At 39.9% G+C, this 144,179-nt stretch overlaps 1 protein-coding gene across 6 annotated transcripts; it reads left to right on the top strand.

The window, feature by feature from the left end:
* Positions 1-68,986: 68,986 nt before the first annotated feature.
* Acsl4 (acyl-CoA synthetase long chain family member 4) lies at positions 68,987-137,580 on the top strand. Of its 6 annotated transcripts, none has more exons than XM_059251373.1 (16): positions 68,987-69,022; positions 95,948-96,000; positions 105,539-105,778; positions 106,225-106,402; positions 108,279-108,388; positions 110,607-110,745; positions 112,282-112,432; positions 112,541-112,664; positions 114,255-114,326; positions 118,338-118,477; positions 118,661-118,833; positions 123,257-123,331; positions 124,585-124,776; positions 127,284-127,398; positions 128,183-128,340; positions 134,719-137,580. In XM_059251373.1, exons 3-16 carry the CDS (start codon positions 105,551-105,553, stop codon positions 134,874-134,876), a joined length of 2,013 nt encoding a protein of 670 aa, XP_059107356.1. In that variant the 5' UTR covers positions 68,987-69,022; positions 95,948-96,000; positions 105,539-105,550; the 3' UTR covers positions 134,877-137,580. The 6 variants fall into 6 exon arrangements, with proteins under 6 accessions (XP_059107356.1, XP_059107354.1, XP_059107357.1 ...); XM_059251371.1 differs by having other exon boundaries at positions 68,999-69,022; positions 105,256-105,778; XM_059251374.1 differs by having other exon boundaries at positions 69,000-69,022; positions 95,948-96,004.
* The last annotated feature ends 6,599 nt before the right edge of the window (positions 137,581-144,179 follow it).

Genomic DNA, 144,179 nt, shown 5'->3' with positions numbered 1-144,179 from the left:
ATTATGATGCAGCAAGAAGGCCCCCCACCCCCGTGTGGCTCTTTGATCTTCAACTTCCCATCCTTCACAGCCATTAGTCAAATAAATGCCCATTGTTTGTAGTTTACCCAGAACTCTTGTCTGTGGTATTTTGTTACAGCAACACCATAAATGAAGAGACTTATGCACTGAGCTACAGATATAACCACAGTACAAATGGTGAGATAACAAATAGTCCAAGGCCATAACTTTGAAGGTGGGAGTTAGAGAGAGTGGGGAACATCCTTTGTGCCCCCACACTAATCTAGAGTTCCTTGTGATCAGTTTTATGTAACAAAGTCATTCACGGAGGGCTGCTCTAAGACAGGGTTTCAAGGTTGCTAAGTGTTAGATAGTGCTGAGTACATTCCAGCCAGAGCAATTTCATGAGCCGCAAACCTAGGGATTTAAATCCCTATTTGTTTACACTTATACCTAACACAGATTTGAAAATAAAACAGGAAATTGTAATGAATTTTTTTAGATCAACATGAATACATTTTTCTTACTCCCAGGAACTAGGGGTACTGTGAGAGCAGACAAGACATTTTATTGAGGTCCTGATGTAGGGTTTATGTAGTCATACATTCATGAGTGTCACATTTACATACAAATACATGAATATGTGGCTTGTCCTTTAAACTATAATTACTTACATGAGGTGATGCATATATTAATGCATAAAAATAGGCCTCCCGTGGATGAAGCCACCTACATGATATGGTCTGAGAGGTGATCTAAAGCCTTCCTGCTTCCAGATGCCCCTCTTATGTTTTATTCTTTCTGATACCTCCATTGTTTTTTTGTTTGTTTGTTTTGTTTTCGGTTTTTTGAGACAGGGTTTCTCTGTGTAGCTTTGTGCCTTTCCTGAAACTCACTTGATAGTTCAGGCTGGCCTCGAACTCACAGAGATCCGCCTGGCTCTGCCTCCCAAGTGCTGAGATTAAAGGCGTGCGCCACCACCGCCCGGCGATACCTCCATTGTTAATACTGCTGCTCTTGGGAAAGAGCTCTAGAATGTTCTTAAAATGTAACAGACTCTTTGAAAGAGGGCTAATGAGAGTGTGATATAAGGTCTAGAATGCAGAGATGACAGGCTCGAGAAGGATTCCCTGTAGGAAGTTCTAGAAAGCCTTAGAAATGCCATGGGAGGGAAAGCCACTGGAAAGTAGGATCAGGAGCAGGAAGGGCAGTAAAGGAAGCTTAGAGGCATAAGAAGAAAAAGTTGACTATTGCACAAATTTGTGCTGGCCTTGTGGCCATACGTAATGATACAAACACATTAAGAATTACCCTGAGCAGATCTCTATGTCACATACCTGTAGTCCATGCTACTTGGAAGGTTGAGGCAGGAGAAAAACTTGAGCCTAGAAGTTAAAGGCAAGTCAGGCCAAAAGAGCAAGAAACTGTGCCAAAAAAATACATACTGTAGAAGAACTGAGGCTCAAAGCACCAAGTCACCCATTGTATCTGCTTGAAGAGTATTTGGTTAAGCATTGATACTCTGGAACAAGAACTAAAAATCAGGTGTTGCCTGTGGAAAAACCGGTTTATCATCGAAGACTAGGAATGTAAATCAAATAACCAAGAGAGCTGTCTTTAATGCCATTTGAATCTTCATCATCTTGAGAATCAAAGTAGTCATTAAATTTCTCTTGGTGCACTGGGTTGGAGCAAATGAACAGGCTTTGCCCACATGCCATTTGTAATCTCATGATGGAAGTAGAGAAGGCAAAGACAGAACTAGAAAAATGGATAACTTATGTTAATTTAGGAAGTTACATTTTTTTTTCATTGAGCACAAACAAGAAAGTAAGTGCATTTACCAAAGAGTTGAGGGAAGAATCTAGACTGTGCAGATATGCCATGGATGTTCAGAAATTCTGACGATGTGTTAATTAAGCATAATTAATGTATCTAGCATAACTTTTTTAAAAACAGAAAGTCATAATTAATTTTATGAGATCAACATGTATACACATTCCTTACTGGCAGAAACTCGGGCCACTAAAAAAGCAGAGAAGATTTTTATTAAAGTCCTAATGAAGGGTTTATACTGACATGCAGTTAGGAAAGTTCCATTTATATCCAAATGTGTGAATATGTGGCTCATCCTTTAAAATATAATTATATATGTATGGGAGATAATACAAGTAGTAATGCATAAACCTGGCTTGCCACGTAAGCAGCCACCTACATAGTGTCCTTCACATTTCCTTGAGGGAGCATATGTTAAAGGTACACTGTATCTCTGTGTCCTGGCCCCTCTTTCATTCCCTAAGCAGGCAAAGAGAGACATCTGAGTAATGGGTTGAGAGGAAGCAGAAAATGTGCTGCTCTGCCTGTCATTGGCAGAGGTTGTTCCTAAGGTTTTTATTGTGGTCTGCTCTTTGCTTGTGGGACAGGCCTAAGCTTGCTCCCTAGGTGGGTGAGACTTCTTAATTTAAGGGTGAGGCAAGGTATCAAAAAGAGTTGAGGTCATACCTGTTAGCAGTGTGCTCCAGTCCTGATTTATAACTGGTGTTTTCACTGCCTTATGTGACTCTGTGATCCATGTCTCAGGCACTTTCAAATTAGAAAGAGAAGGTGGGTTACTGATTGTTCTCTTAAAACTCAGCAGAGTGATGAGAAAACCTATCAGAAATGTAGGGAGTTGGTAATAGGGACAGGCAGAAAATTCCCACAAACTTCATATGGAAGCTCCAACCTCACTGCTCCATTTTGCTTACCACAGTGTTCATCACTAGGGTATGCTATTTTGCCCACGGCTTCTCAAGCTATTGTGAAGGAACACTTTTTCACTTACTAAAAAATCCAAACTACTATGAAGTGGTACTTTTGAAAATGATATTGATAACGTATAGTAACTGTACACATTAATAGGGTTCACTCTGATATTTCAAGCATCGTAGTTTGGTCATACCCCCCACCTTACGACTTTTCCCTATCTTCTGGTCTTTCTTCTCCCACATCTTTCCCTTTTCTAGTACTTTCTCTGCTAATTTCATGTCATTCTTTAATTTATTTTTTTATTCTAGCTCCCATATATGAGAGAAAACACATAATACACTTTCTGTCTCTGATTTGTTTTGTTTAACATGACTTTCCCCCCATTTTCCTGCAAAGACCATGATTCCTTCATTTTATATGTAGATACCACTTTCTTTACCAGGATTCCCTCATTTTCTATGTAGATACCACTTTATTTATCTGTCACTGAGCTTGGCTATTATTGTAAATAGTGCCATGATAAACATGAATATGGTGGTCACTCTTGATTGTCAACTGATATGTTTTAGAATGATCCAGGAGACACTTTGGGGTGTACATGTGAGGGCATTCTTAGAGAAGTTTAATTGAGAAAAGAAGACCCATCCTGAATATGAATAAGTCCACTTCCATGAATTAGGGTCCAGGACTTAATTAAAAGGAATAAATGAGCTGGGCGGTGGTGACACACGCCTTTAATCCCAGCACTCAGGATGCAGAGGTATGTGGATCTCTGTAAGTTCAAGGCAAGCCTGAGCTACAGAGTGAGTTGCAGTAAAGGTGTAAAGCTACACAGAGAAACCCTGTCTTGAAAAACAAACAAACAAAAAGGAATAAATGGTGGGGTGGGATGTTCTGTATGCTGAATATGTTGCTCTGATTGGTTAATAAATAAAACACTGATTGGCCAGTAGTCAGGCAGGAAGTATAGGCGGGACAAGGAAAGGAGAATTCTGGGAACAGGAAGGCTGAGGCGGAGAGATGCTGCCAGCCGCCTGCATGAAAAGCGAGATGTAAGGTACCGGTAAGCCACGAGCCACATGGCAACTTGTAGATTAATAGAAATGGGTTAATTTAAGATAGAAGAACTAGATAGCAAGAAGCCTGCCATGTCCATACAGTTTGTAAGCAATATAAGTCTCTGTGTGTTTACTCGGTTGAGTCTGAGCGGCTGCAGGACTGGCGGGTGAGAGAGATTTGTCCTGACCGTGGGCCAGGCAGGACTGGAGAAATCTCCAGCTACAAAATGACACTGTTCTCTGACTGCAGGTGCATCCGTCTCATGTTCCCACTGCTAAGCCTTCCAGGTCATGATTATATCTTCTCAAACCTCGAGTCAACAAACCTTCCTTTCCATGACTCGCTTTGCTCAGGTATTTTGCCACAGCAAAAACAAACCAAAACATAACTAATACAGAAAAATTGGTGCCCCTGGGCGGGGGTATCTGGGTGACTACCAGAGCATAGCCTTTGGAACTGCTTTGTAGAAAGAATTTGAAAGAGTTTGGACGAGAAGCTCTAGTGTTTCATGGGCCATTTGGATGGTTTTGTGGAAGACCAGGTTGCTGATAGAAAGTCAGACACTAAAGACTGCTTACAGGGTATCAGAGGAGAACAAGGACTCTAATGGGAATTGAACTAGAGGCTAGTTTTTTTCTTTTTTTTTAACATTTTGACAAAAAGAAAAATAAATAAATATGACTGCTTTCTGTCCGTGTCCTGATAATTTGAGTGAGGCTGAATTCAAAAGTAAAGCACCTAGTTGTTAGTTGAAAGAAATTTCAAAATAGCATAACATTCAGGTTTTGGTATAGTTACGGATTACTACTCTTAGCTTGACAATGAGATGGAGCAAAAAGATACAAAAAATATTCAATTTGGTGAGATTCAAAAGGTGTAGATAAGGTGGGGGTAGAAAGCAGCTATAATTGTTAGAGATTAATGATATTATAAAAATTTCTTTTGTTCGTTTGTTTTGTTTAAGACAGACTTTCACTATGTAACACAGGCTGTCCTGTCTGTAGACCAGGCTGGCTTTGAACTCACAGAGATCCTCCTGCCTCTGCCACCCGAGTGCTGGGATTAAAGGCTTTCGCCACTACCGACCATTACCACAACCCAGTGAGATTAGTGCCGTAAAAGAAAAACCTCTCCCTCTTACCTGAAAGGTAAGAAATGTGCCCTCGGTACTGGAGAGATCACTCAGCAGGTAAGAACACTGGCTGTTCTTCCAGAGGACCAGGGTTCAATTCCCAGCACCCACATGGTGGCTCACAACATTCTGTAATTCCTAGGGGATCTTATACCCTCTTCTGGCCTCCATGAACATGACACACAGACATACATTTAAACAAACACTCATACACAGAAAATAAGAAATTTTTAAAAATCTGAAAAAATAATCCCTGAAGGTAAAACTCCACCCATTGGAGGCTCCAGTTCCTCTGGGACTGTGAATTCAAATAAACTTTTTCTTCTGTAAGATGCTTTGGGTCATGGAATTTCTTTACAGCCACAGAAAGGTAACTAATATATGTGGTAAGCATTTTTTCCCTACCCTCAAGCCATTTCTCAAGCCCTCTAGCTGTGTTTTTTACTCTCTTATATTCTGATAAGATACCAGAAATGACTATTTTTTGCTTTTGTCAAGTATTTGTTTATGGATTAAAAATATGATCTCTTTTGGAGACTATTCTATGTGCAGATGAAGATAACATTCTGTTTTCTTTTGCTGTTGGATAGGATATTCTGTAGATGTGTTTTGGTCTATAGTCTTTGGTCTACAGTGTAATTTAACTATACTATGTCTTTCTTATTTTTAACCTGGTTTATCTCCTTTGTGTGTGTATTTGTGGTATACTCAGTATGGGGAGTATACACTCATGAACGCATGTTTGGAGGCTAGATGTTGACATTGGATGTCTGCCTCTATTGCTAACCACCGTGTTTGTTTGTTTGTTTTCACTATGTAGGTCTGGCTGTCCTGGGCTCAATATGTAGACCAGGCTGGCCTGGAACTCCTAGAGATCTGCCTGCCTCTGCCCCTCAAGTACTGGGATTAAAAGCATGTGCCACTACACCTGGCTCCATGTTTTTTTGAGACAAGGTCTCTCACTGAGCCTTGAGGGGAAGTTTCTTGGTCCTGTCTAGCCCCACTTTCCTTGTGTCCTGCTCATCTAGAAGGGACAGAGTACATACTGTCAGGGCCCAGTCCCGCAGCCACTTAGTCCCAAGTAAACACACAGAGGCTTATATTAATTACAAACTGTATGGCCTATGGCTCCAGCTTATATTAGCTAACTCTTTCAACTTAACTCAACCCATTCCTATTAATCTATGTTTTGCCACATGGCTTCATGACATTAGCTGTTCTCTCACCTCTTGCTTCTCCTGGCGAGGGCTTGCAGCATCTCTCTCAACTCCACCCTTCTTTGTCTCATCTTCAGTCTGAATATACTGCCTAACCTTATTCTGCCTCGCCATTGGCCAAACAGCTTTATTTATCAACCCGTGAGAGCAACACATATTCACAGCATACAGACATCCCACAGCACTTGAGCTTACTGATTTTCATTATTAGTATGCCAGTGGGATCTTTCTGTCTCTGCCTCAATGCTGAGACTACAGTTACACAGCACCATGCCTTACTTTCTACATGGATTCTGGGGATCCAATTTCAGGTCTATATGATTGTTTGATAATCACACTCTACCCACTGAGCTATCATAGGCCCTGGCCTACCTCTTGATGAAAGTCAAGTATTGGATATCTATGGATAATGTCATCCAATATTATCATATTAGTATCTATCTGTCCCTTTAAGCTATGCTTATTTTCTGATATTGGACTATAATGTTCATTTCTTATATATGTATCTCTCTCTCTCTCTCTCTCTCTCTCTCTCTCTCTCTCTCTCTTTCACACACACACACACACACACACACACACGCACACACATATATATATACACATTTATATTACTATGTCTTCTTCATGGATTTTTTCCTTTACCAATAAATAGAGAACTTTTGTTTTTTTTCTCTTCTAACTGATTTATTTTGGCTTGAAATCTTTTTTGTCGCACCACTGTTTCGTTACTCCAAATTGTTTTGGGATTTTATTTGCATGGAATATCTTTTGGGATTTTATTTGCATGGAATATCATTTTTTCCATACTTTCACTTTCAGTCTGGGAATGTCTCTGTGGGTGAGGTAACATTTTTGCAGGCAGCAAACTATTGAGTGTTGTTTTTTATCCAATTATTCAGTCATCATTTTTTGGCATTCTAAAACTATTTATTTCAAGATTCCAAATAAATGTCATACCAAGTTTAACAATGGCGAAGTATAAGTACCATAGTGTTGTATGGAGCAAGTAATGTCTTTTCAGTGTTGCTTTGCCTATTTTCTCACTCAGTTTTTACTTTCAAATACTCTCAAACTGAGCTGGGCAATGGTAACACATGCATTTAATCCCAGCGCTAGGGAGGCAGAGGCAGGCGAATCTTTGTGAGTTCAAGGCCAGCCTGCTCTACACAGAGAGATCCAGGACAGCCAGAGCTACACAGAGAAACCCTGTCTCAAAAAAACAAAAACAAAAACAAAAATACTCTCAAGCTGTTAAGTCATTTGAATAAATCAGACTGCATTATCTTCTAGTAATTGGAATAACTGGGTATTTGTGTTTTCTTTCATCCAGAGGTTGGAGAAATCTACACAAATAACCAAGTGCCGTGTAAACTTTGAACCCCCAGATAGCATTGAGTCATCCTTATGAAACAGGTGTGACTCTCCCAGATAAACTGTAGAGCCCACACACGTTAAGTAGTCAAAGTCATTAATTAATGAGTAGGTCTCTGAGAACATCTGCAATATTTCTTCGTAAGAGAAAAAGTCATAGAACTCTTTCAAAGTACCAGATTAACTCAGAGGTGAGGAGGTGGAAGGAAATAGAGGATGCCCTGGAGCACAGAATGTACCTGAGACTGGGAAGTAAAGCATGCCAAATGGCCTTGCAACAGGGTCAAGCAAAGATTTATAATTGTCAGAGAAATAGCTAACTGTTTCAGTTTCTGCCCCTCTTGACATCCTCTATTCTGTAATGTTCTGCTTCCAGCTAAATCCACATCTTTTAATTATAAAAAGAGAAGGTCATATTAACATGATAGAATGATTTCTGAATGGCATAGAATTTTAACTAATTATTTCCCAGGGTCTAGTAAACATGTTTCTCAATAAGGCAGAGTTAATATAAATTTTGCTCTCAGTTGTCTGAGCTGTTCTGTCTTTAGGATCAAAATGGAGGCAGTTTGGAGCACAGAAGTACTATATCTCTTGACATGGGGGAACCAAAATTCCTCAGATATTAAACTTCTTTCGTTTATTTTCAAATTTACTTTTTTGAAATTAAAATATTATATCACTTCCCTACTTTCCTTTGCTTCCTCCAACCCTTCCTGTGCACCCCCTTGTTCTGTCTCAAACTCATGACCTCTATTTCTTTAATTGTTACTATATAATACATTTATTTAAATATGTACATACAACTTGCTTAGTCTGTTTAGCATTACTTGTATGTATTATTTCAGGGCTGGCCACTGGTATTGGATAACCAATCAGCGGGATTCATCCCTGGGAAGACTATTTCTCCTGCTTTCAACATTCCTTAATTACCTGCAGTTCTATATTGCTGTTTCTTTGGGGGATGGTCTTTTTTTTTTTTATTTTTTAAAGACAGAGTCTCACTATGTAGACCATGCTGGCCAACAAACCACAGAAATTCCCCTGCCTCTGTCTCCCTAGTGCTGTGATGAACTAACGGTGTGCCACCACCCCTGGCTAAACTTAGTTTTTATGGGGGAGTACCCTTGCTGACATTAAGGGGTAGAGGGTGTAAATTCAGGGCATCAATAGGTCGTCTATTTTGTTCACTTATAATTTTAATAATTATGAGACACCATGATTTTTCACGGATGGTAGGTGAATGGGAGGGAAAAAAGAAGGTGTAAGAAATAAGAACAGGAGGAGATTTATTACATTGTTATATTAAAAAAAAAGCAGGGCTGGAGAGATGGCTCAGCTGTTAAAGGCTAGGCTCACAACCAAAAAAGAAAGCTAAGTGATGAATAAGGCATTTTCCTCCCAAACCAAGGCCATCTGGCAGATCCTTGGCAGAATTGAGCATGAAGCAAAGAATATTAAGTATAAAGTTCTCACTGTAAATTAAAAATCATTCCTGTTCTTCAGTAATGAGTGAAAATCTAGATATTTGTCTAGTATAAGCTGACTGTCCTTGGGTGTTCTGAGATGAGTGGAAAGGATTGTTATTCTGACAATTGGAATAAGATGATTTTCTTGCTACTATCAGCCTCTTGCTGTGTGCTTTATTATGCATTTGCATTAAAATGATCTACTTCCTAGTGGGGAGCCTCACCTGGAAAATCTGGCTCTCCCCAGCCACATATTCAAATATAACTCCAAAAATGGGAAATGTTAGAATAGTCATTCAAGGGGAAGTTAGCCTTTGTTGTTGTTGTTGCTGCTTTGTTTTGTTTTGTTTTTCGAGACAGGGTTTCTCTGTGTAGCTTTGGAGCCTGTCCTGGATCTCACTTTGTAGACCAGGCAGGACTTGAACTCACAGAGATTCGCCTGACTCTGCCTGCCAAGTGCTGGGATTAAAGGCATGTGCCACCACCACCCGGCGGAAGTTAGCCTTTTGATAAGGTGGAGGCAAACGGTTTCTATCTGGAGGTGCCATATTGCCTTGTTCAGTTTCTAATATAAAGCCTTGGTTCTGCTTCAGAAGAGCCCTTCCACAGCTTTGGCCACAGTGAGAGTGTGTGGCTAAAATACCTTTGAAACCCAGAGCCACCGTGCGTACTGTAGAAGTAGCTAATGTTCCTGTGGCATTTATTCCCCACCTACACCCCTAATACCATATGCTACAGATGAATCACTTGACTTTCTCTATTATTTGAGGGTTTGGGGGTTGGGATGTGGGTATGTGTTCGTTCACATATGCTTTCTTTTTTTTTTTTTTTTTTTTTTTTTTGGTTTTTCGAGACAGGGTTTCTCTGTGTAGCTTTGCGCCTTTCCTGGAACTCACTTGGTAGTCCAGGCTGGCCTCGAACTCACAGAGATCTGCCTGGCTCTGCCTCCCAAGTGCTGGGATTAAAGGCGTGTGCCACCACCACCCGGCTTCACATATGCTTTCTACCAAGTGGAATGTACTAGTTACTCTTCCTATCACTGTGACCAAATACCTAACATAAACAGCTTAAAGGAGGAAACATTTTTTGTGCCCAGGGTTTCAGAGTATTCATTGTGTTGTGACAAGAAGTATGGGTAGAGAGGCAAGAAGCAGAGAAAAGGGAGGAGCCCAGTGCAACATTGAGCCCCAAAGGACTTGCCCTCAGTGACTTACTTCTTACTGCCTAGCACCTCCCTATAATGCCATCATACTTGGAAGCCATCAAGGGATTAATCCATGCATTAGTTCACAGCCCTCATGATCTATCAGTTCTGGAAACTCCTTCATAGACATAACCAGAGCTTTGCTTTTCTAATATCCCAGACATTTCTCAAGCCAGCCAAATTAGCCATCACAGAGCATTTGGCTGTGTGAGAGTCCTTTTTGGTTAACATGTGGTAACTGCATAAAGCTTTGCTAGTCTTTGTTTTCAGCTGAGTGAAACTTCTAGTCCAGGAGAAATTTGTGGTTTAAAATCAATCAAATCTAACTCTTCTTTCCTTCCACCCTCCCCACTACCCCCCCCTCACCTCTTTCAGACTGGACATTCTGAGTTCCTCTAATTCCAGACATACAAACAGGTCCTTTGAATTGTCACTATTTTCCTGGAGCCTCAAGATTCTTGACTTAGCATAGTTCAGAGGTGAAGCCCCTAGATATGGAAGCCATGGTAGAAAGACTTCCTAAACTTCATCGGACTTCTAGAGGAAATTCAAATGTCTTTCAAGTCATTCTTAGGTCCAAGGATTTGAGATGGAGCATTTAATTCTAGGCAGTAGAGACGAGCCAGCTTGTTATTTGGCTATAGAAAGAAAACATTGATTATATTCAATACTTTATAATATATAATGCCTTATGTTTTCCAGTGTGTAGTGTAACAAGTCTTTCTCTGTCCCCACAGCCAGCTCCCAAATAATGACATGGAAACTTATTATTAATTATGAAAGCTTGGACTTAGCCTAGACTTGCCCCCAACTAGCTCTTATAAATTAAATTAATCTGCTTTTATTAATCTACATTCACTACGTGGCTTTTTACCTCTTCCCCATTTTTGTATGTCCAACTTGTTCTGAGTCTTCTGGCATCTCTGGTGTAATCTATGCACCTAGATTCCTCCTCCTCTTGTTCTCTCTACCTGGAAATTTCACCTATCTCTTCTGCCTAGCTATTGGCCATTCAGTTCTTTATTAAACCAATCACAGCAATATATCTCAATACAGTGTACAAATATCCCACAACAGTGTGGTTTTCAAAATTTTTATTAGCATAAATTAATTATACCCAGTGATGAATTTTATTATGCCATCTTCATACATGTATATAATGTATTTTGACCACATTTATACCCCCCTTACCCTCTTGTGCCCCTCAACTAGTTCCTTACCTACTTTGTTTTTGGTTTTTTTTGTTTGTTTGTGTGTGTGTGTGTGTGTGTGTGTGTGTGTGTGTGTGTGAAAATCAAGGATTTAATAAGGTTGCTTGCTGGAGCATAGGTGAGGGATTATCTACAAACAGAAATATAGACAAACTACCAGTGACCACAATACTGAAGAAAATGTCTCTACCTCACCCAATAGCCATTAACTGCCTTCAAACCTCACAGAGGGGTGTCCCATTTATAGCTGAGCATTTAAGTCTCTTAGTCTTGGCACTCTGATCAGGTATGAGTCTTCCATCATTGCCCATTGCAAAAAGAAGCTTCTCCACCCAAACCTGATGATAGAATGAATCTCTAAACATCCATGCATTTTAACTTGTCTTACTAAATCTTCCTAACCTGGGAGGTGAGGAAGTTAATATCACCACCACAAGACAAAAATCAAAAGAATAAACAATTTCCTTAGCACACTGTCTCCAGCTCCTCCAACTGGAAGGGTAACTTGAGCACAACAGGGGGATTTCCTTCTTCATGTAACTGAGTGGTTCCTGGCAGAATTGAGAAAAAGACTTGCTTTTTTTCAAGGAAAAAAAAGGAAGGAAAAGGTCAGCCCCCTTTTCCTAGGAAATGCAATGCTGTGATTGACAGGGCCTGCATCCTGCACTCTCACCTTTGCTGTCACTTGGGATGGGTACCTCCTGATTTCCTGCTTACCAAGGAGATAAAGAAGCAATAAAGGGAGGGGATAATGTTGAGAATGGAACACTGGGAATGCGGTGGAGGTGTAGAAAAAAAAAGTCATCACAGGCTACCCAACAAAAATTGTGAAAATTGCCGGGCAGTGGTGGCACACGCCTTTAATCCCAGCACTCGGGAGGCAGAGCCAGGCGGATCTCTGTGAGTTCGAGGCCAGCCTGGGCTACAGAGTGAGTTCCAGGAAAGGCGCAAAGCTACGCAGAGAAACCCTGTCTTGGAAAAACCCCCCCAAAAAAATTGTGAAAATTCCAGTTTGTTTATTCAAAACGTTACACTGAAAGAACATGAGGAGAAACAAACTGGTTGAACATACAGAAGGAATTAAGAATTTCTTAAAGATTTATTGACTTTTGTTTTTATGTGCATTTGTCTGCATGTGTTGCCTGGTACCCAGAGATTCTAAAAAAGCATGTCAGATCCTCAGGAACTAGAATTATAGTCTGTTTTACACTGCCATGTGGGTGCTGGGAACTGAACTCAGATCCTCTGCAAAAGCCACAAATTCTCTTAAATGCTGACCCATCTCTCTAGTCCTTAGTTTAAGGAATTTTAGAAGGCTATTTAAAAACTCTTAGTCATTATTTTTATAAGCCACAGAAAGATACATAACTAGAAGTATGATTACATATAATGTAAACTAAAAATAAAATTACATATAATGCATAATTTAAAAATGTAAAATTCCTTTGATAAGCATCATAGTTGTACTGACAAATCTTTTACATTCCTGCAAGTTATTTTTGTTATATGAGTTATAGCTTGGTTATGAAGACAGGAGTTAAAACTAAGATGCAAACATTTATTGTGGTGATGTATTGTGTCCCCCCAATATACTGTGTCTCCCAATAAAATAGAACTTGCCTGGAGATCAGAGGAAAAAGCCAGCCACTATATAGAAGTCAGGCAATGGTAGCACACACTGTAGTGGGTAGCCATTCCAGCTTTGATCTGGAAGTTCCAACCCCCATTGAGACTTCGGCAACTGTCACGCCTACAAGGCGGGGCCAAGGGAGGCGCCTGGGGACCCGAGATCTGGATCAGCGGGTGCTCGCTCGGTTCAGGGACCTTGGACGGTGAAGGTGGGCCAAGCAGAGCTCCAGAGAACACCACTGGACTGCGATACACCTTCCCCAGACCCCGCGACCTACCTATCCCTTAACTTGTAAGTTACACCATTAAATAAATCTCCTTTTAACTACTTGGAGTGGCCATAATAATTTCACCAATAACACACCTGTAATCCTGTCACTTGGGAGGCAGGGATTTGTCTGGATCTATGTGAGCTCAAGGCCACACTGGGAACAGAGCCAGGAGTGGTGGCACATGCCTTAAATTACAACCCTAGGTAGCCATGGAGATCTGAACAGATAGACAGGAAGTGACAAAGCTGGGCAGGAAGAGGAAGTGATGTAGCTGGACAGAGAGAGCAAATCAGATGGCAGAACAGCAAGGCATATAGGTGTGGGTAGACAGGAAGTAGTGTCTTCTCTCACCCAAAATCTCTCAGTAACCTGGAGCTTACCATTGTTAGGCTACATGGGTGGCAAGCCAGCCATAGTGAGTCTACTTATTTCTGCCATCTCAAGTACTAGGGTTACAGGAGCATTCAGCCACTCACTTGCAAAGTGAGTGTCCTTACCCACAGAGTCATCTCCCTAGCCCCTAAAATATCATTGCAATGAAAAACAATCACTATTTCTATCACCTAGTCAAGGACATTCTTAAGTGAAATGCAATTCACTCTCTGCCAGTGTATGTGAATAGTAGTGTATATTAGTGCCCTTTCCCAGGCCTATGCCACAGTACCCATCACTGTCCATCATCTGTATGAATGCCAACATTCTAGAAAGAGAAAATATCATTTCAATACCATTGGGGAAATTATTTTGACCTTTCTTACTCCTTAACAAGGTCATGGACATCTCTGTCTGTGGGCTACATGTTGAGAATCAAAACTTCTGAAGTAGAGGAGATTACCAAGTAATTTATTTGATCAATGAGACTACTAAGATATAATAGTAATCAGCCCAACTATATACAAGACGAATCCTTCCATAATACTTTAATTTCCTTCTTTGATAGAAAAATTGGACCAGAGAGTGAAGAGTGAAACAGTACCACTGCAATGAAATAATGTTGAAGAAATTATTGTTAAAGTCTTGATTTGATGATATCTACCCTCCCTACCACCCCTTTTCAATCTTCCCTTCTCTACCCAAACCTCTTTTCCTCTCTCCAATGCCTTTACGCTTTCATAATCATCCATTTTATGTTTCTAAGTCAACATTGTTGTTGTTTTTAAACTTTCCACATGAAAGAAAAAGAGAGGAAGAAAGAGAAATTTGCAATGTTTGTGTTTCCCAATTTGGGTTATTTGGCTCCACATGATGACCTTCAGTTCTATTCAGATGATACAATTTTACATTTTATATTTTCTTTATCACTGAATAAAACTCGTGTGTGTGTGTGTGTGTGTGTGTGTGTGTGTAACATTTTATTTATTTATTAGTTGGTGGGCATATAGGCCAGTTCTGTATTTTTTTGCCTATTGTGAACAGTGTCACACGAAGAACAGATGTGCAGGTATCTCTATGGTATCCTGACTTAGATTTCTTTGGGTATATACACAGGAATAAAATCAGCTATGGGTTGAAATTCATCATTTTAAGGGAAGCCACTTAGAGACTTTCATAGGACCTTGCATATGTATAGGTTTTCATTTTTGTATAATTATTTGACCAATAGTTGTCCCTATCCTCACCTGATAGGATTATAAATTATACAAAGGGGACTAGATCTGTTTTCACATGGCATTATAGATCAGAGCACAGCACCTGGCCATGATAAGGGTGTTGCAATTATGTGTCAAGTGAAGGAGAGGAAAAATGGTACTCTTACAATGTTTTCTCTTGTTGTCACAGGCCTCTAATACCATTTTAGATAACAAAGGTGGAGAAATCCACTTATCTTTACATTTCTTAAATTCTTCTCACTCCCGATATCTCCTCTGCAATTCATTGATTCTCTGTGATAATTCACCTAGAGTGTCCATTAGATCTCTGATAGGCTAGAATAATAATTTAAAGCATGGCTAAACTCATGTGCCAGCTTCCAGTTGGTTTTTGCAAAGTAAGCTTTACTGGAAAAAGCTCTTCACAGAAAACGTTTGCCAATCTCTGCTTTCCACAAATAAATGTATTTGTTAGGACAGCATCTCAGGTATCTCAGACGTGTCTTGAACTCGCTAGGTAGCCAAGAATGACCTGGAATTATTGTTCCTCCTTCCTCTACTGTTCAAGTGCTGGCTTTTTGACAACATTCCTACCAGAAATGCATTTTTAAAGCTCCAGATCTGTGTTTAACTTCCTACATATGCCCGGGCTTTCTAGTTAGTTTCACATATAAAATGGTCATTGTGTATGGGAGCTTGACACAAAGGTGATATTGGGCAGCTGACAATCTCTCCGTGCCATTGTCACAAACGATTCTCTTTGATTTGTGGACAGACTTGCCCCATACACAGCTGAAATTTTGGACTCTGTTGCACAATAACAGCTAACTAAATTTTCTTTTCTTTTCATGCTTTCTTTCTATCCTCCCTTCCTTCCTTCCTTTCTATCAGTCTGTCTTATTTCTCCCCCTTTCCCTTCCTTTCTCTTCCTTTTCCTTTCCTTCCCTTGCCATTTTACAGTACTTAGATGTAATCCTCCCATCCCCACTTCATACATAATAGGCAAGGATTCTGCTGCTGAGCTTTGGCACCTACTCAGCATTCCTAATGTACATCAGGTTCAGTTGTTTGCACCTTGCACAGATTACCTCATTTATTCCTCCTGTCTCTGTAGTCTACTGAGCATTGTTGTTTTTCCTTACACAGATTAAGATGGTAAGACACAAACAATGGTTATGCTGCATACTATTGTCACATTGATTATACGCAAGTACTTGAGACAAATGATTTGACATGAGAACTTGCTCGACAAGACTCCATACTCTTAACCACTGTGTATTCCAATCTACTTGAAACCTTTTCTCTAAAAGAGCCATCTTATTCATGATTTTTTTTATTAGAAAGGCACTTTACCATGATATGATTTTTAAACAGTACCACTCAATTTGAGGTTAAGACGTATAAAGGTTTTTCAAATCCAATACTCTGTGGAGTGTCACACCCATATATTTCAACTGATGAATATCTTTATTATTGTTGGAAGTTAAATGACAGTGAGGAAGAAGAGGAGGAAGACAAAGAAGTCTTTACCAGGAGTGTTACTTAATCACAGCCCTTTGTCAGAGTAAGGAAATTCTTCTGGGTATTGGTTTCACAGTCTGGGGATCTGGTTACCTATACCAGTTAAGTAAAAGTAGAGATATCTCTTTGCTCATTGCTCCCTTAAAACAGAACAGAAGCAAGCAGTAATCAATTAATGCTAAAACTAAGTCAAAACACCATATTCTATACGCTTAAAGCCAATGAAAACACATTCATTGAATGAAACATGACTGCAGCATCTAACAGATTTTATTGAGTTTTCTTCTCATAGGATTTAACAGACCTCTTCAGAACAGTTCTGTCAGGACTTCATCCAAAACCAATGGTTGCTTCTGCTTGGCTTCTTTCTACATTTTAATCACAGTTATTATGGGCTCCAGTGAGTTCAATGGTATATTCCGACAGACGATCCTTCTTCCTATAAACTTCCCAGAGGAAAAAAAAAAAAACAACTTAATTATCTAAACTCTAACAAACTCAAGGCCTCCTCCACTATCAGATGAGCCATGTTGTTTTATGGTCACACACAGTTCCCGTTCTATTTTCTGTGATAATAATTGTACTACATGGAGTCAGCACTGACAACACTAAGTTCCCATGTTCTCTGTACTCTGCTGTTTGTTGCAATGGACACACTTTGTATTTACCTTGTATGAGACTTGGCTATTGGGAAATGTAGTCTGACTGTGCTAGTAGCTATCCCCAAATACGTGATTTGATAGGGTTACTAGTTTAAGGAGCATGCAGATGATTTGTCCAGTCCCCACAAACAGCCTCAGATTATTTTAATGACAGAGAAACTTGTAAAACTACAGGAATTTTCAACATGACTGGATTTACTCAAAAGTTCCATTGCTCTTTTGTAATGATGGCATAAAGTGCTTTTGCTATGTGAAAGCATATAAAAACTCTGATGTTGCACCCCACATTTTTGCAAATTATTATACACAGAGACATATCTTATTTACTGACCCATTCTATTACTTACCTTATTTAGTGTGTGTGTGTGCACGTGCACGTGCTTTGTAAAGTCATTTGTCTCCTTCTACCATGTTGATCCTGGATATCAAACTCAGGTCAGGCTGTGGGGCAGGGTGCCTTTACGGACTGAGCTGTCTTGTCAGGCCCTTAATGGGCTATTTGAATTCTTTTGTTCCTGGTTGTCAGGTACTGTATAAAGTGGGACATTTTTTCCAAGTAAAGGAACAGTAGAAATATCATTCATTCATTCATTCATTCATTCATTCAACAACTATTTATTGTGTGCCAACTGTGTGCTAGCCTGTGGTCTAAGTCCTAAGTGTATTGCAGTGGAACAATCTGATGGGAGAAAACTCTGCTCTTATGGAGCTTACATTCTTATTAGGAAGACAACAGGAAAGTAAACACAGGGACTGGGGCATACTTAGTAGTAGAATGTTTGCCTAGAAGACACAAGGCTACACACACACACGCACACACACACACACACACACACACACACACACACAAAGAGAGAGAGAGAGAGAATTCTATATTTAGCATTGTAAAACTAAAAAAAAGATGTCAAGTAATACTAAATGCCATGGAGGGTAGCTGTGGAAAGCCTCATGATAGTGTAGAGCATATAACATTCACTGAGATCTTAGTGCAGTGAGAGATGTCAGGGAACTGAATGCAAAGTAAACAACATCAATGAAAACGGTTGAGGTGAGACACTTCTTGAGGGTTTTCAGGGAACAGCACAGAAGCTAAAAGGGTTGAAGCAGACCGAAGGAAGAGGGGACTGAAATGAAATGAAATGAAATGAAATGAAATGAAATGAAATGAAGTAAGAACCAAAAGACACATGGCAGCTAGAGACACTTTGTGGCCTACCTGCTGGGCCAATTTTTTTTGAGTTTATAGTATGATTAAAAACTAGTCTTGGTTTTACACTTTTTTGTTTTAGAATTTCCATTTGTGAACTGGATGATTAATTAGGAACATTTTATTTTGATATCTTGATATTTAATTGAGGCTGTTGAAACAGCTTGCCTGTGTCTGAATTAGCTCAGAAGTCTTCATTTTTACAGGAAATATGATTCAGAAATAAAATACGAACAGGAATTGATGCATGTATGGTGTAAGTGTTATCATTGAAAGAGGCTAGCTCTCAGAAGGTGGCTTGGTTTGGGGCATGATAATGTCTGACATTTACAAAGTGCTTTCAGATCTGTGATCTCATCCGACTCTCATAACAAACCCCAAGACATGGGGAAGACAGGTGGCATGTTGATGTGGAAATGGAGGGAGTTTGTATAGTTTAGCCGGTAATTATTCAGCCCATGAGTCATTATACAAGATTCAGACACCCGACTTTAAACACACTCATTGCCCCCCACCCCCAAAACGGATCATTGAGTAACTTTTTGACTCAGAGGTCAACATTCTGAATCGACCAAATTATTAACTTGTTTCTCTTACCTCCCAAGTGCATAAACATGTGAGCTAACAACGGAGGAGGAGCCCCTGGTTTTTTCCCCTCCTTTAATTTAAAAAAAAATTTTCCCCAGAGCAGAGTCATAGACAGGATGCCTGTATGTCACCTTCAAAGCATGGCTCTATTCTCAAAGAAGATCTGGGTGGGTAGGACACTGACCACCTTGAAGATCACAATCATTGTCTGCTCTATCCATTTCCGACCCTGGCAGACACCACTCTGAAAGAGGGCAGCAGCTCAGCTCTCTTTGAGTCCTAGTTCTGTTGGTTTTTGCTTTGTTCAATATTTTGACAGGTTAAACATATGTTACCTTCTTCTCCACCCATTGGATGTTAGTATTTTCCTAGTGATAGCTGGTAAAAAGGGAAAGGAACCCTCCCCCGTACTGGCACAGTCCCCTTCAACAACTGAAATGCTGATTTGCACAGGAGAGTCATTTTTGGACACTGCCAAGAAATTGGGTAACCAAGGAGAACAAAGAATTCCAGATTTCTAAATTCCAGAAGTGGAGAAATAATCCATGAGTCAGTAAACTTCTTTTATGACAAAAACTAAGACCTAATTCTCAGTTCATCTGAGGGTACTCCACCACAGTTTCACTGAAAACCCATGCAATTTGAAGTCAAGAAAACAATCCAGCAGCCTTCATTGGCGTTTCTTACAGGATAGGTCCAATTTTTAATTTCCTTTTCTCTTTATGAAAAACCTTTATCAATTGTTTGCTGCTGCAGGAGGCAGTGAGCAGAGGAGTTTGCAAGACTGTGTCATGTCCTTTGCAAAGTCCCACAGAGAGTCTTTTTAAAGGCTCTAGTGATAACAAAGTAATGAAGGCGTGCCATCCAAACCTGACCTTTAGTTTCAGGCTGGGGGCTCATCAGCCTTTTCTGTGATGAATGCTAGGGCACCCTCATGGTAAAACTACCATGGCTTTCTCTTCCCGTGCTCTGACCATAGGCACAAAACTCTTTAATGTGTTCTTCCAGGCCCTACATGATCCGACGTATGCTTGCTTTGCAGCCTCTCTTGAACTCCTTCAATCTCCACACTATCTTAAATAAAAACATTAAAAAACAACAAAAATCCCCCCCAAAAAACTCAGCCTCTTTCTATGCCCCAAGCTAGCTCCAAACTTACAATATTCCTATCTCAGTGTTCTGAGATGACAGGTATGGGTCATCACCGTCACTTAATCTTTACGTTCTTAGCCATTTGGATCCTTTTGGATGTAGACCTTTTGTGTATTTTGGTTTCTCTGTAAGAACTGAATGCTTATTTTCTGTTTCCCAGGTCTCTCTTAATTATCTTCTAGATCCAAGTTTAAACAACCTCCTTAAGATAGCTATCCTTGGTTCCCTGATTAGGCCAATCCATTTGTTACGAAATGCCACAGCATTGTGGTATGGCTACTTGATGACTCTTTTAAAATTCAAAACAATTTATAAAATGGTGGTGGTGGTTCACGCCTTTAGCCCCCCCCCCCCCCAGGAGGCAGGAGCAGTGGATCACTGAGTTGAAGGCCATCCTAGTGTACAGAGTGAGTTCCAGGTCAGCCAGGGCTGTTATACAGAGAAACCCTATCTTGAAAAAAAAAAAGATAAAAAGAAACAAACAAACAAAAACTGATAGATCAACATCAGGGAGTGGCAGCCAGGTGGAAAGAGCGGTAGCCTTCACCTTCCTTGTCAAAAGCTGAATCACTAACCCTTTAGCAAAGACTTCTCTTCCCTTTCTTCCACTCTCCACCCTCCTCTGTCACCCTATGTTTCCGCTCTCCTCTTTCCTTCCATTCACTTTCCTTGTTTTCTATTATGCTGCTGTAGTTCTGAAATAGAGGTATGCTACGTACTGCAGGCTGGACTGAAATTCACTACATCGTCCAGGCTGGCCTTAACCTTGTGATCCTCCTATCTGTACCTCCCAGAAGCTGAGATTATTTATAGTCATACGCAGCCCCATGCCTTCTTTCTATGAGATCTTGTGGATCCTGTCTCTAAAAACAGTCAGGTCACTTCCTGCTCTGCCAAGTCTCACAGTGAAGGGGTTAGTCTGTGTGAAAAACAGCCCTTCCAAGTTGCCTACCGACTAGAGGGCCTCAGCCTTCCTTCAGGGGGCTGCTCTTCCAAGGATAGGCCAAGGCATAGATGACCTCACGGGCTGGTGTTGTGGATCTTCAAGCTTTACTGTCTCCACTCACTAAGTGCAAGTTCCTTGAGGGCAAGATTTCACCATAGGATTCCCAGTGCTTACCACAAAGCACACAACCATGCTCCTAAGAAACACTTGTGGGATGAATGACTATGTTCCAGTAAATTGAGTCAGTACTTTATTCAGAGAGTACTAAGTAATGGAAATTTTAAGCTTTTTAATTCTTCCTTAAACTACCCACTAAATTGCTTATCCATGCCCAAATTCAGATCGTTTCCTAGGTTTTATAATGGTATTTTCTGTGACTGAAACAGAATGCTCCTGCCAATTTAAATACCAGTGTAATGAGAGGAATAAACAGTTGTGCAACTGGAATTTCTAATGTAAATCATTGAAAATATTGGCGTCTAATAGTGCCACTGGAATAATTTGCTGACCTTTTTTTAATTGTGTTTCCCTTATTAATAGAAATATACTTTAAAAACCAGATCTATCTTTGGAATAAGATTGAACAGAAAATACTGAGCTCTTACATGCACGTTGACCCTGCACATGCACAGTCTCCCACCTCTAACTCCATGCTCCAAAGTGAAGCTTTGTTACAGTTGATGAATCTACACTGAAGCCTCATTATAGCCCAAAGTCAACAGTTCACATTAGGGCTCACTTACAGTGTTGAACAGATTCTTTACTCAATGTATGCTGCAATTTTTATTGCAAATGAAGTCAAAATTGCTTTCTCTGTACCTATTAATATGATTAACTCATTTTCTTTATTTCTTTTTTATTTGTTGTGGGATTACATTGATTGTTTTTTTTTTTACATTGAACCAGGCTTATAGATCTAATATAGATCCACTGTATAACTCTTTTTGTTACATTCTATTTGATGATATTTTATGGAAGAAAAATGTCCATACAAGACTAGTTTTCAGTTAATGACAGTCTGATATGGATATTGGGAAAATGCTGGCCTGTGAAAGAGAAAACAAAAAATTCTTTTAATTTCTTGGTACAATCTGTCCGTGAACACATTTGGCTCCGCTGCTATCTGGGAAAGTTATTGATTACTGATTCAATGTTAGTAGGTTTAAAAACTGGCCACTTTTTTTGATTGTGTATTTCTTCTTAGGAATTTTGGCAGAAGCTAGGAATCGGCCCATTCTTTCTAAGATACCACACTTTTTGTAGTATTCCATTACTGTCCTTTTGATGTCCACAGACTCTGAAGTGACGTCCTTGCTTTTATTTTATTTTAATGTGTCATCTTTGTTCCTCAGTGTATCAAGAAACATATCTAACTTACCCACAGAGCTCGTGTTTGGTTTGGTTGGTTTATTTGTTTTCCTGTTTCAAATTTGATTAATTAATGCTTATTATTTTATTTCTTCATCTTTCTTTGAATTTAATTACATCTTCTGTTTTTGAGTTTCCCAAGGTGAAAGGTTAGATTATTGTTTTTGAACCTTTGTTCTTCTAAAATATACACATTCATTGCTAAAAATTCTCCTCTGAGGAACAAAGATAATTTTTTCTTTTACTCCATCTCACAAATGTAATAGTTACATTTTCATTTACTTCAAAGTACTCATAAATTTCCCTCCAGATTTCTTCTTTACTCTATGTATTGTTAGAAATGTGTTGTTTAATCGGTAGCCAACTTCTCCCATTGTGCTGTGAGCCTGTATTTAAGACCTCCTCCCTCCTTCAATAAACAGCATTCAGCTTAAAAAAAAAGATCCTAAAAGTGAAAAAAATTAATTTACTTGCTGATCTCGTCCATGTATATAATGCACAGTGGTCATATTCATCTCTCTACCCTCTATCCTTCTCACACCCTTCAGCCCCCTCTCCTCTCCTCCCTTTGCTCTTTTCTCCCCTCATCTTGAAGTGGGAACTTAACTCCTTTCTGATGGATTGAACGTTGTCAATATCCCATGACTCCTTCGGCTGCACCTCACATTTTGATACTTTGTATATTCATTCGGTAGCAGTCCAATGTGCATATTATCCATTGTCTGTGATATTATCTCATATAAATGATGTCATGAAGAACTTCAACTCGAAAGCTTCATCATTTCCTGTGTAAAAATAAAAAGCAAACACAATAACCTTCCCCCCAAAAAAGAAAGAAATGTGTTGTTTAATCTCTGAATGTTTTTTATTTTCTCACTTTCTTTCAGTCATTTATGTCTAGTTTAATTCTACTGTGGTCTGAGTGAAAGCATTTTGCTATTTTTATTGTTTTAATTGGTTCAGATTTAATGTATTTAATAGCTCAGAATGTGGTCTGTTTTTTGTGTATGCTCAACTTTTTTAATTTTTTTACATTTCTAATGTAAATCATTACATTAGATTTTTAAAAATGTTAAACCTGCTTTTATTAAAAGTGTATAACCTAATATTATTGGGCGAAATAATTTATAGGCATCAACCTTTTTGTGATAGTCTTGCTATGAATCTCAAGCTGGCCTCAAACTCAGAATCTTCCTGCTTCTGCCTTCTCCGTGCTTAGAAGTACAGGCTTTTGTCACAGTGGCTGCCTTGTAGACATCAACTGTAGCCAAGGAATTGATGATGTCACTGAATTTAACCACATGGTTACTGATATTCTGCATGCTGCATGTGGCTATTTTTGATGGAGAGGTCTTCAAGTCTCCAACTATTTCTCCTTATAGCCCTGTCAGTTTTGGTGCATGTATTTTAATGCACTTTTATTAGGTGCTGTTTTCTATAGTAGTTATATTGATCTTGAACGAATGGATATATTAGGTATATAGCAAGCAAAATTAAAGAACAGGTAGTGTAGCTGATAGATAAAAAATAGCAGATAGATAGCAAAAGATCCTCAAATTGGGAGTTTACAACACCCGGCAGAAGCTGGCAGTGGAGAAGCACGCCTTTAAACCCAACACTTGAGAGGAAGAGGTAGACAGGTCTCTGAGTCTGAGGCCAGCCTAGTCTACAGAGTGAGTCCCAGAAGAACCAGGGGTACACAGAGAACTCCTGTCTTGAAAAAAAAAAAACAGAAAACAAAAGCAAAACCAAACAATAACAACAACAAAAGACCACCCAGGAGAGACAGCTGGCGTAGCTTGATTGAAAGAGCAAGGAAACATAACTTCACCAAACATAAGGCTCACAAGCATCCAGCAGCAATAGCCTGGGGAAATTGAGGGAGTCAGCTAGAGTTCCCCATTGTGCTTCTTCTCCAAGGATAAGCTTTTGACACTCTGTTTCCAACATAGGTATTTTTCTGCTGAAAGATAAACTCTGTTGGAAATGTTTTCTCCTCCTAGCTGTTCTCAAAGGCATGAGTGTTTATTCTTAGGCTGTTTTGCTGGTCTTCCCTGCCTGGGTTCCCGGAGTCATGGGGCCAGCATGACAGAAGACAGTGGATAAACATAAACATGCTTGGGTCTGAGATCAAGGAGGGTCCCCTCACTCCCACACCCTGATTCCAGTAAGTGTAAACAGCATATAACAATTTACCAAGAGATTGTATATTACAGGAACATACACATTAAAGGTTGATATAAAATCACAGAGAATTGACTCTTATTATTTTGTAATAGCCTTTAAAAACATGGTAATTTTTCTGTCTTTGATGTCCAAAATTAACATAGCTAAGTAGCTACTCAAGATTTTGTTTAAATTAGTGTTAGTGTGATATTTTTCTCAATACTTTAAATTTATGTGTCCTTATATTTACAGTAGACTTCACACACACACACACACACACACACAAACACATGCACACGCACACGCACACACACACACACACACACACACACACACAGAGTGTTTTTGAGACAGGGTTTCTCTGTGTAGTCCCGACTGTTCTGGAACTTGCTTTGTAGACCAGGCTGGCCTTGAACTCAGAGATCCACCTGCCTCTGCCTTCTGAGTGCTGGGATTAAAGGCATGCACCACCATACCTGGCCCTCTTTATGTTTTTTTCATTCAATAATTATATTTATGATATTCATTAATTACATTAATTGTATTGATTTATTACGTTCATGATATTATGTCCTGATACTACTGTCCATTTGTGGGGTTTTTCCATCATACAAAACAGAGATTCTGTACTTAGGAAATCATTGCTCTATATTCCTTTCTTCTCTGTCTTTAGATAGCATCTAATCTTTCTGTCTCTATGAATTTGTATATTCTGTATATTTCATGTAATACAATTTTATAGTATTTGTCCTTTTTTAATGTAAAAACATTTTATGTACAACTGCAGGAGAAATATTATACAGATAGCTTGAACATAAAAACAGGTTATAATTTAAAAGTCCAGTGTTATTTTAAACAGTAACATATTTTCTCTGTAGGAAATAGTAAAAATGATAACATTTCCCAATAAGCCTTTTTAAGCCAAATGATAGCTGAATTATACATATAAATATTGATTAGATTCTGGGATACAGAAGAAACCTATCTTCATCTGTTCAGGAGCTATGTTTTACTTAAGTTGTGTACGTGAGCTTCCTATTCATCTTCCCCTTCATTGTTTGATTTACAGCAGACATTTTCTATAGGTTAATCCATATTAGACATGGTTTCTCTGTGTAGCATTGGAGCCTGTCCTGGATCTTGCTCTGTAGACCAGGCTGTCCTTGAACTCACAGAGATCCACCTGGTTTACCTCCCGAGTGCTGGGAATAAAGGTGTGTGCCACCACCATCTGGCTAAACTAATTTTTAAAGTTAGCATAAACGGTAACAGATTTCGTTACGGTAGCTTCATATATATGTATCATTATCATAGTAGGCTTTTTACAGACAAAATACACTATAGTCTCATTTTCCATCCAGTTTTCTATCCTCTTTTAATTGGTATATTTGGAACATTGACGGTTAAAGTGGTTATTGATATTATTGGATTAATTTACTATATCCATTACTATTTTCTATTCATTCTTCTTTGTGCAGACTGCTGACCCCTACTCTTCCTCTGATGTTAAAAAAAATTTACTTCCTTTCTAAAAAAGATTCATTTTATTATTGTATGTGTATGAGTGCTTTGCCTGCACGTATGTCTGTGCACCACATGCATGCCTGGTGCTCACAAAGGCCAGAAAAGGGTGTTGGATCCCCTGGGACTGGAGTTACAGACAATTTTGAGCTGACATGTGGGTCCTGGGACTCAATCCCAGGTCCTCTGCAAGATCAACAAGTGCTCTTACTGCCAAGCCATCTCCTTAGCCTCAGTCATTTAAGTTTTAAATGAGTGTTTTATGTAAGTATATCAGATTTTTCTCTCAGCATATCAATTACATTAAAAAACTTTCGGTGGTTGCCTTGGAATTTACAACATAGTTTTATAAATAACTCATTCTTTTTCCTTTATGTGTGTGCTTATATACATAATTACTTTTGTCTCCCTGTTGAGGTTGCTTTTGCTGTGTAACTCAGGTTCTTTGAACTCATGGTTCTGTCTTCATCAACCCAAATGCTAGGATTATAGGTATGCATCCTCACCCTTGCTCAAGCCATTTTCAAACAATCCTCCACTGTTTCATTTTCTTATATCCTTTTTATGACTACCATTATGTATTATGCATAGGTAGAAATATATTATATATGCAGATATAATGTAATATGTTGTGACTATTATTATTATTATTATTTTGAACAAGTATGTTATCTATTAGATAATTAAGATTATGAAAAGCTTTTATTCATTTTCACTTATACCTTTTTAATGCTCTTCATTTCTTTACATAGTTCCAAATTTCAAATACATATACATATATATATATATATACATAATTCTTGTGTATATAACTTTTATATACATATAATTCTCTTTCCTCTGAAGAGATTATTTTAATATTATTTATTTATTTTATGTGTATGAATGTTTTTCCTGAGTGTATGTCTGTACACCATATGCACACCTAGTACCTACAGAAGCCACAATAGGGCATCGGATCCACTAGGACTGTCATTATAGATGGTATGAGCTGCCATGTGGGCCTTGGGAATCAAAACCAGGTCTTCTGGAAGAGCAGCCAGTGCTCTTAGCCAAAAAACCATCTCTCCAGCCCCCTAAAGAACTTAATTTAACATTTTTTTGAAAAGCAGATCACAAGAAGAAAAAAAAAGAAAGAAAAGTAGATCACTTTTAAAAAATATCCTTAATGTTTGTCTGTCTGAGAAGTTATCATACCCCCTTTAGCTCTGACAGAAATTTTTTCATGATAAATAATTCTAGGTTGCTGTTTTTGTTTTCTCCCAACATTTAAGTATTTCAGTGTACTCACTTTTTATTCACACAATTTCTTAGAGAATCATATGCTATTTTAATCTCTATATAAGATTTTTTTCCTGCTAAATTGCTGAGGATTATGCTCATTGTTAATAAAAAGCTGACAGGCTAGTAGCTGGGCAGGAAGTTAGGCAAGAAAGCCAAACTGAGAATACTGGGAAGGAGGAGGGTGGAGTAAGGAGTTGCCAGCCAGATGCAGAAGAACCAAGATGAGAATGTTGTCCTGAGAAAAGGTACCAAGTCAAGTTGCTAAACATAGATAAGAATTATGGGTTAATTTTTTTTTTCTGGAGTTGAGGACCGAACCCAGGGCCTTGCGTTTGCTAGGCAAGCGCTCTACCACTGAGCTAAATCCCCAACCCCATGGGTTAATTTAAGTGTAAGAGCTAGTTAGTAATAAGCCTGAGCTACCAGCTGAGCATTTATAAGTAATACTAAGCCTCTGAGTGGTTATTTTGGAATTGACAGGCAATGGGGTGGGGAAGAACCATCTGACTACAGAAAGTGGTTATAGACACCTAAATCCCAGGTCTTGAGAAGCTGAAACAGGATGATCATGAGTTTGAGGCCAGCCTGGACTACTAAATGAGTCCCAGGCTAGCTGGGTTACTTATACAGAACTTTTTTCTCTTGTATTCTAGATATTTCTTCCTTCCTTTGATTTTTGTAATATCTTGTGCCTAGCTGCAGTGGTTTTGATTGTTTATTTGATATTCATCCTTCCTGGGGTTCTCTTAACTTTCTGAGTATATAATTTGATGCCTCACAATAATCTTGGTTAAAAAAAAGACATTTTGAGATAACTTCATGATTGTCCTTGAACTTGTGATCCTCCTACCTTAATATACTAAGTACTAAGATCACTGGTAAAGCCAGGCGGTGGTGGCACAGGCCTTTAATCCCAGCACTCGGGAGGCAGAGCCAGGTGAATCTCTGTGAGTTCGAGGCCAGCCTGGGCTACCAAGTGAGTTCCAGGAAAGGCTCAAAGCTACATAGAGAAACCCTGTCTTGAAAAACCAAAAAAAAAAATCACTAGTAAAAACTGAACATACTTGACATTAAGCATTTCTTAGACTTTTTTTTTTCTATTTCTTTCTCTTCCATACCCTAATGTGTTATATCCTTTATAGTTGACTCATCCTTCTTGAACATTGTGTCTGCAGAATATTGTTTACTTTGCTTTTCAATTTGAGATGTGTGTGTTGATATATCTTTAAGCACAGCACTTTTCCCCCAAGAATAAGGTTTCTCTGTGTAGTAGCTATGCCTCTCCTGTACTCACTATGTAGACCAGGCTGGCCTTGAACTCACAGAGATCTACCTGCCTCTGCCTGCCGAGTGCTGGGATTAAAGGTGTGTACCACCACCGCCCAGCTCCTACTCTACTCTTTTTTTCTTCTCTTCTCCTCCTCTTCCACCATTGCCTGGCCCAGCACAGCAATTCTTGCCTTAAATGTGTTCATACTACTAACAAGAATGTGGCAGCTATTCATGGTTGTCAACTTGACTACATCTGGAATTAACTAAAACCCAAAAATGGAGGGGCACACCCCTGATGAACTTTGCTTAATTTGAAGTGAGAAGATCCACTTCTAATATGGTTTAAAGTGGGAAGACACACTTTTAATCCAGGTGTTTTGAAATGGGAAATTCTACCTCTCATCTGAACCACACTTTCTGCTGGAAACCTATATATAAGAACATGGAAGAAAGACACTTTTGCTCTTTACTTGCTTTCTCTTGCCTTCCTGGCAAGTTTATTGGCATTAGAGCCTATTTCTACATGATCTCAGTGTATACTGAAGACCAGTTGAAACATCTAGTCTGGACTGAACAACTACTGAATTTTTAGATAGCCATTGTGGGATTAGCTGGACCACAGCTTGTAAGTCATTCTAAGGAACACACTTTCTATAGATATAGATTCATTTTATAAGTTCTGTTACTCTAGGGAACCATAAATCTCTCTCACATTGTCCATCTATTCATGTTTTGATTTGTTTGTCATTTGCCTTGGTTCTAGAGATAGAACCTAGCTTCTCGCATGCCATATACACATATTACCAATGAGCACCTCTAGCCCTACTCAATTGTTCTTACTCTTTGTGGTGGTTCAAATGAGAATGGACCCCATTGGCCCATATATTTGAATGCTTAGTCACCAGGGAGTGGAACCATTTGAGAAGAATTTGGAGGTATGGCTATGTTGGAGTAGAAGTGTCCTTCTTGGGGGAGGTGTGTCAGTGGGAGTGGGCTTTGCAGTTTCAAAAGTCCCAAGCCAAGCCCAGTGTCTCTCTTCTCTTAATACCTGCTGCCAGCAGATCAGGTTGTAAAGTTCTCATTTACTCCTTCAGCACCATGCCTACCTGGTTCTCATCACGAAAACCATGGACCAACCCCCTTTAATTGTAAGCAAGCCCTCAATTAAATGCTTTATTTAATAAGAGTTGCCTTGGTCATGGTGTCTTTTCACAGCAATAGAGTAGTAACTATAGCTTTTGTTGTCTACTCTTTCTACAGGATCCATTAACATGTGAATTATAGTTGTTTTAAAATTGACAATCTGATCATTCCAACTTCTCTGCTATATACAAATCTAAGTTATGTACTTGCTTTGTCTCTTAAACTTTACTTTTTGCCCTTCACTACACTTTGCAATTTTTTGCTGAAATCCAAACAGGAAAGGAACTCTGTTAATAAGCATCTTTGAATTTGATGGTGAAGTGGAGTGGGGAGGGAAAAATTCTTTAGTCTTATGATTAATTTTTGGTCTATTAGTGATTCCATGCCCCTGGCTATAAATCTCACATTTCTCCCTCAATCTTGAGGGAAACAGACTGGCTAGAGTCGGAATCATTCTGTATTTCTGTTTCCCAGACCAGTTAGACTGCAATAACAGTCTAATAGGTTAACCTCTGGTAATAGTTCCTCTTGAAGATAGGTTTTGTAAGGAACAGAATACATTGGCATTTTTCAAAATGATTATTCTTCCCTTCCCCCTACAGGAAGCCCAGGGTCCCCAACCCCCATCTTCACTGAGACAGCATAGAAGTCCTGAGGTAAATCTTATGGAATATCCAGCAAATAGACTTGTCCATACTGAATGTATAGAAATCAATCAATTACAGTTTAGGTGGTTTTTTTTCTGTCCTATATCAATTCATTTGGAGATTTCTGAGACAGAGTCTCTGCATAGATAAGTTGTAGTTCTCTTCATCTCCCTGTCTCTACAGTTTGAGGGACAATGCCTTTCCTTTTGATCCTACATCTGTGACGTCTAACAAGTATTGTTGATTTTCCCCCCAATTTGTTCAGTGTTTTATTTATTAGGATTACATGACAGCTTCCATACTCTCTACATGCTGGGCAGGAAACCAGAAAATATCTGTTGGGCTTTGTCATCAACCAGAAAAGATGAACACAGACATCTTTGCAACTCTTAGATGAAATTCAGGAAAATAGTAATCTGTGTTAAAGATTAAGATATTGGCAGGCTAGAAAAGTAAGCTTTTCATTATGTATTAATTGTATAACTGAACAAACAGTTCTTATGTTTTCTTGGCCATGCTTAAGTTTTCCATAAGAGAAGAATATCAAAATTGGGGTGAGGCAGCAATAATGGCTAGCTTTCAGAATACAGAGGTTACATTTCAAGCCACACTTTATTTATTTGTACTTTGTTCAATTTCTGCATCGTCATTTCTTCCCCTTGTGCTATTTTGTCTTAAGAAATTTTTATTCATTTTACATACCAATCACAGATCCCCCTCTTCCCTCCTCCTCCCCCTCCAAGCTTCCCCCCCAACCTACCCCCCATCCTCTCCTACAAGAAGGTAAGGCCTCCCATGGGGAGTCAGTCGAGCCTGGTACATTCAGTAAAGGCAGGTCCAAGCACCTCCCACTGCCTCAAGGCTGTGCAAGATGTCCCACCATAGGCAGTAGGCTCCAAAAAGCCAGCTCACGCACCAGGGATGTATTCTGATACTACTGCCAGGGGGGCCCTTAAGCAGATCAAGCTACACAACTGTCTCAATTATATAGAGGGCCTAGTCTAGTCCTGTGGAGGCTCCACAGGTGTTGGTCTAAGTTTCATGAGTTCCCACTAGTTTGGTTTGGTTGTCTCTGTAGGTTTCCCCATCATGATCTTGATGCCCCTTGCTCATAGAATCCCTCTTCTCTCTCTTTGGACTCCTGGAGCTTGGCCTGGTATTTGGCTGTGGATCTCTGCATCTGCTTCCATCAGTTTCTGGAGAAAGGCTCTATGATGACAGTTAGGATATTCACTGATCTGATTATTGGGTTAAGCCCATTTAGGCACCCTCTCCACTAATGCTAGTAGTCTAAGCTGGAGTCATCTTTGTGGATTCCTGGGCACTTACCTAGCACTTGGTTTCTCCCTTACCCCATAATGTCTCCCTCTCTCATGGTATCTCTTTCATTGCTTTCCCACTCCGTCCCTCCCCCAGCTCGACCATCCTGTTCCCTTATGTTCTCATCCCCCATCCCTAACCCTCCATCACCCCCCCATCCCTAGTTTACTCATGGAGATCTCATCTATTCCCCCGAGGGTGATCCGTGTGTCCCTCTTTGGGTCCTCCTTGTTAGCTAGCTTCTCTAGAGCTGTGGATTATTGCTGTGGGATGGTCTGTATGTCAAATGCTCTGATTGGTCAATAAATAAAACACTGATTGGCCAGTGGCCAGGCAGGAAGTATAGGCGGGACTAACAGAGAGGAGAATTGAGAGAACAGGAAGGTGGGAGGAGTCACTGCCAGCCATCACCATGACAAGCAGCATGTGAAGATGCCGGTAAGCCGTGAGCCACATGGCAAGGTATAGATTTATGGAAATGGATTAATTTAAGCTATAAGAACAGTTAGCAAGAAGCCTGCCATGGCCATACAGTTTGTAAGCAATATAAGTCTCTGTGTTTACTTGGTTTGGTCTGAGCGGCGGTGGGACTGGCAGGTGACAGAGATTTGTCCTGACTGTGGGCCAGGCAGGAAAACTCTAGCTACAGATTATAGTCCGGTTATCCTTTGCTTTACATCTAGTATCCACTTATGAGTGAAAACATGCCATGTTTGTTTTTCTGAGTCTGGGTTACCTCACTCAGGATGATATTTTTCTAGCTCCATCCATTTGCCTGCAAATTTTGTGATATCATTGTTTTTTCTGCTGAAGATTACTTCATTGTGTATATGTACCACATTTTCTTAACCCATACTTTGGTTGAGGGGCATCTAGGTTGTTTCCAGATTGTGGCTATTACGAATAATGTTGCTATGAACATAGTTGAGCATGTGTCCTTGTGGTGTGATAGAGCATTCCTTCGGTATATGCCCAAGAGTGGTAATGCTGGGTCTTGAGGAAGGCTGATTCCCAATTTTCTGAGAAGTCACCATACTGATTTCCAAAGTGGCTGTACAAGTTTGTACTCCCACCAACAGTGGAGGAGTGTTCCCCTTGCTTCACATCCTCTCCAACATAAGCTGTCATCAGCGTTTTTGTTCTTAGCCATTCTGACAGGTGTAAGATGGTATCACAGAGTCATTTTGATTTGTTTTTCCCTGATGATTAAGGATGTTGAGCAATTCCTGAAATGTCTTTCAGCCATTTGAGACTCTTCTGTTGAGAATTCTCTCTTTAGCTCTGTAGCCCATTTTTAAATTGGATTGTTCAGTATTTTGATGTCTAGTTTCTTGAATTCTTTATATATTTTGGAGATCAGCCCTCTTTCAAATGTGGGGTTGCTTCACTTTCACTATAAATTATTTCTCTAGGGAGAGGCTACCTGCTGAATTACCCAGCTTCAGCTTCATAAATGGAAACTGCTGGAATATATACCACATCTAGTATCAAATCACTTCACTTCTTTTTAGGAAGATCCTAGCCTGCCATTTGATTTCATGAATTTCTTAGAGACAACAACAATGTGGTTATTAAAGAAATTGACTCAACTTTGATGACATTTGGATTTGTCTTAGTCAGTGTTCTATTGCTGTTAAGAGACACTATGACCATAGCAATTCTTATAAAAGAAAGCATTTAATTGGAGCTGGCTTACAATTTCAGAGGTTTAGTCCATTGTCATGATGGCAGCGAGCATGGTGGCATGCAAGCAGACATGGTGCTGGAGAGGTAGCTGAGAGTCCTACATCTGGATTGGCAGGAAGCAGGAAAAATGAGTGATACTGGGCCTGGCTTTTGCTTCTCAAGCCTCAAGGCCCACCCTCAGTGACACACTTCCTCCAACAAGGCCACCCCTACTCCAACGAGGCCATACCTCCTAATCCTGGTCAAGTAGTACTGCTCCCTAATGACCAAGCATTCAAATATATGAGCCTATGGGGGTTATTTTTATTCAAACCACCACAGGATTCATGTCACTTTAATACCATTTCTGCTTACTCAAACCTCCTGAGACATTTATTTTACAATTATAGTTTTCTGCTTTATCACAATCAGAATTGGTGCTAGTGTTCACTTGCCTATCTCCACAAATATCTTAGCATGATATGTTAACTTCCTATGACATATACTGGTGAGTCATCTCAGGATTATTTATATTTGTTTTCTTGATTCTTTTATACCATATTATGGCTATTTTCTGTGCCACACACTCAGATTAACAGAGATTTGGATTTTATACAAATTATATGTTAGTTCTGAAATAAATTAGAAGCTAAGATCAAATTCTAAGTTCCTTGTTGTATTATCAGCCCTGGCAGACAATCTTCTTCTACTACCTACATGATATAGGGAAATAAGTCTATGGTTCCTGACATTCCAATTGAGCAAATTAGTATGTATTGAATAGGTGTCTTAGTTATTTTTCTACTGCTGTAATAAAACACCATAACCAAGGCTACTTATAAAAGAAAGAATTTGATTTGGCTTATGGTTTCAAAGGGTTAGAGTCCATGGTGATGAAGTTAAGAACAGGAGTGAGTTCACATCTTGATCCACAACCACAAGGCGGAGAGAGAGAGAGAGAGAGAGTACTAGGAATCTCACAAGTCTTTTGATAGAAACCTTGGAGCCCACCCCCAGTGACACACTTTCTCCAATCAGGTCACATCTCCTAATCTTTCCCAAACAGTTCTACCAACTAATGACCAAATATCCAAATATAGGTGCTTATGGGGGCCATTCCCATTTAAACCAACACAATAGGTTTTATAGAAGTCTTTAAATTCTCAGACAACTAGACATGTGACTAAAATCTGTAGTAGAATGATGTTAAGTTGTGTTACTTTTGTTTATGTTGCATTCGTTTAACTCTGTGAAGCTGTGTTAACTGTGCCTGTGTAAAACACCTGATGGTCTAATAAAGAACTAAACAGCCGGGGTTGGGGATTTAGCTCAGTGGTAGAGCACTTGCCTAGCAAGTGCAAGGCCCTGGGTTCGGTCCTCAGCCCTGAAATAAAAACAAACAAACAAACAAACAACTAAACAGCCAATAGCAAGGCAGGAGAAAGGATAGGCATAGTTGGCAGACAACGAGTATAAATAGAAGAAGAAATCTTAGAAGAGGGAGATCTAGGATCCAGAGAAGGAGGAGAACTTCAGGGGCCAGCCACCCAGCCACTCAGCTATACAGCAAGCCATGGAATAAGAATAAGATTTACAGAAGTAAGAGAACAGGAAAAGCCCAGAGACAAAAGACAGAAGGGATAATTTAAAGTTAAGTAAAGGGGCAGGAGGGGAGAGAACAAGGGAATCTGTGGCTGATATGTAGAACTGAATTGTATTGCAAAATAAAAATTTTTAAAAAAGTAAAAAGATATTAATAATTATCTTTGTCAAGTAACTGCACGTGTGATATAAACTGTAATATGAGGTTCAGTGACCCAGTGAAGAATCTGATATTCCTACCATTAAGGACTTAATCAGACTGATGAATTCTGCTAAATAATTAGCAATAAATTCCTCAAAAAAAAATAAAGTTAAGTAAAGCTGTATAGAAACAAGCCAAGCTAGGGCAAGAATTCATAATTAAGACTAAACCTCCATGTGTGATTTATTTGGGAGCTTGGTAACAGGCCCCCAAAAGAGCCAACAAACAAACAACATTAAGAATCAAAAGACTCTGTCTGTATTCCTAAGCCATTTGTCAATGATAATAGATCCTGTAAGTCTTAGTGTTCACTAGATTTTTATTTTTACCACGTGCAATAAATGTGAATCTAAGCTGGACATGGTAGTCCATGCTTTTGATCTCAATGTTTATGAGGCAGACTGTGGTGATTTGAGAGAAAATGGCCTCCAAAGGGAGTGGCACTATTAGGAGATGTGGCTTTGTTGGAGTGGGTGTGGCCTTGTTGGAGGAAGTATGTCCCTGCGGAGGTGGGCAGTGAAGGACAGAAAGCTAGTGAAGATGTAACTGAATGAAGGGGCCATGTTTCAGTCCCAGTAAGCAGTAGAATTTTACAGCTTTGGCCATGTGGTTCTGGCTTTAGAGTTAAGGATAGAAGAAATGGATTATGGAAGTTGCCTCTGCATCTAAGGAAAGCCACTGAGGCCAGGCATATGTCATAGGGTGTCCCTGATTAGAGGCCTAGAGAGGCTATTGAGTGAGACTATGAAGTTAAACCTAGATTGCCTTGGAGACCCCAAGATGTTGGAGATACCAGGGCCATGGGATGCCTGTCCAGGAAAGCTGCTAACAGGGTGGAACCAGCCAAAGAGAAAGAAGTGTGTTGCAGTGAACCAAATTGAAAGGAGTTGGAGATCTGAAGAGTGTTTTCACATCAGACATGGAGAAACAGAGTTTAGAGTTTGCCCAGCTGGTTTTCAGTCTTGCTTTGGTCCAGTATTTCCTTGCTATGCTCCCTTCCCTGCGTTTTAAAATGGTAATGTATATCCTGTGACATTATATGTTGGGAGTATGTGATCTGCTTTTTGATTTTAGTTTTACAGGTGATTACAGTTAAGAGGTTACATGAATCTCAGAAGAGACTTTGAATTTTAGACTTTTAAATAAGGTTTGGACTGTTATAGGCTATGGGAACTTTTGAAGTTGGACTGAATGCATTTTTGCATTATTATATGGCTACAAGCCTTTGGGGGCCAAGGAGTGGAATGTGGTGGTTTGAAAGAAAATGCCCCCCAAAAGAGAGTGGCACTATTAGGAGGTGTGGCTTTGTTGGAGTGGGTGATGCCTTGTTGGAGGAAGTGTGCCACTGTGGGAGTAGGCTTTGAGGTCCCACATATGCTCAAGCCATGATCAGTGTGACACTCAGACCACTTCCTGTTGTTTGAATGTTAGATGGACTTTTAATAAAAAAACAAAAAACCCAGAGCCAGATATCAGGGTGAAAACTGAAATATCAGAGAAGCCGAGCAGCCAGCCACTAGTTCTTATCTCTACGAAATCCTCAGCCTAAAGAGAGCGAGTTCCTATTTCCTCATGCCTTATATACTTTTCTGTGACCTGCCATATTACTTCCTGGGATTAAAGGTATGCCACCTGGCGGCTGGAGAGATGGCTCAGAGGTTAAGAACACTGGCTGTTCTTCCAGAGGTCCTGAGTTCAATTCCCAGCACTCATGTGGTGGCTCACAACCATCTGTAATGAGATCTGGCTCCCTCTTCTGGCATGCAGGGATACGTGCAAACAGAACACTGTATACATAATAAATAAATAAATCTTAAAAAAAAAACTGTGCCACCACTGCCTGATTCTGTTTCTCTTATGTAGCATAGGGCGGCCTTGAACTCACAGAGATCCAGATGGATCTCTGCCTCCTGAGTGATAGGATTAAAGGTGTGTGTCATCACTACCTGACCTCTATGTCTAATTAGTGGCTGGCTCTGTCCTCTGATCCCCACGTAAACTTTATTGGGTTACACAATAATTCACCATAACTTCCTGTTGCCTGCAAGATGTAGGACTCTCAGCTACTTCTCTAGCACTATGTCTGCCTGCATGCCACCATGTCCCACCATGATGATAGTGGACTGAACCTCTGAAATGTAAGAGAGCCACCTCAATTAAATATTTTCCTTTATAAGAGTTGCCCCTGGTCATAGTGTCTCTTCACAGCAATAGAAACCCTAAAAGACAGAGGCATGCATATCTCTTCAAGTTTTAGGCCAGTCTGGTCTACATATGGGATTCCAGGACAACCATGACTACATAGAGAGACCCATCTCAAAAATATAATTAGCTAAACAAGCCAAAGAAAATGAGATTTAAAAAAAAACATTGCTTATATCTAAGTGGCAAAACTCTGCATTCTCAGATATCAACTTTCACGAATGAAATACTAGGAAGTGAAAGAAGCAAGGGTGTGTTTGTAGATGGATACTCAGAACTTATGAAGGAGGTAAAGGAAATATAAGCTAGAGGACTTTTCTGATGACAGAACATCCCTATTGATTTGAGAGACTATGTGGCAAATACTAATGGAGGGCTATTTACAGAGGATCAGAGCAACAGCCAGTTATTATGCTGTTAGACAAGATAAGCTAAAGGGTTTTCATAGAGGATGATGGCTCAAGAGACACAGTATTTTTTCTTTTTTCTTCTTTCCTTTCTTTCTTTCTTCTTTTTCTCTCTCTCTTTTTGAAGTCAGTTAAGCTTCAGCTTAACAAACACTGCACTACACCGAATGAAATATAGGCTGTTTATACTAGGGGAGAGGAAGAGCACATCAATGGAGGGAAACAATAATGTAAAAGGAGACATCCCTCCACAACCTTGAGTTAAGTTAAACCTTAACTACTAGTTAAGATTGCTTTCTCTGCACAAACTGCTACAGAAATGGACTGAAAATTGCTGGGTTTGGCAGACATCATTGATTTGAACGAATTCTATTTTATACCTGTACTTGTTGTCCTTGAAGCCTTCTCATCCATAAATGAATGAACTGTCTTTCTGTGACAAAGCAGCATTAACAGAAAGACAGTATCACTCTTAAACTCCACTCATTGCAAAGCCAATGAAATATAAGAAGTTCCTTAAAGTCAGTCATATCACTATGCAGATTCCCCAAATAGAAAAAAAATTGAACTATTAAGTCATACCTTGAAGTAGACAAATTTACAAACTTGTTTTGTTAGTGTGCTGGTTAGTTTTTGTCAAGTTAACACAAACTGGAGTCCCATGGTAATAGGTAACATAAATTGAAAAATTGTCTCCATCAGACTGGTCTTTGGGGCTTTTATTGATTCCTGATTGATATGTGAGTACTCAGATCACTGAGGTTAGAATCATTCCTGCCCAGGTCGGTTGGGGCTATATGAGAATGGTAGCTGAGTAAGTATTTCTCCACGGCCTCTACATCAGTTCCTGCCTCCAGCTTCTTGCCCTGTTTGGGTTCCTGTCCTGACTTCCTTCAATGATGAACAGTGATATGGAAGTACAAGCCAAATAAACCTTTTCCTCCTCAAACTGCTTTTGGTCATGGTGTTTATCACAGTAACAGAAAGTGAACTAAGACAGATAGAATTACCCATGAGGGAAGTGACACTGAATCACTGGCTTCAATCATTGTAAAGGGCTAGATAAAGTGAAGTGAGCATGGTCTCGAAGCTGTGATTGAAGGAGACACAGGGGGTTGGAGGAATAATTAATTCTTGAACATCAAGAGTTTATGACACCGGCGGTGGTGGCACACGCCTTTAATCCCAGCACTCGGGAGGCCGAGGCAGGCGGATCTTTGTGAGTTCGAGGCCAGCATGATCTACAGAGCGAGATCTAGGAAAGGCACAAAGCTACACAGAGAAACTCTGTCTCAAAAAAACAAAAAAAAAAAGTTTTTGACAATATGGAGAAGTTGAAGTTAGTAAAAATATTGTCAAGGTTACTATAATGAAAAAGAAAATGACATAATATGTGAGTCTAAAGAGAGGGAAAATATTCACCCCCAAGGACATTTGGCATTAATTGAAATATTTTTATTTAATTTATTTATTTGTGTGTGGGGGCATGCGCACTTGTGCGTGTGTGTGTGTGTGTGTGTGTGTGTGTGTGTGTGTGTGTTGTGATAGTGGGGGATCAAACTCGGGTCATCAGGCGTGGTGGCAGTTAAAACAAAAAGGAAATTTAAAGTAAATTTTAATGCATTGATTATTTTTTAAAAATCACTTATGAATTTAGAAGTACATAATTTAGGAACATTATATGTAATATGCAATTTCTGTTAGACCATAAAATAGCTGTATTTGATATTGTGTGTGAATGAAGAATTGATTCAAGTATTTATAAATTCAGTGGCTAAAAGAGTTCTTGCTGCTTTTGCAGTGGACAAGACTTCTATTTCCAGCACCCAAATGGGTGGCTTACAACTACCTGTAAATCTAGCTCCAAGAAATCCAATGCTCTCTTCTGGCCTCTGAGGGTGCCCATACTCATGTGTGCAATCACACGTGTAGATATAACACACTTACACAAATACGAAAAAAAAAGTAAATAAAAATATAAATTATTAAACTTAGCTGTTGTGTTGTATGTCTTACAGTCACACCTAGATATAAATGAGAAATAAGCCAAGGTAAATGATCAGAATTTATCGACCACAATTTTATCTCAAGAAAGTTAGTCTAAGTTTTATTTTATGAGGTATTATTATCAACAATATCTTCTGGGATGCTTCAAGAACTATTTGTTTTTGAGACAGAGTCTCACTTTGTGGCCAGCACTGGCTTGGAACTTGCTATGTAACCAGGTTGTCCTCAAATTCATAGCAATTTGCCTGCCTGAGCCTCCAGTTTGCTGGGATTATAGACATGTGCCATCATACTCTGACTTTTTGAGAGCTTTTGGAAAATAAAAGTTTTAAATATTTAACTTTAAGATTTCAATGCAGATTCTTTTCATAACTCATAATTATGCAGGTGAAGTTCAAATAATATAAAATTAAATGTTTTAAAGTAAACAGTATCATGATATTTAGTCCATTCATCATGTTGTAAGTCACCAAACCTCTCATTCTAAAACCTTCCCAATGGAGCTGGAAGGATGGCTTAATGGTTAAGAGCTGCACTGCTCTTCCAGAAGACCTGAGTTCAGCTCTCAGCACACAGATAAGTCAGCTCAGAATCATCTCCAGAGGAACATCACACCTCTGGCCTCTGTGGGCATCTGCATTCATGTGCACATTCCGCCACACAGATAAATGTACATACACATAACTATAAATAATAAAAATTTTAAAACCCTTCCCAGAAGCCCAAAGTGAACCTCCTAATCTATTAGGCAGTAACTCCCTTCATTTAGCCCCTAGCATCTACCATTTTGCATTGTGTCAATATGAATTTATTTTAGATGTTTCTATAAATGAAATTATACTATGGGACCTTTTGTGCCTGGCTTCTTTCTCTTAGCATACTGCTTTCAAGGTTCATCCATTTCATAGCATGGATCAGCATTTACTTTCATTTCTATAAATGAGAATATTCCATTGAATGGATATAACAAATCTGGTTGTTCAGTTACCTGCTGATGGATATTTGAATTGAAAAATATTTGACTTAATTCCATATTTTTGCTCTTGGAAATAGTGTTGCTATGAACATATGTATGTTAGGATCCTGCCCTCACTCCTGCACATACACAGCTTGGGGTCTTGCATCTTATGTCATCAGGGGGCGCTGGCATGGTCATGCAATCTGTGCCTTAAAAGCTGGATGCAGATCCCACACTCTCTCTGCTCTCTGCTCTGCTCTGCTCTGCTCCCCTCTTCCCCCACCCCACTATCTTTCTCTCTCACGAGGCCTGGTCCCCTCTCTCTACTCCCCTTTTTCCTCCTAATAAAGCTCTGAATACTGATACTGGGTTTTGTTGTGACCGTGACCTTTCTACCTTTCCACGCTGCAACCAGCACCGCCACCAGCGCTGATTATCATCCTTTCATTATGTACATTTGTTTTCATACCCATCTTCAGTTATTTTGGGTAAACATTTGGAAATGAGGTTGTTGGGTTATTCAGTAACTCTAGGTTTAACTTTTTGAGGAACTGATGAAATACTTTCCCAAGTAGCTGCACCAATTTGCTTTCCTAGCAGCAATGTGGGAAGATTCAGTTTGAAAATATCCTTGCCAATTCTTGTTATTTGTCAGGTGATATTTTTCTATATCTTTTTAGCCATCCATCTGTATCTGAAATGGTGTCTTCCCTTGTTGTCCTTTTGATATATATTTCTCTAATGATTAATGATCTTCAATATCTTTTTACATGATTTTGTTTTTTTACCATTTTCAATGTAGACGGCTTCCTATTTCAGAGCATTTCTGAAATTTCACTAATTCTTTTATATAGTGCAACAGATCAAAAGATGAGATGCAAACGAGAGTGAGAAATTATATTTACAGAAACTCAAATGGCCTCCTATCCCTAACGCCCAAGAATGCCATGTTTTTGGCTTTGTTTTTTATCAGCATTAAAAAGTCCCTTCTTGATATTCAGCACACAGGCTTAGACTATTTGGTGATACAGCTAAACTAATACCAAGAATAAAATGAAATGAGATAAGAAAAGCAATAGCAGCTGGGACAAACTGACTATGAAGCAGATAAATCCATTGCACACAAGGAATTTTGAAACATGGAATGAACCTTTGTTGAGCAAATAAAGCATGAATAAACTGGGAAATTTTGGAGGAGATTCCTAAAATTATATCAAGGAGAAGAAATCTTTTTTCCTTCAAAAACTATATTTCCTTTCAGGTGGGCATGATGGCCCAACCCTTTAATCCTAGCACAGTGTAGGCAAAGGCAGGCAGATCTCTTAGTTCAGGCCAGTTTGGTTTACATAGAGAGTTCCAGGACAACCCAGGCTACACAAAATGGAGAGACCCTGTCTCAAAACACACACACACACACACACACACACACACACACACACACACACACAAGTATTTTCTTCCTCTGATACATACCACATAAATTGAAAAGATTTTATTTTCTTTAGATATTCCTGATTTTTCTTTAATTCAAGCAAGCTTACTATAACAAATGTGCTTTGTAGAAATTTTGCTTATGGTTAAGTTGTGAAACCTCTGGGATACTATTATGAGGCAGGCAATTTGGCCCAGTAGGATGAATGTTGAGCCTAGGGTGCAGAGATGACTGTTTCCTTTTCCAGTTCTGAAATAAGAAGCTTATAGCCTTGCCTAAATTACTGACTCTCTTGGAGTCTCCTTTGTAAATGAATAAAGGACTTGGACTGTAGACACTCTTTAAAGTATGTTGCAGCCCTAAAATTCCATTTAAAAAGTTTACTGTTAGTTACTTCACATTTCAAAGGCGAATGCATGTTTCTCTTGTTCATATTCGTAGTAAGTGAAAGCTTGCTTCAGTTAAACCTGGATCAACAAAGCGCCGAGCCTAGGAACACAGACTTTGAAGTACCGAAACCTTCTTTTTTTTTTTTTTTTTTTTGTTTTGTTTTGTTTTCCTTCTTTTGTTTTGTATACTAGCAGAGAGACTTGATAAATGGTTATTGGTGATCTGCCCTTTGCCGTTTGGTTCTTAATCTGTGTTTTGCAATATGTGTCTTGTTTGTTTGTTTATCAAACATGGTGCACCTGTTTCTGACTGGACATAGTTCTACTTTCTAGTCAGTGGATAAAATATTTGGCGTCTTCTGAACTTTTCCAGTCCTCATTCCGTAACTTCTATGACCTAAAGTGACGTCACTTTGACTTTCCTATGATCTGACGGTGTGTTTTTGTTTTCTACAGGGAGTACTGGGTTTTGAAATGCTTTCCTCCCATCCTTTCTTGCTTGTAGGAAAAGTCATTAATGCTAATGTAATTCTCCCCTGCCACCAATGAGGCTTCTCTGCAGACTTTCTGATGTAGGTCTTACAGATCAGAGTCAACTCATTACCATTGACTCTTTGTTCCAGTGCAAGATTATAGACAAGCTTATGCTCTTCTGTACCTAAATGTAACATAATCCTGCCTAGGTAGATTGCATCTTCTGAACTGCTCACCAGAGGCTCCAATTGCCAATGGGAAAGACCATCTCAGTTGAATGTAACGGACATGGTTATCATATTAGGTAGGATCTAGTCCCAATTTGAGAGGTTTCCACATCTTTGTCTTTAAATTAAAAATATTTTTCATGCAATATTTTTGTACAATATTCATACAAAAACATTTTCATACAATGTTTTTCATACAATATTCATACAATATTTTGATCATGTTATTTCCTCCACCCCAACTCCCAATGCATCAGATAAAGGAGCTATTAAAAGTCACAATCAGAGCCAGGCAGTAGTATCACACATCTTTAATCCCAGTACTTGGGAAACAAAGGCAGGAGGATCTCTGTGAGTTTGATGCCAACCTTGTCTACAGAGCAAATTCCAGGACAGCCAAGGACTGTTATGTAGAGAAACCCTGTCTCAGAAAAACCACAAAAAAAGTCACAAGCAGACTGTTACACAGAAAAACCCTGTCTCAAAAAACAAAACCAAAAAGTCACAATCAGATAAATGTATGGGGGAGTTGACCTCATTTACAATACTTGTAGACTACCTCTTGGCTACTCTTCCTTGTTCATTTCCAGACATACTTTCTTTTTGTTTTATTTTGCTTTGTTCTGTTTTGTTTTGGAGCTGAAGACCGAACCCAGGGCCTTGTGCTTGCTAGGCAAGCGCTCTACCACTGAGCTAAATCCTCGACCCCTCCAGATATACTTTCTACCAGTACTTTTCTTGTGTTTCTGCAGTCTTTCTCTCAGGCCTCAGTCCGTTTCTTCATGTCCCCAGATAGCAGAAGTTTCTGCAAGCCGACGAGAATGTACAGGGTGAAGGAGAGGAAAGCAAAACTGAGGCTGATCTGTCTGTCTAAGGTGAGTGATTTCTGTTTAATTAAGCCTCCTCTTCTCACTGTTCCCCAGCATAATGTTAAAATACATTTTACCGGGGAGGGGGCACAACACAGGACAACCAAACTCAAATCTTTTTTTTTAAATTTTTTTTATTAAGAAAAAATTTTCATTCATTTTACACACCAATTAAAGGTCCCCCTCTTCCCTCCTCCCACCCCCCCAGCCTCCCTCCCAACCCACCCCCATTCCCCCCACACACAAGAAGGCAAGGCCTCCCATGGGGAGACACATGAGTTTTGGATTTTTGTTTGTTTGTTTGTTTTGTTTTGTTTTGTTTTGTTTTGTTTTGTTTTGTTTTGCCAAACTCAAATCTTAAACAAAAGAAAAGACTTCCCTTTGCTCTGAACCAAATACCATTTTTAGCTGATGGAATTTTAAAGAATTGATATGTTCAATTAAAAATTACATATGAGACTTTACAACAGAGTATAAATTTGTTTTCTTATTGGCCATTTACTTATCATTAAGATAATTACAAATTACTATTCAATTTAGTTTGAAAATTAGAGGAAGAGTGGTTTTTTTGTTTTGTTTTGTTTGATTTTGACACGGGGTTTCTCTGTGTAGCCCTGGTTGTCCTGGAACTTGCTCTGTAGATCAGGCTGGCCTTGAACTCAAAGATCCTCCTGCCTCTGCCTCCCAAGTGCTGGGATTAAAGGCACCACTACTGTATTTCATAATATGTGTCAATTACCTTAAATTCTACTATCTTATTCAGTGAGTTTTAAATGTTCCAAAAGTAAATAGGCCTGGCGATGGTGGCGCCTTAAATTCTATTATCTTATTCAGTGAGTTTTAAATGTTCCAAAAGTAAATAGGCCTGGCGATGGTGGCGCACACCTTTAATCCCAGCACTTGGGTGGGAGAGGCAGGTGGATCTCTGTGAGTTGGAGGCCAGCCTGGTCTACAAAGTGAGTTCCAGGACAGGCTCCAAAAACTACACAGAGAAACTCTGTCTCGAAAAACCAAAAAAAAAAAAAAAAAGTAAATAGAAACAAATTTATGTTCAAAGATATTCATAATGTATAATTTATAATACTGGAATAATTTAGAGACCAATTCAAATTTCCCACAAATAAAGTGCATTGGAAGTGAGTAAATAAATTCTGTGGGACATACATATTAGAGAATTATAAAATACTAATGTTATATATTAAGAAAATTTTAGCAATATTTAGAACATCTCACTCGTGTTCAATGTTAAGTGAAAGAAATAACACAATGTCGTATTTAAAGAATATTTTAAGCTGGGTGTAGTGGTGCATGCCTTTAATCCCAGCACATGGGAGGCAGAGGCAGGCAGATTTCTGGAGTCCAGCCTGGTCTACATAGTGAGTTCCAGGACAGCCAGAGCTACACAGTGAGACCTTGTCTTGAAACAAGCAGTGACAGTATTTGCTGGACACTGGTGGCACATGCCTTTAGTCCCAGCACTTGGGAGGCAGAGGGAGGCAGATCTCTAAGTTTGAGGCCAGCCAGGGCTACAGAGTCCCAAGACAACCAGGGCTACACAAAGAAATCCTGTCTTGAAAAACCAAAAAATGAAAAAGAAAAAACCTTGTGCCTTTGTCTTCAGACTTCTAGTAGAAGCATGTGAAAGCAATTTAGACAACAAGAAAAGTTTTTCTGTCTATCAGGTGAGCAAGCCTTTCTGATTGATATATTTGATTTTGTAAAGGGTATGAGAAACTGGCATACACACACTCTGGATGAGGCTTTTTCAAAAGACAGTTTGACAAGATCTTTAAAAATGTAGAATGTAGGAGTTGAGGATCTAGCTCAGTGGTAGAGCGCTTGCCTAGCAATCGCAAGGCCCTGGATTTGGTCCTCAGCTCCGGAAAAAAAAAATGTAGAATGTACATCCTCTCTGACATAATTTCCACTTACTGAGTTCTCCTTACAAAGAGGTTTTGTTTTCTGATTTTGCAGTGGTAGGGATTACTAAATCTTGGGGTACTGTGCAGACTTGACAAGCATTTTACCACCAAGCTATATCCACAGCATATCTTAAAAAAGCTTAGCCAGATACCGAAAGATACACATGCAAGGATATTAACTGGAACACTATTTCTTTTTTTAAATGATTTTATTTTATTTTATGTGCATTGGTGTGAGGGTATCAGGTCCCCTGGAACTGGAGTCACAGACAGTTGTGAGCTGCCATGTGAGTGCTGGGAATTGAACCCGGGTCCTCTGAAAGAGCAACCAGTGCTCTTAACCTCTGAGCCATCTCTCCAGACCCTGGAGCACTATTTCTAAGGGTGAAAAACTAAGCAAAAATATTTTTGTTAGATTTATTAATTTTATTTTTTTTTTGTATGACTGTTTTGCCTACACATATGTATGTATGTGTACCACATGCATACTTGGTGCCTGCAGAGGTCAGAAGAGGGCATCAGATCCCCCAGAACTGGAGTTACAGATGGTTGGGAACCACCACTTGAATGTTGGGAATTAAACCCAGGTCCTCTGCAAGACCAACAAATTATTATAAATGACTGGGCCATGGTTCCAGGCTTCAGGCAGAAATCTTAAATGTTCATATTGAAATGAGCTCTCAGACCAATAAGGCTATCCACAGATTCCGAAAGCTACCTGCCTAGGGAGCCTGGGTTAGAAACAACTCTCTTCAAACGTATAGGTTCATCTTCAAAACATTTGTTTCAAATTTCTTCTCATGAAAAGGGTCTAATATAGAAGGAGGATGTTAGGGGCCAGAGAGCTAGCGGTTAAGATTGCCTCTGCTCCTGCAGAAGACCTGGGTTCAGTTCCTGGAAGTAGGCTATTATGAAAAGAGGCCTTGCTTCTCCTTTAGGTGGGTGCATGTGATGATAATCTAAAACATACTTATTCATGCATGTTCCTGTTTTCCTAAATTGATGAATATTTGCCTAATTTTCCACTGTTAGAAATAGGAGTTTACTTTCTGCTGCTTAGGGGATTCAAGAGTTTCTTTCAGCTTCCAGACCATCAAGGGAGGCCAAGGCAGGAACCTGGAGGCAGGAACTAAAGCAGAGGCCATGGAGGAGTATTGTGTACTGGCTTGCTCCTCACGGCTTATTCAGCCTGCTTTCCTATACCACCCAGGCCCACCTGCCCAGAGGTGGCACCATCCATAGTGAGCTACGCCCTCGCACACCAATCAATCATTAATTGTGAGGATGGTGAGAACGGAGCTGAAGAGATAGCTCTGTGGGTAAGGGCATTCGCTGCCAAGCCTGACAGTCTGGGTTCAATCCCCAGCCCTCCGTGATGGAAGGTCCTCCTCTGACCTCTACACCCACACATACAAAATAACCAAACAAATAAATGAACACTGCTCCACAGACTTGCCCACAAGCCAATCTGATAGAGGCATTTTCTCAATTGAGGTTCACTTTTCTCAGCTAGCTTGTGTCAAGTTTAGAACAACAACAGTAACAAAAAAGCCATAAAACCAATCAACTGACCAGTAGAACAGTATCTACCTCATGGACCTGTGTGAGGATTAAAGGAACTAATGTGTGCAATGTTTTGGTTCAGTGTCTGTCACATAGTAAAGGCTTGACAAATGGCAGCTTGTATTATTTAAGCACATGACTAAATGTTTTCTATTTGAATAACGGACTCTTTATATCATGTGTCATATAGGGCTCAAGTGAAGCAGTTTTTATCATAGTATTTTAACTTGAAGGATTGTAGACTGACAATTTAGACATAATTAGGGGGGTTGTCTGTTTCGTAGAATTCATAAACTAAGGGACTATTTGGACATTGTAGGGAATAGGGGATAGCTTTATGGGCAGACAAAATTTTGTGAAGAAAGTAGCTCAAGGATTTTAGACTTTGGATTTAATAATAATAAAAAAAAAGTCAGTTGGCAATTAACCTGAAGAATTGCTGTTCATTGCTGTTCTTGTTGTAGCTTCTTTTATTTATTTATTTTTAAATTCTCCTGTGTAACATGAAGAGGTTGCACCTGAGAATTGTGTTGGGCTTTCCCTCACTGTGGAAAAGCACCTGGCAGAGAGGAAGGACATGTTTTGGTTCTTGGTTTCCGTTCATAGTCCTAGGCTTTGTTGATTCTCTTTGGAAAGGCAGAACATCATGGAGGTAGGAGCGCATGGCAGAGGCTACTCACCTCACAGCAGCCAGAAATCAGAGAAAGAGAGGAAGGACGGAGGAGAAGGTAGGACCAATGGCAAGCCCCTCCGTGACCTACTTCCTCTGGCTAGCTCCTGTGGCCTAAAGTTCCTACTGCTTCCCGAAGTAGTGACTCCAGCAGGGGACAGAACCTCACAGACCCAAAGGAACATTCTGAACATCAATATCTTGCCAGAGTAACAACACTGTCATGTGACTAATGCTGCCCCTCTAGACCTCAACCACATGGACGCACGCTTCCTGTTGTGGCTCTGCCTAGAGATGTTTCTTCTAGTGCTTGGAAGACCCAATACTGTATTCTCGCCAGTGAGTTAGGTTGTACAGAGTTTGATACAAATGTACCGTGTGTGAGACGTTTCATATTAAAACCATAACAGTAATTCATAGCCACCATTTCTACACAACTGTTACAAGCAGGTGTTTTAGGAGCACATTTTCATTTATCCCTCCTCCCAATGAGTCTTATGATTGAGGTATATTATTACCTCCAACATACAGGTGAAGAGGCTGAGACTGAGAAACAGGTTACATGACTTGGTGTAGGATGGTAGGCCCAAGTCCAAATCCCTGATGGTTTTCCCTCCTGCCACTTTGACTGTCATTGATCTCCCAGCTCTAATGGGTGATTCTGAGCAAGGCCATTTAAGAATGTGACTTACTTTGATCTTCTTGTATGTGAGAGAAAGGATTTGAATGAGTTACGAGATGGGTGATCTATCTTTTTATCTAACATGATTAGGCTAGAAGCACAAAGGTAACTTTCTTAGATTTGATGACTACCAGCATATTTCACTCTTTCTCTCATGGTTTTATGAACAATAGGGTTTGTTTGTTTTTCCCCCTTCTTGGGAAGGTTCTTAAAGCAATTCTCAAGGAACACTACCAAGATTTGCTTAGGGGACATAGGAGTTAGTTTTAGAAAGGACATCGAAGGAGTTTCAAAGGAGAAAGTGAAATGAAGTTCCATTAAGTTTCTGGTGCCAGCAGCTGTGGGTGCTTGTACACGTTCAAACCAGTTGACCTGGCCTCGGGGTTGGGTGGAATGGGTATTGATAACTGATAGATACTGGGGGAAAGAGAGCTGGTTGTTTTTAAGGCTGTAGCCTCTAGTAACCTGACCAAGCTCCAGTGGGCGGTCCCACCCCGTGAGTACATGTGTGGCACAAATTAGAATCAGTGGTTTACAAAAAAAACAAAGAAGATATGAAGTTGGGAGAGGGGGTAGGGAGTGGAGGGGTAGATCCAGGAGGAATTATGGGGAAGAGTGGGAGGGAGAATATAAACAAACTCATTGAACAAAACTCTCCAAAAATGAATTAAATACTATGTTTTTAAAACATAGGGTCTTTATAGAATAACTTGGGAAGACCTGAGTCATTATACAAATCAACACATTAAAATTTCTATTTTAGGGCATTAAATGGCTTTCCATTTGTTTGAGTCTTTGCATGAGTCTAAAAACTGATGAAATATATTTGAATAAAAATAAATGATTACCAGAAAAGATAAAGCAGTGTTCAAAATAGCATTGAGTCATGGTCTGGTTCTGTTTTGTGGGATACCTAACTGGGAGGTGGAGGGGGTCCAATGGGACGCCAGTAGTCTCCGGTCCTGGACATATAGTGAGACATTGCCCATCTGGTTCTGGTTCTGGTTCTGTTTGGAAAGTTTTTGTTTCCCCGGGAAAGTTTTGTTTGTGTATTCCTAGCCAAGGTCGTCTCCCTGTTTTGTTGATAAGTTTTGTTGCACTGTTTGTCTTGTTGGAAAGTTTTGTCTGTTTCTCTTGAAAGTTGTGTCTCCCTGTTTCTTTGGGAAGTTTTGTTTGTGTTTTCTGATGTACTCTTAAGTTTTGTTGCGAGCATGCACCTGAGACAGAAATGGGTCAGATATTTTTGCTGTTTCTGTGTGCCAGTTGCCAGTGACCACATGGCTGCATTTAATCGATGAGCTCTGTGGTCACTGGATTCAGGTTAGCAAGAGTTTGGATGTCTTTTTGGTTTAGATAACATTAAAATTGTTTAATGCTGTTCTATTTTATTTGAAAACTGGATCTTGAATTGGTTAATGGCTCTTCCTTCACCCAAGCATGTTTAAAAGTTTCCTCTATGTCCTGTGTCAGTCTGACAGGAAAAAGAAAGCAAAGTAGAACAGCCAAAAACAAACAAATAATAAACCAGGTTTATGTGAAGATTCTGTACCTAGAGATTTATAAGTTTATTTTGTTGGGTACGGTTAAAAACCTGTAAAATCTGAAAAAAAATTTAAACTAGTAACACTGGGAGTTGATAGTTAAAAATCTATGCATGGGTAATTTTAAAGGAACCATGGGCAGGGTTGGGGATTTAGTGCTTGCGCAAGGCCCTGGGTTTGGTTCTCAGCTGGGGGGTGAGGGTAAGGAACCATGATTCCATTTTGGATTGCCACTATTTTTAGGCAGCCACATGGCTGGTTGCCATCTTTGGCAGACATCTTTGCTAGGGTTAGAGAAGATGAATGTTATGTGATTTCACCACCATCTTGATTAAAAGTGACCACCTGGAGTGGGCCTACCAAGGAGGCAATAACAGGTCTCCAAGATATTTTGGATTAGGATGGATTTGTATATGATAATATCTGTCCTGTCCTGAAAACAAGGTTTATGAAAGATAGGATTTAAAAACAATGTTTGTTTAATAAGTTATTGAAGCTGCACCTCCATGTTTTTATATGCAAGAATGGACCTTGCTCTGGCTGCCAAACTTTGTAATTCAGAAGTCCTCTAGGTGGCATTGGTTTTTAAGGGATCATGGGGTACAGCTGAGGCTTGCCAATGTGTCACAGGGCTAGAGTTTCTAAAGAGGACCCAGTGCAATGGTGGACCTTAGCAGTTTTGGAAATGCTAGTGGCACGTGATAGTCACCAGAAGCACCAGCCACAATGAAATGGAGCAGGCTGAGATCTAGAAGGCAGGGTGTGTATATACTGCTGAGGGTAGGCCAAAGAGGTGAGACAAACCTCTCAAGAAAACCCAAAGGACTGTGAATGAATCCCGGATATTGGACTTAGTTTTGTCTAATGCAGATTATGGTTGTGTCCTATATCTTCCCTCTTGAAGTAAAAAAAATTGTACTTTATTTTTGATATTGTAGGGACACACTGTTGAGAGACTTTAAACTTCTTTAAGGGGAAAGTTTGGAGTTTTATGGAATTTAAATTAAAAAAAAATAGATTTTTTAATGGATATTTTTTAAGTAACAGTTTTTAAAAACATTTAAATTTATAAGGCTATGGGACATTTTTAATTTATTAAATGTTTTATATTACTAATTTTGAACTTAAAAATAAATAAAAGTCTAAAACTTGAGGCCACAGCTACAAGCACCAAATACTAAACACCAGAAACTGGAATGTTCCTGTCTTATGATGCAGCAAGACAATGACCTAAGCAGCCTGACCAAAAACCATGAAGCACCTTCTCAACCCTTTGGGGGTTGAAAGACCTTTGTACAGGGGTAGCCTAGGACCACCAGCCTGCCAGATGTTTGTACTGAGATTCATAACAGTGGCAAAATTGCAATTGTGAAATAGCAACAGGAATGATTTTGTGGTTGGGGGGTGGGGTCACCACAACATGGGGAACTGTATTGAAGGATCAAAGCATTGGGAAAGTTGAGAAACACTGGCTTAGAGACTGTCTCCTTACCTAAGGTGTATTCATGCTGAAGAGTGTATGTCTAGCCTCCTTATCTTTGCTAATTTTGTTAAGCTTAAGCTATTTTGATAAACTGAGTCATATAAGAAACTGTTATGTAATGGTGTACTATAAAAGGATCAGGAAATTTCCCAATCTCTCTGTGGTGATATTTTATTTGTGCTCTAACAAATAAAGCTTGCATGTAAATCAGAGGAAAAAGCCAGGCATTATATTAAATATAGAGGTCAGGCAGTGCTAGCACATGCCTTTAATCCTAGCAATTGGGAGGCAGAGATTCATTCAGATCTCTGTAAATTCAAGGCCACACTGGGAACAGAGCCGGACATGGTGGCACACACCTTTAATCCCAGCACTAGTTAACCATAGAGGTCTAGAGGTCTGGAGGTCTGTACAGACAGACAGGAAGTGATAGAGTTGGGCGGAAAGAGGAAGTGATGTACCTGGGCAGAGAGAGGAAGTAAGATGGCAGGGCACAGAATGGTATATAGGTGTGAGTATACAGGAAGTAGCTCTCTCTTGGGCTGAGGATTTTCTAGGGGTAAGAACTTGTGGCTGGCTTGTTTTATTCCTCTGATCTTTCAGCTTTCACTCCAATATCTGGCTCCAGGTATTTTATTAATAAGACCGTTTAACAATTCATGTTACAGTCTCTCTGTGGACTATGTTTATTAGTTTAAAGGTTTATTTTGATACTAAAAGAGCTTCACTTCAGAAATTGTTTTTTTTTTTTTTTAGGCTCAAACTTAACAGAGATAGCTATAAAGTCCTTTTCCCAAAGTCAGAAATTTAAACAAAAAGCCTCCATTCCCTTGGGTTTGAAGAAAGTTCCTGCTTGCTAAAAAGGGAGTCATTCTCTTTATCTCTGGCAAATGAACTTGGATGCTTTCCATTAACACATGACTGTGGTGCCTATTAACTTGTCAAGTGCAATGCTAGCCTCTAGGCTCCCTGAGTCCCTTCTTACAAGCCCTGCCCCACCAAGTCCTAGTCTTATGAAAGCTAATAAGTTATTGTAAACTGTTAAGGATAATTAAGAAATATCTGACTAAAGTCTTTAAAGAAAGAATAAAATAATATCAAAAAAATAAGCCATGTAAGGATGGGAAATACACAGGGTGCTTGGATCCTGTATGTTGCTTTTTTTTTTTTACTTTGAATTTTTTAAATGCTGATGAGCAAATGGCAGCTGCTGAGAGACAATGGATTGTGGAAGGAATTGCTGAATTAAACCAGCCTAGATACTTTAAGGATGTCTTGGCTTCAGAATGTAAGTCAGGAAATGTGTTTCTTTTCCACAGGAAAATAGAAGTTGTGGATTCCTTCAAAATGAATAAAGATCAGAATTGATTGGGGAAGACCTTCTGAGAATCTTGGCTATAGACATGAGGGAGGAAGCCAGGAAAGACTACAGGACAGGTTACATGTATGCTTATCTCTACATGGGAACAGTTCTGAGACTGGTTGAGACATGATAATATTGTTGGCTATAGAATTCTCCTAACAGTTTGGTTATGCAGTCCAAATGGAATTATAAAGATGACAGATGTCTTTTACTAGCTCAAACATAAAACAAATAATCTTTAGCTGACTTGTGAACACTGCATATTCCATACTTGTGTTAACAGATATGTATGTTACCTTTAAAAGTTTGTATGTCTTCAGAACAAAAGAACCAAAATGAATAAAGACAAGACAACTAGTCCAAATGCTCCAACCTTTCAGAATGACTTAGTCACAGTTTCTTCAAAATTCTACATTCAGAACAGCTTCAAAGCTGCTAGCTGAGATGGTCCAGCCTCATAGACTACTCAAGCCAAGACTTCAGATAAGCTCTATATTTCTCATTAGATAGAGATTAAACAACAACAACAACAACAAAAATACAGCCAGCTCTCCCAGGAATTGACCTTTATCCCAGTTTTCTAAGGGGCCCTAGAGATATCATCACCCCCAGAAAACAGAATGCAGTCTAGAGAACATGACATCCACATTCCCAAGAGGTGGCATGGGTGGTTTCTGGTCATTCAGTGGATGTTTGTCATTGTTTAGGGGGTATTGTTTGCAAGTTGTTATTGGTCATGGTCAGGGAGGAAACTAAACAGAGGTTAGATTCAGGGATCTTTTTCCAAAAAAATGAGGGGGGGTAGATATTAGGAAAGGGTAGATTATTGAATCTACTTTAAAAATAAAAATGATAGGATAAACCGGGTGGTGGTGGCGCATGCCTTTAATCCCAGTGCTCGGGAGGCAGAGCCAGGTGGATCTCTGTGAGTTTGAGGCCAGCCTGATCTACAAAGTAAGATCCAGGACAGGCACCAAACCTACACCGAGAAACTCTTTCTCAAAAAACCAGAAAATTAAGGATGCTCTCTTTCTCTCTCTCTCTCTCTCTCTCTCTCTCTCTCTCTCTCTCTCTCTCTTTTTCTCTCTTTCTCTCTCTCGGTCTTGGGACTTCTCCCCTTCCGAAATTACTAGGACTATGGGCCTGAAAGTTCTAAATGTAAGATTTTCCTTTAAGTTCCTAAATTTTAACTTCTGTCCCTAGTCTATATCTTTTTCAGCAGGTTTCCACTTGGCTGAGAGACACCATCCAAGCATCAGCTGCTGACTACAACCTACTCCAAAGGGCTGTGAGCCCTGGACTTGCTGAAAGCTGATGTGGACCAGTCCAGCTGACATGAATGCTTCCTATCTCTTCAGCTGGGTCAGTGAACTAGATGCTTATGATGAATGCCCCATTGCCTGAATTTCCTCCATGCCTTTGACTAGCATTCTGGCCTTCCTGGGCTCTGACAACAATGTCCTAGTTTCAGCAGGAAGTAGTTATTGACGAAAGTGCATGGTCCTTTGTCCCCTAACAGGCTGGAATGCTAGATCAAAAGCGAACTCCCTACAATAGGGGACAAAATAGCTACCTATAGTGCCTATTGGCATACCAAAAAAGGTACTTGTTAAAACAAATAGACCCAGATCTATCAACAGGTAGATAGATTCATTAGCTGAAATAGTTCTATAGTATGACAGGGCACTCAACCTGCTCTATGTAAAACAGAGAGATTATTATATAGCATTAAGAGAAAATTGTTGTTTCATATAAACCAATCAGGAACCATTAGAAATAATCTGGCTGTATGCAAAAAAAATCATTGCAAAAATGGGAACCTGAGATGAAGTAAATAACTGGTTCCTATTCCCATCCAGGTTCCTTCTAGATAATAACTCTGATGTCAGTTATCACAGGGCCTTTGGCCCTTCTGCTTCTGCAAATGTCTGTTGGCTCTTGCATCACTGATGCCTTAACTAAATGATAATTCCTATCTGGGTACCATTGGGCTGATGGTTATTAGATCCCAATATAAACAGGTACCCATCACAGAGTCAAGGATTTGACTCAGGACACAACTCAAGGGGAGAATGTGAGAACCAAAGTTACATTTTAAGTTTTAATTACTATGCCTAAGAGATCCATGAAACAAAAATGTCTCTGATCTGCAAGCCTCTTGCTCAAGGACAATGATGGATGCTATTGTTTATGGGAGATAAGAAGCCACATGTTTTTCATTCCCCTAAACAAGTTTGACCTATTTGCACTAGATATGCTTGATCACATGTGGGCTCACAGGCAGGAAATATGTCAGGATATTGTACACTTGGCCCTGACTGGATATAGGCTGGAGGTACTTCAGGATGTATGCTTGCCCCTGATTGGACCAGATGGGAACTGCATCAAATTATGGGCTTTCCTTCTTAAGCTGCTGCAAATTGTTACTCTGGGCCATTTCCTGGGAACCTGGGTATGGACCTGGCCAGAGCCCATTCACCTGGCCAGCATTTAATTAAAGTTGTCTTCGAATTTGGCCTGAAACTGAGGTAGTGGTCTTAATCTCGGTCGGTACGATTAACAGGCCAGTGGAGTATCACTGAATTGCACCTCCAGCTCTGTCTTTGACCAGTTTTGAAAAGTCAGTTTATTATTTTGTTCACAGTGAGGTCATCTTCTGAGGTTTCTGATTTCACTAGTTGCTTCATACATGCCACTAAAGAAAATATTTTGCCTGGTTATCAGGTCTATAAAAATAAAGTTTGTTAATGGCAAACTCTAACATAATTTGTGTATTCAAATATTATTACAAAGTCCTGCTGCTTGTATTTGGGCTTCAGGAGGAAATTATTCTAGTAACCTAAGAAGTAAGTTTAAGATGCAAAGCCTTGGTTCGTAGTCAGTGAAGAACAGTTGTTTTCTGTCCTTCCATAAATAAGTAATGGCAGGAGAAGCCTGGCTATCTATTTCAGCTTCTTATTACACCAGAGCAAAGCTAGCAGGGCCCAAATATCAGTGTCTGCTAACAGAGCAGCCTTGTTCAATTTTGTTTAGCTTTCGGAGGCTTTATTTTCCTATTTAAAAAAGAAAAATAGCTTTTAAATGAATGTTTAAAGTAGCATACAAAGTAAGGAGTTTCATTGTGACATTTTCCTACATATTTTGCTCTGATTTGTCCCTCTATCCTACTGTCCTTCCTCCTTCCTCTCTCTGGTGTCCCCCACCCGCTCCCCACAGTACCTTTTCTGTTTTTCTATCGTGTAGATCTCCCTTTTCACCTCGTATTTTGAAACTTGACAACTGCATCTTATATTTTCCTAACTCTCCCTTTGTTTTCTAATTTAAATTTGGTAAGATGTTACTGAGGGTGCTTCACTGCGAGTCCCTGGGAGTGGTAGGAATTCCAAGCGCTTATTACTAGCTACTTTTGTGACTGGAGACATTGTTTCATTTACATCTGTTGCCTCACCTTTCAAAGATAGTAATCTTTCATTTTCCTAAGGCATTAAAAAAAAACTGCAAAGGCTCTAAAATGTCATGCAGCTGCTGGGGGGAGGGACAAATGTTTTGCTCCGAGGTCATAGGTCTTAGGGATCTTTTCTTGCTTTTCTCCCTTCCTTCCCTCCTTTGCCACCTCCCTTTCCTCTTTCTTTCCTTTTATTGTTAATAGATACAGTGTGATCTTGAGACAGGCTTTCATTTTGTAGCTCAGGCTGGCCTCCAACTTAGATCTGCCTGAGTCTCCAGAGTGCAGTGTGCCTGTGCAGAGTACAGTGTGCCTGTGCAGAGTGCAGAGTGCCTGTGCAGAGTGCAGAGTGCCTGTGCAGAGTGCAGTGTGCCTGTGCAGAGTGCAGAGTGCCTGTGCCATTACTCTTGGTTTTGCTCTTGAAAAAATAAAAAAGCAGTTCTGGAAGTACTGTGAAAATATTTGTTTTCAATTTGGTTGCATTTTTGTTTGATGGTTTTTTGAGACAGGGTCTCATGTAACCTTGGCTGACCTAGAACTCACAGAGATCCACCTGCCTCTGCCTCCTGAATTCTGGGATTAAAGGCGTGCGCCACCACGCCTGGTTGTTTTCTCTCTTGCATAAGTAGCTTTTCTTCTTTCTTTATCTTGAATGTGGTGGATTAAATGTGCAGAGAAAGGCCAGGTGGTGGTGGCCCAGGCCTTTAATCCCAGCATTTGGGAGGCAGAGCCAGGCGGATCTCTGTGAATTTGAGGCCAGCCTGGTCTACAGAGCGAGATCCAGGACACGCACCAAAACTACTCAGAGAAACCCTGTCTTGAAACCACCCTCCCCAGAAAAAACCGTTCAGGAAAAGATCTGGTAGATAATAAAGGTGACCAGAACTGTGAGCACTAATTAACAGCTTAAATGATAAAGATTTTGAAAATACAAGTAGCTTCTTGGTCTGATATATATGTATATACATTTATTAGGCACACATACATGTATGTACGTACATATAAACAAAACCCAATAGCTCCCCTCCTTTAGTTACACCTTGTAAAGCTGGAAGGACTTCTGTAAGCTCCTGAGGACTACTGAGTTCAGAGGAGTTCATGAAGAATGTCTGGGTTACGTGATTCATGATGAAGGAAACTAGAAAAAGTATTCATTAATTACAAGTTCTTTTCCTGCTTAGTCTAACAGGTTGAGTTATGTGGAACACTGGGTCTGTGTGGTGCCTGTGTTTTAATTCCATAACTAAACGTGAAGTTTGTTAAAGGAGTGGATGTTTGTTCCTCCAGCTTCTTTTGTACTATCTCACAGATAAATGACAGGTCTCTGTACACTGTAGGTTCCTAGTAGAATATATAGCCAGCTAATAATTATCTGTTTCTGGTATTACAACAAGATCTCATAAAAATAAAGATGACAATTAAATTTGTTGTTTGAAGTCCTAAATTTTCTAGGTCAGTCTTGAGAAAGGAAAAGTACACGAGTGTGTTTACACACACTGTATACAAGTTGGTGGGTCCCTTGAAAATAAAAAGAGCACTACATCTTTAAAATAACATTCAAACAAGCTGAAAGTCTCTGCTCTCAGCCAAGCACACAGTTTGTGCTTTTCGGGGTGCTTCTTCTTCTTTTTTTTTTCCGTTGCTGTGGATGGAACCCAGGGCCTTGTGCTTGCTAGGCAAGCGCTCTACCACTGAGCTAAATCCCCAACCCCGGGGTGCTTCTTAAAATTCAAAAATTTCACCTATTTAAGATCCAGATCAAAACATCTGGGAATTATTTCTCTAGGTACTCACATTTGAACAAACAGATGATTATGATACACATTAAAGCTTAAGAACTACTGTACCAGCGATCTGAGATGAGCAATCTGTGTGTGTGTGTGTGTGTGTATGTGTGTGTGTCCACCACACATACAATCAATCTATGAGGAAAATGAAAAATAGTAAGTAAAACACCCATAATAAGCAGAAAAAAGGCAGTCAGTTCACTCTTATGCATCACAGAACTAGAAGAATAGTTGGCATTTATTTCTTTTGGCGATATATTCTTGGCAGTTTGTTGTGGCTTATACGCAATTACAATGTATCTTGAAGCCCTGAGATAGTCTCTGGAATTTTATTTAGAACAACAATTTCTCAACTCTTTGGAGAGAGAAAAAAGGCTTTATCAAGAACAGGCTTAGAAGCAATATGATCTCACAGTACTGCCTTGACTTTTTCTTATCAGTTGTGGGCTCTTTTGCCTTGACTGACTGACTTGCAAAAGCCTGCCTTCAAGAGACATTTCATGAGCCCGAAGGAGCAAGAATCTTAACACAGCTCAAGGTAAGATAAAAGGATGGGTAGCTTTGGCTCAGGCTTACAGGAGCTAGAAGCCAGCAAACCGGGTTAAGATCTCTCCTATAGGAAGCACGAGGCAATCAAAAGATAGGTATCTACTAGGGCAGCTGGAAGATGACCTCGGGGGAACTTTCATCCTGGGTGGAGTCCTGGGAAGCCCGCTAGGGCGTGTGCCAGTTCTGCAGCTCTCTGCCGTCGGGCGCCAAGCCCTCGGCTTGGGGCGGCTCTGCCCAGCACCGCGGGGCCAGCATTGTGGCAATGGGCTCTAGGGAGCCTTTAGCTACTCGCGACCCCTTGGTAGCAGCCCTCCTTTGCTGCAGCCGCGAGCCCCAGCGGGCTCCTCCTCTTTGCCGGTGACGTCCTTAGCGAACGGAGGCGGGCGCGTGGGTGGGCCGAGCCGGCGGCCGCCTGCGATTCGGCGGGCTCAGCCACACCACCGCGCGCCCCCGCTCCGCCCGCCCCTCCGGGCGCGTCTTTTCCGGGCTCGCGCTGCGCCCCGCCTCCGCTGGCCGTCCGGGTTGCGCGCGCGCCGCTGCGGCTTTTTTTTCCACTGCCCTCCGCGGCGCGCCCCTCCTTGCACGGCAGCTCCGGAGCTAGCGGGCACGCGGGCTCCTCTCCGTGAGCTTCCTTCCCCTTAAGGCCGGACCGAGCGGCGGAGACGTGGTGGACGAGGCAGCAGCCTTAGGTGAGTGATCCTAGGCTGGGGAGGCTGCGGCCGCTGGGTCGGTGCCCCGGAGGGCCCCCCTATCCCTGGCGGGCTCCGCGTTGTTCACCTGAGCCGGCTGGAGGTCAGGGGGGCGCTCGGCTTCTGGGCAGCAGCCGCTGGCTCCTGAAGCACCAGGGCTTCGGGGGAGATAACCGCTGTAGCTATCTCCTTGGATGCGCTCCGGGATCCTCCAGAACCCCGCCTGGTTCTTCCCTGCAGCTCCCTGTATCTGAGGGCCATGAGAACTCTTCCTCCCGGGGGTACAGGGCTTTGCCATGACTCAGTTGATATGGGCACACAAAGTGCCTGCTAGACCTCCAAACGACCTTTAGGGCGCCCCTAGACCTCAGCTCCATTTTGTCCCCTCCCAGTCACTCTGTAACAGGGTCCGGGCGCGCGCGGGGGGGATGTCTCTCTGGCTCTAGAAACATCTGCCCTCTCTCATTTGAGGGGGGTACCTTAGGTTTCGATAGATAACCTCTCAGCATCCATACCTTTAGGTATGTTAGCAAACAGCTGGATCCTAGCTGAAGCGTGCATGGTGTGTTCTTCCCGTCTTCATCCCCGCGTTCAGTAGGTATATTTAATATAAGGTTTATTCACTTCCTCTTCCTCTCATTCGAGTACCGAAAAGAACTGTGGCTGATGTCTATAGACAGAAAAACCTAGGAGAATGTGATTCATTGCCTAACTGGTTACATATTTGAAATCAGACGTCATTTCTCCGTTTTACTCCAGCATCTCCTTCGAGGACATTTATTTTTCATTCTCTTGAAATTAATTTACTCTTTTGTACTTTTCATCCTAAAAAAGTCAATCTTGACTTAGAGAAATGACGTTAAGAGTCGGAATAAGGGGAAATGAACCTCGCTGAAGAAGTAAGCTGTTTGCTTTACTGGTTAATGGTTTAATCAACCACTCAGTTTCCTCTTCTGTGAAAATATGTCCAGCTGTCATGCAGTTGGATTCAAGCATAACCGAGGTTCCTTCTCGTGTTTTGTTTCTTGGACCTCTAAATTCATGCTTATTAACGCATTGCTACGGACATTCAACCTAAGAAAGGAGTTTCCTGCGCTTACTTTAACTTTAGTTTTTCTTTTTTCACTTCCAACAAACCAGGATTCCACATGTTCTCGATATATAAATCAGCAAGTGGATATCAATTACAGTGCTGCTACTGAGCATATGAAGCAAAAATTTAAATATAAGGCTTCCCTTAAATCTGCAACAGTGGAAAACAAGCTAGACTCCTGTTCAAGTGGCCCTTCTCTGCCACTTCCATGGAGGAACCAGCATTATATTGCTGGTATACTTGCAAATTGAGATAAAGGACCTTGACATTAAAAAAAAAAAAAATCCCAGAAGGGTTTAATGTGCCGATTTAAAAGTTTGAGTGATTTCAGCTTTGTAGCTTCTTTAAAATAAATATTCTTAAAACTAGATCAAATATAGAATTTTTGTTACCCAATTGGGTAGGGATGTGATAGGTGGAGAAAGAACAAAGAATCTTGTCCAATTAGGTGCCAAGAGACCTGAATCCAGACTCTGGAGATTTTCAGATTTTAGCCTCAGCTGTACCTAGCTATATGAACCTTGAACAAGGCACTTTTCTGTTTTCACATATATAAATTAAAATGAATCTACGGTTTCCAAGATGATTCATAAATCCCTCATGTTGGATTTTGTATTATGAAAATAATGAGATTTTTATGAATATATATGTATTTTAATGTAGTTCACATTAAGGCTGTGGCTGAATCTTGTTACATCAGTTTAGAACATTTTCTCAGAGGTCTGCATAGCAAGTTACGCTTAGTTCTTAATTCATCCTGACTTAATGAGTTACTGCATGTAGTAGTTCATAATTTCTGAAGCAGTTTCACAAATGTTAGGTTAACTTCCACAGGCAAATGAAAAGTATGGGTGCCACACTGAGTTTTAGACATTCATGGCCATTAGACACTTGGAGGAGGATGTACAATTGTAATTGGCTAGTAACTTTAAAAGCATATACAGAGGGGCTGGAATGATGGCTCAGTGGTTAAGACCAATGGCTGCTCTTCCAGAGGACCTGGGTTCAGTTCCCAGCACCCACATGGTGGCTCACAGCTGCCTGTAACTCCAGTCTCAAGGGATCCAGCACCCTCTTCTGGCCTCTGTGAGCACCAGGCATGCATGTGGTACACAGACATATAGACAAAACACCTATATACATAAAATAAAAATCTTCTACACAGAGAAACCCTGTCTCAAAACCAAAAAATAAAATAAAATAAAAATAAAAATATTCAGCTGGGAGTTGTGGCACACAGTCCCAGCACTTGGGAAGCAGAGGCAAGCAGATCTCTGTGAGGCCAGCCTGGTCTACATAGAAAGTTCCAGAACAGCCAGGGCTATATAGAGAGACCCTGTCTCAAGCAACAACAACAAAAATACTTTAAAAAAACATTTAAAAAGCATATGCAGACATCTCACTCATTCTATTTATAAATTCATTCCACTCTCTTGTTCTTAGTGGCTCATGTATTTTGTGGTAGACCTTCAGGATATGATGGTTAAGAGAACACCTATGAAATTGTATTCTGAAAGGGTGGTGTGGTTTTAGTGAGACATGGACATGTAGTTTATTTTTATTAAAGATAGTAGTATCCAAGTTGGGATGAACAAAATTGCCTCAAGGTTAAGCCTCAGTAGGGGAGGAGGAGATAATTGTATCACATTGAGGACTGTTGGTTCTTTTTAGTTTTTGTTTTCCAAAACAGGATTTCTCTGTAACAGACCTGGCTGTCTTGGAACTAGCTCTGTAGACAAGGCTGGCCTTGAACTCACAAAGATCCTCCTGCTTCTGCCTCTCAAGTGCTGGGATTAAAGGCGTGTGCCACACCACACCCAGGCTCTCCAGGTAGTTCCTTGTGGCATTACATGTTCTCACTTCCTTGACTTTCCTTAGGAAAAACAACATAAGCTTTGTTTTCCCACTCCTTCTACTGGCTGATATTATATATTTTAACTTTTTTCTCTTTTGATTATGAATTCTGGTGTTGTAGGTTGTCATACAGTTATAAGAAATAATACCCTATATCTGATTTCACCCAATGACAGTATCATAAGTAATTATTATATAACAGTACAGCTAAGAAGTTGAAATAGATGCAATCTGTCCATCATTCACATTCCACCAGTTTTTTCTTTTTAAAATTTTATTTTCGTTTTTTGATTTATATGTATGTGTGCATGCCACATGTGTGCAGATGCCCACCTAAGCCAGAAGAGGGCCTGGGTGCCTTGAAGCTGGAGTCATAGGAATTATGAGCTGCCTGATATTAGGTGCAGGGAACTAAACTCATTCTCTGCAAGAACAGCAAGCATTCTTAACTGCTAAGCCGCTTTGAGTGTGCAGTTTGTCTCTGTTTGGTTCTGCACAGTGTTGCCATGTGTAGCTTTCTGTGACCACTCCAGGCAAGTCACGAAACAATTCTAGCCCACAAGGATTCCGTGGGTTTCCTTTTTATACTTACAGTCATCTCTCTCTCAGTGATTTATTTCCCATGTCCCTTCTTGTCATTTCAAGAATGCTAAATAATTGGGAACACAGACTGTAACCATTTTAGACTGCCTCCTACCACTAGCATAATTCCTTGGAGATCCATGAGATTTGTAGAGTGAATATACTCTTAATCAATAATCTGTTTTCAGTATTGAGTAGTATGGCTTGTCATAGATGTAAGTTTAGCCATTCATGTATCAATGAACCTCTGATGTTTCTGTGTGTGAGTGTAAATTTTCACTTCCGGGATAATTGTCTAAGAATACAATTTGCCAAGTTATACAGTAGTTGCACGTTTAGGTTTCAGAGTAATTGTTTCCCATTAGTAGTGTATGACTATATGTTTTATGACTTTGTCAGCTTTTTTGCATTGTTGCTACTCCCCCCCCTTCCCCCCTTAGCTAGTCTATGCAGTGTTATTCTAATTTCCTTTTAGCTATCACTCACTATGTAGTGATCTCTCTCTCTCTCTCTCTCTCTCTCTCTCTTTCTCTCTCTCTCTCTTTCTCTCTCTCTCTGTTTTTGGTTTTTTTGTTTTTTGAGACAGGATTTCTCTGTAGCTTTGGTGCCTATCTTGGATCTCACTCTGTAGATCAGGCTGGCCTCGAACTCACAGAGATCCGCCTGGCTCTGCCTCCCGAGTGCTGGGATGAAAGGCATGCGTTAATAGTTTTAATTTATAGTACCCTGATGGCTCATGTTCTGCATTTGCTACTACTTGGTCTTGTTTTTATTTGTGTACTATATTTGTGCATTTTCTTTAGCTTTCTGAGGTTGTAATTTTTGTTGTTGTTTTTTGAGACAGGGTCTCTCTATGTAGGTCTCTCCCTGGCTGTCCTGGAACTCTGTGTAGATCAAACTGGCCTGAACTCACAGAAATCTGCCTGCCTCTGCCTCCCAAGTACTGGGATTAAAGGTGTGGTCTACCTGGTTTGAGGTTGTATTTTAATAACAGTGTTTCTCCCTTCTCTTTATTCACTCAATTCTCCCTTCTAACTACCCCTCTCTATTCTCCTTCAAATTCATGGCCTCTTTTTTTTTTTTTTTTTTGGTTTTTTGAGACAGGGTTTCTCTGTGTAGCTTTGCGCCTTTCCTGGAACTCACTTGGTAGCCCAAGCTGGCCTCGAACTCACAGAGATCCGCCTGGCTCTGCCTCCCAAGTGCTGGGATTAAAGGCGTGCGCCACCACCGCCCGGCTGGCCTCTTTTTTTATTGTTATTGCATGTATATATGTGTTTGTGTATACTCACATACACACACACACTAAATATAATTGTTGGGTCGGTATACTGTTAGTTTGTGTTTATGTTTCCAATCCCAGTGGATATATACAAAACACTGCCCCATATAAGGCTCAGGGAATATTGCCAGAGGGGGCAGAAAGAATGTATGAGCCAGAGGGTCTATACCTGTAAAGTCTCACCAACATGACCACCCAAATGTGACCTGAGCAAGGAAGGAGGACACCACCAAACATTCCGAAGTGGACAGGGACTAGGGACTCAATCCTACACAAACTACAGGCAACTGAGGAAAGCTTGGGAGGGGAAGAGGTGGTCCTCCCCAGGGAAGAGCTCACCAATTGTTTGTCCAATGCCAAATGGTCAGCCCTGAAAACACACTACTAGGTAGGTCTTTTAAAATTTATTGTTTGAGAATTTCATACATCTATACACTGACTGCTGATCATAGTTGCCTCCCTTCTTCCCCACTGCTTACTCCTCCTGGATCCTCCCATCCCAACATACACACCACGGTCCATTTTTTTTTTTTATCACCGAGTGCCATGGAGGCATGGGTATGGTGCCATTCACTGGTGTATGGACAACCTACTAGGCCACTGCTAGTTCTTCAGTAAAATTCTGTCATCCTTTTGTCTATTTTTGTGTTGGATTATTTGAAATTGTTGAGTATTAAAAGTTCTTTGTATATTTTAAATACTGATCTTTTGTTGTTATATGGCTTGAAAGTTCTTCCGAACTTTAATTTGGGCTGCTGAGACAGTAAATAGATTAGTTGCAGAAAAAAAAAAATTTTAACACACGGCCTGTGCTTCTGATCTCAAGGAGTCTTATATACTTACATTATTCAATTTTATGCCTCTGTGTTCAGCCTTACATCCATTAATTTTTCCTGCAAGCAATGCATTTACTGTTTTGATAGATCCAGAGCTCATATATGTTCTGTGGCAAGTGGCTGTGAAATCTGGTTATACATGTTCTTACCTTACTAAAATGGCTGCTGTCCTTTAGTGCCTTAAAATACAGTGTCTGTTTTACCACTGGTCAAATGCGACGTAGAATTAAACAGATACACAATGTGCCAAGGAGATTTTGGGTTCCACTTTTTAAATTAGAAATATGTTCACAAAATTATACTTGTTCAGCAAAGTTTTTTTTTTTTTTTAAGTTATCTAAGGAACAAAACTTGCTGGGCGGTGGTGGCGCACACATTTAATCCCAGCACTCGAGAGCCAGAGCCAGGCGGATCTCTGTGAGTTCGAGGCCAGCCTGGACTACCAAGTGAGTTCCAGGAAAGGCGCAAAGCTACACAGAGAAACCCTGTCTCGAAAAAACCAAAAACAAAACTTTACTTTTACTTAAACACAGTTTGAGAGTTTATTCCTACATTTTGAGTAGTGAAGTTATGAATCTCAATTATATTCTTTGTAGGCCTTTTCTATTTACTCTAATACTTAAATTTGTCTTCACTGTATATTTTTCTTTTATAGTCACTACTTGTCATTTATTTAACAGTTTATTTTGTGTGGTGTAAGGATAGAGGCCAGGACATTGCTTTACCACTAAGCTAACATCTTCAACCCTTAACTGCTTCTACAGTGACTATTAGTTTTTAGTGATGCTTATACTATCATATTTTAAAAATTGTGTGTGCCTGTATTATGGTAAGAACTTGCTGGACTAGTGATTCATTTTAAGAGAATATTCATTTTATGGTGGTACTGTAGTAAGCAGTTGTCTCTTTGTGGCTACCATATCTGCTCCAGTAAGTATGCTGTTAGGGTATCAAATTCCTACTAGAAAAGAGAGCGAACTGGTGTAAGTCAGGGACAGAAAAACAGTCCCTGTGGCCAAATCTTGTCCACCACCTGTTTCTGTAAATAAACTTCAGCTGGAACACAGCCATATGGCTTCATTTATGTATTGTCTGGCAGTATTCACAGGGACCCTGTGGCCTCCTGGGTCTGTTTACTCTGTGGACCATTAGAGAAAAATTTTGATGAACTCCCAGATAACGCAACTTTAACTAGGACCAGTTTCTTCTATTTTATCAAGGAAAGTTTTATAGCCTTTGCTTTTCTTTGAAGATTGCATTCAAAGCCTTACAGTAGAATTAAGCCTAGTTGAAGAACTTAGAGAAGTTGACTTTTGTTGCTGAGGTGTGGGCTGTTTCAGAGTGAATGTCAGTTTACTGTATGGTAATTACGAGTCTAATAGAGGCCTCTGCAGTTGGGTTAGTCCAAGCCAGACCACTAATGAGTGAGCTAGGCATGGCTACAGTTTTGCACCAGAAACTTTTGTAACCTTTAAGTACATAGTATGAGGCTACCAAGTTGAGCTTCCACTGTTCTTTATTATTTTGTTTGCACAACTTCCTTCTTTTGTTAACTTGACACTTTAGTTCTTTTAAATATCCTAAGTGTCATACTGAAAATGGAAATGAAGTTAGGACACTTGGCTGTACATTTGGAAGGAAGTGGATCCTGTCATATGCACAAGTATATAGTAAATATATTTTAAAAATATAAACGCCTATTTTAACAAAGTCAAAAAGGCAAGTGGCAGATTTTGATGGGGGATGGCTTCTGAATGTGCTGTAGAAACTTGAATTGACTTCTGTTCACCTGATTCACTACTGATGATCTTCATTTCTGTGGTAAAAGACACGGTAAACTGAACAATTGCTGTTCGTTCAGTGTGCCTGTATGCCTACCAGCTGGGCGTATAGGCTTTACTACTCAGCCTGTGTAGTAGGTTGTACATATTAGTGTGTCTGTTTGTGTTTTGCTGGGGATGGAACCCACAGCCTTCTACGTGGTAGGCAAGGGTTTTCACCACTGAGTTACATCTTCATGTAGTGTTTTTAAAATATATGATTTAATATTTTATAAATTGATAAAATATGAGTGGGCGGAATTGGCATTCTTCCTGAAACAAGTGAAATGATACATAGTGTGTGGGATTCCCTTCACATCATATGGCAGGTGGATGGCAGTGGGGAGTGGACACTGAAGAAAACAGTTCAACATATGGATAATGGTTGAAATGGGTGATAATCACATTAGGCTCATTATTATGAATGACACTGAGTTGTTTTAGGAAGTGTTGATGAGTGAAAATTGCTAAAAATAATAACTGTAATTAGGTAAAGACAGTGTAAGATTTCTGTAAATACAGAAGTTTGAATATTGTCTGCAAGCTCATTGCTTTGCAAGTTTCTTCAGTTCCTTGACATTTTTATCCCAAGAATTCAGTTTAAATTTCTTTACAATCAAGAGAAAAGTCCCGGGTGGCGGTGGCACACGCCTTTAATCCCAGCACTCGGGAGGCAGAGCCAGGCGGATCTCCGTGAGTTTGAGGCCAGGCTGGTCTACAGAGCGAGATCCAGGACAGGAACCAAAAAAAAAACTACACAGAGAAACCGTGTCTCGAAAACAACAACAAAAAAAAAAAAAAAAGAAAGAAAGAAAAGAAAAAAATGAGACAGAGAGAGAGAGAGAGAGAGAGAGAGAGAGAGAGAGAGAGAATATATCTGAATCTTCTCATTTAAGAACATACACATATTTTGCCAGGTGTGGTGGCACATGCCTTTAATGCCAGCATTTAGAGGCCAAGGCAGGCAGATCACTGTAAATTGAGTTGGAGGTCAACTACATAGTGAGCTCTAGGCTAGTCATGGCTACATAGTGTCTCAGGAAACCAAAAAAGAATTTGTATAAATATTTTGCTGTGCTATATAGTATCCTAGAACAAAGAGAAAAGGAGAAATTCCCATCAGAGAGACTTAGATGAACTGACACAGGAGTTCTAGAGTACAATAAAGGAATCACAGAACGTTATACACCATGATTCCACTTATCTAAAGGTAAACTAACCTTATCATGTGTGTAGATAATAAAAAAGGTATGATTGATAACGTACTGCAGAGTACTTATCCCAAGAGGAAAAGGGAGTGGTCTTAGAGGAAACATATAAATCTATAGTGTATTTAACATTTTAATTGCTGTTTTATTGGTAGTTGTACAAGTTAACAAGAAAACATTTGCCCACTGGAGGATACTTAGGATTATTATATAGCAAATGTAATTAATGACTTGTACTGAGTGAGTATTCAGGTGTTTTATAAAACATAAATTTTTCTCCCATGGAGAATCTTATTTCTACTTTGAAAATATGAATATAAGAATATAATACCATGTTCAGATCCATTGTTAACTTTCTGATGTAGATGCTTGTACATACATGTTTGCATGCATACAGATACTTAGTATTCATAGATACAAACACATCTATACTGTCTACAAAATGAGTTTTTGCTCTACATACTGATTTGTAACTTTCCTTTTTTCACAGTGTACCGGAGGCATCTTTGAGGATTGGTGACTATGTAAGTGAAAAAGATACCTTGTGAGGAAAAAACCCACATAGTGCTGTGTAAATATAGTATATTCGTCAAAATAGCTGGTTTCTTTGACAAACTGTAATCATGAGGGAAAAGTTAGTCACCAAAAGTAAATAACAAACTAAGTTTTATGTTCTCAATGTCAAGCCAGTTCAGATGGTTTGGGATTAAAGTATGTACAAGTTGTAGATGTGTCACTTTATGATGGGACTATATTCTGAGAAACGCATTGGCCGCTTTCATCATTGTGTGAACATCATAGGTTGTATTTATACAAAGCTAGATGGTAGAGCCCATTGTATATGTAGTGCGCGTAATTGCATTCTGCGGCTCAAATATGACTGGAGCACAGTGGGTTTGCCAACACCAACAACATCACAAATGTGACTAATGGGTTTTTCTACAACCCTACTAGGCGATAGGAATTTGGGAACTTCATTATAGTCCTATAGGAACAGCATCGTGTGTGTGTGTGTGTGTGTGTGTGTGTGTGTGTGTGTGTGTGTGTGTATGCACATTCTGTTGTGATGGTAATGTTTATACAGACCTATCCTGTATTCAAATTGTAGTTATGGGTCAGGGGCTAAGAGTGCATGCCGTACAAACGTGAGGACTGAGTTCAAATTCCCCTGTAAAAAAGCTGGACATGGTTGAATGACTCCCTGTCACCCCAGTCTTAGGAGTGGAGTAAGGGTGGAGATGGCAGCAGGAGGCTCACTGGCTTCCTGGTCACAAGCCTAGTTCCAGGTTCTGTGACAGACCCTGTCTCAAGGAAGTAAGATGCCGAGGAGTAGAATAAGATACCTGATGTCTCCTGGCTTCTCTATAGACATGGGCTTGCTCCTGCATATACATGCACGTGTGCACATATGCCATGCACACACATATACATAGATTCCACACAAGCACAAAATTATTGCTAAAGTGATGGGGAATAAGTGCAGTATGTGGAGAATGTCATTAACTTTTTGTGTGTGTGTGTGAACTTGGACTCCAGTGAAACGTATTCAAATTGAACCTGTGTGCTTATTTTGCTTAAAGAAGAAAACAGTAGCTGTATCTAGATTTTGGATAGTTGTGTGTGGTAAAGAACTTCATTTTGCAGCTTAAAAAAGTAAAGAAAATCTAGGTATCTGTAGCAACATGAATCTTTGTCTATCTCTGTATGTGAAATTGAGAATTGAGAGAAACATGTTAGAGGACCAACTTTGATTTGATTGATTTGAGCATGCGTGTTTGTACCTTGCTTTCTCATGAAGCATTAATTAAACAGACAAGACCCATTACAATCTCCTGAGTTGATGATGTGGGACCTGGAAGCACAAATCTGCTGTTTTTGCTGCTGTTGTTTTTGAGCCAGGATCTCACTATACAGCCCAAGAACTAACTCACTGTGTACTCCAGGCTGGCCCTAGCCTCTCAAATGCTAGGATTACCACCAAGCCTAGGTAAAATATATTACATATTGTTTTTCATGATCTTTTGTTCCTTTAGTCATTTTCCACAAATTCAGTAGGACATTTTATTATTATTTTATTATTTAAAAAGACTACATGTGGACAAGGTTTTTTTATATGGAAACTCTGCATAGCTACTCCTTTTTTATAGTTTTTTCAAGACAGGGTTTCTCTGTGTTGTTTTGGTGCCTGTCCTGCATCTCCTTTTGTAGTCCAGGCTGGCCTCGAACTCACAGAGATCCACCTGGCTCTGCCTCCCAGGTGCTGGGATTAAAGGCATGTGCCACCACCGCCCAGCTTGCTGGGAGCATTCTCTTTTCTTTTTTTTGGTTTTTTTCGAGACAGGGTTTCTCTGTGTAGCTTTGCGCCTCTCCTGGAACTCACTTGGTAGCCCAGGCTGGCCTCGAACTCACAGAGATCCACCTGGCTCTGCCTCCCTAGTGCTGGGATTAAAGGCGTGCGCCACCACCGCCTGGCAGCATTCTCTTTTCTAATGAGAGACTACTCCTATTTTTTTGTTATGATAATTGAAACATCCGGGTTTTCCAAGGCTATCTGTCTGGCTCTTGGAATTTGATTTCATATCAGAAGGATTTTCCACTCATAGGTGCAGTTAATAAGGTCACAGACTTTATTTTTTATTTATTTATTTTTAGTAAGATTTTTTTCTGCACAAACCGACTACAGATCCCTGCCCATCACTCTTCCTGCTCCCTCCCAGTTTTTCCCCTAGCCCATTCCCCACCCCCTCCTCCGAAAAGGTATGGCCTCCCGAGGGGAGCCAGCAAAGCCTGGCACATTCTACTGAGGTAGGTCCAAGCCCCTCCCCCTGCATCCAGGCTGCCTCAGAAGGACAAACATGGTATGTACTCACTCATAAGTGGCTACTAGAAGTAAAGCAAAGGTCACAGACTTTATAGGAGCATTAATATAGAGGTTCTCTATTTCTGACTTGGTTAATGAGAAAAGATGTTGTAAAGTTACTGGTGAATCCTGGTGGTTGTGGATGAGGCTAATGCAGGGGGAGGCATACTGAAATAACTGTTTTCTTGTATTTTTCTGCTAATTTCCTTTAACGTATAGTCACATGATGGTCATACTATGAAAAAGTAATGGCAGGCTTCTGCAGGATCACCCATCTAAGAAAACCTGGAGAAGTGAGCAGGGCTGTGACTTGTAGTCTTTTCTTTGGGCCACCAGCTCCCAAATGACATGGAGACTTCTTATTATGAAAGCTTGGCCTATAGCTTAGGCTTGTTCCTAACTAGCTCTTATAATTTAAATTAAGCTGTTTATAGTAATCTATGTTCTGCCATGTGGCTCCTTACCTCTCTTCCATCCTGCACCTCCTGTTTACTCTTCATGTCTCCTGTTCCTCCTCCTTTTCCTTTCTTCTCTCCCTGGAAATCCTGCCTATACCTCCTGCCTAGCTATTGACCATTCAGCTTTTTATTACACCAATATAGCAACACACCTTCACACAGTGTACAGATATCCCACAACAGTTGCTGCTGAGAGGCTGGTGAGTATTACTTGTGCTTAGAATGTGTTAGGCATTTCTGCTTCTCAGTGGAACAGAAAACTTAAAAGATCTCTCAGACAGGAAACAGGAACTTGGTGACTGAGCTGAAAAGCCAGTCCTGGCTTTGAGAAGAGAAGATAGGCACAATAACATAGCACTGGAATGGATCTAAGTGGAAGATGCTGTATTTATATGACCACTGAAGCCATGGAGTTGAGAAGTAAGTTAGAAGAATAGATGAAAATCCATAGCTTTACTGAAGGATAGAACTAAGTAGTAGTCATAACTCTTGCCAGGTAAGTATGTTTCAGAAAAGTAGAGCAGAGACGACAAAAGTAGGCCAGGCATAATGATATTCGTAGAGTTGGAACCAGAGACTTTCAAAGTGGGCTGGCTAACTGCAAGCTTAGTCTAGCATGGCTTTAAGGTCTTTGGTGGAATATTTGGGGTGCAGAGAGTATCAGGTGCCAAGACAAGAACAAAAAGATTTCAGAGAGTATTGGGATTCTCTATGCCCAGACAATTTTTTACAACATGTACTGCTGCGGGCCGCAGGAATATATCATAAGAACTCAGCTGGTTATGGCAAAGTCACTACCTGGAGGAATCAGGGAATTCCTCCAGAGGAAGCCAAATCCCAAGGAGTTTTTGGTGTTACTTGGCTTGTTATATATCAGCTGTCTTCTGTTATGAAAGTCATGAGTGCCTTCATAGTTTTCCCAATTGATTTTTCCCTAAGAAGGGCTAACAGTGTGGACTGATCACTCTCTGGACATACACATTCCAGGTATTTGGAGAACAGCCTCAGGAAAGGCTTTCTCTGGAATCAGATATCTCCCTTGGCCACTTTCAAGGACTAGCAGTAATAACAGTCCACATGCAAGTCTCCTGATTTAAGGTAAATTCCACAAGGAGACACCACCTAGGTCAGGTGGACGTTAAGTAATAGCTTTACACAATTCAGCTCGGACCCTCCTTTCTTATAGCCTTACTAACTTTATAGACCACTAACTCCTTACCTAACCACTTCTAGGAATATTTAGATAACTTTCTGCGCTGACAGCTATGCTCAGCCAGAACCCCAGTTTAAGCTTCCCTGTAATTATCATCATTGGCAGCATCCGGCCAGGTCCATCCCAGTTGGAGGAAAGCACCTTATCAGAGATACCTCTGTACTCTCTAAGAACAGGCTTAGGCATCCAGGCTACCTGTTTGAGAAGGCCTGGTGAATGTGCCAATTAAGCCTTACTTCCTCTTTTCCCAAACCTTACCTGTAGTTCCAGATCTCCCTTTAACTATCACCAGAGGCATCTAGCTATACACAGGTTGCCTAGCGACTGAGCACACTTTCCCCCACCCTGCAGAAAAACGGCAGATAGCTTGGACAGATAGGAGCCACAGGAAAAAAGAAGACAGTTTTATTTTCTCCCATTGACCTAGCAACTTATAGATTCTTAACATTTTCTACTAATCACGTTTAAGAGTTTAATAGTTGAGCACATAAGATCCTTCTTCCTAGATATTACCTGAATTTAGCCTTTAGTTAATTCATTTCCCCATTGGTCACTTCCCTTTGGGGTTGCAAATGATAATTAATGGTTATTGCCTCCCTATGTGATTCTTATCACCCCTCCGTTTGACCCTGGAAGCCTGGCTTTGCACTGCTAAGGGAATACTGCTTGTAAGTGTATATATACCAGGACTTCCAGGGCACAGGGGGACGGAGAAGAGAAAAGAGAATGGAGGAACTAGATGGGTAAGAACTTGAGAGGAACAAACTGAGATGGGGAAGAACTAGACTGAAGGGCTAAAAGAGAGTACTAGAGGAACGAGATGGAAGATGAGGAAGAGCCAGATGGGGAAGAACAAGATGAGCAAGACAAGATGAGAGAGAAGAAGATGGGAGAGGAGCTGATAGGGGAAAGAACTAGATGGATGAGAACCTAGAAGGGGCAGAACTAGATGAAGGAATTAAGATAGAACCTAGAGGGGACAGTAGATAAATACAGAGAAATCAGGCAAGAAAGGAGCTAGACATGAGAGCAGAATAGAAGCTGTGTAGAGAGAGAACTATCACAGAGTAATGAAGTGTATGAACTAAGGAGTTCCATGTACATAGATTCATTTCTTTTTATCAAAGATTAATTATCAGCTGGTTGTAGATTCTTCCCGGACCCTGGGAGGGGACTATCGAGGGGCTGGACCCCCTTAGTCCCCGATAATGTACTCACTGCTTTTCTGTCACTGTGATAAAATACCATGACCAAGAGCAATTGAAGGAAAAAGTTTTTCTGAGCTGACCGTTCTAGAGAGATTGGAGACCGTCATGGTGGGAAGGCATGGCAGCAAGGGGGCAGACATGGCAGCAGGAACAGGCAGCTGAAACATCTTCACCCTTGAACATGAAGCAGAGAGAGTGAATTGAAAGTGGTGCCTGTCAAAGCCCACCCGAGGGATAGACTTCCAGCTGGGCTGTGTCACCTCCCCAAACAGCACCACCAACTGGGGGTCAAGTGTTCAGATACCTGCCCCTGTGCGGGACATTCTCCTTCAAACCATCACACCAAGATAGGTTAGAATTTCTTGGAAGGAAGTTGTTTCCAGAATTGGAACCTAAAAAAGGCAAGGCTCAGGTGCACCTTTTGTGAGTTATGCAACCCTTAATTGGGAAGCCATGTGGTGTTTATTTCCACAAATAGAAATGTTGACATTAGCATCTTCATTCAAACACAGTTATACATGCTATACTTTTTTTAAAAAAAGCAAAATGACTGATCACCTAAGGATGTTACAATTCAAAATAACTCCCAGACATTTTTAGACTCTTACTTAGGTTTCGTTTTTTTATATCAAGTAGATAAGGCCAGGATTTTTATATGCAACCAAGTTTTAAAAATTATATATATATGCATATATATATTTGCATTATTTTTTTTCATTTTCCTGATTACCAAGCAGTTAAATATTTATACAGAGTATCTTTCTTTTCCAAAGAATTCCTCTTATCTTTCTAGTTTCTACTTTCACTTTCTAGTTTCAGTTACCCACAATCAGCCTGAAAATATTAAATGGAAAATTCCAGAAATGAATAATTCATGAGTTTTATATAAAATTTACTACCATACCTTGTTATAATTATTTTACAAATACCTAGTGCTGCTCATCTCTTTCTTTTCTAAATTAAACTTTATTACAGAGATGTGTATACAGGGGAAGATTAGTATAGATAAAGCATGGTACTCTCCGTGACTCCAGGCATGAAAGGAATGTCTTACATTTTTCTCCATGGTAACAGGGGTGGGTACTGGACTTCCTTACAGGTGGTACCCCCTTAAAGTATAAGCTGTTGTAGAAGAGACAACTGCAAAATGAAAACCTTGGCAGTGAATCTCCTCCCTTCTTTTTTATTCCTGTATTTATTCATTTATGTTTTGAGGTAAGGACTCTGTGTTCCTGAAGTTATCTTGGAATGCTCTATTTGTTATTTGTGTGCATGGGCCTTTGCACGTGGAGGTCTGAAGACAATTTTTTTTTTTTTTTGGTTTTTCAAGACAGGGTTTCTTTGTGTAGCTTTGCGCCTTTCCTGGAACTCACTTGGTAGCCCAGGCTGGCCTCGAACTCACAGAGATCCACCTGGCTCTGCCTCCCGAGTGCTGGGATTAAATGTGTGTGCCACCACGCCCGGCTTGAAGACAATTCTTGAGAATTGGCTCTCTCCTGCAACCTTGTGGCCTCTGGGGACCAGACTCTGGTTGTCAGGCCAGCACATGGGTACCTCTAGTCACTGAGCCCTCCAGCTGGCCCTAATCCTGTTTGTAAGCAACACTACTTTTACAGTTTAGCCATCTGTATACAGTTCTTTTGGGACTTTCCTAGGTAGAACTGAGTAATGGGTAATTGTCCAGTCCTGAAGTACAAACTATCAGGATTAAAAAGGTACTTGTCCCCAGCACTGTGGGTGTATAATAGTGGGGGGAGAAAAAGACGTAAGGGTTCCACAAAAGGTAGTTGTGAGAAAAACATAACCATTGCAGGATAGCTGACCAGCTCCTGCCTTATCCCTGGGTCATCCCTCATTTCTACCGTGTACTTTGATTACGTGAAATATTTCTCTGTAATGACTGGCCTTCGGTGATAAGATTTTAGTAAAATGGGAGATTTGTTCTTAACTAACAAGTTTCAGATAGCTTGTGCTTTTCTCAAAAACAACTTTAACTGTAAGGACTATAACATCTTTGTTTTATTCGTGTGGGGTAAAGTTTCCAGCTATCTGTCTTGAACTTGGGGAGGCTTGTGACTGTGCCTTGTCTTTAATTGAAAGATCACATTGCTCCGGACACTCCCTGAAGGAAAGAGGAGGTGGCTGATGTACAAGGTCATTACCAAAGATAAGGAGGAAGTGACAGTGAAGGTCTGTACTAGAGTGTACCTTCAATTGTGAGAACCAGAACTTTGCAATTCAGTTTCTTTGAAGACATTTGAAGAACAGGTTGTGTCAAGCGGACGGCCGCAAGCCGGAGTCGTCTGGGAAGAGGGACCCTCAATTGATGAAAGTGCCTCAGTCTCACTGCCCATTGATTGGCAAGTCTGTTGGGGTACTGTTTTGATTGATGATTGATGTGGGAGGGAGGGCCCAGCCCACTGGGGGCATTGCCGTTCCTTGGTAGGTGGTCCTGGATTGTTTAAGAAAGTAGGCTGAACAAGCCATGAGGAGCAAACTAGTAAGCAGCTCTCCTCCATGGCCTCTGCTTCAGTTTCCCGAGTTCCTGCGCTGACTTCCCTGGGTGATGAGATCAACCCTTTCCTCTCCAAGTTGCTTTTGGTCCTGGTGTTTATCACAGCAATAGAAAACAAGGTAGAGCGGCTTCCTTAAGCTAATTAGACTGGTGTGAAGCTCTACAGTGTAGTTTAACTTGATGAGCACAGTCTCCAGTAAAAATGTGCAAATGTGAGATTGTGTATTGTTATTTAACATTCATAATGGAACTGCAATGACTTTTAATAGGTGGCAAGTAAGTAATTTGGAAATAGTGACTCTTTATAGTTTCTTTTTTTCCCCAGCAAAAATTCATTTCTCGCTGGGTGGTTGTGGCACCTGCCTTTAATCCCAGCACTCAGGAGGCAGAGCCAGGCGGATCTCTGAATTTGAGGCCAGCCTGGGCTACAGAGTGAATTCCAGCACAGCCAGGACTGTTTCACAGAGAAACCCTGTCCCCCCCCCCCCAAAAAAAATATTTCTCTAGTTTTATATTGTTCCTAGCTAAGAAACACTTTAAATCATTTAAAATGTTTTCTGGCTCTTATAACATTTTATTACAGAATCTTTTGTTTAGGAGGAATGTCTACAAATTTAAGGTGGAAAATTAGTGTTAGACTTGTGGTCAGCTGATGGCTTTTTTAATTAAAATTTTTTATTCATTTTACATACGGACCACAGATCCGCCTCTTACCCCTCCTCCCTCCTCCTCCACCCCTGCCTAGCCTCCCTCTACTCTCACCTCATCTCCTCCTCCAAAAGGGTAAGTTCTCCCATGGGGGGACAGCTAAGCCTGGTACAGTTGAGGCAGGATCCAGCCCCTCCCCCCTGCCTCAAGGGTGAGCAAGGTGTCCCATGGGATCCAGAAAGCCAGCTCCTGCACCAGGGATAGATCCTGATCCCACTGTCAGGGGCCCCTCAAACAGACCCAGCGACACAACTGCCTCCCATATCTTGATAGAGGGAGGTATGATGGCTTTTTTTTTCCTGGAGCTGAGGACTGAACCCAGGGCCTTGTGCTTGCTAGGCAAGCGCTCTACCGCTGAGCTAAATCCCCAACCCCTATGATGGCTTTTTTTTAAGGTTTATTTATTTTATGTGTATGAGTGCTCTGTCTGCATGTATGACTTTATGCCAGAAGAGGGCATTGGATCCCAGTATAGATGGTTGTGAACCACCATGTGTTTGCTGGGAATTGAACTCAGGACCTCTGGAAGAGTAGCCAATGCTCTTAACCGCTGAGCCATCTCCACAGCCCCGACATTTTTTTAAACCAGTCAAACTTGTGATCCTTTTGCCTTATACTCCAAAGTTGTAGGATTGACTTCTGCCTCTTGGGTTAAAGAAAAGAAATGGTACTTCAGAGTTGGACAGTTAACTCATCTGGCTTGTATGTATATGACTGTCCTATAGACTGATTCTGCAAGGTGAGTCTTTACAGAATTTGACCTTGCCACAAGATGTCATCTGTAGCGTTCATGTTTTAGAACTGCATGGTTGAGTTATAGCAAAGAAGGCAAAAGCAGTTCATAATGTATACGATTTTATATTGGTCCAGATTCATAACTCTCCTTGTCTACATTCGGCCCAGAGGCGGCAGGTTGTATACCCGGCTGCAGGTTGTATACCCTGCTTGGAGTTGAGTTCTTGGCCAGGTCTGCAACCCTGTCCTGTGCTTGTTAGAGCACCCCTTCCCTCTGGTTTCACTGGCACTGACCCAGTGCTGCTGAAAGACCAGGGTTTTGCCTGGACTGGGTACCTGGTGCCTCAGTGTTCTATTTTCAAGCCTAGGGGACTATGAAATAAGGGCATCAAAAGATACTCTTTTAGTATTCTTTTAAAAAGTCTCCGGTCAGGGGAGAGCTTTAGTGGTTCAGAGCTCTTGCAGAGGATCCCAGTCAGTTCCCAGAATCCACATGGCAGCTCTTAGTCCTCTCTAACTCCCATTCTGGGGAATCTAGTGCCCTCTTCTGACTTCCATGGGTATCAGGCATGCAAATAGTGTACAGCTATACATACATTCAGGCCAGCCATTCACAAACATAAACTAAATATACATCTAAAAAAGTTAAAAAAAAAAATCCTAACTGCAGGTCACTCTCACATAGCCGGCTGAGCTCAATGATGCATGGTAAGAGAAAGCATTTCACAACATCCTCTCGTGCTACTGATCTTGGCCTTGCTTTTGAAGAAGGGTAAACAACAGATTGCTCCATACACATGAAAAGACAAGCTACCTTTTTTTACGGCTGCTGACGTTGGTTACAGATGCTTCAAAGACGGTTGAATTACTGCCTCCTTTAATGATGACATATTTGAGATTAAGTAATCACAGATGGAACTGCGAAAGGAAGTCTCAAAGGGACTTCTCATCGTGTTCCAGCAGAAGCTAAAATATATTAGGGGTTTATGGTCAGTATTCACCAGTATGAAATACCAACACTTACTGACCACTGTATGTGAATGCATAGCTCACTTTCCTTGAACAGGGTTTCATTGAGATGGAAGAAAGCTTCTCCTCTGCTGGGCATCTTTTAGTAATCTGCCACTTGGCTTTTAATCTGTTCTTGGTTATATTTTACTTTATTTTGCAGTGCCAGGGATCATGCCATGATCTTGAGCTGTACCCCCAGCCCTAAGCTTTTATTTTGGCACTCCAGATGTATGTCTTATAGTAAAGCACTTTAAATACATACGTACGAAAACCTCCTTTGGACATGTTCCACTATGGATCTAACCTATTCCAAATTCTACAGTTGCTAAAATAATATAAGCAGATGGGAGTGTCGTCTGTAATGGTTGGCCAGTCGATAAGAGATTGGTCAGGGCCTTAAGCTTTCTGTTGGTGGCTTTTTGAGATGACATTTTCATTCCTCTGTGCTCTTTTAGAACTTCACATTTATTCTTTGTTATGCATGGTTTTTCATGGCCTGACATTTAAAACAACTTTTAAAATAAAAAAATTGATTTTTAAGCCAGCTAGATAATACTCTCCTTATATAGCAGCTGCAGGTGTATGTGGATACTCAGTAGCTATTAATAACTTAAAAGTCTGTAACCATCTCGTAGGATGAGAGAATTGTCTCTTAGGTGGCCTTGTCCTGTTGTACCTCTGTATGTCTATTAGGCTGCCGTGTCCCTAAAATGTTCCATGAGTTTGTGCTTATGGAATATTTCTTGAACAAATGCATGCACATGCATCTGTAACTACTAAGGATTTGGGAAACTAGGTTTTTTTTAAATGCGAAAGAAATAGGTTTTCACTGACTGTACTTTAATTTTTAATTCCTTCCCTACTCAGCTCCCCATGTAATGGTACTTATAAAACCAAATCAGTAGACCCTTAATGATTTGTTTCATGATTCGGGTGGTATTACTTGAGTATTTACGGGAGACCCAATGATATCATTGTCTCTACAATTTTGTGTTGTAATGTTAGAAACTATGATGGCTTCTTTCTTTCTTTTCTTTTTTTCTTTTTTTTCTTTTTTTTTTTGCTTTTTTTTTTTTTTTTTTTTTTTTTTTTGCTTTTTCGAGACAGGGTTTCTCTGTGTAGCTTTGTGCCTTTCCTGGAACTCGCTTTGCAGACCAGGCTGGCCTCGAACTCACAGAGATCCTCCTGGCTCTGCCTCCCAAGTGCTGGGATTAAAGGCGTGCACCACCACCGCCCGGCAATGGCTTCTTTCTCATAAGTTAAAATTGTTAATGTATACTCTGCATTTTTAAATGTGACATTGTTACTGATCTTATTGCTTTAAATGAACATTTTAAAAAAGATAGATTTATTTATTATGTATAGTGTTCTGCCTGCATGTGTCTCTGCAGGCCAGAAGAGGGCACCAGATCTCATTAAGGATGGTTATGAGCCACCATGTGGTTGCTGGGAATTGAACTCAGGACCTCTGGAAGAACAGTCAGTGCTCTTAACCACTGAGCCATCTCTCCAGTCCCTAAATGAACATTTTTAAAATTTTGAACAATACTAAGCTCATTATGCATAAATGCATTAGAGATAGTGCTAGTGTCCATGTATAATTGGAACTGTTTCCCCTAATTTTTTTTTTTTTGGAGCTGAGGGTCGAACCCAGGGCCTTGTGCTTGCTAGGCAAGCGCTCTACCACTGAGCTAAATCCCCAACCCCTGTTTCCCCTAATTTTAACACTCTGTATAACAGTGGCAAAGTGATTATGAAAACTAGAATTCACTTTGTGTTTCCTAGGTGTTATTTTCTATTGCAGCATCCAAAAGTATTTTATATATATATATATATTTAGAAAATATAGATAAAATTATAAAATAAGTTATGGGTAATCCTTTTACTCAGAGACACCTGCTATTTTAAACATTTTATAGACACATTTGTTTATGTTGTTTCTATGGAAAATATAAATCCATTAGAGAATCTGGATTTCCCTAAAAGATAGGCTGCTGAACATATTTTAAAAATTTGCCTTTTATAGTTAAATATAACATTTATGGTTTGTTCCTTTGGTAAACTTCTCATGTCTGCTGTTTTTAATACAACTTACTCATTCTCCTAAAATACCTTGTCATATCTACTTCTTTGCTCAGCTAATTCTTTTTTTAAATTTATTTTTATTTTGTTTGCCTACATGTGTGTGTGAGGGTTACAGACAGTTGTGAGCCACCATGTGGGTGCTGGGAAGTGAACCCAGGTCCTCTGGAAGAGCAGTCAGTGCTCTTAACCACTGAGCCATCTCTCCAGCCCCTAATTCCTTATTACTTTAAGTACAAGGCCACCTGTGTATGTTTTCAATGCTTTTCCACATAACAAACCAGAGAAACACGACTGTCAGCAGTGGAACCGGCTTAATATGTGTGTACGTTAAGTTGGACCATTTAAATTTGTGAGTTTTAAAAAAATCTGTGTGGAGTGGGTTTTTGACTGTGGTGTTCTTTTGTGGTTCAACCCTGAAGTTTGCCAAATGCCTTCCAGGTTTTTCTGATCTTCCTTTCTCCACTGAGAATCTCCACATTTTGAATAGTGAGCTGGCACGAATCTTTAGGCCAAAGTGTTAACCAAACTTACCTTCCACAAGCCTCTGATGGACATTGTCCTTAAGACCTATTCCTGTGCCTAGAGAACTTGAACTTGAATATGTTGCCCATGAATATAATAGAAGTAGATTATGCAGCTTTCAGGTTAAGCTTTGTCAAACAGCCTGATAGTTCTCTCCAGGGTTCATTTTTGTATTGGATAGCTAGTGACAAGGATGCCACCTGGTGGCCGTTTATAGACATGCAGCTATTACTGCTTCAGTTACTTTCCGCCATTTCAAATACATTTTCTTGTATGTTCTTCTGTGTTCATGGCTTCCTCTTCTGTTTCTTTTCTCTACTCAAGACACTAATACTTGAAGGTTTCAGTTGATATTCAGGGAGCTGAACACTGCGTGTACAATGTGGCTCTGATAGTCTAGGTAAATAAGACTTTGGGATATGAGACATGATATTAATAAAAAGTGTAAACATACTGAGCAGACTCTTGTTTGCTTTGCTTTATGAAGTTATGGTTCTTTGCATTAAAAGGGAATATAATTTGTACTTGGTAAGAATATGACACTTCCTGTGTTTAATGGAAAGCCTCTCAGTGTATGAGAAGAAACACTCCTATAAAGATGCGAAGAGGAGACTCCAACCTAGTCTGAAAGCTATAGCTTAGAAATCCTCCCTTGATTTCCATCATTTGACTTGCAGTTTCATTCAATATTCATTTAAGGAGTGCTTGCTAAGAATCTACTGGGAGCCTGCACTGCGTCTGAATGGGGTCTGAGTGGTACGGTGGTGATCAATACCAGCATGACCTCCGTCTTCAGTGGGAGAACCAAAGCAGGAGAACACAGAGTTACAGAAGTTTAAGTCAGTGCTCAAGGGTGCTTTTGGGGCCCAATGTCAAGTGCACATGACATAAACGGGCTGTCAGACAAGGCTTTCTACCAGTACTGCTTAAATTAAGACCTAAAGGAAGCCAGAAAAAGAGAATGTTCGGAGCAGAAGGAAAAATAGGTGCTGGGAAAGGGGGTGAAGGATGAAAGTGACTTGTACCCTGCGGAGTGTTTACCCACCAACCCCACAGTTCCCCAGAGTTTTCTTGAGTATGAGCAGGAAATATTAGATAGAAGGATTTAGATTGTGAAGATAAACAGATAGAAAATACAGGATAGCCTCGAGAGGAACCTATTCCAAAGGGCCCCTACTGTCTCTGCCCCAGGGTATTTATAGAGACGCCAAGGGGTGGAGCAAAAGACCTCCCCCCCCAGCACAGCCAAGTGCAGACCACTCAGACACCTGCACTCAGGCCCGTGGTCCTAATCATCCTCTCTCTGAGGACCTGCTAGGTAAAGCCACAAGGAACCTGAAAATGGGCTCCCACAGTACCCACAGCATTTGCTAGTCATGTTCTTTCCATTTTATAGTTATGGCTCCTGGAGCTAAGAGGTCAGTCACCTCCTTCCAGTAAGTGGCACAGCCAGCAATTGAAGATAGGCTGTCTCGTGGTGGCATATTGCCGCCTGCTTGCTCTGCCGCCCGCCTCTCAGAGGGTGGAGTGTTGTGTTGGAGTCTTAACCTTGGGTGGGGCCCTCACTGTGCCCATCTCTTCTCCCATTTCTTAGTATGCTACCGGTTAGGCCATTCCAGCAACTCCATCTATAGTATCTGCACTAGTTTATACACATCTGGATCTGCTTTATAGTCTTTTGTCATTGGCCAGCAATCAAACAAGCATTATTTGGTATGCATTGCAAAGGTTTCCAGAAAATTATAGGTGGGAAATTATAACTGGTAGTTATATTTTCTACAAAACAGCACAAAATGTGCATTACTTGCAAAGGTAGAACTTTTATGTGATTGCTAAAATTAACTTGGCAGTATTTTTTTCTGATTTTTAAAGTTAAATTGGAACTTATTTTCAAAAATAGGACTATAGTCTTTTTAACCTATGTGAATGTAAAAAAGAAAAAAAAAAGCTAAGTATAGATGGATATTCCTTCCAGTGCATCTGATTTATTTTATCTTAAAATATAAACTTTTAAGATGAGGAATTTACTTCAATTTGAAGTCAACAATTAATGGGTTATTCTAGATTTTAGCTGGATTACAAATGTTCCGTTTTTACATAAACTAAAATAGTAGCAGGTTTTGGAAGAATGTCGTGTGTGTGTGTGTGTGTGTGTGTGTGTGTGTGTGTGTGTGTGTGTGAGAGAGAGAGAGGGGGGGGTGAGGGTTGGGGAGGACAGAGACAGAATGAGGTTGAGAGAGAGACACAGAGAGAGAGGGGGAGAGAGAGGGAGAGGATTGGGGGGACAGAGACAGAATTAAGTTGATGGCATGTAGCTAGCTAGTGCTCTCGTTACTTACACATCACACATGACTATAGGTTCAAAGAGGAGTGTACCTGGGAGTGTTTTGTATAGTGAAGGCTCGCTTTGGCTACTGTGGCCATACATCCATATTTGGTGTATGTGGGGACCAGAGTAGGGGGTTACTAGAGACATCTTAAGAATGTTTTTCAGAAAGAGGGGGAGTTTGATTCTACTCTCTGTGTATATTCAGTGACAGTTTTTGGCAAGTGGGAAAAAAGGATCACCTTAATTTTAATCCACTCTTGGTGGATCGTATTTTGGGGTATAGCTTCTCAAGTGTGTTGGTTCCATGCAGTTACATATAAGCGGTGGAGCCGTTTCCTTTAACGTGAATGTGCATTACGCTTTGAGTAAATCTCTTGTCGTGTGTTGCACTAAAATCGTGTGCCCAGCACTTGTATTCCTTTCGTAATTGTCAGTATTGTGAACTTCCTGCCGCTAGGCCCCGGCGAGGTTATTGCAGGACACTTTCATAGATGTGTTGGCCTTACAGGAAGTGAGATTACTTAATGATACTTTATTGTTGCCCAAAATATTTTGAAATGGAAACTCTGAGGGAAAGAAATTCAGCCTTTTCCGAGTCCTGCTTTGTGAAGTCAGCCAGTACACACGTATATGTAAGGTCTCCCAGTTGCATAGAAGAATGTCTGAAGCAAGACTGTCTTAGGTAAAGTGATAGCCTCCAGAGTTTGAATATTTGTTCCCAGAGGCCAGATGGTGAACAAGAGAGGATTATTAGAGTTCACTGCTGAAATCCCCTCTCTTCAAAGACCCTCTGATTGCCAGTGTAGAAAGCACCAGTCTGTGTTTACCACACACACAGGAAAAGAGTGGTTCTTACAGGCTGCCTGGATAGAGAGGCTGAGTCTGCTGAACGAGAAAGGTTTTCATTATGGAATGAAGGCCTGTGTGATGTGCTGCCTGTTCAGTATTATGCACTTGTCTTCTTGTTTGTTTTAATAGAAAAGGTAAATGGAAATGTGGTATCCACAGAAACGATTTACACTTTCGATTGTGTGAGATGCTCCATGACTCTTGGTGTTTTGATACCGTCTATTCAGTTAGTGGTAAACTATTTCTGGGGGTGACTCATGGAACCAGAACAGTAGGGTTTTTTCTTTTCTGTTCTCTTCTTCTCTTCTCTTTCTTTCTTTCTTTTTTTTTTTTTGCCAGTATTTATTTATTTGTGCTGAGAGAGGGAACTAAGGCACTAATTGCAGCAACCTGTGCCTTTGTTATTCTCATTTTAGCATGGTGAATGGCAAGGGTCCTTAGTCTTAGCAAACAGTATTATAGTTACAATAAAAAATAATATGTTTACTTGACTTTGAATCTGGTTTAAAGATGGAAGTATTCACCCGGCGGTGGTGGCACACCCCTTTAATCCCAGCACTCAGGAGGCAGAGGCAGGTGGATCTCTAAGTTCAAGGCCAGTCTGGTCTACAAAGTGAGTTCTAGGACATTCAGGGCTATGCAGAGAAACCTTGTCTTTAAAAAAAAAAAACAGGGAAAAATACAAAGTCAACTTGGCTCTTTTAAGTATCACTCACTCCCTTGAGTAGGGTCAAACACTTGGGGGACATATTGTTACTTGTCAGCACACACACACCTGTCAGCATACATTAGAAGTAACTGAAAGACTGTTAGCATGTTTCTACCGTATTATTAGGGATACAAGGAACAAATTCTCTGGAAGCTTTAAAACATGTAGGAAAACTTTAAGGTTGAAAATGTAAAAACCCACAGTCTCTAGGTACTTCCATTTCGGGGTGTTGCTTTGGTGAGTTTCAGAAAGTGTTGTACTTGAAGTTTTATTTTATATGTCTTGGATATTTTCTCATATCCACAAACAATATTCTTTAACAGTGTTGCATTTGGTGATTGGTAAGTATTTGATATCACAAGTATATCACTATTTGACCAGTCTCCCTTTGAGGTCTTTCCTAATTTTCCTGTATCTACCACAGTGGTGGCTGTATTTCACTTTCTTTTTTATGTGTGTATCTCCATCTCATTATTTCCTAAAGACATTCCTGAAAGTATAATCGTAAGTTAACAATTCCTGAAATATGACTTAAGGCTTCTTGCCACACATTGCCAAATTCCTTTCTAACATGTGCCAATTTACAGACTTAATATCCTTTATTTTTTTAACCTTCTTTCTTTCTTTCTTTCTTTCTTTCTTTCTTTCTTTCTTTCTTTCTTTCTTTCTCTCTCTCTTTCTTTCTTTCTCTTTCTTTCTTTCTTTTTTTTTTTTTTTGAGACAGGGTTTCTCTGTGTAACCCTGGCTATCCTGGAACTCGCTCTGTAGACCAGGCTGTTCTTGAATTTAGAGATCTGCCTCCTCGAGTGCTGGGATTAAAGGCATGTATCACCATACCTGGTGAATTTCAACACTGTATAAAGGTCCTCTTGTCTGACTTTGACGGCACCAATTTCTTTTTGTTGGCTCTACTTTTGCTGAAACTATAATGTACTCTTCTTACCTGTTTTAGTAAATAAAATTATTCCTGCAGAACTGGAAGTAGATGTGCAGTACCATACATGCTAGACTGTAAGGAACTGTAGTCCCTGATGACACTTTCAGAATCACAGGAACAGGCTTTTAGAACAGTATTTTAGCTCTAAGACCTTGTTTCTAAAGATACATTTTTTTTCTTTTCTTAAATCCTTTTTACCGAGGAAATTGCAAACATTTTCCTAAAAGTATTACTCCACAACCACTCATTATGTTAGTCATTTCTATGATCACACCTATTAAGACATGTTTTGTATGTGTGTGACTTTATAACTTCTTGATTAAAAAAAAGAAACCCACAAATTTTGTGGAAAGTCATGATTGTAGTAGTTTCTCACCAGATCTCTTAAGTAACAAGCACTTCCTTGAAGTATTAGTCAGCTCTTTAATATTTCAAATGAAAGCCTGGGACTCATCCATTCGTGGTCTCGGCACGCTTCTGGGCAGCCCGGTGCCTGCTGTTCTGCAGTTTACTGTCTAAGATACTTGAGTTGGTGCGGTGAAGTGATGGCCATGTTCATCTCTTCAAAGCTCCTGTCACCTAGTGGGCGCTTCAAAACAGTCACACTAGATCTGCCACTGATAGCAGAACAAGGAAAGCTCCCTCAAGTAAAACTGCTGTCTTTTTTTTTCATTTTTATTTATTTATTTTTTTATTATCAGTTTGATACAGTACAAATTCTTATCCTAATAGTGAAATGTTTCATTGAGGCTTGCCCAGTGATTGAGTAAAACCAAAACTTCTTATAGACACATTCATCCTAGGGTCCCCCCTGCTATGTAGCCTCCCTGGTTCTGTGGGTTGCAGTCTGATTGTTCTTTGCTTTATATCTAGTATCCACTTATGAGTGAGTACATACCATGTTTATCCTTCTGGGTCTGGGTTACCTCACTCAGGATATTTTCTACTTCCATCCATTTGCCTGCAAATTTCATGATGTCATTGTTTTTCTCTGCTGAGTAGTACTCCATTGTGTGTATGTGCCACATTTTCTTAAGCCATTCTTCAGTTGACAGGCATCTAGGTTGTTTCCAGGTTCTGGCTATTACGAATAATGCTGCTATGAACATAGTTGAGCATGTTTCTTTGTGGTATGATTGAGCATTCCTTGGGTATATGCCCAAGAGTATGGCTGGGTTTTGAGGTAGATCGATTCCAAATTTTCTAAGAAGCCGTCATACTGATTTCCACAGTGGTTGTACAAGTTTGCACTCCCACCAACAGTGGAGGAGTGTTCCCCTTGCTCCACATCCTCTCCAGCATAAGCTGTCTGCAGTGTTTTTGATCATAGCCATTCTGACAGTGGAAGGTGATATCTGAGTCGAAAACTGCTGTCTTAAAGGAAGGTATGCTCTACAGACTTCTGAAAGAGAATCGGGGGTAGACTTGCTTGGCATCCTCCTTGCTGCAAATGTGCATTTGGATTCACTGTAGGCTAGACAGCTGCTATCGCTACACAACAATTGTTCTGCAAATGGACAGTAATTAATAGCTCATCTTTTAAGGTTTCTGAGGCATGGTTGATATAAAAGTTGAATATATTTAATGCGTACAGTTTAGTAAGTTTACAGATAAGTGTATAGTGTAAAATTGTCACCACGGTCTGTATAATAAACCAATCCTGCACCCCCTGAATTTTCCTCTCATCTTATTTGCATATGGCTGACTGGAATGTTTCACAAAAGTTCTTTGTGCAATTTTTTTAAAGTGTGTGAGACAGTATTGTTATCTGGAGTCACCATATTGCAGAATAGATCTCTAGGAATTATCTTGTATAACTGAAACTTTGGGTTCTTTGACTACTACAACCATATTTCTCCCTCAGATCCTACTAAACCACTGTTCTATTCTCTGTGTCTATGAATTTAGCTATTTTTCATTCTGTACGTAAGTAGTGTCTCATTTGGCACTTCTTTCTGTACCTGACTTAGCATACTTATATGCCTTAGCCTAATGCTCCTTAATGTATCTATGAGAAGAATTCCCTTTTTAAAGCTGAGTTCACTTCTATTCTTATATTTTGTTGAGGTGTTGTGTGGCCAGTAATCCTAGCACTCAGAAGGCTGGGGCATTAGGATTGCCAAGTCTGAGGCTATCCTGGGCTACATAGAAAGAGTGTATTATTTGTCTCTAAAGTCCCTAACATTGTTTGATTGTAAAGAGTGGAGTTTGTCAACAAGAAATTTATCTTCTTGTCTCAGTTGAAGTCTGGAACTTGCTTTGTAGTTTAGACAAATCTGTATCTAGCTATGTACTAATTAGTTGGGGGAGAAGTTATGTAAAATAATGGGTAGTAATAGAACTATTAGCTGGGATGAGTTTCTTTTGTCATTGAAACTAGACTGTCGGTAGCGCTTAGATAATATAGATACGGTTCTAGCATTGGTTTCAAAGTTGATAAACGTAAATTTTATTAGAGTACTGCAGATTTAACCATGCAAAGAAATACTGACATTGCCATGATATGCAATACACACACACACACACACACACACACACACACACACACGCACACGCACGCGCACGCGCACGCGCACGCACACGCACACACACACACACACACACACATATACTTTCAGCATGAAAAATAAAATTTGTCAGTCAACACTAAAGATTTTGTTTAGTTAAAATGAGTTCTCATTTTTCTAAAATATAACAGTAACCTTTTGTCTTATGTTTTCAAAATGTCTGTTGAATAGAATGAAAAAAAAAATTCAAACTAAAATAGTTTCAAGCAAATGAAGGTTGATGTGAAGTGTGAGGAGAAAAGTAGTGGTTCACAGCGGAAATTAGTTTCCATGATTTGTCCTATGAAATAATTGATGCTGTTTACAAGACAGACACAGTGATCATAAGACCTGACTCTTGCGCTTTAGATCAGAACACAGGACAATACTCAACTTAAGGACTATTGGAGAAGAGCCTTAGGAATTCGAAGAGGAGCAGACATTTTAACTTGTGTCCATGAAGGTATTCCTAGTAAAGGTAGCTTTGGAGCACAATTCTGGGTAGAAAAAAAGGCCATGAACTCAAGTCTGTAAAACAAGAGCTCTTCCGAAAATGGGAATTTGAACAGTTGTTCAGGTAGTAAATGGTTTCTTTGGGGCATGGTACAAGTAGATGCTTTTGGTTATTAAAGTAACAAAGTATTATGTCTATATTATTGTAGCACTACTGATAGAAGTATAGATACAGTTGTTCTTTAAAGCAGTTGGTAGTATATATCATATTCCCTATCCACATTCACGTTGTTACCCCCAAAAGATACATATTGGGCTTAGTAATCTTGATTTGGAAATACAGGGAAAAATTTTATAATTTCATTCTTGAAATGAGAAGATGACCTGGAAATCACAAAGGAGCTATCTTACTACTTAAAAAAAAAATCACCTTTGTCCAAAAAGCACCCAAATTGAAAAAGAAAAGCTAAAACTGATAGGAGCTGATACAGACACCTGTGGCCAAACACTAGGTGGAGCCAGAGGAAGGCCACAGAAGACAGGGAGGAAGGATTGTAGGAGCCAGAGGAGTCAAGGACAGACACCACAAGAAAACTAACAGCCCACAGAATCAACTAAGCAGGGCTCATAGGGGTTCACAGAGACTGAAGCGACAAACACGGACCCTGCACTAGGTCCTCTGCTCATACCTTACAGTTGTGTAGCCTGGTGTTCTTGTGAGACTCCGAACAGTGGGAGTGTGGAACAGCGAAAGAGGGTGGGGTGTGACTCTGACTCTTGCCTGAGCTTGGGACCCTTTTTCTCCTACTGGGTTACCTTGTCCAGCCTTGAAATGAGGGTTTGTGCCCAGTATTATTGTATCTTGTAAGACCTTTTTTTGGTGGATAACCCTGGGGGGCCTGCTCCCTTTTATTAAGGGAAACGGAGGAGAAGGGGTAGATCTGGGGGAGAGGGGAGGTATGGGAAGAGACTGAGAGGAATGGAGAGAGGGGAAACTATGGTTGGGATGCAATGTATGAGAAAAAGAATAAAAGTTTAAAAAAGAAAAGAAAAGCTATGGTGAGAAAAACGTAATATTTCAGACAAAAAAGGTTATTTCCTTAATATGTAAGGACTCTTGATGAATCAACAATGAATACCTAAGTAGAAATAGAAAATTGGGCAAAGGACTTGAACGAAAACCTAATATAAGAAATAATGAAGTGTTGAATGAACACTGCTTTAGAACATACATAGTTCAGTTCAGTGTCAGAGAGGATACGGGGAAAGGAGCACACTGATAGATTACTTCTGGGAACATGAAGTGGCATATTGTTTGTTAGAGAACCTGTTTATTTTCTGACTCCTCCTTAGGTATTGACAAAAATATCTAAATGGTATGGGTCTTTCATAAAGCTTCACTTAATATAAACATCTTGCATACAATAGTTTAGTCATCAACACTATTGAAGTTGGTATACTCGACCAACCAGATCAGAAAGCAGTGTTTGTGCTATTCTTTCTCTGCTTTAGTTTATAGTCTAGAATCATGCTGCCTCGTTCTCTCTTGTAAAAAAAATCTCTATGCTAGGGATTGGACCTGGCGCCTTATGCTTGGGAGGCAAGTGCTGTGCCACTGAGCTACATCTCCAGCTTCCCAAAGTTGATCATTTTTGTAGATGATATTCTTCATTTCCTCATTGAATGTCCTCAGTTTGGACTTCTCTGATGTTTTATCTATGACATCTTGAAATTATTCATTTCGCGCAGAATTGCCTTGGGAACACTGTGCTCTTTAAGATGCGTCATACCAGAGGACACATGAGATGTCTCATTACTGTCATGCTAAATTTCTTCACTTTGTTAAGGTTTTGCCACTCTACATTACTGTGTTTTATTTCTCAGAACACCATGGAAATGAAGTTCTGTATCAGGCCAGAACTTGTGGGATGGTGATAGTTCCTGTAACTAGTGAAGGTAGCTGTGATCAGTTAAGGTAGTGTCAACTGGGATTTTCTAGGGTAATATTTTTATTTTTACTGTTTGGTTTGTTTGAGGCAGGGTCTCACTATGTAGCCCTGGCTGACCTGGAACTTGCCATGTAGACCAGGCTTGTCTTGAACTCACAGATATTCACCTGCCTCAACCTCTGTAAGGCATATGCTGCCATGCCTGGCTTTTGTTTTTATATTTATAGTAAATATTAATGTTTATATTATAGTTTATCAATACATATTTGGGTGGATACTTTGAGACTATGCAATATCCAGTTTCAACTTGCCAATTTTTCCTGTTGGTGCTGGCATTCATCAGTTTGTGGGTGTAGGCAGTGGCTGTGGGGTCCAGAAGAGGACATTGTTAGATCACCTGCAACTGTAGTTACAGGCAGTTGTAAACCATCCAATGTGGGTACTGGAAACTGAACTCAGGTCCTCTGCAGGAGCAGTAACTTTTAACCACCCCTGGACTCTCCAGCTCCCAACTACACATTTCTATTCATTTTTTTTGTGTGAGGGGGGGTTTTCAAGACAGTGTTTCTCTGTAGCTGAGCCTATCCAGGAACTTGATCTGTAGACTAGGCTGGCCTCGAACTAACTCACAGAGATCCCCTTGTCTCTGCCTCCCAAGTGCTGGGATTAAAGGCGTGTGCTATCACTGCCTGGCTACGTTTCTTATTTTATGGAAAATACTAAATTTGCATGAAAATACAAAAGCATACAAATATTAAAACAGCTAGATTTCATATTTGACATGAATGTTGTGACTATGTAAAACTCAAACATGCATGTGTAAAGGTACCATAATTGGTTTGGAGCTCAATATTTTAAAGTTTTAAGCTGTGTTCCAGTACAGGAGGATTTTTATTTACAAGCACTTATCAATAGAAGATTATCTGTTTACCTAATAAGATATATAAAACACCATTATTGCTAAGGAAATTGTTTTGAATTAGCCCAGCTCGAATTTGCTTTGAGGTTTGAACACAATGTGTTGGTTTTCTTGATATTTTTCCACTCATCTCTGAAACCTTCTATTTTCACCTTAACATTGATGCTTGAGATATTAAGTACAGGAGAGCAACTCATGCCTGGAACATTTCCAACAGATGCTATCACAGATGCTATTTACTTGACTTTTCACAGAATGTTTTAAAATGATTGGTTAAGAGACTCATTTACTTACAGAGAGGACCCACTCGGTAATGGTTTGTTTTTGAAGTCTGTTCCGAAGTATGAGGTTATCGGAAGTTTAACTACACTTCCATGTATTTGTAATACTTTGGGAGCTCCTTTGGAAAAATTCATTAGTTAACTCAGCTCTCTCGTTAGCTCTATGGATGTGGTTTTTCTCCTTTGTATTTAGTGAATTCGAATTTCTCAGTTCTGTTTCTTCCATAATTGTCAGTCTTTGACACTGTATTTTTCCACACTACCGTTATTATTCCATAGAAACAAAACTGTATTATCTGCTGTCAGTGTGTGAAATTTTTTCTAAGCTAAGACATTTCAACTTCCTATTGCTGCGGTCCAGCCTCAGCCTGTGTTCAGGTCGAAACATAGGGAAGGGGTGTCAGCTTGAAGAAATGAATTGTCTGACTACCAACTGAGTCTCACACAAGTGGTCGGCCCCAAATAGCTCCAGCCGCCTTTCTTTATACATCAAAACCAAGCATGTTTTACCATCCCAACAAACAAGGTTTTTCCCAAATCCTCTAATGTTAACCTCTAGCAAAAACAAATATGTCAAATGTGTTTTCCCCAACTGTAACATCAAAACATCTTTAAACTCAAAACAACACTTATCATTTTGTTAGCTTGGCCAAATACCAAGCCAGGTACATCCTGTCTTTACAAAACTGAAAGGTGATAGACAGAGGCACACATTTTTAAGAACAACAATATCATTCAAAACATATTTACAGAAATAGGGGTGATCTGCCTCCGATCCTGTCAGCCTGAATCAGAACAGCTCCCCAGGGTCTGGAGTGACCAGCTGGCTTCCCCAGACAAGAAACCTGAAAAGCATCAGCTCCCAAAGAATTCTAGGGGAAAAAATGGAGTTTCCAGGAATGATCACAACTGTCCAATGCATGATTGACAAAATGACACTAAAACCGTCAAGAGAATCATCAATTATAAGAGAGAAGAGAGTGTGCAGGCTGCATGGTCCCAGCAGTATTCTGCGCTGTCCAGAAGTCCACAGATCTTGCCGAGTGATACTGTCCCTGTGGGCTGTTGCCTTATCTGGAGACCCATTGGACAAGCACTCATATATACTGGTCCAAAACTAGGTCTCATGGCTCCCAATACCTTCTATTAAAAACGCTTGTATATTCATGAAGAAATTCTGAGTAAGGTTTACTTTATAATTTTAGCAAAATCATCCCTGTTTCTGATAATCTATAAATTGAACCTGCTGATGATAATCTGCTTAAGTTTTCTATATTACATTATGTCTCAATTTATTTGCCTAGACTGACTGAGGGGAGGGTGCTGTTTTGCAGAAGGGAGGCTGGGAGAGTTGTAGATTAGTTCTGTTGGGTAGGAAACTCTGGTTGGCTAGATTAGAAAATGAGATTTGGTTTCCTTTTCTCTGGGTAGTCATTGTATTCTTCATTTTCCTATTGTGCTAGGTGCTGCTACCCTAGTTGTTGGGATCCTAAACCTGGGAAAACGGGGCCGAAAAACCGGGTGGCCTAAAGTCTCATGCAATAGCCAACTTTAATCAGAGCTTCAGGCAATTTATACTCTTGAGGGTTAAGAACCATATGAGTAAGGTATTCAATCACAAGGACAAGTCACATGTGGCAAAAATGTCTTTTTCCACAGAGGCGAATGAATAATAACAGCTGAAGTCAGCTCACTCCTATCCACTACACCTGGGAGGAGCATGAAAACACATTCCAGGAACAATTCGGTGTTTTTGAAGAAACTGGGGTCACAAGACTTGGGGTGTTTTCACAAGCATTCAGAATTTCTCACACTACTCCAGTTTTGAATCAAACCCAATGCCACATATGTTAAGCACAGGTTCTACCACAGAGCTACACCTCTAGTTCCCTTTTCTTAAGAATGAAATGGCTTTTAAGGTTGTAGACATTGAGAAATATTTTCTCCCCTTTTTGAATTTTTAAAGCTATATTTACTTTATCTGTATGAGTGTTTCGCCTGGATGTGTGTTTGTCTACCACGTGCATGCCTGGTGCCTTTGAAGGTCAGAAGAGGGTATTGGATCCCCCGCAACTGTTGAGTTACAGATGGTTGTGAGCCGCCACGTGGGTCCTCTGCAAGAGCAACAAGTGCTCTTAACCCCTAAGCCATGTGTCCAGCCCCATCTCCGTTTGTATTGAGAGTTGCTTTTGCACAGCTGGTTTGGGCCTGGAGATGAGCAGGGGGTTAAAGTGCTCATCTGCCTAGGAGAACGCTCTGATGGGGATGGTCATTCCCAGCTTCTTCTTCCGGGGTATCCAGGTGGAAGTGTTTGCAAATATTTATTGATGGAGTCATTTTCTAAATGAAGCAAAGTAGTGGGTAGTTTCTAATGTATTCCTCCAACCCATTCCTCCTACATCTTCCTGCCACCTACAAATCTTTAAATTATTTTATGGTTGGGTATTATTATTATTATTATTATTATTATTATTATTATTATATTGTAGTTACTAGAATTTTCGATGAGGGAATTGTATGATTTGTATGTAAAACTGGTTTTTATCCTACGACATTTACCTTCCGAACTCTTTGGACTTTATTTTAATATGTATATGCATTGCTGCCCCCGTGTTAATAACTGGGGAAAAATAAGGCAATCTCAATAGCATACCTTTTATATAGGTAGGCCCATACTGTCTATGGGTCCAACACTCCACTATTAGCTCCAACACTCCCTCCCCAGAAGTGTATCATAGATGTTAATTTCAGTTGGAAAAAGTTCTAGTAAATATAACAAAAGGGACCACCTGTTGGTTACATGTTCCCATAAAAATCAAGAGGATCACAGCAGAAAACTGTGTTCCAGTTAACAGCAGCTGGTTTGCTAATGAAGGAGTCAGAAGTGCAAACTACCCACTAAGAACTTGGTTTCTGCCTCTTGGCATTTTCTCAGGGTTTTGGCTGCTGCCATTTCTTGAGTGAGTCCCGCTCAGTGAACTTGCCTGAACTCCTAATGTTACTACTTCGAATCAGGTGCTCATCTTAAGGGTTTCTTAACCCCTAAGTTTGCCTTTAGTAACTGGCTTATCCTGAGCTAAGATACGTAGAAGATGGGAGCTGTCACCTGGTTTTCTTCATGTCTCATGTCACAGTACTCATAAATGTTGTCTCTCACTGCAGAATCAAATCACTGGAGATATTCCTGTTCTTCTTAAAAGGGAAAGAAGAAGTCTGTAAGTATGTGTCCTTCAGGAATTAAAATATATACTTGTATCCACCTTTTGAGGCTATGAAGGGAGAAACCTTACCAGTATCTATATAATGTTAAAAAAGCAATATTTGGAAAAGTAAAATGGGAAAACACACTCACTTTATGCAACTTCTAGAATTTCAACCATATGTAGCTCAATTGTAGAAGGGGAGGACTAGTTAAATCCTTTCTCGGAGGCATGCCCCCAAAATAAGAGTTCCAGTTTTTGAGTACTGAGGTGTCTGAGCTATTTTCGGCAGGCTGGATAGCTTCCTTGTCTGTAAAATGGCTGGAGAGCAAGCACACAATCACGGATTCGTGGTGGCCACTTAGGCACATCTCAGAAATTGAAGCTTAGTCCCTTAGTGGCTATTTCTCAAGCGGATGTGAGTAGCTGTCCGATTGTGCATAAACTGAAATGTCAGCGTTGTCTTCACTGAGGTGTTCATTTCTGGACCATGACGTGGAGCGTCAAACAAATGCAGCAGAGCGCTTGAAGTCATGTTTGAGACCTTGAACTGGAAAATCATCCAGTTCAGTGGTTCCCAGATGTGGATTTTGAGGCCAGTGCTAGCTAGTGGACAAATTTTTACTCGTCCACTCTGAAGCATGGCAGAAAGGAACAGTAGGCATGCATTCTCTTGAATGCCAGCCAGTTTCAATGTAAAGGATATACCGGTCTCATTTCTGAGAGGTAAGCATGCACTCTATTTTATAACATGACCGTGACAGGAAATAGTAGGGGTGTTTTTAACACCCATATCTGGCAACAAAACAGCTCCGTGTCATTACCCTTTTTTCTGAAAACCGAATTAGCCTTTGATGTGTTGAAATCTGAATCCACCTTTCTAATTTTACAGATGAGAAATGACAGGCTCATGTGTTTCAGACTTGACAGCTCAGCAGCTCTGACGAGGCCTCTCTAGTATTTCTGGTCTTTTAAGAATGGATTTCATTGTACTAAGTTAGGAATTTGAAACAGAAGACGGAGTCGTTTTTTCTGTGCTAATGACTGATTTCCAAGCATGAAGAAATTCAAAAGACTTAATGGCCACTCATTAGTTTGCATTAGAAGAATCTTAAACATGGCCATAGATGAGGCCAGAATTAGCTATCTGTGAATCCAGTTTCCTCGGGCTCTGTGCTACTGCATGATTGACAAATATCAGGAAGCTTAGCTTTTCCTTTGGAAAAATAGACTGCCACCATTGGGACGGTCAGTATCTCAAGCCTCTGTAGTTACCTCTCCAGAGAGTACTGCCATTCTCATGCATATACACCTACATACACAGGGACACATTTATAGCAACTGGGCTGCAGCAATCGATCTTGGCCAATCCAAGTGTTAGCCCATTGAGGCTTCGGCAGAAAAAATACTCTGAAGGTGAAGAGTAGGAACGGTCAGTGAGTTGGCAAAACACCTGGCTGGTTGTTTTCAGAAGTGTCCAGGTAGTGCCCCGTGGCCATTTGGAGGCTCTCCATCAGTTATCATAACTTTGCTCCAGCTGTCTCAGAATAGATTTCAAAATAAAAATAATTTCCTTATTGCCTTTGCCTCACTCACCTTTGTGAGACGTGGGCCAGATAAGCCATGGGAATGTAAGAAGAAAGAACAGAGTGGAATCTATTCCTGACCTAACATGGAAATGCTAGCATTAGGAATATTTTTCCATGTTTTTTTTTTAAATATTTGACTTTGTATGATTTCTCAGTCAAGAATTCATTAGTTTTTAAATGTTGGAAGCACTCATAATGAACTGTTAAAGTGTATTTGGTTATTTCTCTTATGTGCCTTTTTTTCTTTACTCCCGTTCATTGGCCATGCGATTTTAACAGATTTGTAAGGGTTTGAGTTGTTGTGGTTTGTTTGTTTGTTTGTTTGTTTGTTTTTGAGCCAGGATTTCTTTGTGTAGTCCTGGCTCTCCTGGAACTCATTCTATAGAGCAAGCTGACCTTGAACTCAAGAGATCTGCCTGCCTCTTTTTCCCATGTGCTGGGTCAAAGGTGTGCACCACTACCGCCCAGCGAATTCTTTAGTCTTACTCATAAGGTATATGTAACATTAAAGATCAAAATGTTCTTTAAAAAAACATGATAGAAATATACATCAGTATGTTTAGGCAGCTAAACTAAAGAGACTTATTTGGCCTCTTTATAAGAAATGGTTTAAGACTATGCTGCATAACTTTTAGCAGTACAAAGTACTGGTAAACAACATTGGCTAAGAACCAGCCTGTTAAACTTCCTCCACCTCTATCAAATAAAGAGGGCAGGTGGTAGGGTTTTTTTTTGTGTGTGTGTGGGGTGTGTGTGTGTGTGTGTGTGTATATTTTGTTTTAAATACTTAGTTGCAAAACTCTACCTGTAACACAAAAGTATTCCTGTGGGAAATATTACTGGTTACAGGGATTTTTTTAATCACTCAGTGGTTGACAACTGTCTATCAGTTGCAAAACTTTTTATAATATGTAAGGTAACAGGAGATGCATAGCTTATAAACAACAGGCTGTGTGTATTTCTTATTTAATAAAAACAGAGTCACTGTTTTTACATACCATAAACATAACAACTTTAAAGTTGGGTTCTGTAACTGTGTTATTTTTAGTTAGCATGGGTTAAAATTAAAACTAGTATGTTCCAACAGAGAAAACACTCCCAGGGAACCAAAGGCGTTGTTATGGACATAAAGAAAGTCGACACAATCGTCATGTCTTGGCAGCAAGGCTTTGTGTACAGCGACCTGTAGAAGTTACTCCTTAGCTGCCATTGGAGAACTTTGACATCATCTTTGTGCTGCCTGCTTTGATTTTACAGCCTTAAACCATTTCTAGTTCTTTCCAAATACTTCACTCCCTGCTGGTTTTTCTCTTGGATTGTAATATTATACTTTGCCAGTAGGTGGTGCCACCTTCTAATAAATTTCTTTTCCAAGTTCCTTAAAACTTTGGATTAAATTACATAGTCAATTACCAACTGAAAAATACATATTTAAAAATCAATTGTGTCTCTTATCACTTCGAATGAGTACTAGACATCTAGTCCTACGCAGTATAGTGTGTAGGCAGTAACATTGGCTCCTAAATCTCCATATTTCAACATACGGAGAGATAGGATCCCAATTATACTTAACTGTGACCTAGATAAAAGATCTGATGCATGCTGGGGATCTTTTGAAGGCATTATGGGAGGGAGGGAGCTCTTGCTAGTGCATGAACGAGTGCCTTCACCATGGCTGCTGGGGTGCTTTCTTTGCTGGGAAAAGCTGGGAAGAGACTGGCAGAATGGCGACTTCAGGAGTTAATGCTTCTCCAGGTGATGAAATAAACAGGTTTGGCTAATCTCGTGAGAGACACTCAGAGATGAGTTGTAATCACGAAATACTTTAAAGCAAAACAATAACTAGTTCTGTGTATGTGTTGGTGAAGGGGAGTGTGTGTGAGCATAGCTGTGCTTTTTTATACACACAGATACATGTGCGAGCACATACGTGAGCACGCACGCACACATGCACACACATTCTCCAAGGTTTTTATTTTGCCCTGTTTTTAGTTTTAATGACTTGAGTTTTAAGTTTGTTTATACAGATCATTTGGTATTGGTTAAAATGACCATTGTTTTCAGTCTAACAATTTGAGTTTGCTGAGACTGACCAGGGGAGCCATATATATATATATATATATATATATATATATATATATATATATATATATATATAATGGAAAGATTTGGTGCTGCAGATTATCTGATAGCAAGAGATCTTGTTAGCTAATCTAAGCTCATTTATTGTCTTAAAATACTAACATTTTGTAAGTTTTAAAGTTAAGTTGTCAAGCAAATTAGATTGTAATGCAGCTCCTTGAAGTTTAATTTTATTTGCCAAGTGTAGGCATCCATTTTGTAACTTAGTATGTGAGCATTCTCATGTTTCAAATTCAGAACATCTATAATATGTGAATTTTTTTTCATAAAGCACTCCACCCTTTCATAAAAATCTTGGTGATGCAACATTTATTTAGAAATATCTTTTAAAGTATAGCAGGTATTCTTATCTGTTTAATCTGTTGAAATTTTATAGTTGTATGGTTTAATGTTTGGTAGATAAAACTGGGGAAATTATCTGTAGTTGATTTTTAATTTACTCATAAATAATAGGACTTGAAAATGTGACTAAAGTGATATTTATATAGTTGATTGTTGATTTTCAAATAGATTTATTAAACATTTTCATAGAACCTTAGTGCAGTGGTTCTCAATCTTCTAATGCTGTGACCCTTTAATACAGTTCCTCATGTGTGTTGACCCCCAACCATACAATTATTTTTGTTGCTGCTTCATAACTGTAAGTTTGCTATTGTCATGAATTATAATGTAAATATCTGCTGTGCCACTGGTGTGGGGTCACGACCCACAGGTTGAGAACCACTGTCTTAATGTAAAAGCTATCTGCTGCTGGTTTGTTACTGTGGTGGCAGGTGCATTGATCCTTGCTTGGTTTGGTTCATTTCTACAACTTCGGTAAAAAGTATCTTGGCATTAATCATCTTAAATTGGTATTGTGTCACATGCTTCTGGTGGAGAAATTTCTTTTAAGTTCAGACTTTAATCAGTCTGCAATATTTACTTTGGGCCCTAGAGCTGGGTGTCTGGCTGATGCTTTTTGCATTTAACCTGTCTCAGGGTGTTTGAAGTAACTGGAATGAAATACTTACTAAATTTGACATCAGAACAAAAGTACATCAAATTCTATCTGATTCTTTACTAAACCTTCTAGGATTTTCTAGACATCTGAAAAGGCTTTTTGCCTCATCTGAAACTTTTGGAGGAAGGACAAGTCAGTGCTCAAAAATTGTTGCTAGTATTTCTTCCCATATAAGGTTTGTCACTCTTACCTACTTAGAGTTCAGTATGAGCAGATGGTAGAGATACAAACTCAAGTGAATAAACCCAGTAACCTCTCCTTGGCTGTGCTAACTTTGGCAAACTCTATACTGTACCTGAGTTTCTTACATCTGTAAAGATATCACCTTAAAGGGTTCACTGACTGACTGATTCAGTGAAAATATATCTATCTCTACAACTTTCCCACAGGAAATGCTCAGTAATTATTTATAAAGTTCATTCCCACCTGGACTAGCAAAGGTTTGAAGGTACAGTGAACTATTCCCCTGAGTGGTTCCTATCCTGGAGCAGAAGTCCGTCACCTGACCTCAAGGAAACACAGCTCAGTTTGCACCCTAATAACGGGAGGGTGCAGTATACTTTTCATCCAGGAAATGGCAGCATACCTTCGTAAGGGGCATCAGTAGACATAAAGTCACAAGGTGCAGGATGTGGAGCCTCCCTGCTCTTACAGCAGCAATCTCTGCAGTGGGGAGGCATTTCAGTTTTATGGTTCCCATTAAACAATCAATAACTTTTCCAGTTCAGTTCAGTTGCCAAAGATTTTAAGAGCATTGTGTTTCCTAGAACTTTGACACAGTGTTTTCTTCAAGTATAGCTAAAGTTAAGTATAGTCAGATTGTTTTGTTTGTATATTCTTTCAGTTTCTAATTCAGAGCAGTTTCGCGGATGTTCTTATTCAGTACATTTATTAACAGTGGACACATAGAGGTGCTCTGCTGGTTGGTAAGGTTTCCGCAGCGAACTGCCTCATCGTGATTCTAATGGAGACATAGACAATAAACATGAAAAATAGGACCCAGTAGTGAAGGGGGGGAGGAGAAAAATAAAGTGAGAAAGTGAGTGTTGCAAGAGTAGTTTTAAATAGGGTGGCTAGAGAGAATCTAACTGGGAATATGATGTTACTTGGTTAAATATATAAAGTAGGCAAAAAATAACATACATGGCTATCTTAGGAGAAGAATTCAGGCAGAAGGAAAAATACATGCAACAGCTCTGAGTCACAGTAATGAGCACATGGGACTAGAGCTGTGCCAGGGGAGGGCACAGTAGGAGATGAACTCAGAAACTCAGGATCAGGGCGTATACAAGAGGCAAGGCTGGGTAGAATACAGTTGTAGAAGGATCAGTGGCTGTGGCTTAAACAGGCTAAAATTCAGGTACTTAATTGACATCTACCTATAGCCATGGAGGAAACCATTGATTATACAAATGTGAAGTTTAAGGGAGACTCTCAGGCTTATTTGGGAATCATCACCATATGTGATATTTCCATCCGTGAGACTAAATGAGATTGGCCCAGGCATGAGTGTAGATAGAGAAGCAATTAGAGGATTGAACACTGCAGTGTTGTGGGATCAGGGAAAAGAGGAAGAAGTCAGGAAGGCTGGCAACGCAGGGACTAGGAAGAAAATTGAACTCTGGTGTCTGGGGAGTGAATTTCAGGCAAGAAAGGAACCAGCTGTATCAAAGGCTAACTATGGCGAAGGAAGATGGCGACAGAGCTTTAATTGACCTTTGGGTCTAATAGTGTGGAGGTCATTGGTGGTACTGATCAGAGCACTTTTGATATGTGGTGGGTGACAAAGACCCGAGCATAGTGGGTACCAGAGGAAACAAACGTGGGAAATGGGTGACAGAGTAGATGGGCGGCTCTTTTTAAGGCTTTCTAAAGAGAAGAAATGGAGTATCGCTGAGCGTTAGGTACAAGAGAAGGGATGGTTTTTAAGGTGAAATAAATGCTAGGGAGTTAGAAGAATGCTGATGGCAGTGATGCAGTTGAGCAGCAGCATGGCAAGAGTGGGCAGAGCACTACCACCATGTCCACATGTAGACCAAGGCCTGGTGTCAGATAGAGGGATGGGAACATCGTCCCGTCATAGAAGAGAGATGAGCATATGGCCGTAGACACATGGAGGTGAGTCCATAGCTAATAACTCCACACAGCAACTGAGGGTGAGGATGTAGAGGAGTCCGTGGTGGTCTGAAGATGAGGCAGCAAGTTTAAGAGTGACATAGGGGTACCCTAGTTCAGTGTATGGTTTCTGTGTGTCATCAAGTGAGGCATTCTGCACAATAATGTGTTCCTGCACATGAAGCTGCGTGGGCACAGCTGCGGATTAGCATGTGATTTAGCTGAGTCAGGAGAGCAACCCGAGTGAGCGACAGGAGTGCTGAGAGAGTAGGCAGGGAGGGGCCGATTCGGATTGCTCACGGAGTGAAGTAAGGAAGACAAGGGGTTCCTCCAAGGAAACTGGGGAGTCGGGAACTCCCATAGTCCTGTCTTCCAGATGAAGCTGCTGCTACGGAGCTCTGCAAGCCTTTCCCTGTTTCAAGTCACACTGATAGTAGAGGCCGGGACTAGACCTGAGGTCTCCTAGCTCAGTCAAGCGTGCTCATTGTCTGAGATAGCAGAGGTTCGTAGATAGCAGTTCCTTTTCCCCTAGTACAGGAGCAGAGTATTTATCTGTATCTCTGTACGAAGCACTGAAGCCAGTATATATAAGACATTTTAGATATATGACTATTATTATAAATGATTAAAAACATATAGTCAATTTATTTCTAAATAAATTATAAGTGACTCAGAGGCCACTTTCTGTTTCTTTGTATTTGCTGCCCTAAGTTTGACAATTCCTTATTTGAGACTGAAGTGGTACTGCCCTTAGGGACATGGTATAAAGTTTTGTCTTCAACTATTGTCCCTGAAAATGTATATACTCGTTTTTTTTTTTTCAAATTAGTTCTCTTTTGTACTTTTTTATACATCCATTAAGAACTTATTTTTAAAAATTATGCATGTGGCTAGCTTGTCTATGACTGACTTAAGGCTTATTAAGGAGTACAAAACACCTCTGTTGCAAGAAAGAAATGCTGGAGCCAGGATGGTGGCACATATCTGTAGTCCCTGCCTTGGGAGGCAGAGGCAGATGGATTTCTGTGAGTTTAAAGCTAGCCTGGTCTACGTAGTGAGTTCTGGGCTAGCCAGGAATACACAATGTGACCCTGTCTCCAAAAAGACATTGGTTTAGAACTACTGGTCTGTGCTTTAAAGTTAACTGCCCAGATGTGTGGAGATGATGTCGTCAAGTAGCAGATGGGTAGCTACTTTTAGTAATGTTGGAAAGTAGATGAAGGAAAGATTGTTAAAGACTTAGGTAGTTAAGAAATTTCTGATGGAAGAGTGATCTTGGGTTTCTGCAACAGACACTTGACAGATACTTGAAGAAGTGAGTGACTAGACAGACATGTCAGAGAGAGCAAGAAAGCAATTTCTAGGTTCAGTGTAAATCAGAATTTCAACTTGGAAAGTCCCAAATAAATCATGTAGACCTAAAATATATAAGGTAAAGATTGATGTCTTCTTACAGAAAATGAAGGCCTACTACTGATTTAGTCTGATCGCAAACGATTGTTCGAGGTTGCATAGTCAGGTAGTGGCAGAGGCGGCACATATGAAACCCAGTGACTAGGTTTCTTCTTCAGCCTCCATCTGACCATCAGCAATCCCTTATGTGCTCTTGGCCGTTTATGGTGTTTCCTCTGAACTCTTCTTACATCAGTCGTTTGTGCTGCACACTGTAGTGTAGTTGAGTATTGCATCAGTGTTTTTCAGGGGAAGTGCCTTAGGAGTAAAGTGCCAGGGAGTTCTGAGATCATAGGACATTCTAAACCTCAGCCTCGCTTACAGTAACTGCAGGGTGGCATATGGGCAATCCACTTGAGTTTTTATTTAAGGAAATTGTTAGCTGTTCCCCCTGTTCCCACACCCCACCCCACTTTGAAAAACACTAGGTCTGTCTTCTATGCTGGCTGCATATATGAGTATGTAAACTCATAATAGGTCAGGGTTAGGACTTAACACTATTTCAGACCTACGCTCTGCCCAGGCACAATATGGTCACTAAGAAAGAATGCTATAGCTGTATTGTTCCCATTTGGGGGAGATGGTGATCAGCAATATCTCAGAAATTTACTTACCTTAGTAAAGAAGTAAGGATAGCATCTCGGGTATTCCCGTATCCTCGCGCATTGATGAGAGCGCGAAATTACTGTTACATGCCTGATTTAGAGAAGAAAACAGAATACTCTTGTAACTCAACACACACAAAAAAATGAAATTCAGAAGTTCTTGCACTAAAAAATGTTTCTGTCAATAATGACTGAACTTGAAAATTCCAGCATTTCATGCCAGTTACTTCCTCTTTCCATATCAAATGAATTATGTAAACTAATAAAGGTCTGGATATTTAAATTAGTGGTGCTATCAACTTGCTAATATTCTTTTGTTGTTTTTTTTTTTCCTACTCTCTGCCTGGTTCATTGTCTTCACCTACAGGTGTACTTTATTGTCGGCTTCCAAAGATTACTAACATTTATCTGTAGCACTAAAATTGAACTCCCTTGGCTATACTTACTGCTGCTTCCATTATTGCCTTCTCCAGAAACCTAAGGCTTTAAGAAGCCAAAGAATAACAACAAATAAGCGCCATATTAGAAGCTTTTCCACTATGAAACTTAAGCTAAATGTGCTCACCATTATATTGCTGCCTGTCCACTTGTTAATAACAATATACAGTGCCCTTATATTTATTCCATGGTATTTTCTTACCAATGCCAAGAAGAAAAACGCTATGGCAAAGAGAATAAAAGCTAAGCCCACTTCAGACAAACCTGGAAGTCCATATCGCTCTGTCACGCACTTCGACTCACTAGCTGTCATAGACATCCCTGGAGCAGATACTCTGGATAAATTATTTGACCATGCTGTAGCCAAGTTTGGAAAGAAGGACAGCCTTGGGACCAGGGAAATCCTAAGTGAAGAAAATGAAATGCAGCCCAATGGAAAGGTTTTCAAGAAGGTAAAGCATTTGCGTCTTTTTTGCTTGTTTTAATGACAGAGGTACAGTTTGCTTTGTCATAAATCGAGTGCACTTTAAGAGTGCTAGCCGGGAGGTGGTGGCGCACGCCTTTAATCCCAGCACTTGGGAGGCAGAGGCAGGTGGATCTCTGTGAGTTCGAGGCCAGCCTGGTCTACAAAGCGAGATCCAGGAAAGGCGCAAAGCTACACAGAGAAACCCTGTCTCGAAAAACCAAAAAAAAAAAAAAAAAAAAAAGAAGAAGAAGAAGAAGAAAAAGAATGCTAACACTGTGTCACAGGGCTTGGTAATGAATTCTCAGAGGTCTCATAGTTTCTGAGTATTCACATAGTGGGAATTTTGAGAGTTCAGTGTTTTGAGTGATATTTCATTTGCTTATTTGAATAAACATTCTGATAGTGGAAAATGTCTCCCTTTTTTTTTCACAGTTAATTCTTGGGAATTATAAATGGATAAACTATCTTGAAGTGAACCGCAGAGTGAATAACTTCGGAAGTGGACTCACTGCATTGGGACTAAAACCAAAGAACACCATCGCCATTTTCTGTGAGACCAGAGCAGAGTGGATGATTGCAGCACAGACCTGCTTCAAGTACAACTTCCCCCGTGAGTGCCTTGTGCTTTATATGAAGGAGGGAGAGCTTTGCTTTCAGAGGAAGGATGTTCTGAGATGCTTCTGTTTTCAAAGTGGGCTGATATATAACTCTTTGGGAAAGCGTTTTTATAGCATACTCGAGATCATCGATTTGTTCCTCATCACTGAAAAAAATAATTACACACGCAACATACACACACACACACACACACACACACACACACACACACACACACATTTGAAACAAAGAAGGTGTTCCTTAGCTAGTTTTCTGTGTGATTATGTCCCTAAAACATGGCTAAGGGCTAGGAAGATGGTTTGGTGGATGAAGAACTTGCTGTGCGAGCAGGACCTGAGTTCAAATCCCGAGATCCCACATAAAGCTGGCAGTGGTAGCATAAGTCTTCACTCTCAGCTTTCCTAAGGCAAGATGGGAAGTGGAGACATGAGAATCTTTGGAAGCCCATGGGCCAGCTAGCCTGCGTACACAGTAGAACAAAAGCCATGAGACCCTTTCTCAAAGTGGAAAGTAAGGAACAACACCTGACATCGTGCCCATGTGCACGCGCGCACACACACATATTGTATACACACAAAATAAATAAATTAGGAATAATCCAATTAATTGCTCCTATTAAGGAAAGCAACTTGTAAGAGTTAGTTTGGGAACTTGAGACCTAACTATGTATAATTCAGATTTTACTTTTCAATTAGACATGAATTATAACCTAAAAATTTAGATTGAAAGTATGGCTTAGGAGACCGTACAACAAAAGTGATCACTCACAAATTCTGAGTTCCCTTTTGCACTTGAATCCTCATATTCACTGCCTTCATCTTGCATACACAGTCCTGCGCCCGCTAGACCTGGCACTAGAGAAACAGAAAATGAGTGAAACTCGGCATGTTTCTGGCTAGCAAGTGTTTGTGTTTGCCATTGCACAAGAAGTCATTTTTTTCAAGATTTCTCATTTGAATTTTTGTGTGTATGAGTATATGCCTGCGTTTATGTAAATGCACCGTGTGCATTCTTGATGCCCAGAGGCCTGGCACCGGAATTACTGAGGAGTATGAGCAGCCACGCGGATGCTGGAAACCAACCACTTGTTCTCTGCAAGAACAGCAAGCAAGTCTTCTAGCCACTGAGCCTCTACAATCTCAGGAACTAATTTAAAAAAAAAATTGAGTTCATAAGAATGTCTTGTTGTACCCTAAGTATTTGTTTTTTTCAGGAAATAGAGTACTGCAGGTTAAGTGTAGGAATCAACCTTCATTTCAAACAAAGATAGATGCTACAAAAATGTTCCCATATGTCTAATCGCTCACCCTCAACAAGCAGTAGTGAAACAGCTATTTCTAGTTATCAGCTGAAAGCTGAATCTCCGTGTCTGTTCGAAGTTTAGCAGATGTTACTCAGTAACAACTGATATTACTGTTAGTTTATGCTGTAGTCTGGTGAGCCCTTTGGAACGGATCTACCAGCCTCTCCAGGTAAGCGATGGAGTTAACCAGTGGGATTAGAAATTGAACACACTGAAAAAGCTTTCTGGAAGGAATGAGGACATTATTTGTGGCTCATCTTCTGACTTGAGATCTTGAAAATTTTTGAAAATTGGCTTATCCATTCTTTTGGGCAATGACCACTAAAGGGGAAGTCATTGCTGGGCTGCCCTCTGACCTGACTTCTCCCAGGAGCTGTCGACCTTCAGTTTGATTCCTGGGAATTTGTGAGACTAAGTTTGAGGTACCCGGAGACTGTGAAATCAAATCAAATCATCAAGTGCTTTTGTATCTGTAGTGTTGTTGTCTGCAAGGCCTGGCTTAAATTACATGTCATCCTCCCAAGTGCTAAGTGTATAATTTTCATGTTTACATTTTATTATGTAGTTGTGACTTTATATGCCACACTTGGCAAAGAAGCTGTAGTTCATGGATTAAATGAATCCGAGGCTTCATATCTGATTACTAGTGTTGAACTTCTGGAAAGCAAATTGAAGGTAAGCGTGAAATTTAATTATTTTAAATTTATATTTAAATTATAACCAATATGTGAAAACATGTTGTGTGTATATATGTGGTACCATGTGATATTTCAATATATGTTCACACTATGTAATGCTCAAATCAGCTTAAAACATGTTTCCGTAAATATTTTTCATTTTTTTTTTATGATGGAAACGTTGACTATACTTTCTTTTAGTTTTTTTGAAATACACGGTACATTCTCAGTATAGCCATCTTGCTGTGCAGTAATACCGTATTTTCTTGCTCCATATCCAGCTGTAACTTGGTATTCATTAATCAATTTCTCTATCTTACCACTCCCGTTCTATCCAGTCTCTGGGAACTACAATTCTACCCTCAACTTCCACTTGATAAGGTTTTCTTACATTTCACAAGAATGAGATTATATGCTACCTAGCTTTTCTGTGTCTGGCTTATTTTACTTACAGTAATGATCTTTAGCAGGAACCAAGTTGTTGCAAATGGTAGGCTCTTGTTCTTCTTATGGCTGAATAGTAATTCAATGTATATATGTACCATGTTTTCTTTATCCATTCATCAGCTGATAGGCTATATCCATTCCTTGGCTATTGTGAATAGTAAGATATTGAACATGAGAGTATAAATATCATTGACATACTGATTTCATTTCTTCAGGATTTCTGATAGTAAGATTGTTGTAGTTATAGTAATTTCATTTTTTAAGTTTTGGAGGACCTTCTGTACTGTTTTTTTTTTATATATATAATGACTATATTGATGTAGAATTTCATCAACAGTGTGGTGCAAGGATTCCCCTTTCTCCACAGACTTACTAGGGCCTTTTCCCTTTTTGATGATAGTCATTCTTTTGGGAGATAGGTAAGATTTCATGTGGTTTCGATTTGTGTTTCTCTGATTAGTGATGCTGAGGAGTTTTCCATGCATCTCTTGTTATTTCTATGTCTCCTTTTGAGAAATGCTTAGGTAGTTGTTTTGCCTGTTGTCACTTGGGTTCTTTGACTTGCTGCTGAGTTTCTGGATGTATACCATGTGTCAGAAGGAGGATTTACAGAATTTTATCCTGCCCTGTAGGTTCTCTTCATTCTGACGATGGTTTCCTTTACTAGTTAGAAACTTTTTACTTTCACATAATGCTGTTTGTCTGCTCTTCTTTCTGTTTTCTCTGCTTTGGGGGTTTATCCAAAAACAAAACAAAACCAGTAACAATGAAAAAATCCTTTCCACTTCAATGTCCTGAATCATTTTTTCCAGCCTGGGCCATCTCCCCAGGCCCTGTTGAACGTTTTAGAACCCATTCTTGGTCTCCTTCATTTTTGTATTGAAGTCTATTTTAGTTAGCTCAGTTCTTTGTTATTTCTTTTCTGCTAGATTTTTTAGTTTGATTTGTTGTTGATTTCTAGGTTTTTGAGGCTTGATGGCTTATTGCAGTCTTTTTAATTTGGCTATCTTGGAACTAGCTCTGTAGACCGTGCTGTCTTTGAACTCACAGAAATCTGCCTGCCTCTGCCTCCCGAGTGCTCAGATTAAAGGTGTGTGCCACCACTGGCCAGCTAGGTAATCGTAATAATCCATTCAGTAGTTCTGTCTTTTAACGTTAATCTATGTACATTCCATTTAACTCTCAGAAGGTAGGTTACTACAGCTATTCTGTGGCGTGTTTTCTAGTTTGGGTGAGGTCTGATCTCCCTCCCTTCGAGTCCGTGTGTGGTTAAGTGCTTTACTCTACTGCCATATTTTGGGCCCTTGCTTTTTATTTTTGTTTGCCTACCATTGGTTTTTGCTTTGTGGTTATAATGGGGCTTACGAAAGTATATTTTGTGACAAGCTACATTAAGATGTTAAGAGACAGGTACATGATCAGAATGATAAGAAACAAAAAGAGAAAATACACTAGTAAGGAAAATATACATGTACTCCTTTCCTGCTCCATTTAAAATTTTTGTTACTCGAGTTTTACATATTTTTATATTGCCTGTCTCTTAGCATCTTAATATAGTTGCTATTATTTTTAAATGTTTTGGTCTTAGTACTTTTCTTCCTAAAGATGTGGGTGGTTTATTTAATATGATTACAATATTAGTGCACTTTGAATTTGTCTATAATTACCACAGTGAAAATTTACTTAGTAAACATTTTCAGTCCTATCATTTAGTATTAATTTTGATGGTGTGCCAAATTGAATAGCTGGCTTTTATTTCTGTTCAACAGGCGGCTTTATTAGATATCAATTGTGTTAAACATATCATTTATGTGGATAATAAGACTATCAATAAAGCGGAGTACCCTGAAGGGTTTGAGATTCACAGCATGCAATCAGTGGAAGAGTTGGGATCCAAGCCAGAAAATGGTAAGTGAATCAGTTCAAGTTAACGTCCTCATAAATTCATGTTTGTCATTTTAGCAGATTAATAAAAGAAGTGACATTAGTCAAAATGCTGAAGCTGTTTAATCTTTAAACAAGACTGTATGTGACTGAAAATTTCTTTTCCTTCCTCCTGAAGAAGGCAATCTTGGCCGAATTTCTTGAAGATAGCAAGTAGACCTTAGGTTAGAGATGAGGCAATTTTTTCCTTCAAAACAATAGCCAGAATATGCATTTTTACCATAGAAAAGAAGCCCGGGGCCAAATATTTTACTCTTTAATGTTCTGGATCGTAAGCAGGCCTGTTATTCACTCTAGAAGAGTGTATATCCTTTGAAAAGACAGTCCAGAGCAAATCAGTGCCTCTGCTGGCTTGATGCACCGAAATAGAAGAGATCCATGAAGAATTGTTTGTATCATCAGGTTGAGACTGTGAGGTTGGTGCCTGCTTGACTGGGAAGTTGTGATCAGCAGGGTCTGCTTCTGCCAGTTCTGATGATTCATCAGAGCATTCGACACAAAAGCTTAGAAGACACTTTATCAGTTCTCACAATTTTGATTGAGAATTGACATGAATTGCTGTTATCCATTTGTCTCCAGGATAGATAGGATTCATATATGCCTGTAATACTAGTTTATCTGCGTAAAGAGTCATTATTAGAATGTGTTATCATAATATCATAATAATAGTATATGTAGAGTTATGCTATATGTTATGGTCTGTGATACTTTACCTAAGTAGGTAAACATTATTAATTAATAAATATTTAATATGTATCTATATATTTAATAATTTCAGTATTATTAAGTAAGTAAATTTAATAAATTATAAAAATAATGACAATACACATTTTGCATACTTATTCAAAAGTAGACAGATGAGAAATGTCATTGTATGCTTGGTGTGAGAACAATATAATGTGCCCGCAAGTAACATTTTTTTCTTGCTTCACTTGATCCCCAGATGAGTCCATGTTTTTTTTTTTTTGATCCTACCAATGACCATGAACATCCTGAAGGAGCATTTGATATAGCCTGTTTAAGTACATAACTTTGACTTTGGTCATTTAAGTAGTATGCCTTGCTCTCCACACCCCAGACAGGGTTTCTTTGTGTAGCCTTGGCTGTCCTGGAACTTGCTCTGTAGATCAGTCTGGCCTCAAACTCAGAGATCTCCTGCGTTTGCCTCTGGAATGCTGGGATTAAAGGCATGTATCACCATGCTGGGCCCTGAACTATTATTTAGAGCTAAGGAATCTCCACAGGATGCTATCCTTTCAAAGCCTTAGAAACCCTTCCCAATTCTGTACATAACACTGTGAAGAGGCTTGATCCCGGAAATAGACCGGGTTGAGTTTGAAATTTTTATTTCAGTCAATTGAAATATGACAACCATTCTTACTTACTATTTATTATTCCAGACTAATTTTGAAATCTGTATCCTTATGTAAAATGAAAATACCTTCTTGTCAAGTAATTCACCTTTCAAACTGAAGAAAATGTGCTTTTTCGTTTATTTAGCGAGCATTCCTCCAAATAGACCCACTCCTTCGGACATGGCCATTGTCATGTATACCAGTGGTTCTACTGGCCGACCCAAGGGAGTGATGATGCATCATAGCAATTTGATAGCTGGCATGACAGGCCAGTGTGAAAGAATACCTGGACTCGGGTAAGAGAGGCTCCCTCAGCTGTATTACAAATAGAGAGTGCATAATTGAGTTATGACTTTAAAACGCCTTGTCAACATGCTTAATCTGTTGCTCTTACTTTGTTTCAGACCAAAGGACACCTACATTGGTTACCTACCCTTGGCTCATGTGCTGGAATTGACAGCAGAGATCTCTTGCTTTACCTACGGCTGTAGGATTGGTTATTCTTCCCCACTTACATTATCTGACCAGGTGACCAACTTTCTCTTGGCTTGTGATTTATTCAGTACAAAGGTCCCCGTGGCATCAAACATAGCTTTCCATGAATAAATGATAGTAGCATTGATTTAGGCCCATATTTTAAAATTACTTTGAAATAATTACCTTTATCTTTCTTTATTAGATGTTGCTCTGAGAATTTATACTGAAAAGTATATTCATTCAGGACCATTAACTGGTTCTTGGGAAAAGGTGTAGCTTTAGGACCTAGTTTTCTTCTGAATTTTATTCTAGACCTCTGCCACTAGTCCCATCATTAAAGAGAAATTGATTAAAATTAGATTTAAATTTTTTGCTTTCTTGTTTTATTTAGCCACATTTCAGGTTCCTGACACCCATGTGACCAATTTCTATCCTGTTGAACAGCCAAGATATTTGCGCCTTTGCAGAAAGTTCTGTTGGATAGCACTGTAGCATCTCCAAGGCCAGGCCTCAGGTTCATACTGAATCAGGGTTCTTTTTTTCTACTGTTCATAGCAGGAAGGCCAACAAGAGGCAGCACTCACTCGTAGTTTAAGCACTTTTGGAATTCCATACAGAAAACCGCTTTAAGAAGAGAAAAACAATTGGGTTCTGCCAGCAGAGCCTGTGTGGTACTTCTTGTCAATTTCACTGCTTCTTGACAGCTAGTTTTCTTTCCTCTTAGCTTGGTTAATGCATCATTTACCCAGATTTGTAAATGACTAAATCATATTATAGGAGATTCTTATTTTTATCTACTTTTTTTCCCAGTGAATGACTTTATTAATTTTCTACCTGTGATTAATTTGACATTTGAAATCCAAGTGTTTTTATGCATGAAAGAAATTGTGCACATTGATGTATATATGTACATGTCGCCACTTGGCCACTGGCTTGGCTTTTATTCTACCAATCAGAAAATTACCAAATTATTATTCTCTGTGATGTAAGTTGACGTCCATAATGGTCATTTTGAGATACATCTTTGCCTACTGAGTAATCAAAGAAAGTTAAAATGCCTTCAAAGTGCCAGGTGTGGTGGCACAGGCTTTTAATCCAGCATGGGAGGAAGAGCCAGGCGGATCTCTGTGAGTTCTAAGGCCACCTGGTCTACAGATTGAGTTCCAGGACAGCCAAGCCTACAAGAAACCCTGTCTCTTGAAAAATAAAAAATAAAAAAAGTGAAAAAAAAAGCAACAACAACAAAAAAGCCTTCTATTCTGTTTTAGTGATAAGACTGCTTTAATGGGGCTTTGAAAAAAATGGACTTTTTTTTTTTTGAAAATGCAGTCTGTTATATTTGATGGTGTAATATTAATACAAATCTTTAGCTCACCAACATGTCCAATTCTATTGTTATCCTGGATCAGTTAATCTTCTCGGGAAGGCTGCGATGTGCTAGAAACCAGTGCTCGAAACCAAACCAACAGAATAAAATAGAAAAATCACATACTCTTTGGACTTGTGATAGATGCTGCAATAGGAGATTAAGTCCTGTGTGTAAATTCTGCCTTTGTTATTGATACTTGAATTAGACTCGCCCCCGCCCCATTTTTGCTAACATCTGTTTCCCTGATTGTATTTGCTCTTTCGGGAATGTAGTCCAGCAAAATCAAGAAGGGAAGCAAGGGTGATTGTACTGTGCTGAAACCCACTCTCATGGCTGCTGTTCCGGTGAGTACAGACTAGTTATACAAGTAGAAAGGGGTCACTTAGACAAGTTCTTGTTTACACTTCTAATTTTTAAAAAGTAATTCTTTTAGGTATATGTGTACACTTAAAGAATAATTTTACTTTGAAATATTGGCATAGGTGATCCTTAAAATCATAGAAGTAACAAGGCTGGAATGTATACCTGTGAGTATTTGCTGATGCTTGGAAATTCACGATGAAAATGACCTTCAAAGTACCTAGAGTTGAGGCATGGTCCTAATATCTTAAGGTAGACATGTACTCCCCAGATTATTTTGTTTAATCTTATAATTAAAAGCAATCGGGCCCTGCGTGATCCCAGAGAACTGAGGTTATGGGACAGGTTGGTGACAGAGCTGAGTCTTAACTAACAGGCAGCACTTCCCACTCACCACATCACATGATACAGCATCTGACCTATCATCTTCCGGAAGTACTTCCTAAAGAAATCTACCAATTTCCAAAAGCTGCCACAGGAGTACTGTTCTATTTCATAGATGTAAAATCCTTAACTGAAATGCTGCTTTTAAAAAGAACAGATGTTACATCTAAAGCCATATAACGATGAGTTGAAAGGAGTGTTTCAGATGTGCATAAATCTGTTATGTTCTAGCACATTTATTTACACTTGGCAAACCACAGGGAGAGTTTATTACTACTGCTTGTGTTAGAATCAAACTTCCAGACATAGCATAGCCTAGTATCTTCACAAGTTATTTTTGTGCATGGAAAGTCTGAGATTTAGATGATATTTTGTTCAGTCCAAATTTTCTAAGCATTACAGATGTGAAATATTTTACTGTCCTTAAATTTTTTTCTACAAAAATTATTAGAGCTGGAGTAGCCCAGAAAGGATTTTGTCCTGTTATTTAGAAGTACTGTAGCATTTGCCAAGTTTTCAAACTGAATGGAGAGGCTTTGGGCTTGATAAATGAGGAAATTATTCCAAAGCACCACTGTTTCCCAGTAATATAGTCAAATCTTGAATCCATTGGTGGATTAAACCATTGGCTAGCTCAGAGCCCTCGTGATCACGTGATCTCTGAAAATCAGACACATCTAGACTAATCTAGGCTTCCCTTAGTCCCTGTGACTGTTGTTTGGATTAGGACAACTGAAGACCCTCCTAAAAGGTTTATTTTTCCTATTCACTCCTGCTGGACTATGAGTTCATCAGCTAGCTGTCCAGGACTTGTTGGACCATCTCTTTCCCATTGGTTATATCAGGTCCGCTCCATGGCTGCTGTCCTTGTTCATATTGGCAGTGATACTTCCTTATCTTTGTCAAACAGAAGGATAGTAAATAGTCTGTGTTACATCAGACCTGATTGCTTTCCTTAAATCCTGTTGTTCTATAGGTGGGCTTTTTTTCATAATTATCTTTTTTATTTAAAATTTTTCTTTTTACATACCAACCCCTGTTCCTCCTTCCTTCCCTTCTCCTGCTCCCCTCCACCTCCTCCCATCCCACCGCCACCTCCTTCTCATAGAAGGTAAGGCCTTGGAGTAGTCAACACAAGCTGGCATACCAAGTTGGGGCCAAACCTAACCCCTTCCCCCTGTATCAAGGCTGAGTAAGGCATCGCACCATACAGAGTGGACTCTAAAAAACCAGTTCCTGTACCCAGGATAAGTCGTGGTCCCATTGCCAGGGGACTCATAAACACATCAAGCCACACGACTTTCACCCCCATTTAAAGGGCCTAGTGTGGTCCCGTGCGGGCTCCCCAGCTGTTAGTCCAGAGCCCATCAGCTCCCACTAGCTTGGGTCAGCTGTCTCTGGTTTTTCCCATCATGATCCTGACCCCCCCTTCCTCTATAAGTGGTCTTTTTAAAGAACTCCTTACTCCCCGTAGATTGTTTTCTGAGTTCGGTGCATTCCTAGATGAGAGCACAATGTAAGCTTTAGCATTGCAGATATTTACAAAGAGAATGCAGAATACGACACTGCTTCGAAGTACAGATAACTAGTGGTATGTTGTTAGCTTGAGATGAGGTGGTTTGATGAGCTAACTGTAAATCCTGCCACTGTGTGACGGCTGCACATCTGATTCCCAAGCCCTTCCACGGACATGATTAGGAAGCAGTGGAAGTGGTTCCCACACCTTGACCTCCTTCCCATCTGTTTGCTTTTGTGTCCATATTTTTGGGCCCCTGGAGCTTATAAAGGGGGTGTTCTAGTGTGTGAAAGTGTTTCCCTGAGGGAAAACCCTGAGAGTTCTCAGTCGCAGACTTACAGAAAAAGTCCAGGGATGTAGTAGTGAATCCTTTTGTGGCAGTGGAGAAGACAACTTTATGTGTACCATGCTTCACTGTGTTGGCAGCTTTTTAAAGGAATGATTCTACTGACCTCCATTTGTATGTGGCTCTGCTTTAATAATGGAAGAAACATCCATAAATTTATTTATTATAGCACAACTTAAGTTATACTGGTGATTGATGCCTTCAATATTTAGAACCAGATATTTATGAACAGTTGTGCTTTATTGTAATAATTTGTGCTAGGCGTTTTTTTAAATCATCACTTAGTGATGGAGGTGTTTGTTTTTGCCTTATACATATTAGCCTGAGTAAGTATATCCCAAACCTTGCCCTACTTCTAATTTATCAAGTAAATAGCAGCAAGAAGTTTATATTTTTAATATTTGTTTCAAGGAAAATAGCATAGAAATGCCTAAATTATAAAGATATACAGTTTTTAGGAAATGGTTAAGACCCCTGCCATGTTGTAAGAGAGTCACAAGGTCATAGTAATAAAGAGAAAAGTATCATGATTTGATTCAACACAGTTAGGTATTTTGCTGCTAAATGAAAATAACGGAATTTATTTGAAATAATTTTTTGAAAAAAATTATCAGAGCTGAATGAATTCTTTCTGTGCTAAGATTTTTACACAAAATTTTATTAAATTTCTTTGAGAATAATACAGTATATTTTGATCATACTCCCTCCCCTCCCCCAATTCCTTCCAGATCCACCTTCGGTATTCTTGACTCCCTGCCTTGAGTTTAGGATTCATTTTGTTGTTGTTTTGTTTTAAACCATTGAGTCCAGTTTGCATGGTGCCTAACTACTCTTGGGAATGGGACCTGTGTGCTTGACTTACCCAGGGTCACACCATTAAAGAAAACAAATGCCAGTACTTTCTACACTGCTAGTAGGATTTTGCCCTGCTTCCGTGGTGGTATTTTGTTTGGCTTGATCTTGTAGAGATCTTTGGCGTGTTAGTCATTGTGAGCTCTCTCCTCTCTCCGTCCCTTCCCCCTCTCTCTCTTTTTGTGTGTGTGTGTGTGTGTGTGTGTGTGTGTGTGTGTGTGTGTGTGTGAGAGAGAGAGAGAGAGAGAGAGAGAGAGAGAGAGAGAGAGAGAGAGAGAGAGATAGGTGTAAATCTCATATACAGCAGAACACTCCACGTCTTTTTTCTATATGTTGACCAGTTGAGGGTTTGTTAATCACTTAAGGGTTTTTTGTTTGTTTTTTAAGACTTTTTTAAAGGTTTATTTATTTATTATGTATACAGTGTTCTGCCTGCATGTGTCCTTGCAGGCCAGAAGAGGGCACCAGATCTAATTGCAAGGGGTTGTGAGCCACCATGTGGTTTCTGGGAATTGAACTCAGGATCTCTGGAAGAACAGTCGGTGCTCTTAACCACTGAGGCATCTCTCCAGCCCTGTTTTTTAATATTTTAGATCAACTTAGCATGTTGAACCAAAGTAAATCTTGTACTTGCACTGAGTCTTTTTAAAATGAAGTTTTTATTTTATTTTAGATTGTGTTTGTTTATGGTATATAGTATGCTAACATGTATTATCTTTTGTTTCCTAGAAGTAGTGAACAAGTCAGTAAAATTTGTTCTGTAATGCAGGAAACAAATATGTCCATGATCCTAGATAGACCTCTACCTAAGAGGTCTCAGTGTATCATCAAATCATGACTGTTTTTAGTGATATTGTAATTCTTTTCAGATTATTGAGTATTTTGTTTATCTTGCAGGAAATCATGGATAGAATTTATAAGAATGTTATGAGCAAGGTTCAAGAGATGAATTATATTCAGAAAACTCTATTCAAAATAGGGTATGATTACAAATTAGAACAAATCAAGAAAGGATATGATGCACCTCTTTGTAATCTGTAAGTACATTTCAGAGACCCTGGATTTTGAACCTGTATCACGTTCTGTTTCGTATAGTATCACCCTCCCATTGCCATCATATTTGGAAATGTTCAGCCAGTTTTGAGAACTTTTATAAGTTAGCCAGGTACCAAGAATAATGCGTGACAGTATGACTGTTATTTCTTTCTCTTCTTATCAAGGTTACTCTTTAAAAAGGTGAAGGCTCTGCTGGGAGGGAACGTCCGAATGATGCTGTCTGGCGGGGCCCCACTGTCTCCTCAGACACACCGATTCATGAACGTGTGCTTCTGCTGCCCCATTGGTCAGGGCTATGGACTGACAGAAACATGTGGTGCTGGTACAGTTACTGAAGGTGAGCCTTGGTCCTATGTTAGTATCACTTAGAAACCATGCTTGTTATATAATTCTTTTTAAAATTTCTTGATTTGTTTGTTTGTTTGTTTGTTTCAGACAGGGTCTCTTTGTGTAGCCCTGACTATCCTGAAACTTGCTAGCCTCGAACTCATAGAGGTCTTCCTACCTCTGCCTCCCAAGTGCTGGGATTAAAGGTGTGTGCCGCCACCACCCAGCTCAAAAATCCTTTTATTTTTGAGATTATAATTTTATAATATAGTTACATCATTTCCCCAGTCTCTCTGCTTCCTCCAAACCCTCCCATACACCTTTCCTTGCTCTCTTTTAAATTCATGGCTTTTTAAAAATTAATTGTTGTTATATTCATACAGTTATATACACACATATTCCCCAATTAGAATGTGCCTATTCTACATAGTGTTACTCCTGTGCATGTTTTCAGAGCTGACCGTTTGGTCTGGGATATCCAATTGGTCTGCTTCCTTGGGGAACGCTACCTCTCTCGGTCCCAGTATTGCCTGTGGTTCTGTGTTATGTAGAGTTGAGGCCTCCTAGTCTTTTCTCTGTCCAATTCGGCATTCCTGTTGTCCTTGATCAGCTCACGTTTAGGCAGTTCATATTGGTGAGATTTTTATAGATGTAACTTCTGACATTACTAGGAGACATGATTGCATAGCCAATTCCCTGATCCTCTGGCCCCTTTTTCCACAATATTCCCTGAACTTTAAGTGCAGGAGTTGTTTTGTAAATGAAGCTAGCGTGGCAGCTTCTGGTACCATGAAAGCTAGTCCCCAGGGAGGAGGCTTTCAGATCAGTTCCAGCTCACAGACCTCTGTCTGAAATGCATGTCTTTGGCATTAGGAACTTACCTTATGATTCCTTTTGAGTAATACAAGGTTTGCTATAAACCAACCTAATATTAGTTTCATAAATATTTTAAGCCTCATAATTCTGTCATGTTGGTTTAATTTTCTTTCTTTAAGCACTTTTTAAAAATAATATTTTTTTATTCTTTCAAAATTTCGTACATTAATGCAACAGATTTTGGTCAGATCCATATACCACTACATCCCTCCAACTTCCCTTAGGGCTCTTTGCTCTGTCTCCCCCTGTTTTTTTATTATTGATAACTGTAAGCCCATTGATGATGTCTGTGTTCCCAGAGGGTAATGCATTTCCCTTTCTCAGCAGCTAGTATTATCCAATAGCTCCTTTGCCAAGGGTGGGGTCTTGGGGACCCTTTGGAATTTTGACTGGCTTAGTCTTGTGCAGGAAGTACAGCTGCTGTGAGTTGATATATGCAACAGTCATGTCATGTTCAGAAAATACCATTACACACACACACACACACACACACACACACACACACACACACACACGCTCTTACATTCTTTCTACTGCCTCTTATGAGATGTTCCCTGTGCACTGGATGGAAGAAGGTTGTTAGAGCTCAGTGGTCCTCCACCTCCCTGATGCTGTGACCCATTAATACAGTTCTTCATGTTGTGGTGACTCTCAACCATACAATTATTTTCATTGCTACTTCATAACTATAATTTTGTAAATTTTTTTTAAGACAGAGGTTCATTGAAAGGGTAATAATGTAAATATTTTTGGAGATATGGTTTGTTGAAAGGGTCATGACCCAGAGGTGGAGGCCCCCTGTTATAGATGATTCCTCCATGGCTGAGTTCTCATGGCTACGTACACTAGGTGCTTTAAGCAGCTATGATTCTCTGCATTAACCATTACCCACTGCAAAAAGAAGGTTCTCTAGTCCAAGTTGAAAGCATCACCAATTGGTGGTGGGCATGCACACAGATAGAAAGTTTGATGATAGCATGATCTGGATAATCACCGTGCACAGTTGTGGCCTTGGGATGAAGTGTCCCTCTTACATCCTTTTTTGCTTTGTCTTCTGTTACCTTCAGTTCCCCAAGGCAGAGTGTCTCAGCCTTGACCCTATTCACATTTTTGAACCACATAATTCTTTGTTTTTGCATTCTCTCTCGTCCACTGAAGGATGTTAACAGTCACATTGCTAGTAGTAACTTGCTCACCCACACTGTCAAAATGAAACATATTCCAAATATTGCCACATATCTCCTTAGCACACAAAATCATGCCAGGTTGAGAAACACTGAGGATATAGGAATTTTTTTTTTTGTTTGTTTGAACCTGTGTGGGTATTGTACACGCATCCCAGTCTCTGAGTTCATATGTGAATTAGCCCAATTGATGTCAGCTAGTAAAAGGAAAATTTATTCAATAGAGTATTACACTCAAGGACAGGCCCCATGCCCAGGAGTAGTTGGCCAACACAAAATGGACTTGCGCGCATGCGCGCGCGCACATTTTTTTGGAGGGGTTATCTTAGTGATTTTTGTTTGTTTTAATTTTTATTTTTTGTTGTTGTTTTTATAGAGTTTGGTGAATAGAGAAGTGAGGAGCAGTTGGGAGGGAACAGAATATCATCAAAAATATATGAAAATCATATGAAAAAATTCTAAGTAAAAAATGACTTCTGTTTTAATCATGTGTGTTTGTGTGTGTGCATGAGCATGTTAGTGCGGGCATGCACAGAGCCCAGAAGAGTGTGTTGGATCCCCTGTGGCTAGATTTACAGGTGGTTGTATGTAAGCCTCCTGAGATTGGTGCTCAGAGCCAAAATCCAGTCCTCTGCAAGAACAGCAAGGACTCTTAACATATGAGCCATGTCTGCAGCCTAGGAACTTTTTTTGAGTGAGATTACTATCACTTCACTCTGGTTACGTCCAAAATTAATATCCTTTTTCCAAACTGTCACCTTACTGCTAAATACCTTGTTTGTGTCAGTATTATTACATCTTTGAAATTATTCCAGGACTTAATCAACTTTGAAGTCCTCAAACTGTTTACTGCCTTTAACTTTAGTCAGATCTTCCCGTCGGTTCACTAGGTTGTGCTTTATTGCTTGGGTTGGCTCTGAGATGACAGGACAGCCCTTTAGTCCATCCTCTGCTTTTATTAGGCACGTCTAGCCCACCCTCCGCCTGACAGATGAATTGAATCTAAATACACCTCTCCCTATTTTGAAGATGTATTTGATGTAGCATTATCTTACCCGCCTGTCTTTCCTCTCTAGGCAAACCAATCATCTCTCTCTTGACATAGAGTTTGGTTCTTAACCTCACTGTAATTTCTTTCCTCTTCTTCAGAATGCCATTTTTGTTGGCTGCCAGTCATTATTACCCAACTTTTATAAGGTCTTTTCTGGCTACTTCATTTTACATTAGTCTTAGAGTGCTTATTGTAGAAGTCTCCAGATGAAAGCACAGATATTGAGTAAAGCAGTGAAGTACTCAATACAGATTAGAGTATGTGCCCCGAAACGGGGCGGGGGTGGCGCATCCTAATGTAAATCGAAATGTAAATGATATTGTGAGTCCAAAGTTTTTTGAGGATCCTCAGTTTTTTCACATTGTGGAAGAATGCCCTGGCACCTTAGCTTTTGATGCTAGAGGAACAACTTGAACAGCCTCAAGGACATTTAGCCACAAAGGACATTCTCACTGTCATTAGACACAGTATCCAAACACAGCTACAGTTTTCTTGATTATCTTGTATTTCTTGGTTATCTCATATCTTAAGTCCTGTTCGACACTCCTTGGTGTCCAGTTGTTGATTTCATGACTGTCTGTGGGATAACCGAATATTTCAAACTGAAGCTATTGTGTAAAGGCTGGAGCCAGGTGTTTGTAATAGGCTCTCTATAGGACTGACAGACATCCTAGCTCCTCGCCTCATTTGTGTCGTCACTTGTCCATGCAGATGAGGACTTAAGTACTGTTTCACATACATTTCTCCCTGGGAATTCTGTTGGTAAGGTCTCGTCATCCTTTGTATGTTAGCTCACAATGCTTACTGTCGTACTGGGTTCATAAGAAGCCATCTGCGAAGATGTGATTATTGCTAAGCATAGTCACAGATGGCCAAGGAAGGGCTAATGCCCTGATGATGATGTTTGAGAACAAATAAAAAGTGACAAGTATTATTAGTAAACACATTTAATCTTCACAGTATGTACTTATATGAAGTTGATGTGTTTATGGGTGAAGAAGTGGAGACTAAAGACATTTCGTCTGAGATACGTTGTAAGTGAGTGAAAGAGCAGGAATACTCATCTCACTTTGTCTTAGCAGAGTTCTATGTATGACTGGTAGACCTAGTCCTTCATTGGTAGCAGAATTTTTTTTAATGTAATTATCTAAAATCCAGCCCTGAAAAGCACGAATGCACTGAGTCCAAAGACTGAAAAATGAAGAGGTGGCACTCCCTCTCTGGCCTCTTCTGTCATCTTTTGAGACTCGGTGTTTCTGGTGGCTCGGTGTGCACTTGGGAACTCTTGTGTAGTAATGGTTGGGTTGCCTTTTCTCCTACAGTTACTGACTATACTACTGGAAGAGTTGGAGCTCCTCTTATCTGCTGTGAAATTAAGCTGAAAGACTGGCAGGAAGGTAAGAGTTTCACACAAACTCCAGGGACTCTGGATGCACTGAAAACCATCTGGAGCCTCAGGACTTCTGTCTCACTGAAGTGAGAATCTGTCAGTCATAACAAGCGATCCCTTGCTTTGCCTGTTCCCCATGTTTTTTCTGTGCTCGGTGGGGGAAATGTCTAGATTGGAGCCACTGCGGTTTTTAATTTAGGAAATACTTGATGGCAAGGTGGGGCAAAGATTCTAATTGGAGCTTGTCCTGGGTTTGGAGCTTCCCCTTTTGAAGCTCAAATCTGCTAGTGCTGCTTTTGGGGCTGAGAGAGAAACCACATTTTCAGGTCACAGAGAGACGACAAGATCTTGACCCTAGCAGATTTCCATAGTCAAGACTCGTCTAGGTAGCTATGTGTACAGTAAATGTTTACACAAATACCTATAGAGGCAAGGCATTTTGGGGGAAACCAGAACCATACACACACTATTGATAATGCTTTTTACAAGGAGCTAGAGACAGAAGTAAACCGATTTTCCTCTGATGGACATGATAAAGCATAGTAAATATACATTAATTACAGTAAAGTGGATTATTAAATAAACAAATAATTAAACAACCTTGCTATGCCAGAAAGAATTGATAATAACTACCGGATGGTAATTGTCTGGCCACTGTTTAAATCCATAAAATTTCCCTCCATTTCCCATGGCCTCCACTTCTCCCTTGCTTAATGCAGTTGCCTTCCTTAGGTACTTGCTGTCTGTTATCTTTGACTGAAACTTCTGAGCCTGTGATCTGAGAAGTGTTACTAACAACACATTGATGATTTACTTAGAACAGCTTTAAGCATAGCTCTTGTTTGGGATGGTTTCATCTCTCGAGTCCTGTGGACACTAAGCTTTAATTATTGTCCTCTGTGTGTCGTGGAAGGTTTGGGTAAGAGGTTTTCAGTGGTGATATTGTAGAGTTTTTCTCCTGTGTCCCTCAGACAAAATGTAAACTAAGAGTCTCCCATAAACACAATATAAAATTAAGAATAACAGAGAAACTTTAAGAATTAATGAAGGGTTGTTAAAATGGATGACTCAGTAGCTAAATGTGCTTGTTGCCAAGCCTGATGGCCTGAGTTTGATCCTCGGGACCCACGTAGTAGAAGGAAAGAACCAACTACTGCACGCACGCGTGCGCACACACACGTAACTGTAATGAAGAATTTATAAAAGAAGATGGATTTTATTTTAGTATAATAAATGATTTTTTTAAAAAATTATCTCTAGGTGGTTATACAGTTCATGATAAGCCAAACCCCAGAGGTGAAATCGTGATTGGTGGGCAGAATATCTCCATGGGCTATTTTAAAAACGAAGAGAAAACAGCAGAAGATTATTCTGTGGATGAAAATGGGCAGAGATGGTTTTGCACTGGTGACATCGGAGAATTCCATCCTGATGGTTGCCTGCAGATTATAGGTCAGTATATTCTCTTTTCTATGGTTTCTGTCATTTTGTGCTTCAGTGAGTCTGAAAGATAACATAGGTTGGGTCATCAGCAGGGTTGATGGATTGATTGGTAACAGCTTTCTTTACTCATGTCCTTGTATCTGAGCTCCATCTTTGAAACAGAGGTACTCCCAGCCTCACAGGGCGGTCATTAGCATTAGATGAGTTCATATTGTAAAATGTTCAGAGAAGTACCTGAATCTTTTTAAGTAGTAGCAATAGTAGTAGCAGTGTTTGAGGTGGGGAAATGGACAGAAAAATGAATAACTGATTCAGTAATGGGAAAACAAAAATAATTTAGAAAAGATCTGAAGATGTGTCTTGCTTAACTCTGCAGGACTCTGTGTCACTATTCACTGTGACATACGTACACTATTTTAGTTCTTGCCTCTCCCGTATTTCTCAGTGATCACTTTGCATCCATGTTTTCCTGTTTCTGTTGGCTCTAACTGTCCTTGATCATTTCACTCTTCAGAACCAGTCTATTCTTTTGAAATGTTGTTCCTTTGGCATTTTCTTTACTGGCCTTACAGAAGTAGACATTTACGTTCAAAACACAATTCCAAAGGAAATACTGTGTTCACTTTAAACAGGCAAAGGTTTAAACACTGTCTAGCTGTAAGTGCTCCTCTGTAGGGTCTATCCTGTCTTCTAGTCATATATTCATTCAGTCATAGTTCTAGTGCCTCATATAATCGGCTGCTGAGCTTCACAGTATCTGAGCAGAATGTAATTAGAGATTTCCTGGAAACTTCAGTGTTCACCTCGAACATTGATTCATTTAAAAACTACTCAAGGTTTTGTTTTGTTTGCTTGATATTACCTTCATAGTTCTTCTTATCCATGTATTGGGGAGCAAACCTAGGTCATATATATATGCTAGAGGAGTACTCTATTATGGATCTACATCCTAAGCTCTCCTTTATTCCCTGCCAGAGCCAACTGTTTTTGAGACATGGTTGTGCAGCCTGGCCTTGATCTCACAGCCTCCTGCTTCAGACTCCTAAGAGTAGGAGTTGTACAAATGTCATCATGCCCGGCCTCTCTTCAATGTGTGTATGTGTGTGTTGGAGAATTATTTTTGTTACGCTGATGCCATGTATACAACCTTACAGTTGTGCATCGTAGACAAAAGTAAACAATTGTGATCTAAACATATGAATATTGTTAACACAGATATGCACATAAACCATGCATGTGCACAAGGTTTTCACACTATTGCTTCAGGTTTCAAACGGAAAAGGAAGCCATTAGATTTAGTAGAAGGTCAGAAAGGGTCTTTTGTAGAAAAGTGCCTGGCACAGTCTTTTAGAATACCAAAACATGAGTGCAGTGCGTTTTGATGAGAACCCTCCTCCCTCCCTCATCCTCCTACTCCTCTGTCTCCCTACTGTTGCTCTTGGTAGGCAGCACATCCTTCACACCAAGGATTTTAAGCGTGCTGGCAGTGATTCGAGTTGAGCCATCCTGTGACAGTACTTTCTTATAGCACTGTCACTTTACAAAGGAAATGTCAAATAGGGAAGATGGGAATTAGCATTTGTTGAATGTGCTTTATATGCAAGGTAGATACTATGACATGCTTCTGGGAGGTAGGCACCATTATCCACCGTATAAACGAGGTCGGGGGAGGTTGACTGAAATGCCAAGCATTCCGGAGTCTGTACCACACGAAGCTCCCATTCTGATCTAATCCTCCAAAGCTCTGTTCCTTCCCTGTACATCACTGTAGTCAGGAGTATGAGAAGATCATTTTTATTTAACTCTTTCATGCAATGTATCTTGATCATGTTTTTACCTCCTCCAACTCCTCCTAGATCTTACCCACCTCCCTACCCAGCCCACTTTGTGCTCCCACACACTCTTCCAAAAAGGGGGGGGGGGGCACAAAAATACCATGGAGTCTTTTTTGTGTTGGTTAACTACCCCTAGGGATGGGGCCTGCCCTGGAATGTGGTTGATACACCCAGTGACACTCCATCAGAGAAAACTGATTTGAGACAGAGTCTTGTTATAAACCTCAGACTGGACTTGAACCCACTGTGTGAACAACACTGGCCGGAACTTAAAATGCTCTTGCCTTACACACCTGCTGGATCTTTAAGTATAATATTTGAGGCACTTTTTTAGTGAAATGCATGGAAAAATAATATATATATATAGCAAGCTTTTAGAGGAAATATCTTTGTATTTCTAAGACTAAGGCAATAAAATTGAAATAAAATCAGAATCGTACATGCCATAATGAAACAGCCTGTGGATCTGTATTTTTTTATTTATTGAAACTGGATTCTTTTTTCATACAATACATCTGGGAGGCCACAGTTTGCCCTCCCTCTACTCTTCCCAGCTGTTCCCCGCTCCTCTCTTCCCTGGATCCACTTCCCCTCCATCTTCCTTCAGAAGAGAACAGGCCTCCAAGAGACAATGACCAAAGTCCGGTTTAACTTGAGGATCCACATTTTTTATGATTGCAGATCGTAAGAAAGATCTGGTGAAGTTACAAGCGGGAGAATATGTGTCTCTTGGGAAGGTAGAAGCAGCACTGAAGAACTGTCCACTGATCGACAACATCTGTGCTTTTGCCAAAAGGTAACTCTTCTTTGTTTTTTGAGACACAGTTTCTTTGTGTAGTTCTTCAGCTATCCTAGAACTAGCTGTGTAGACCAGGCTGGCCTCTGCTTCCCAAGATTAAAGGTGTGAGCCACCACTACCTGGCTGGTAACTTTTTTTTTGTTTTAGTGTTATAATTGTTTGTTTGTTTGTTTGTTGGGAGCTCATGTAGTACAACTTGTGGGGGTTCTCTCCTATCACCATGTGAGTTCTAGAGATCAAACTGAGCTATCAGACTTGATCGCTATCTTGCCAGCCAAAGAGTAGTTGTGTTTTGTGTCATATACTTACAGTATTAGGAGCATTATAAAATAAATTTGATTGTGTGTAAGCATGCAGATACCATCAAACTCCTCTTAGAACTTTAATTGGGGTTGGGAAAATAAACATGAAAGTTCTTGAATTTATTTAACAGCATGAAGATCCTTTCAGCAACATGTTTTGTTGTTCTTTATTAGACATCTGCCATGTCTGGCTAAGTGTCTGTCTTAACGTACACCACAAGTTCTTTCATGTAGGATTCATAACAATGGAGAATTAGCATGAATAATTTCCCCAAAAGTTTACATAGGTAGTAATGGTGTGGTGAGTTTCCAGTCCAAGTTTTTCTAAGTTAAAAGCCTGCGAGATTGATCCATTTACTTTTTTGTTAATATCACATAAAATATGTGTATCTAGAATCACCTGTACTGTACTGTTATATTGAAAAACTTGTGAGTAATTTTGCACATTTTGATTTCCATTTTAATATCTCAATTTTCAGTGACCAGTCCTATGTGATCAGTTTTGTGGTTCCTAACCAGAAAAAGCTGACCCTTTTGGCCCAACAGAAAGGCATAGAAGGCTCTTGGGTTGATATTTGCAATAACCCTGCCATGGAAGCTGAAATACTGAAGGAAATTCGAGAAGCTGCAAATGCCAGTAAGTATGAAATTGCTAAGCCATTGAAGTCCATAGAAGTCACCTAATAAATGTTTTGTACATTACACTAAATAATCCATACATGTATACAATGCATAAAACTTGATCCATGTATACAGTGAATTTTAATCATATCTATCCCCCTTCAACTTCCCTCCCATCCTCCCCAACAATGGGTCTCCCTCCCAACTCTAAGTCCTCTTCTCTCTTTTTTTCTTTTTCTTTTCTTTTTTTTTTTTTGTTTGTTTGTTTCCTAGACAGGGTTTTTCTCTCTATAGCCCTGGCTGACCTGGAACTAGCTCTGTAGACCAGGCTGTCCTTGAACTCACCCACACAGATCTGCCTGTCTCTGCCTCTCTAGTTCTCTCTTCTCCCTTTTGTAATAACCTACCAAGTCCAGTTAGTACTGCCCACATGCACACAGGTGTGGAGCCATCCACTGAAGCTTGGGCAATCTGCCAATGGCCACACCCCCAAAAAGAGCTATCAACTGTCAGTTACTTCTCAGCTAAGGGGAGGCTTCGTGAGACCCTCTGCCGTCCATGTTGAAATTTTGACTGGCTTGATCTTAAACAGGCTATTGCAAGTGTAGCTGTAGTTGCTGTGAGTTCGTTCATCTGTTCTTCGGCTGTTTCTTATACAGATGACCGTCTGTCCCAGCGCTCCTCCATCTTTTACATTTTTCCTACCTTCCACAATGTTCCTTGAGCCTTGGGCAGGAAGGATGGGCTTTTGACAGAGTCATCCTATTTAGGGCTGAATACTCAGTCACTTATTCTCACACAGTTCTTTGAGCAGTTATGAGTCTGTACATTTATCACCGCCTACTACAAAAAGAAGCTTCTGAGCAAGGTTGAGAACAATTCATGTCTATCTATGGGTATAAACATACATATTTAGAAGAAGGCAATATGTAGGCATGCCTATTTAGCAAAACAGCAGTAGGTTACCCCTAGGGCCTGTGGCATGCCCGGGCATAGGTTTTCGACCAGATTTACGATGCTGGGAATGAATTCTTTCTAGTGAGCAGTCCTCAAATCCAATCAGAAGGGAGTTGGTTATCGCTATGGCCACTACTGCTCTAGTGGGTACATCTTGCCTTGGCAGTTCTGTATCGTAGCATGCCTTTTAGTATGTTGAGATATGTTCTTTCTATTCTGAGTTTCTTCACATTTTTTAACATTAAGGAATGTTGGATTTTGTCAAGAGCCTTTCTGCGTCTGTCCAGAGGACCATGTGATTTTTGTCCCTGAGTCCAATTATGCATTTTATAACATTTATGGTTGTACATATATTGAACCATCTCTGTATTTCTGGATCATGGTGAATGTTTTGATGTGTTCTTAAATTTGGTTGGCAAGTGTTTTGTTGATAATTTTTTGCACTTAGGTGTATTTGGGTTAGTCTATAATTTGGTCTGATTTTGATATTAGGGTAATAGTAGCTTCATAGAAAGAGTTTGGTAATGCTATGCTTTTCTATTTTATGAAATAGTTTGAGAACTAATTCTTGAAGGTCTGGTAAAAACCATCAGTGTATCTATCTGGACCTGGACATTTTTAGTTGGGAGGTTTGTTTTTTTTTTTTTGAGACAGGGTTTGAAGTCTTTTTTTTTTTCTGTTCAAAGAGAATAAGGAATTGTTTATTCTGGAGCAAAACATGAGTGGTCGTGGTCCTGGATTATAGATTTAGATTCAGATATGTTCAAATGAGGGTAACACTTCTACACGAAGTTCTATTGTAACAGAACAAAGAAAGTCATAAATCAAAACACTTTTCGCATATATAATGAGCACATGGAACAGACAGGTTTACAGCAAAGTACGCAAATCTCTGCTGTGGGCCCGATGACATTCTTAGCCTTTGGGTAGGTGGAGGCTAGGGTCTGTTTAGACATTCCAAAGGATTTTCCTAATAGTTGTCAGGATGTTGTCCCACAAAGAATTGGATCGTGAATGGCCATTAGAACATTGGCATCTGCTGATGCTTCTGTGTTCATTCATATTTTAAAGCGGGTTACTCAAAAACTCTTGGGAAAGCCTCCTAGGCTTTGCTGAAAAGTTCCTCATATGTGCGTCTTTTTTTTCTCCCTCCTGGACCTCTCCTTTTCTCTAATGCAGCCTCTCTAATCTGTCTAAATGGTCTTAGTTTGCCAGCATTCTGATAGCAAAACTTGACCACCACCCCCTTTTTGGAGGGGCAGCCTTATTTTCTAGATCTGTTGTTCCTCATGTCCTTGCGTCCAAAAGTAAACTAGGTGACAGGCTGGTTCTGGAAAGGCAGCACAGGGTGGGAGAGGCCATGAGGATCAACTCTACCACTCTTTGTGTGTCTTCAGAGGCATGCATGCTCAGGGCTCCGTGCTCTAGGTCTTCCATTGAGTGCTCTTGGCGCCCTCTCTGGTGGGCAGCAGTTTGAGCCCTCCCTGGGTCAGTTACCAGTAATTCTTTTGTTTTCCTTCTCTAAACTTACTTGAACTGGCCCATTCAGTGCCTTTCGTTCCTCTTGTTTCATTTACTTCATTGAAGTCAGTAGCTTTTTTCCTTTAAAAAATTAGTATTATTTGAGACAGTGTTGCGTTGTGTACCTCTGGCTAGCCTAGAGCTTCCTAATTACTAAAGAAATGTCTGACAGAAATAAAACAGCCTGGAACTTGGAATGATCCCCTTACCTCTGCCTCCCAAGTAAAGAAATTATTTTAGGGTACTCACTTTTCAGGAACAGTAGTGAGGAGCCCTGTATTCCCTATGTTAAGTTGTTATTTACTAATTTTTAATCTATTGTTTTAGTTAAAAGATGAAAGTAATTTTCCTAGTTATCAGTTGGCTGTAATTGTGAAATATTGGATAATACAGAAAATTATAGAGAGGTAAGTAAGTACCTCTGGTGATTGCCATCTAGTGCATATACTTTACTTAACAATATCATCATTTTCTAAGTCAGAGGCTATATAATTTCATTATCATCTTTAATGTTTAAAATTTTTTCAGTATATAAATACTTAGTCTGATTTTTTTTTTAGGTGAGTAGTACTTTCCCCCACTTTAGTGAACCATGACACATCATTTCTACAAAATGATTTTGTGTGTGACAGTTTTGTTTTGTGTGTCTGTGTGTCTATCTGTCTGTCTGTGCGCATGCATGGTCAGGTGAGTACATGTATTATGTATGTGGAGGTCAGAGGTCATTCCTTAGGAACCGTGTACCTTTCTTTCTTTGAGAAAGGGTCTTTCAGTGAGACCTGCAACTCCTTTGATAGGCTAGGTTCGGAATGCCAGGGGGTTCCTTACTGCTCCCCAACTCTGAGAGTACAAGTGCACATCACCATACCCAGCTTTTCAAGTAGATATTAGGGATCAGACTCAGGCCTTCACGCTTATGAGACAAGCCCTTTAGCAACTGAGCGGTCTTCTCAGCCTGTGTGTGACTGTGCTCTTGCTGTAAATTGCTAGACTGGAATTTTGGAGTCAAAAGGAAAGGACATTGTAGAAGTTTTTTTTTCCCTCATTACTGAAGTGGTCCCTGTATCACGAAAGTTCCCACTAGCTTTTGGGGGTGGGGAATGTTCAAGACAGTGTTTCTCTGTGTAACATCCCTGGCCATCCTGGATCTCATTCTATAGACTAGGCTGGCCTCGAACTCACAGAGATCCGCCTGCCTCTGCCTCCCGAGTGCTGGGATTAAAGGCGTGCGCCACCACCCCTGACTGCTCCACTGGCTTTTATTTCTGTCAGACATTTCTTTAGTAGTGCTGCCACATTTCTCTTTATTTTATTTTATTTTTTTTAAAGATTCATTTATTCATTATGTATACAGCATGTATGACTGCAGGCCAGAAGAGGGCACCAGATCTCATTACAGATGGTTGTGAGCCACCATGTGGTTGCTGGGAATTGAACTCAGGACCTCTGGAAGAACAGCCAGTGCTCTTAACCACTGAGCCATCTCTCCAGCCCTTCTCTTTATTTTAAAAGGCAACTTAGGTTTCATTTTGGTTTTAAAATATAGTTTATAATAATAGCTTTTTTTAACCTCAATATATCTATTTTCTCCTAAGAACTTTCTGAACCCTGAGCACTATAAAAATTTAAATAACTGTTTCCTATTAAAACAATCACATTGTAAAGGTGCTTAAGTATGTAGTGTGCCTTGATGCTTTCTTCAAGGTAATTTTATTGACTATTTATAAAATAAATTTTATGTTATTGTCACCAGGCTTTGAGAACCTTTGATACACATTTTGATTTTTATTTCAATATAGTGTTTCGTAAACTATTTCAACCAATGGCCTGCCCACTGGAGGTATCCCTCCAGTTATCCTTAATCATTCTCTTGAGACTTCTAATGAAGTAGAAGGTAACTTAAATCACTGTGTGTTTAACTGCATGAAATTAACTAGGGAAAACAAAGCTGCATTGTATATAGAAAGCAGAAGAAAAACCCCAGTCCTTCATAACTTTCCTGTTCTTGGAGTGAGATAATGTAATTAAAATATGTGTGATTTGGATACTGAATGATAATCATGAGCCTGTAGCTCTAGCTCCAGGGAAGCCAGTTCCTTTCACTGGCCTACATGTGTTTCACACTTGTGGTTCTTGTTTTCTTCCTCTCTCTCTCTCTCTCTCTCTCTCTCTCTCTCTCTCTCTCTCTCTCTCTCTCTCTCTCTCAAAAAACAACCACTTATATGCTGCCACCTGCAGGTGATTCGGAGAAAATGCACATGTAAAATTATTCTTCATTCCTCTTACTTTTCTCATCTGCTGACAGTCCTTTCATTCTTCTCGTATGAAACTGTGATTGTCCATTTCTCTCCTTAATATAAAACAATGACTGGCAATTCCCAGAGTGAAACTCCTAGAAGCATCCCTTTTTGTTATACTTTAAATGGCAATTTAGCTAAAGATGAAATATAGGAGGAACATTCAAAAACGTGCTTTCATTGACTTGTGTACAACTGAAATGGTGTACCAATTTTTTTCAGTGTTTTTGGAATTAGACCTTTGTGAGTAGGGAAAGTGAAAGGAAATGAAAGTTTTTGGAACCAAATCTATAGTTGAAATTTCCTTTGAGATCCAGATATGAGCCAGGCAGCAAATACTTCAGGTACCTTTCTGTAACTGAGCCATAATATAAGAGTAGAGTAGACATTGTTAACTCAAGCAAGTTTTATGTTCTTTTACTACCTGCTTAGGCATTACTTAGGATAACATGATGCTAAGTAATATGTGAGAGATTATTTTTCATATTCAGCATTATATTTTCGGTTTTTAATGTCACCAAGGCTGCTTTGTAAATATGCACAAGTGTTATTTTTAAGTCATTCCATAAAATAAATCAAGCTCACATGCAGAGTAACATGTTTGGCCTTCAGAATTTTAAGAATGAGCTTATGTTAATACATATACCTTGGAGGATTGTAAGAAATAGGCTAATATAATGATACTCTGTTCTTTTTTATTATTGATATTTTAATTTGTATAACAGAGTCTCACTCACTGTGTAGCCCTGTCTGGCCTAGAACTCACAGAGATCCACCTGCTGCTGCCTCCTGAGTTCTGGGATTAGAGGTATATGTCAACCCCAGCTATTTCTATGTTCTTGATTTCTTATACTTCTCCAAACATGTATTGACTTGTATAGCTCTTACATAATATGTACATGTGCTGTAACTGGTCTTACACCATTTAAATACTATCATCATACCCAATAAATACCATCTTGGTTCACATTTGAATATATAATATAACTTACAAGGAATATTTTTCTAGAGGTTTAACTTTTTATGGAATGATTTAATAGATTTGTATGTATTTATTGAGAGTGCTTGGTCTAGTCCATAGGTCTGGTTAATAAAACAAAGACCCTAATTTCATGGAGCTTGCATTGTAGTAGTTGAGACAAATATATAATCTTTGAAGAGACATACAGGCATTGAAGAAAGTATAGTCATAATATAAGAATATATACATATATACGTAACACACACATATAGATGTATGATATATGGGGGGGTACACAAATATCTAGTCGTCTTTTTGTTACAAGTAGTTAGAAGAATTCTGGATGTTAATAGACATCTGGATGGAAAGCCATCCCAGGAAGCGGAACAGCAGTATGAAGGCTGTGAAGAGGAAGATGTGGTGTGTGTTTGTGTGAGGAAAACTGCCTATGCAAACCTTGAGAAAGGTAGTCATCTTGTTAATAACTGTCTGACATACCAATAAATATATTTTCTCTTTTATTGCATCATCTAGGCTGTCAGTTCTGAAAAATTTATGTTTTATTCATTGTTTTTCTCTTCCTTTCTCCTGCCTTCCTCCTCCTTTCTATCCTCCTTGCCTCTCTCCTACCCTTCTCTTCCTTTTTTTTTTATTTCAGTGAAATTGGAGCGATTTGAAATTCCAATCAAGGTTCGGTTAAGCCCAGAGCCATGGACCCCTGAAACTGGTTTGGTAACAGATGCCTTCAAGCTGAAAAGGAAGGAATTGAAGAACCATTATCTCAAGGACATTGAGCGAATGTATGGGGGCAAATAAAATGTTGCTCTCTTCCTTTTATTTGCACAGGAGGTGGCCTGATGGTTTTTCAGTTCTGGAGTTTAAACCTTTGTTGATCTATCTGTTAGAATGTAAGGTATATCTTCTAAAGACACACAAAAAAACAAACAACCAAAAGTGGTTAAAATAGTTGAGTCTACTTTAACTTAGTTTTGCATAGTTCTAGTGAAGCTGAAATTGAAAAGACATTTCCCTTTAGCTGTGTTATTAATTTTAGAGCAGAAATTCTGTTTTTAAAATTTAGCCTTAGAGACACTTGTTTTTAGAAAGAGAAGATACTTCATGCTAAAGTAAATTAATTGGAGTTGGAGTAGATGTAGTTGAGGAAAATTACAGCTTCCAGTGTCTATTGTCTTCCTAGCTGAGAAGTTTCAATAGTAATCGTGACAAAATTATGTATTAACACTACTCGAAGCAGAAGTGCCGCAGGTCTTTAAAATTCTCTTCCAACCATTTACCTTGAAGGGGAAAAAATCAGTTGTAATATAATATGGAGTCAGCATCTTAGAAGGTATTATTTTAAGATCATAATTGTCATGTAGGTTAGATGTAGAATCATTGCAATATTGTGAATAATTACAGTGCCTGAAGTTAAGAATAAAACAACCTATACATACCAAAAATATCTAGTAACATGTTTGAAGGGAAGCTCAACTTGTCCTTTGGAAGCCTGAGAACTAAAATCAGCAACTGTAATTATCTGAATGTCTTAAGAGGAAAGTACACTTTGTAAAGGTGGCCTTTCTGTGTGTGATCTAGTGAAAGACAGAGACCAAGAGGAAAATGACACAGAGTCCATCGAAATTCCACAAGATACATTGCTTTTCTGTTAGAAAGCTCATGGAATCCTAAAGATTCGGAGTTAGGATCCTGGCATAGCACTGAACCTGGGAAAAAGAGATTTAGACTCTGAATTTCTGTTTGATAATGGGGCTTGATTTTAAAACGTGCTTGTATTAAATTACATTTGTAATTTATGGTCTGTTCGCTGTCACTGATTTGATTCTTGATCAGTAGTGTGCATTTCAGAGGGCCTTTCATTTTGCTTTAATTTCAGCAAAGCGGGTTATGATAAGTGACTTCTCCAGAATCTCATTCCAACCTACGTACGGGTGATTAAATGTCTTGGATGAGCCTGGGGAGGTAAAAGGGAAGAAAACACTGTTACCACTTAACCTGTTTGTGGACAGTCAGAGACTGGAAATGCTAGATTGGGGAGGAGGGCAGAGTTACTTGATTAAGGACTGTCTGTGTAGTAACTTGGGGTGTGGGTTTCTTTTTAAATCTTCAGTATAGTCTGGGATTATATATTCTTGATAGATCTTCGCACTTGAACCATAGTTACTGTAAAAAGCAAAAATTCTTAATACTGTTATTCTTTGCACTTTTTCGTAATCATTTTATACACACACATGTGTATATATATACATATATATATATATGTTGCTTACATTTCATTGTACAGATGTGGGCCACCACTGCAACAAAATGAGTTCTTTGTGCTCTAAAATATTTATAAAGAAATTATTTAAATGTTATGTATATGGTGGTAATAAGAAAAAAATCATCTGGTATTATAAGCAACAGCGAAGGTTTTTATAAAAAGTTTCTTTTCAATGTTCTGCAAAATAAAATTGGAGGCAAGTTTTCCCTGAAGTTATATGTGAGTATTCTCATGCTTCCCAACTTGCCTTTGAAGCGTGAAAAGACATTATCAAGTAGACTACTATTCAGCTTCTATTTCCTCCTGCCCCCTGTTAATCCTTTAATGGTGGTTTTCGTTGGCTTTTCCAATCTGTGTTTCCACTTGGAATGGCGGTTTTAAATGTGAGTGCATACATACTATCTTACTTCAGATACTTGCACCCCACCTACCCCATCTCCCAAAAGCTGGAACACTGCCAACTAATCTGTTGACTAGGTCCTTAAGAATCACGTAATTAACACTTAAGGTTGGGTGCTGCTAATTCTTCATGAAAATCCAAACATGTTAAGGGACCAGGGAGATGCCACTGCCCCCCTGACTTTTCATCAAATATACATGTTTATGTAAACAGAAATATTTTCCATATTCATAGTGACTTTTTAAGTATTTGAGCCTAAAGATTTTGATCTCCATTTTTATACCTATTTCAACTGTTCACAGTTATTATTACATGTCAGCCATCAAATAAAGCTGTACTTAATATTGATTATAAGTGTGAGCATTTCTAAGTTGAACACTCATGATTTTTGCTTTAATTACATGAAAGGGTCTTGTTTCCTTGATATTTGTACTCATTCTTTTTTATTTAGACTGAAGGTATGATTTTATGACCTTTAAGAACTGAAATGCAGGTGAATGATTCATGTAGTCTGAACTGAGGGAGTCCTTTTTCTTTGTTCCTAGAGACTGATTAGTAATCTTTGCCTATAGTTTCCCGGTAGCATATGACAAATGTTTCTACAGTGACAAGCTGAGGAGAACAGGTTAAAGATTGTGTGACATTTGGGAACTGGAGAGAAATAATTTTAATTTTGAATGTAGTTACAAATTTTGTATTCATATTTGTACTTTCTGTTAAAATGCACGATTGTAGGATTGTTACTTAGATTTTTTGTGTTTACTCTTGAAAAGCTTTGTTTGTTCTTATTTTTAAGTTTGCACTTGAATCTTACGAAATAAATCCACCCATGTTATCAAGCCAATTTGTTCTTACTTACATGTCAACATAAAAATCTATACATTTGAATGTTACCTAGGCCTTTTAAGTAGTATGTTTGGGTATGTGGAATTACATGAAGTGGCTAACCTAGCTTACATAAATTCTACCCATTAGTTCGGTTTATTTGAACCCAGAGCTGTTACTTCAATACAGTGAGTTGAATACCTTGTAATACTAAAACTCTATTTCTTTTTTTTTAACCTCTGGTTTGGCGACTTCAGGCAAGTTAACATTCCAGAGCTGCAATTCTCTATCTGGGAAAATGGAGTGGTTTGATAACAGGATCTACTCTGTAGGGTTGTTAGGACGGTAGAAAGGAAGTAATCCATGTAAAGTGTTTAGAGCAATGCCTTACATTAGCTATTATGATAATACCATAACTAGACTATTCATTCTTCTGTCAGGTGCTTTGAAACTATTGACCAGCACACCAGAATCAAAGAATTCTCTATCAGTGAAGAGTGCGGGAAACTGTTTGGATGTAGAGGCCAGAAACCCAGGCTCATTCTGTGCCTACCTTTGTAATCATAGGCCAACCATAGAGTCTCTCCCTCTCCCTCTCTGTCTCTCTCCCACCCTTTCCCTCTCTCCAGCCCTTCCCCCCTCTTTCTTGGAGTCTTTTGTATGCTAAACAAGAGTTCTAGCTCTTAGATGTAACCTCTTAAAATTTTACTATTTGGTGCTGAGGATGGAAAATAAGGTCTTGCCCATTCTTAGGCACTGAGCCACATCCCTATCTCACCCCTCTTTAGTGAGAGGGTTGCTGTGTAGCCCAGGCTGGCCTCAAATTTAGAATTATTAATTCGGCCTCCTTAGTACTGGGATTCCAGGTGTACACCACCACATACAGCCAGACATTTTTAAAGACAAGCCCAGTAGAGTAGTGGGCTGCCTTTAGAAAGCAAAACCATTGCAGCTTTAAAGTCCTGTCAAGTCCGAGCCTATTAGATTCCCTCTGTCTTAGAACACAACACTTAGGAGGAAGTGAACCTGAGCTTTGTCTGATCCTGCCGGATACTACAGAAGACAAGATGTCTTGTGCTCTCATCACATCTAACCCAGTGTGTCTCAGAAGCACGACTGTGAGCTGAAGAGTCTCCCTCCTTAGGAACTTGGAAAAGGCAGAGGCCTTTAGTAGTTCAGTATCTGAGAAGACTTCTTTGAAAGCCTCTAGTGTTAAACTAATGCAAAAGAGACAAGAGTGAATCTCGCCAAAGCTTGCTAGAAACAAGGAGTATAATTTTCCATTTGGCCTGTCAACACACACATATACACAGAAAGAGGGAGGGAGGGAGGGAGGGAGAGAGAATGTTCTTCCCAACAGCCTTAGAGACTATGTGGAGTGAGGTCATTCACCAGGAATCTCCATAAGATTCCTTGTGTGCCTGAGATACTGATGCCCTCTGCCTTCCGGGTGGCCCAAACTCCTGGCAGGTTGCATTCTTACCCACTTTTCCCAGGGGATCAATTTTTATTATCACATCTACTGAGGAGTGGAAACCGTTGCAAAGCACTCTTTTAGACAGACCTCTGTTCTTAGCGTGGTAACACCTAGTGTTTTCTTGTCTGTTGTCCAGGCAGTCTGCCATAGGCTCTTCACAAATAGGCACTGTGCTAGTCTTAAACACATCTGTGCTGGCTACAGAGTATCTGAGGAAGAAACAGGCTAAGGATGAGTGCAATCTGGATCCCCTGGCATGCTAAGGACTTGCAGGGGAGGTGGACAATAGGACAGCAATCAGATCTGCTCATGCTGTGGCCCAGAGAGTTTGGAGAGCAGCAGAGGCACCCAGAATTGCTTATGCTTTGAGGCAGTGGGAAACTAGCAGGCCCCATCACGTATTTAACATATTGCTGGATGAATCATGAGCCCCTGAAGCATTACTATCCAAGAACAACGTCAAACTTCAGACAGATGGCCGTCGACACAACTGGTCTTCATTTTTCTCTCAGCATTGAATTTCAAGGCAGGCTCTGTCTACTCACTGTGGGAACAATTTCTTTCATGGTCTGGGGCCTGATTTCACTAATTCCTAAATGTTCCCGTATCATTTTCCAACGCAGAAGCACTCACCAAGATTCCTCCTACCCCCATATGGAGACCTTCCCCACTGATGTACAAGTGAAGGAAGTGAGCCCTGCTTTTTCCTTGAATGTGTTAAATATAGCATTCCACAGGCACAAAGAGCAGAGAGTTAAAGCTCAAAGTTCATCTCAGGAAAGTATGCCCTGTGTTCTCCCAGGTTCAGTTAAAAGCCTCTCTCCTGATCCTAACCACTAGACCACCAGGAAGCGTCATTTTTTAAAAAGATTTTTGTTTGTTTGTCTGTTTTTTGGTTTTTCGAGACAGGGTTTCTCTGTGTAGCTTTGCACCTTTCCTGGAACTCACTTGGTAGCCCACGCTGACCTCGAACTCACAGAGATCCGCCTGGCTCTGCCTCCCGAGTGCTGGGGTTTAAAGGCGTGCACCACCACTGCCCGGCAAAAGAAATTTTGTATTCATTAATTAAAAAAAAAAAAAACGAGAAAAAAAAGCCCCTCTCCTGGTTGGTTCCACAGCGCCACACCCTTACTGTTGAGAAAGAAAGAACCATGCTTAATATATGCCAGGCTCTGTGTGTGCTAAGTACAAGCATTTCCATATTCAACCTTTGTCACAACTCCTATGGTAAACACAGTTGTTCTCTCCAATGTATGGATAGGGAAACTGGAGTGACATCTAGGTGGCCAAGATGCACCTCAGGCGCGGGTTCAAAGGTTTGAATGAGACTGGATCTGCTAATTTTTTTTCTCCTGGTTTTCAAGACAGGGTTTCTTGATGTAGCTCTAGCTGTCCTGGTAGACCAGGCTGGAACTCAGAGATCCTCCTGCCTCTGCCTCCTCCAGTGCTGGGATTGAAGGCATGTACCACCACCACCCAGCTGGATCTGCTATTTTTAATTAATCAATGTATTTCATAGCGTTGATGTTTTGCCTGCATGTATGTTTGTGTGAGAGTATCAGACCCTCTGGAACTGGAGTTGCAGACAGTTGTGAGTGTGGGAGCCCACAACTGACTCAGTTTCCCAGTTTGAATCCGAAGTCTGATCTGAGGCAATAGAGTTCAGGCTTGTTTGCTCCAAGGCTGTGAGAAAGTCCTGATTAGCCCACAAGAAGGAACACACTATCTAGCTAGACGCAGGCTGCTGATGCCAGCCAGAAGTACACTGAGATAGAAAAAGAAACTGCCTGCTCCTTCATGCAGGCAGGATAGATAGTGGTTGAATGCCTGTGCTGTGCATTGTTCTACCTCTGTCCTTCAAAACTGTATATAAGCTGGCTGGAAATAAACTCGGGGCTGTCCATCATTGACCGGCAGACCTCTCGACTCTTTTCTGTCTTCTTCATTGTTTCTTCAATCTGCATGCCTTTTACCCAGCTACCCAGCTGACGGCAGGCTTCGACATGTGAGCTGCCATGTGAGTGCTGGGGATTGAACCCAGGTCCTCTGGAAGAGCAGTCAGTGTTTTTAAACTGCTGAGCCCATGGATCTGCTATTTATTCTTAAGCATGTGACTTGCTACTGACCTCTACCAGTGCTTTCAGCACCCCTCTGTTATAATGGTCTGGCTAGCATCAGTCATTCCTTTGCCCTCTTGGGAATTTTAGCTCCACCTCAGCCAGGAAGGGTCCTCTCTCTGGGCCCCAACCACTAGAAATATTTATTAGTTGCAAAAAGTTCTGAAGAAATGTGAAAACTCCAGTCTGCCACCAGATGGCGCTGTGGGAGTCCAAGTGCCCCTCACGCTTTGTGTTCCCACTCCTTTCCCACTGAATGTTCCAAAGCAGGGTAGCAGTCTTGTTCAGAGAAGACTGAATTGGTAGGGGGGGACATTTTCCAGATAATGTCCAGGCAGGAATTGGCACAAATCTAACCAATTTCATTTCATGACCTATGTCTTGGCCCCAAAGGGAAGGTTAACCTACTTCATTCTTTTAGATGCATGGACTCTTTTCAAGTATCTCCAAGTGCTTTGTAGATCCTTGGCACCATTAACAAGCTAGCAGTAAAATCAGGATTTGCCCAAAGCGTGAAAAGAAGTTGAGCAGTGGAATGGAAATATTTCCTGCCTGGAAAAATGGCATATTTGGATTCTGGTAGCTTTCCTATTAGCTAAGTCTCTTCTTTTATGTCCACCTTGGTCCTCTCAGTGTCTGTAAAATACGAAGGCTGATGAGACATCCTACTTAGAAACACTTTCCCCCTGCTGTCCTTTGGATACAGACAACAGCAGGATTCTGAAGACTTGGTTCAAATTTCAGATTGGCCACCTATGTGATTTGGGGCAAGATACTTAACATCTCGGTTTGCTCATTTATTGGGCTTCAGTGTCCTTACCTATATAATGGGAGTGGTGTTGGGCCTACTGCACAGAGTTATCATTAAGGACAGACCGAGATTCTCCATGGAAAGTGCTTCACGCAGTGATAGAACACATACACTTCAATAAAAGTGATTATTCCACAGGGCTGGTGCTCACAGTTTGGTAACTTGTATGGTTGTCCATTTAGTGATCATCACACTTGGGGGCAGCTAAGACCTAAAACCAGACTTTCCCTTCTTAGAAGTACAGAGGCAAATCCATTTCCTAAATGCAAGACAAGGTTGTGTATATGAACGAAGCAGAGGACTGCAAAAGTAGTCACATGCGATTGAATTCCTCATCCATTACCTGGGGGAGCATAAAACTTCAAAAACAGTTTGGCAGTTGCTTATAAAACTAAACCACGGGTTGGGGATTTAGCTCTGTGGCAGAGCGCTTGCCTAGCAAGCGCAAGGCCATGGGTTTGGTCCTCAGCTCTGAAAAAGAGAGAGAGAGACAGAGAGGGACAGAGAGAGAGAAGGAGGGAGAAAACTAAACCACATCTTTTCTACAACTGAGAATTTCTACCCCTAGATATTTGCCTAAGGAAAAGGGATACGTATATCCTGAAGAGGATATCTATAATACCACCCACAACAGTGTGTCTCTAATAGCCAGAAAATAGAAACATCTTATGTGTGCATCACTAGGAAAATGAATTAAAAAAAATCATGGAGTCCAGCAATTAAGTCCTGCTCAGCAATGCTAAGAAACAGACTGCAGATACTTGCAAGAGCACTGATGATTGTTGAAAACACTCAGCTGAATAAAAGAAGTCTTATCCTTAAAAGGGAGTGCTATATACATTGTTGGTGGGAATGCAACTTAATGCCACCACTGTGGAAAATGAGTTGGGGGTACTTGGGGAAAAAACCTAAATGTATAATGACCATATGATCCAATGATCCCACTCCTGCATAGGTAGCCAAAGGATAGAAGTCATCGTTCAAGAGAGATACCCATTTGCCCATGTCTATGCTATTCACAACAGCTAAGATATGGAACCAGCCTAGATGCCTATCAACAAATGAGTGCATAAAGAAAATATGCTATATGCACACTATTAGCTACTACTCTATTGCTGTGAAGAGACACTATGATGAAGGCAACTTATAAAAGGAAGCACTTAATTGGGGGCTTGCTTACAGTTTTCAGAGGATGAATTCATATCATCATGGTGGGCAGCATGGCAGCAGACAGGCAGACATGGTGCTGAAGCCATAGCTGCTAGCTTACATCTTATTGGCAAGTTAGAGGCAGAGAGAGCCAGAGAGAATGGGTCTGTTCTGGGGTTTTGAAACCTCAAAGCCCACCCCTAGTGACAAACCTCCTCCAATAAGGCTGTCTCTCCAAATTCCTAAACAGTCCACCAACTGGAAACTTACATTTCAAATATATGAGCCTATGGGGTCCATTCTTATTCAAACCACCATCACCACACACAGTGTAGTACTACTCAGCCATGCAGAAGGGTGAAATCAGGCCATTTCAGCAACGTGGGTGGAACTGGAGAACTGCATATGAAACCAAAGAAGCAGACACAAGGACAAGTATTGCTTGCCCTTGCTCATGTAGAGCCTGAAAGGTGACCTCAAAATACAATAATGTTTACTGGAGCAGGGTGGTGGAATTAAGAATGGAAAAAAGGAGAAATGGATGTGATCAATGTCCACTATGTGCAGTGTGGAAATACCACACTAAATGCCTTCGGTACATACAATTAGGATCATTTAATTTTTTTAAAGTATTTTTCAGCTAGGAAGATGGCTCATTCAGTAAAGCACTTGCCTTGTAAGTGTGAGGACCTTAGTTCAGTTCCCAGGATCCACAAAAAAGCTAGGTGTGGTGCTACACACACATACACGTGTGCACGAGCATCTGCATACATATGAACACACGTGTACATGCACACACAAAAGAAGTCTTTATATATAATATGTATATGAAATCATATTTCATTATTCTTTTTATCTGTTTTATTGTCCTTCATAGAACTTAGCACACCCCTTCCCATATACTCTTGTCATGCGTCTCTTCTGGCTCTAATACACACAGTACAGAAACTTTGTTTGGCAGCTACACTCCAGTCTTAGCATGCCTGGCACTTATTAGCAAGTGCTCAATAAAAATTTTCATTGACTAAAATATATGCATGTTGAGTGTTGTTATATCGT

Source organism: Peromyscus eremicus, chromosome X (genome assembly GCF_949786415.1).
Source record: "Peromyscus eremicus chromosome X, PerEre_H2_v1, whole genome shotgun sequence".
Lineage (NCBI taxonomy): Eukaryota > Metazoa > Chordata > Mammalia > Rodentia > Cricetidae > Peromyscus > Peromyscus eremicus.
This window is presented reverse-complemented; position numbering and strand designations above follow the sequence as displayed.

What these genes read in the sequence shown, in the direction of transcription:
- Acsl4 (XM_059251371.1), top strand. Translation starts at nt 105,428, where the DNA reads ATGAAACTTAAGCTAAATGTGCTCACCATTATATTGCTGCCTGTCCAC. An exon ending in TTCTGGAAAGCAAATTGAAG is followed by an intron (nt 108,389 to 110,606) that starts GTAAGCGTGAAA and finishes TCTGTTCAACAG; the next exon opens with GCGGCTTTATTAGATATCAA. An exon ending in TCGAGAAGCTGCAAATGCCA is followed by an intron (nt 128,341 to 134,718) that starts GTAAGTATGAAA and finishes TTTTTATTTCAG; the next exon opens with TGAAATTGGAGCGATTTGAA.